The 121,155-nt window shown below is 33.7% G+C and overlaps 13 protein-coding genes and 1 non-coding gene across 16 annotated transcripts; 9 read left to right on the top strand and 5 right to left on the bottom strand.

Moving 5' to 3' along the window:
* The first annotated feature begins 10,916 nt into the window (after positions 1-10,916).
* LOC117913544 (protein ECERIFERUM 26-like) lies at positions 10,917-13,756 on the top strand. The gene is made up of 2 exons (XM_034828542.1): positions 10,917-11,350; positions 12,686-13,756. Exons 1-2 carry the CDS (start codon positions 10,934-10,936, stop codon positions 13,616-13,618), a joined length of 1,350 nt encoding a protein of 449 aa, XP_034684433.1. The 5' UTR covers positions 10,917-10,933; the 3' UTR covers positions 13,619-13,756.
* A 748-nt stretch (positions 13,757-14,504) lies between these two features.
* Positions 14,505-14,576, bottom strand: TRNAG-UCC. The gene has a single exon. It is a non-coding gene; the product is annotated as a tRNA-Gly (tRNA).
* Positions 14,577-20,176: 5,600 nt separating this feature from the next.
* On the top strand, positions 20,177-28,503 carry LOC117912064 (pleiotropic drug resistance protein 1-like). Its single transcript, XM_034826518.1, has 24 exons — positions 20,177-20,806; positions 21,228-21,348; positions 21,451-21,539; positions 21,621-21,705; positions 21,789-21,948; positions 22,045-22,121; positions 22,258-22,311; positions 22,413-22,503; positions 22,757-23,058; positions 23,156-23,437; positions 23,615-23,931; positions 24,017-24,177; positions 24,287-24,390; positions 24,474-24,630; positions 24,708-24,782; positions 24,871-25,028; positions 25,220-25,552; positions 25,685-25,975; positions 26,068-26,151; positions 26,241-26,374; positions 26,635-26,862; positions 26,973-27,144; positions 27,313-27,567; positions 27,648-28,503. The coding sequence occupies exons 1-24, from the start codon at positions 20,484-20,486 to the stop codon at positions 27,903-27,905; spliced, it is 4,311 nt and encodes a 1,436-aa protein (XP_034682409.1). The 5' UTR covers positions 20,177-20,483; the 3' UTR covers positions 27,906-28,503.
* A 1,496-nt stretch (positions 28,504-29,999) lies between these two features.
* Positions 30,000-40,092, bottom strand: LOC117912065 (probable protein phosphatase 2C 22). The gene is made up of 4 exons (XM_034826519.1): positions 39,710-40,092; positions 32,624-32,830; positions 31,705-31,916; positions 30,000-30,982 (listed from the first exon to the last, which is right to left on the bottom strand). Exons 1-4 carry the CDS (start codon positions 39,863-39,865, stop codon positions 30,415-30,417), a joined length of 1,143 nt encoding a protein of 380 aa, XP_034682410.1. The 5' UTR covers positions 39,866-40,092; the 3' UTR covers positions 30,000-30,414.
* A 10,792-nt stretch (positions 40,093-50,884) lies between these two features.
* LOC117913569 lies at positions 50,885-55,028 on the top strand. The gene is made up of 4 exons (XM_034828568.1): positions 50,885-51,292; positions 51,374-51,444; positions 54,478-54,555; positions 54,850-55,028. The coding sequence occupies exons 1-4, from the start codon at positions 50,946-50,948 to the stop codon at positions 54,852-54,854; spliced, it is 501 nt and encodes a 166-aa protein (XP_034684459.1). The 5' UTR covers positions 50,885-50,945; the 3' UTR covers positions 54,855-55,028.
* A 2,742-nt stretch (positions 55,029-57,770) lies between these two features.
* Positions 57,771-59,837, top strand: LOC117912383. Its single transcript, XM_034826950.1, has 2 exons — positions 57,771-57,881; positions 59,407-59,837. The coding sequence occupies exons 1-2, from the start codon at positions 57,781-57,783 to the stop codon at positions 59,735-59,737; spliced, it is 432 nt and encodes a 143-aa protein (XP_034682841.1). The 5' UTR covers positions 57,771-57,780; the 3' UTR covers positions 59,738-59,837.
* Positions 59,838-61,649: 1,812 nt separating this feature from the next.
* LOC117913028 (V-type proton ATPase subunit c''1) lies at positions 61,650-64,567 on the top strand. 2 transcript variants are annotated; one of them, XM_034827876.1, is made up of 4 exons: positions 61,654-61,870; positions 61,972-62,049; positions 63,663-63,833; positions 63,944-64,567. In XM_034827876.1, exons 1-4 carry the CDS (start codon positions 61,758-61,760, stop codon positions 64,113-64,115), a joined length of 534 nt encoding a protein of 177 aa, XP_034683767.1. In that variant the 5' UTR covers positions 61,654-61,757; the 3' UTR covers positions 64,116-64,567. The 2 variants fall into 2 exon arrangements, with proteins under 2 accessions (XP_034683768.1, XP_034683767.1); XM_034827877.1 differs by lacking the exon at positions 61,972-62,049 and having other exon boundaries at positions 61,650-61,870.
* A 131-nt stretch (positions 64,568-64,698) lies between these two features.
* Positions 64,699-67,320, bottom strand: LOC117913027 (aurachin C monooxygenase/isomerase). Its single transcript, XM_034827875.1, has 4 exons — positions 67,035-67,320; positions 66,591-66,892; positions 66,301-66,511; positions 64,699-65,402 (listed from the first exon to the last, which is right to left on the bottom strand). Exons 1-4 carry the CDS (start codon positions 67,311-67,313, stop codon positions 64,860-64,862), a joined length of 1,335 nt encoding a protein of 444 aa, XP_034683766.1. The 5' UTR covers positions 67,314-67,320; the 3' UTR covers positions 64,699-64,859.
* Positions 67,321-67,837: 517 nt separating this feature from the next.
* LOC117911991 (N-alpha-acetyltransferase 50) lies at positions 67,838-72,274 on the top strand. Its single transcript, XM_034826390.1, has 3 exons — positions 67,838-68,193; positions 71,190-71,312; positions 71,688-72,274. The coding sequence occupies exons 1-3, from the start codon at positions 68,040-68,042 to the stop codon at positions 71,903-71,905; spliced, it is 495 nt and encodes a 164-aa protein (XP_034682281.1). The 5' UTR covers positions 67,838-68,039; the 3' UTR covers positions 71,906-72,274.
* A 1,445-nt stretch (positions 72,275-73,719) lies between these two features.
* On the bottom strand, positions 73,720-80,534 carry LOC117912618. The gene is made up of 7 exons (XM_034827286.1): positions 80,243-80,534; positions 75,069-75,111; positions 74,890-74,982; positions 74,734-74,796; positions 74,542-74,637; positions 74,291-74,368; positions 73,720-74,219 (listed from the first exon to the last, which is right to left on the bottom strand). The coding sequence occupies exons 1-7, from the start codon at positions 80,512-80,514 to the stop codon at positions 74,133-74,135; spliced, it is 732 nt and encodes a 243-aa protein (XP_034683177.1). The 5' UTR covers positions 80,515-80,534; the 3' UTR covers positions 73,720-74,132.
* A 31-nt stretch (positions 80,535-80,565) lies between these two features.
* Positions 80,566-92,722, top strand: LOC117912616 (carbon catabolite repressor protein 4 homolog 6). 2 transcript variants are annotated; one of them, XM_034827284.1, is made up of 17 exons: positions 80,585-80,720; positions 80,900-81,365; positions 82,661-82,827; positions 84,332-84,397; positions 84,924-84,976; positions 85,847-85,928; positions 86,083-86,129; positions 86,694-86,775; positions 88,005-88,097; positions 88,232-88,264; positions 88,351-88,439; positions 88,510-89,446; positions 89,678-89,763; positions 89,963-90,047; positions 91,501-91,692; positions 91,892-92,127; positions 92,502-92,722. In XM_034827284.1, exons 1-15 carry the CDS (start codon positions 80,703-80,705, stop codon positions 91,555-91,557), a joined length of 2,361 nt encoding a protein of 786 aa, XP_034683175.1. In that variant the 5' UTR covers positions 80,585-80,702; the 3' UTR covers positions 91,558-91,692; positions 91,892-92,127; positions 92,502-92,722. The 2 variants fall into 2 exon arrangements, with proteins under 2 accessions (XP_034683176.1, XP_034683175.1); XM_034827285.1 differs by having other exon boundaries at positions 80,566-80,720; positions 91,501-92,127; positions 92,502-92,687.
* Positions 92,723-97,464: 4,742 nt separating this feature from the next.
* Positions 97,465-100,199, top strand: LOC117912917 (3-ketoacyl-CoA synthase 11-like). Its single transcript, XM_034827716.1, has 2 exons — positions 97,465-97,573; positions 97,766-100,199. Exon 2 carries the CDS (start codon positions 98,219-98,221, stop codon positions 99,752-99,754), a length of 1,536 nt encoding a protein of 511 aa, XP_034683607.1. The 5' UTR covers positions 97,465-97,573; positions 97,766-98,218; the 3' UTR covers positions 99,755-100,199.
* A 2,034-nt stretch (positions 100,200-102,233) lies between these two features.
* On the bottom strand, positions 102,234-107,182 carry LOC117912918 (probable histone H2A variant 3). The gene is made up of 2 exons (XM_034827717.1): positions 106,993-107,182; positions 102,234-102,787 (listed from the first exon to the last, which is right to left on the bottom strand). The coding sequence occupies exons 1-2, from the start codon at positions 107,098-107,100 to the stop codon at positions 102,491-102,493; spliced, it is 405 nt and encodes a 134-aa protein (XP_034683608.1). The 5' UTR covers positions 107,101-107,182; the 3' UTR covers positions 102,234-102,490.
* Positions 107,183-109,321: 2,139 nt separating this feature from the next.
* Positions 109,322-121,081, top strand: LOC117912726 (26S proteasome regulatory subunit 8 homolog A-like). Its single transcript, XM_034827418.1, is given in 12 exon segments — positions 109,322-109,606; positions 110,534-110,631; positions 116,062-116,286; positions 116,366-116,428; positions 116,925-117,089; positions 117,288-117,443; positions 117,531-117,629; positions 119,338-119,447; positions 120,009-120,096; positions 120,574-120,634; positions 120,751-120,846; positions 120,849-121,081. Coding segments are annotated over 12 exon segments (1,407 nt in total). The 5' UTR covers positions 109,322-109,401; the 3' UTR covers positions 120,890-121,081.
* The last annotated feature ends 74 nt before the right edge of the window (positions 121,082-121,155 follow it).

The following is a 121,155-nucleotide window of genomic DNA, read 5'->3' as shown; positions in this document are numbered from 1 at the left end:
TTTTCCTGTCTAATTTCTTGGGAAAGAAGCTAAAGAAAGAAATAATTTATCATTAAGCTTTACTATCATTTACTTTTTTTGGGTTTGACCATAACATGTTTGGATAAGGTATGGATCTAAGTTTTGTTTACTATCATAATGTTGAATTTTCCTAATTGTTTATTGTTTGGCCCTTATCACATGAGTTGAGTAATGTTGTTTTCCTCCTCCATAAAATATAATATCTATTGTAAATGTATTTATTAATGCATTCAATGTGATGATGGATGAAGATCACTTTCATCACCCCATTATTGGATTATGAAGTCTAAATCAGTTTTATTGCGCTTCGCTTAGGATGTTGGGGGTCGAGCTGCTCGGTCAACTCACGGGAGTTGCACTTTACTAGGGATCACATTGATCGTCGAACTACATTAATTTTTTTTTTTTTTTTTAATCGTGTGTGTGTGGTTTGGTTAGCACCTACCCCTCTCTTCCATTTGTCACCGTTATTATATTTATTGTTCCATTTATTTAAACTTGAATTATGGAGTATCAATTAATGTGATTTTGTAAACCTTTAAACGAACATCTTGAGATTCAAATAGTTACATATCTAAAGAAATTCTTTCTCTAGTCATCTCAAGTCTCCTTTAAACAAGATTTTTAGTTTGTTTCTAGTTTTATAACATGTTATCGACATGATTTGCTTTGAGGTAATTTTCGGAATCAACTTGCAGATGTATTCACCAAGCCATTGGGAAATGAAGCTTTCTCAACTATGATGTGCAAGTTGGGAAGTTTTTGACATTCACTCTCTAACTTGAGGGGGAGTGTTGAGAAGGTCAATGACATCTGGCTTTCCATTGACAAAAATATCCAGCCATATTGTATTAGTTGTATATTTGATTAGTTGCCTTTTATACTTAGACTACCAAGAATAGATTAGCATGATTAACATGATTGTAGGAAATCTCTTGTAATTCAATAGTATAATTCAATAAAAAAGGAAAATATTATTTTCCCTTTATTTTACAAACTTTGAACTACAAATTCAAAACAATCAATCCTGTTCACTGAGGAATATCATCCACCCTCAATTTGATTCAAACCTTTTAGCGAAACCCAGATTTAGAATTGGTAAGAGCTAAAAGGAAAATTAATTCAGATCTATATATATTCTAAGTAAGAAGAACAATAATGGTTTTTTCTCGGCTCCAAGAACAAAGCCACTCTTGGGCATGCTGTCAAACCTTGGCTAAGATGATGATCTCTTCAATATGGACTTGGAAGGAGCAAGGCAAAAGTCAAAAGACAAAAAATCATTTAGAACAGCTACTTAAATTTTCAAATTACAAATATTCAAGAGATGCCTGCATGTGATCATGTATATGAAAATTAAATTCCTCATGTACAACTTGAACAAGTATTAACTTTTGAGCTAGTGAGATGATGTACTCATCCAGCTGACCAGTTCAAAGCTCTGCTGATGCCAATCCTATTTTATAAACACGAGGGCCACTTTCTCCTTGAACAAGGAACATTTTCTTGGAGAACAAACAAAAGAGTACATTTGGTGTATCAAAGGTATGATTATGAATACTCCTGCATGCCTGTATATCCATTCCTTGCAGCCATGTTGATACCCATACAACAAGTGTGAGTGCATATATGATTGTGGCTCAAAATCAACGGCCCCTTCTGTACTTTGGATTCCTTTGGTGTTGTCACTGTTTCTATGTTAATTCAATGCTGGCATCTCATCACATATATTATTTTTTCAAAATTAGAACAGAGATACTCACGTAAGAATGCGTTTGAAAGTGATTTTAGAAAACATTTTTAGTATTTTTAAGACTTAAATGATAAAAAATTTTATGATCACCAAGTTGATTTCTAGAAGAAGTTTGAATTGACATCAGATAACATAAGATAGAATAAGAAATGGATGAAGATGAAATAGAATAAGTGATGAAATATATTATTTCTGCTTTTTTTTAATATCCCTTTTAAAATATATGTTGATCACAAGTTGACATATGTGTGTGTATTATTTAATATATAAAAAAAATTATAATTATACGTTTCATTTTTATTTTATTTTTTTGCTTTATAATTATACTTACCTATGTTTTGAAAAGTTTGATAGTACAATTCCAACCATTAAGATTTTTTTCTTTATAAATATGGTTATTGCATCAAAACCATTACATCCTTATAGTTCTAAATTATCAATCCTTTATTAAAATATCTCCAAACTCTTAGATTTTGTCATATATTTGAGTAGAGTTGATGGTTAATGGCATCCGTTCACCAAGGAGTTAAGGTTGTCCACTAAAGTATATAGCATGTTATGCCAAGGCCGTAAAAGTATAGTGTGGATGTTAGTTAAAGTAAGTCCCTACAAATAATGTAGCCTATGAGACCCATGAAAAACTAATGTTCTTGTTTTACAAAATTAGTAAATTTTGCATGTAGTCAACTAAGCCATGATTTTTGCACTTATATATATGTATTGAGATTTGGAAAGTGGTTTTTCAAAATTAGTAAATTTAATTTGTAATCAATTAAATCATGATTTTATATTTGTAAGATTTTTTTTTTTTTTTTTTTTTTGAGATTTTGTATGTGAATTTTTCATGTAGAACCAAGGTTTGAAATATCTGTAAATACTTGGATTTTACAAATATATTTTGGAAATATGAGAGAAATATCAGTAACAAAAATATGATCAAATAAAAATGGTTCAAAATTCATGAAACTGCTTAGAAAGCTTTCAAAAAATGATAAAATAAGGAAAAATATACATATTAAATTTATTTTGTAAATGTAATGGATATAAATATAATTAAAAATAATATTTATGATTTTTTTAAAAATTAGTTTAAATTTTTTTAATATATTTATATTTGTTTATTTTAAAATTTAAAAAAAAATATTAAAACATGTTTTATTATATTTTGAATAAAATTAATTAATTTAAATAAAATAATTTATTTGAGATTTAGGTGACGCTTGTTTTTGTCTGAATAAAAAAGTCAAAATATTTGACTTTTTCTATTCAACTAAAAAAGTAACCTATTTGATATCAACCAATATAATTAAAGTGAATTTATTATTAATAGGTTTAGTTTGGTTATATTAATTTATATAACATGTCTCTTTTACTTTAATAGAAAATGCTAAATATTTTGATTTTTTCTATTCAGTAAAAAACAAACACTACCTTAGTTTCTAAAATCTTATTACAAATTTGTGCTGACAATTTTTTCTATTAACATTAATTTATTTAAATAATTAAAATTATTAAAAATTATATTAATAATTTATCTTATTAAATTAATTTTAATTCATAAAATATTAGAACTTCATTAATTGATTTTATATTTCAAAAAATTTTGAACAAAATTGTATTTTTAATATTTTAAAATGAAAACATTTAAAATTAAAAGGATAAATATAAAAAATATTTAAAATTGAAGTAATAGTGATTTTTTAAGATAGGATTAATGAGATAAATATGAAAAGTAGTTAAAAATAAAATCATAATATAAAATAAGAGGATAATATAAATTTAAAATAAAAGATAAATTAGATGAATAATAAAAAAATAAAAAATAAATATTTAAAAAAAGGGATAATTATGTTTTATGGGTAGATGGACCCCCAAATTAACAAAAGGTCCGTGTAACTCTTCAAATTAAGCCCAAGACTCAATGAAAGTATGGAAATTGAGTTGAAGGATATTATCCTTCAGTATTTCCAAAAATGCCCTTTGTTGATTTTGAGAAAAAAAAAATAATATTTTTGAAAAATACTTTTATTTAATTTAATATTTTTTTAAAATATTTTTTATTTAATTTAATATTTTTTAAAAATAATTTTATGTAATTTAATATTTTTTAAAAATAATTTTATGTAATTTAATATTTTAAAAAAATAATTTTATGTAATTTAATATTTTTTAAAAATACTTTTATTTAATTTAATATTTTTGAAAACCACTTTTATTTAATTTAGTATTTTTGAAAAAAAAATTATTGAAAAAATTATTTAACTTAATTTTATAAAATATTTTATATGTGTTCTTAAAGGGTATATTTGTCCGTTACTATTTCATATCCTTCAACTCAATTTGAAAAGTTATATGGACCTTTTATTAATTTTTGGGCCCAGCTGGGCCCAAAACACAATTCTCCCTTAAAAAAAAAAAAAAAAGTGTTTTTCCGAAAAAAGTTGCTAAAACAAATGATTTTTTCAAAAAAAAAAAAAAAGATAAATATTTAATTAGAAATGAATAATTAAAAAATAAAAAAGGATAAATATTAAAAAAAAAAATTGGCTATTTTTTAGAAAATAGCTAAAATAAGCTACTTTTTGGAAAATTTGTCAATTTATCGGTGATTTATTCGTGATAAATAGGTGATTTTTTGCGCGAGATCCTCCCCACGCGCTTGCACCCACTTCCGATTTTTTTCGCTGATAAATAAAAAATTGTTAATAGAAAAAATAAAAATTACCAAATAAATCTTTAATTTCTGATTTTGTAAAATAAAAAACTTTTATGTAAAAATAGAATATCTGGTATAAAATTATAAATTTATTTTATACTTTTAAAAATTATTTTAAAAAAATATGTTATATAAAAATTCCTATTATTTTTTAATTTAAAAATAAAAAATAAAAAGTGTAAATTCAAAGATACACTAAATGAATAACTTTGAGAGAGCCCACCAATGATTGAGCTTTTAGAAGCTCTCTTGAGCTGCATGCTTTTGGGCATGATGATTTCAAGACATTGAGACCCTACAAGTAGGTCTTATCATAGAAAATATGCCAAAAGTGCTAAAACATTTTGTTGTGTTGGAAGCTAATTTTATCTAGTAAGATAGGATTAGTGTCTTATTAATTGGGACGTCTTTGATAGTTGCTAGATATAAACGGGGATGCAGCTATTAATGGTGACCAATGGTCACGCCAGGACCACCACTTCATTTCCATTTTGTTTAAAATTTCTTTTTATTATTTCTTATATGCATGGTAGAAAACTTGATAGGAGAATAAGTGTTTTTGATACTAATAGAAAACTTGTAGCAGATACATTAGTTGAAAGGAGACTTGATACTAATAGAAAAACTTGTAGCAGATACATTAGTTGGAAAGAGACATGAAGGGGAGAGTCAAAGAGAAAAACGAGAATAGGAAATAAGAAAAAAAATATAATAAGAACACACAGATGTAGAAAACCCTGCAAAGGAAAAACCATTAGTAGAGGAGAAAAAAATCTCCTATATCAAAAATTAATACAAAAATAGAGAGATTCCAATTATTAGTGCATAAGTATTATTACTTTAAATCTTATATACTATCTCATATATATATGAGAGAGTAATAAATAAATCAGGTTCATATCACGGTCCATATCAGTCTGATCCTTCTACTACCACAACAAACCCCTAAAAAATGTCATAAGTTTTTTTTCATCACATATGCTACATCACGAGCTTTTCAGATCGAACCAAATAGAATTCAGATCACCAATCTCTAACAACAACAATACACCTAAACTCCAAATAACCATTACGATATCCAACTGCACCTGGTTTATTAAAGGGAAAAGCACTAGCACTTACTAGTATTCACTGCAGACCTTAATGCATTTGGGACCATCACAAAGATTGATGCAATTTTCATTGTCAGGGAGCCTTCTGCACCCATTTTTGCTGCACGGGATCTTCAAGCAACCTACTATAGTTACTCCAGCAAAACCAAGAAATAGAAGAATGCATATAACAAATGCAAGGTAGTGCTTAGCTTCCTTAAAAAAATCCTTGGAATTAGGTACTGGACTTTCAGAATTTGAAGCACGTGGAGATTGGCTTTGCCCCTGATCTGTTCGGAGCTGATGCAATCTTTGCACATCTTCGTGATGTTCTAGTTTGTTCCGATGTTGCTGGGACAAAGTTTTCATGTACTTGTGTCCTATGGTGAACAAGGCAAGCAGGTTAACAGTGGCTGCTAATAAAGAGAGTATAAAGAAGAGCCAGCGGACAGAGCAAGTGATCGGGTGAGATATGGAAGCTCTGGAGACTGCAGTTAGGATGACTCCTTGGAACAAAAAATAAAAATTTGCGAGTTCGAAAGCCTCGGATTGAAGATTCTGGATACGCTCCTCCTGCTTTTCCACTATGATTCTCATTTCCTCAACCTTCTCTTCGTGTTCTTTTATTTGATTCTCATCCATGGCGGATTGAAGAAAGAGGAAGTAGTTGAAGATATGAATTGGAAGGCAGTTGTGCAATATATGGCTGAGTCTGCAACCATCTATAACCCTAACTTATTCTTTACGTAATTGCTACTAGTCAGTCAATACAAGGCAAATTTAATGAGTCTTGGATGTATTCATGGTTATTATTAAATATGGAGTACTAGCTGACTGCTGGCATGCTTGGGCTTATTAGAAGACTTGCTATGAAGAAAAAGAAGAAAAAGAACAAAAAGATGTCACATTCATCCCATGCAGCCATGTTCGGTATGTCTCCTCCATATATTCTTAGGTTTCTTGGCAGCTTCTCAACTGGCAGCCCTCAAAAATACCCTAGACAGCCCCACTCAATCAGTGACTTAGATTGCTTTCCATAATTCTAATATATGCTATAATAAGGTATTGTAAAAATATAATTAATATGAGATTTTGGTATCAATCAAGTGTAAAACAACAGCATTTATCATGTATTTACACTCCATACCAAAATATCATATTAATTATATTTTTACAATACCTTATTATGGCATATATTAGAATTATGGAAAGCAGTCTAAATCACTAAGTGGGGTTGTTTAGGCTATATTTTCACAAATTGGAAAATGATTGTTCTCGAAAACCGCAATTGGAACATTTAGAGGAGCTCTTGTGCCAATCACTTCCGTTCCTCTCATTGGACCATTTGTAGCATTCATAGTCACAACTCTAACTTAATTATTTTCTAATAATCATTGTACCTCACAAGTCACATTAATCACTTTCATTCCTCTCATTGGACCATTTGTAGCATTCATAGCCACAACTCTAACCTACCTCACAAGTCACATTAATTTGTTTTCCAACGGTATCTTGACCCTTAACTACTAGCACATTGTAGATATCAAGCATCTTGCGAAATGTTTTGAAAAATGCAATAATCTCAATCATGGATTATGAGTTGATATGTACCCTCATTAATTAAGATGAATATATGGTTTGAATATATATAGCTGCATGCAATTTACATGTTTGGATTAATGACAGCATGAGGCTTTGCTTCATTAAAGGTATACTTTTCAAATCAAGCTGTTAATTCTTCAACGACTTCTTCCAAACTAACAGTCATTGGCAAACCTCAATTGTCACAATTGTTGTGGCAGTGTGGGGCTGAAGCAATTTTTACAACTTTGAACACTAGTACTGGAAGACTCATAGGGTTCATTCGTTGATTCAAGATACCGGAGTCAAGTTTCCCAATGGTGAGTCAATGGCTGCAAAACAATGGATGATCAAATGCAATGATCCGGGTGTTAGAATGGTTGAAGCGAGTGCTAAAGGGAGTGGGGATAGGGAGAAGGAGCTTAAGCTTGTTCACTGGGAGGACATGTTCCATAAACCCTACTTTTGGTCTACCTTCTGTATATGTTAGGAAGGCCCTTGAAGAGAAGAAGGAGCTCACCAATGATTAAGTTTTTCACAGCCTCCCTTGAACCGAACCATATGCTCTTTGGCATGATTTCAAAACACCGAGAGCCTACAAGGATAGGTCTGATCATAGAAAATATGCCAAAAGTGCTAAAAAAATTTGATGTGTCTGAAGCTAATTGAATCTAGTAAGATAGGATTAATGTAGGATTAATTGGGATATATAAATAGGATTAATTTAAGCTAATTTTCCACTTTTTCAAATTTGGGAGTGGTTTTGTTAGTTAGAATGAAGTGATTCAGCCCCACTTACTTGATAGGAGAACAAGAATTTTTGATACTCAGAAAATATGCAGAAGATTTTCCACTACATGCATTGGAAGGAAAAAGACTGGACGGGAGAGCCAAATATCCTTGGCAACAACATAAGTGAACTGCAAATTACCATTACAATGAAATTATTTAGAGGTTTCTAATGATCTTCAACTGCAGGTGTATTAGAAAGACTAGTATTCCCTGCAGACCCTAATGCATTTGGCACCATCACAAAGATTGATGCATTTTTCATTATCAGGGAGATTTTCGCACTCGTCCCCACCGCACAGAATCTTCCAGCAACTGATCATAGTTACACAAAAAAATGCAACAAAGAGAATAAAGCATATAACAAAAACCAGGTAGTGCTTAGCTTCGGTAAAATGATCTTTGTTCTGCTCCACTGAATTAGTAGAAGTAAGTTGACTTTCAGAATTCGAAGGAACTGAAGGTGGATTTTCAGAATTTGAAGGAACTAGAGTTTGGCTTTGCACATGAAATGTTTTCAGATGATGCAAGTTTTGAACGACAGCTTGATATTCTAACTGATTCTCATGTTGCTGGGACAAAGTCCTCGTGTACTTGAGTCCGATGGTGAACAAGGCAACCAGATTAACCATGCCTGCTAATGAGGAGAGTGTGGAAGGGAGCCAGAGGTGGGAGCAAGTGAGAGACATGCGACCAGAAATTGCAGTTAAGATGACTCCTTGGAACACAAAGTAAAAGTTTGCAAGTTTGAAAGTGTTTGATCGAAGACTCTGGATTCGCTTCTCCTGCTTTTCCACTATGCTTCTCATTTCCTCAACCTTCTTTTCTTGTTCTTTTATTTGATTCTCATCCATGGCGGATTGAAAAAAGAGGAAGTTGAAGATGTGAATTGGAAGGCAATTGTGCAATGCTGAGTCTGCAACTATCTATAACCCCAACTTATTCTTAACCTAATTGCTACTAGTCGGTCAATACAAGGCAAATTTAATGAGTCTTGGACGTATTCATGGTTATTATTAAATATGGAGTATCAGCTGACTGCTGGCATACTTGGGCTTATTAGCAGACTTGCTATCCTCTAGATAGTCAAGCAGAAAAGAACAAGAATATATCACATCCATTCCATGTTTCCATGTTCGGTCCATCTTTCCACCCTCCTTAGGTTTCTTGGCAGCTTCTCAACTGGGAGTCCTTCACAAATTCGAAAATGATTGATGTCGGAAAATTCGATATTCATAATGTTTCAGAATTGCAGTCTCCTGATCAGGCTATTTTTAATGTCCATACTAACGAAAGCATGAGACTTTGCTTCATTAAAGCTGTACTAACAGTCATCATTGTGCCTAAAATGATGAGAACAAGCATCCTGGGGATGAATAGGCATTTTTTTTTTAAAAAAAAAAAAAACAATTTGAAAATGTCCCATAATTCTCCATTTTTAGAATTTTTGACTGTAAATATTTTTCTCCATCAATTCTTTACAGAAGACAAGTCAAATCACCTGCAAGGATGAATCCCTCAACCCTCTCCTAACGAGTATATCAATGCGATTCATATGCAAATATAACAACACTCCCCCATTAGAATTCGCATCAACTTTCAACCAATTTAAACATAAATCTAAATATCCTTTAATTCATAAACCAAGCTGAAAATTATTTCAAACCATTTCAAGGATTAATGAAGAAAATTTTAGTTCAAATTCCACCCTAATCTACTAGTTAAAACAATGTAATTTTCTTAATCCAAAATAAACACAAAGAAATTAACTAAAGAAGATATAAGGTTAATAAAGTAACGACACCGAGGTTTAACATGAAAAATCTCCAAAGAAATAAAAAGTTATGGGCTTACAAGTGATCAAGAGCATCCCCTAGAAAGAAAACCACCCGAGTATATATAAGGGTTTTACCTAACTCAAGTTTACTTATCCTTTTTGGATTACTTGATTAATATCTTCTAACTTCAACTTCACACGTCTTACTCTTTTGAAGTACACTGGGAATGCATACCAAGCTTAATCTTAGGCTTTTCTTGAATTCACACAAGAAGAAAGTAGATTTTACCCCAATCAAATAACAACAAAGAGAGAATAGATGAAAGAAAAAATGAATCAGTCCATGCTTTAATAAAAAATAATTTTGAACTTCAAAATGGGTTGGATTTCCTTCGGAAACAAACACACTCACTTAGAATGCTAGGGGGCTAAGTTCCCTAGCCCTAGAATGGAACTTTTGGGTTTAAATAGGAAGGAAACCCTTGGTCCAATGGTTGAAAAATGATTTAGCAGCAAATGGATCGATCCCACGTAAATCTGGAATGATCTTGTAATAGGGCACGAAAATACTCAATCATAAAAATAGCTGTCCAAGTCTCCCAAAGCTTCTTCAAAAGATTTTCATAAATTTGAAAAAACCCGATTTAATTCAATTTCATACATCAACTAAATATCTTTGTCCCTAAGCACTTTCAACACCTTGAAGTTCTTTATTAGGTAAGTAGTTCGAAGGAGGATTTGGTAGACACAGATCGAGAGAACACTTCAGTGTTTTTGAGTCGGAAGTTTCAATCTAACTAACGCACTCACATATCTAATTATTCAATTTCCAAATGATAAGTACTGAGGTGCAAATCATTGGCAAAACTTCATTGTCACCATGTATGGCTGAAGTAATTTTTACGACTTCGAAGATTGGTACTGGGAGACTCATAGGGCCCATTTGGTTCCCGCAGGAATTTCGGTTCATGAGACTGCAGTGGAGTGGAGTCCCACCATATAGGGATCCGGACCAACTGTAAGGGACCTCCTAACAACTTCTAAGGATCATGAAATAGTCATTTTCCCAATGAAAGTGTGGTAGCTTTTCCTGCTAACCGTCAAGTATTGTCCCTCCAAACTCTACTTCATTTCTTACCATAAAATTCCACAAAAAGAAACACAATCAATTATAAAACTACATGCATTTTCCCAAGAATTCATCAATGGCCGACATTTCGTACATCTGCAAGCGCACGGTGGTCAGCACAAAACCGGTTCAACCCGGAAAAACACACCCCCTATCGGCCCTCGACCGTGCCATGGAACACAACCGTGTCCGTATTGTTTACTATTACCGAACCCCACCAGGGAGAGAGGTTGGAGAAGTGACCAAGAGGCTCAGAGAGACTATATCCGAAATGCTTACTAGTTTCCCAATGGTGACCGGACGGTTGCAAAGAAACGAAGAAGGACAATGGGTGGTCAAGTGCAATGATGCGGGTGTTAGAATGGTTGAAGCGAGAGCTAAAGGGAGTGTGGGGGAGTGGTTGAAGAGTGTGGATAGGGAGAAGGAGCTTAAGCTTGTTCACTGGGAGGACATGTTCCATAAAATCTACTTCTGGTCCACCTTCTATGTTCAGGTAAAGTTTAATTCGAATATGAATGAATCCATTTTCCATCTGTGTTCAAGCCAAGTTCAAAATAACTTTTGTAATATAATTTTTGTGGATGATTTTGATGCAATTCTACATGGTTTTTTATTTTTTTGGAAATGCAGAGAATCATAATCAGGCAATGCTTGAAAAGTGTGTTCATTAGGAGCGTGTTTAATAATAATTTTAAGAAGTATTTATAACATCTTTAATACTTAAAAGATAAAAAAATTTAAGTGTTAAAAATATTAAAAACACTTCATAAAATCACTATCAAACGCACTTTAAACCTATCTGAAAAGTGATTTCGAAAATAATTTTAAAATATAGTTTTTAAGAATAGTTTTTTTATCAAAACCATTTTTCGATATTTTATAGAACAAAAGTTTGTTTGAAATCAAAATATTTTTGACATATTTTTCATGTTTTTAAATATTTTTAAAAATAACATTTATAAATCTTTTATTTTTAATCATTTTCTACATTTATATAATTAATTTTTATAACAGCCCTAAAAAAGACTAATAAAAATAGTTTAAAATAACTAAAATATATTCTTTAAAAATTTTTAGTTTCTGTTTTTAAGAATAGAAATCTATTTTTTATTTTTTTTATTGTTAAATATGTTTTTTTTTTTTTTTTTTTTTTTGCTTTCTTTGTTTTAAGGAATAAAAAATTGTTTTTAATAACAGTTACCAAGTAGAGACTTAGTGCCTTTTAGTAAATTGTTTTTTAATAGTTTTCTATTTTTCAGAATAAAAAACATAGAAAATATGTTTGACAACCAAAAACCGTTTTGTATTTTAAAAATATAAAACAAAGAGTTTTCAAATAAGATCTTTTAGTTTACTGTTTTTACTTGTTTTTTGAGAGTTGTTTTAAGAAATAATTATACAGACATATAGAATGATTAAAAAAAAATATTGTATATAAAACTTATTTTTAAAATAAAAATGTTAAAAACATATTAAATGTTTCTAAACAGATTTTGGGTCTATAAAAATTAAATAATAGTTTTCAAAAACTGTTCTCAAAAACTATTTTTCAAAATTATTTTTTAAAATAGTTACTAAATATACCTTTAATCTTTTAGAACTATTTTTATAATAATTTGTATAACTAAAATTTTGTGGCCTATTTTAAATGTTTTAAATGTTTTTTAAACCTGTCTTATATTCATTGCTTTATTTTTTATCCCTCTCTATATTTATATAATTATTTTTTAAAATAAGTGAAAATTTGAAAACAATTCAAATGTATTAACCGGTCTTAATAATAGAAAACGTTTTCTTAATAATAGTGACTTCTGTTTTTGCATTGCAGCTGACTGAATTTGCAGAAGGTGGGCTAGCAATTGGCTTTAGCTGCACCCATCTTCTAGCCGATCCCATTTGCGCAACCATGATTATTAAGGCCTGGGCCGACACCTCGTTACTAGGTGAAATGCCTAATCCCCCTCTCTTTCACTCCTCCTTGCCACTAATTAGGCCAGTCAATAGTATCAACCACAACCCCTACACCCACTTAATCAACCATTACAAATCCTCCCTAGACAACTCAACCCCTGTCACCAACACAAAATACACAACAATAGCCCTACTATTTACAAACCCTACGGTGCAAGCCTGCATGGAAATGGCCAGAACTCATCCTGAAGCCCATGGGACCCCAATATTTCCCTCCCCATTTGAGGCTCTAGCTGGGCTGCTCTGGACTTGTATTAGTAATGTCAAAGGACGGAGAGAAGGGCTTATAAACATGTCTATCTGCTTAGATATGAGAAAGATCTTAGGTTTAGATGAAGGGTTCTTTGGCAACTGCATGGTGTACAATTCTGTGCATGGAGGGGATTTCAATGGACATGAAATATCAAAAGCTGCTATGGCTATACGAGGAGTGATGGAGAAGATGGACAGTGAGGGGATCATGGATTTAATCCAATGGCTGGAGTGTAATAGTGACCGATTTTCGGTACTGATGGGTGGTTGTGATCATCTCATTTGTACAAACTTAGAGGATGTGGAACCATATTCAGCCATGTTTGAAGAAGGGTATGCACCGGTTAGGGTTTCATATCACATGGAGCCAGTGTCCACAGAGGGGCAGGTTTTGATCCTTCCAGCGCCACCAGAGGAAGGACCATTGAGCAGGGTGGTAATGGTTACACTTCCAGAGAATGAGGCTGTTAAGCTGTGTAAAGATGTTCTTGTTTTAAGCTTTTCCCCTACTATCTTAATGGGATTCAACAAAAACTAATGTTCAAAGACAAGAAAAGAATATGCAGACTAGTTTGTATTTCTCTAAGACCCTTAAACCAAGGAAGTACTGTTTGGCATGCAAGAAAATTTGATCAAGTGTCCATGAATTAATATGGGTTAGCAATTGAGTTTGTCCTGGTGGTTGTAGTGCCCATGGCCAACCTTCTCTATACATACTCGAATCAGTTTTTCAAAATGGAAACCAAGATTTATTCTACAGAATCAATCATATACCTATAAGCACTCCCTCATACAGGAGCAGAAAGGAATCACAATGATATCTCTTTCCTACTAACTTTGAATTATTTCCAATACTTTATTTTTTTGAGATGCCAAATTAAAAAATTTTAAAAGGAAAGATCAAAAGTAGGCGTGTCTGTATAATAGCTTTATTTGGGAATGGGGTGTCATGGTCGCAAAAGCCAGCAACAACTTCAGTTTGAATGACCTGCCCCATAATCTGCTGATTTCATGGCTGAAGTCATTTGGAGTATTGAATTGTTTAATGTATATATAGAAACAGAAAACAATTCATTATATGCTTGACAGGTTCAGGAGCATTCTATTTAAGTACTGAACGTAATGTGATATCAGTAAGGCAGAAGCTCAACCTCCATTAAATTAATTAGTATAAAGAGATTGAGATGAGTGTGGAGAGCATCTTGTGATTGATGACTATGAGCATATTTCCAAACTTGATTTTGTTCCCTCCCTACCCACCACCAATCTCCATGAACGCTTCCAAGTTCATGCATGCCTTCAACCATAACCCCACATGGAATGGGGCCAGTGGGAACCACTGCTTTCTGCTTCACCATTTCTCTTATGCTACCCTAAAAACAAAACTGAAGCATATAAAGATTCGCATAAACCAAAATGGTAGATGCGTCTGCCGGGAGTCGAACCCGGGTCTATTGCTTGGAAGGCAATTATCCTAACCGTTGGACTACAAACGCTGGATGATGATGTAGTTATTTATGGATCTATTAAAATTCTAAATATTTACTAGAGATACATATAAAATTTACCCAAAAATAAGGTTGTATAGGTTTTTCAAAATCTGTGCCTAAGATTCTGAATTGAACATTAGATCAACATTGTGATGAAACAAAGCACCATTCAATACCTTTTCCATCCGACACATAAAGTGCAATCTTATAATTGGTTTAACCCTTAGAACAATGAAAAGGTACACATTCATCCCTCCCTTATTAATTTAGTCTCGTAACATTTACAAAATATTGCTTATGTTTTCTTTGTCTTTTGTTTGAATTCTTTAGTTCACTTAAAATTTGAAATCAAAAAGTTTTTTAACTTTTATCTAAACTATTAAATTTGAATAATAATTTTACATCCATCTCTATCCAAATGTCAAACAAACAAAGACCTATTCAATGTTGAGACATCAATATTAATAACTACACCATACGATGATTATTTCAAGGTTATGTCTAGCCACTTATATCAAGGATTTTCAAACCTTCAATTGTTATATAACATGAGAGTAGTTTAAGAAAAGAAAGATTGAAAAGAGTATAAATATAGGAATCATCCAACCCCATTCTACGATCTTTATGATCAAAATCAAAACATTAACAATGTCGATGATTGTTGGGAACATGGTAGTGGTAGGATCCACTAACTTAAATAAATAAAAATGAGAGAAAAAGGAGGGTTGTGCAACACCTAAGAGTTGAAAAAATGGAGAGAGAGAAAAGAAAAAAATAGTGACTCTTATTAAAATTTCAGTGTGTTGCTAGTGACAATTCATCTATTGATTTAAATCATTGTTTTGCCTCTTTTATTACTTATATCTTAGTGAAATCCGTTTGAATTTGATAATATTTACTAAAATTCACCGTTGGATAATTATTTAATAATTGGTTTTTATTATTGAAGAACTAGTTGTAACCCATTAATTGATATTATTGGAAGATTTCAGCAGACTTCATGTATTTCTTGTCATATTAGAGGATGTCTCACATGCATCTTGATCTTTGTGTATCACATTGATTTATTTTTCCTATTTCATTTGCTTATTGCTTGGTTTGCATGCCAATTTGATTTTACAAAAAGGAAAAAAAAAAATTATCTATTCCATTAAAATTTATTTCTATATTTGAATTATTTTGAAGGTTTGGATTTTTCCTAATAGTGATCATGGTGATATTCTATCAATTAGCGATGTATACATATATACACATCACAAAATAACAACAAACCAAATGTACAAAAGATTCCAATTGAGCTCACTACTCTCTTTGAGCTTCTTCGAGAATATTAGCATATATGGAAAACATTGGGTTGAATAGAGAAGCATCTTTTAGTATGATTTTAAAAAATTTTACATCTCAGAATAAGTTAATCCCTACCTAGAAAAAGTTATAGAAAATGAGAGTTAAGACAAAGTTGATCACATTTGTTCAACATGTCTCTGGTTTTTTTTGTTTTTTTTTGGTAGGTTTGTTCCACATGTCTCATAGTCATCCTTAATAAAAAAAATCACTCTCTTCCAAAACTCATCTTTCACATCAATTTCTATATTGGATGTGTGGCACTTAGCATAAAGGAATCTGATGATTGATCATAGAATATGCTCAAGCCCAATGGCTTATATCCTCAATGGGGCTCCCTATTAGACTATGTTCTTTGAAGGTGGTCCAGCCATTAAGGCACCAACATACCCAGAAGCCTAGAGACTTTCAACATATGGAACAACATTATTTATTACATTCAACCTACCCATAAGCTTAGAAACCTTTCAATATATGAAACAAACTACTTATTTCATTCAATCACTTGGTGCCACCTAATGATACTTTCACTTCTTAATCTTTAAAGGGAAATCAGACACCTCCCACTGCAATTTTCAGCTGCAATGGCTACAACAAAAGAAACTTTTCATATCTGCCAAACTCCAGATTTTCTTTCACAGAAGATTCCATTACACAATATTTGGCGTGGAGCAAACCATCTCCTTATTCCATTCTTGTCCTATCATCAACTTGCAATAGTCTCATTTAATAAAAGCAAAATACAAACAGACAATGAATACTTGATGAACAAAGAAATTCAAAATTGCCATTGAATGACAGTCAACCAGAACAAAGCTTAAATAACACTAAACTATTTTTCTATTCTATATATTGATATTACAAACAAAATATAGTAATAAATGAAGACTTAAAATAATAAAAGTTCTGCCCCCTAAGAACCAGTTTAGCAATAGAGTAATATTTTAATGTCAGACTTGCCTCCGACTAAAATGGGATCATGCCATTTCATGCTAATCCAGGGTATTATCTTATAAAAAAAATGATAAGCATGAGATATGGATTATTTAACAGTTTCAAACAATGTTGTGAGCGTCAAATAAGGTGAATATGTACAATGTAGCATAGTTCATGTTACCACACACCCAATTTAGGGGCATGTGCCCTGAATCAAATAATAATTCACATATAAATGAACAAGTTTATACATGTAAAATTAAGAAAATTGTTGACTATGGACCGACAAATCTTCTCCGGATCCATGGGGATTTTGTACACATGGGACCTTGATCTAAGATCAAGATGGTACTGATGTTGGTTTTTGGTCAGATTTTGCATAGGTGGTGGATATTGGATATCCAAATGAAAATCTAGATAGCACTGAAACAGAAGCATTGACTGTCGGGATTGGGTGTTTTGCATATAACTTAAGTAGGGTTTATAAATTTTTTGCTAATTTGATGAAGTCACTCACAATAATGATACAATCATACTGGTTTTTTTGGCACAGTTGACCTCTTAAATTGAGTTCATTAATTCAATAACTAACATAGGATTAAAGGTGTCTGACTTTCATGACCATTAGGTGTCCAAATGTGGGAAAGCTAGTGAAGGCTTAAATCGGATGGTTGCAACTTTTCCTTTTCCTCCCTTCTAAGAATTTTAAAATGAAGGTAGCTAATGAATATCTCTTCTTGGATTCTCTAAAATAATCAACTTTTTCTATTAATTCCAGAACAAAATAATCATTTATTCTGACATTAATTTTAACCATTGCTAATCCTACCAAGCCTTGTCATAACTGGAAGTTCATAACAGACAAAAAGATTTCACAAATCAAAAAACTGGGTCCATCTTATCACCATTCTAATTATAGAATGAAACCATCTAAAGAAGAAACAATGCAAATAATTTAGCATAAACTGCTATTTTTATGACTATTGACCATCACCCAATCACAATAAGAGTAATACTCTTCTCTTTGAATAGATTCTCCTAGTAAGGAATCAGACACAGATTTTAGTTGTATACAAAGGCATGTTATTCTTATCTGTGGAAGAAGTGATTAGGAGAATTTATCATTCTCCTGGAAGAAATAGCAGCCTTTGACCATAAGAAAAGGTGACATGACCATGTGAGGTGTGTTTTACTTCTTTCTCAAGAAAGAACAGAGAGAAATTCTTTCCCAAGGAAACGATAGGGAAAATGCATGGAAAATGAAGTAAGATGAAGCTGGAGAGAGCACAATAATGTTTAGCCATCCTGTTCCTTTGTCGGTTGTCAAAGAAATAGCTTCTCTTCATTGAGATAAGCTTTAAGAAGTTAAACAAAAACAATAACACAAACATAATGCTTAAGAAAAAGAAAGAAATAAGAAGACAAGCTTTTGACTAATGAATGTGGAGAAATCAGAAGTCCAAAAGGATTTGGCACTATTTTTGTGCTTAAGGCTCAAACCTCTGAAAGCTTAAGTAAGCATAGTTGTTTTTAGCCTTCCACTTCTTTCATTTGCTTTCCAAGAAGAGTTTTCTGTTCAATGAGAAAAACTTAAAAGAGAATAAAACCTCTTTACTAAAAAAAATGACCTGTTGACTTCTGAATGTGGAGGAATCTGTAGACCAAATGAGTGGGCACCCTTTTTGTTTCTAGAAGCTCAAACCCTCGAAGGATGAGAAGAGATCTGAGCTGTTAAGATGGCAGAGCAGATCATCTCAGCCATAAACTGTACTTTAGCTGTTAACAGAGGATTTTTTCCAATTCAAGCATCTGCAAGGACATGCATTGCACTAAAATAGGGGGAGATCTCAAAAAGATTTGTTAGTGACTCAATAAATCAATTTCTATCCGCCATTCTACATACACCTTCACCCAACCTTTTGACATTTGACATGGAAAGTCATTTTTTATTTGGCCTTCTTTTTTTCTTTTTTCTTTTTTTTTTTTTTTTGCATAGAGTCCTTCGAAAGGTGCTACTTAAGTTTTAGCTGGCACTTTATAATTTACAATTAAGATTTTCTATGTATTAAAAGATAAAACAGTTGTTGCAGAGTAATTCACAATGTGTTGTGCATCCAGAAATGTGAATTTGAACTTTAAGTTAGTTTTTCAACCATTAACTTGTTGGAAAAGAACAAAAAATAAGGGAACAGTCAAATAGAGAAATATATTTATTGTAAATTTCAACCCAATTAATGAAGTGCCTTTTAAAAGAATTTCCTTCTCTTCCTTATGCTGCAAAATTTTAAAATAAATAATAAACAATTAAGTAAAGAAAAGGGAAACCACCATGGAAAGAAGCTAGATTTATTTTCTATTACAACATCAGACATGTTGCATGTGCCTCATGGCTAGTTGATCTAAATGTTACAGTATTTAAATCTAACACTGATTAAAAGAGAGAGAGAGAGAGAGAGAGAGAGAGAGAGAGACTTTGGACATAGCAGGATTCAAAAATTAGAAAAATAATGCATGATTTAAATAATGGCATCATGACCTCAATGGAGAACACCTTGAGATACTTGCATTAATCGAGAACAAATGATAAAATAATGGCCCCTCCAGGAATTAGTGTAATGCAAGGAAGGTCCTAAACAGGACATCATCATATGTTTCCATTTCCATTTTCTTTTTCGTTTCCTTGGAAGAATCTTTCTCATCAATGGATCTACTAGTAGTAGCTCCCTTCTCTCAAAAAGAGAGAAGAATATTAATTTGACAGAGAAGAGCCCATTAAAGTCAAAGGATTAACCAAAACATGATGTGTGTACATATATAGACCAGTCCCTGATGATGGTACTGCAGTCCTCAACTTTCAAAGAAATCTAACTGAAGTGAGGCTAAATTTGGTTGACAAAAGCTTTGGTATTTCATTTTTTATTTTCTAGGGAATGTTTCAAACCCCTTCAATGTTTTTATTTTCTTTTTTTGTTTCTAGATTATGAAAATTTGGTAGGAATATGATAAAAGTAGTGGAATGAACACAGAATTTGGGAAATGGAAGCTGATTCAGCACCAAGAAAAATTTCCCCAGAAAATTAGAACTTTGGTTAAAAAGTTTGAAGATGATAGACCTTCTACGGAGGAAAATGAAATAAGTAATACAAAATAAAATAAAAATAAAAAGGTAAAAGTGAGCATCTTAGTACATTTTGATGAACTTCTAACTTTTCAATAGTATATGCATTTTTCTCTGTTTTTATGGTCACAATATAATAAAGTATGAAAAAATTGACCCTTTTGTAGGTCCTCTAAGGCTATATATGTACCCCTCTCTCATCACTCTCCTCAAACAAATTCAAATGTTCTCATAATCCTCCAACTGAGGAACAGAAAGACAGCAAGGAACAGAGAGAAACATTTCTCAGTTCTGTTGTTTGTATGTGAGAGAGAGAGAGAGAGAGAGAGAGAGAGATACTTATCCAAAAAAGTATGTGAGATAGATAGATAGAGAGAGAGAAGCCGTTCCATATCTGAATTTGAGCTGCACCAGCTCTAAAATTCATAAATATAACCCTATTTGGCATGAAACTTAGAGAAAACCTACTGTGATCTTTTAGGTTTCGCCGAATACTGTAGAATAGATTGGCCCAAATGGAGAGTAGCGATGTGTACAGAGTCAACAGTGCACGTCTGAGCAGTTCTAACATATGGAGGAACAGTGGCATGGAAGTTTTCTCAAGGTCTTCTCGAGATGAAGACGATGAAGAAGCACTTAAATGGGCTGCTATAGAGAAACTTCCAACATATCTACGTATAAGGAGGGGCATACTTGCTGAAGAAGAGGGAAAAGCAAGAGAAATTGACATAACAAGTCTTGGGTTGATTGAGAAAAAGAATTTGTTAGAGAGGCTTGTGAAAATAGCAGAGGAAGATAATGAGAAGTTCTTGTTAAAACTCAAGGAGCGCATTGATCGGTAAGCTTCACAAAAAAATAGTCTCAAATCTTCAACTTCAAAAAGGATTTGGTTGTTTGAAAGTCCTGCAACTTTTTTCTTTCGCATTTGATGCATTTTTGTTATGATGTATGAATGTAGGTTTTCTTTCTTTCCAAAATTATAAAAGTTGGAAAATTTCAGTTCTTGAACTTGCAGATTGATCTGGACTTTTGATGCTCATCTGTTCTTTTGTGTCAGAAGCATTGTTTTTAATAATCTAATTATTATGGTGTCTCTCTGCTTTTCATATTTAAAACAGAAGGATGTCCATAAAATTTTTAAAACTTTTGCTCATAATATGACATCAATACTAGAGATTCTGAGCTATTTTCTTTTTCTTCTTTTCTATGAAGCCTTTTTGTATGATGTATTTATGTTGGTTTCTAATTGTCTAAAACAGAGTTGGACTTGATATTCCAACCATTGAAGTTCGGTTTGAGCATATAACAGTGGATGCAGAAGCATATATAGGAGGCAGAGCACTACCTACAATAATCAATTTCTCTGCTAATATGTTAGAGGTAATTCATTTTTTAGATTATATTAATTTATATATGTATACCTTATGCTCTAACCTTTTAAGTTGCAAACAATCTCATGCTATGATTTTTCTCTCCCTAAAGGGGTTCTTGAATTATCTTCACATTCTTCCAAGTAGAAAAAAACCACTACCAATCCTCCATGATGTTAGTGGAATCATCAAGCCTGGCAGGTAAGAAGACAAATTAGATTAGGATTCATCCAATTAGACACTGCACAGTCCACTCCTCAATTCATTGATCAATATTTGCAGGATGACATTACTCTTAGGCCCGCCAAGTTCTGGAAAGACTACATTATTATTGACATTGGCAGGAAAACTTGGCTCAGATCTGAAAGTAAGAAAACACTTCTCATTACTAAGGTTTTTGGGGAATTGTTTGACTAGTGTTATATAATATGGGTATTTGTTAATTTTCAGCTTTCAGGGAGAGTTTCCTACAATGGCCATGGGATGGATGAGTTTGTTCCACAGAGGAGTTCAGCTTACATAAGTCAATATGATCTCCATATTGGAGAAATGACTGTCAGAGAAACATTAGCTTTCTCAGCAAGATGTCAAGGTGTTGGAACCGGTTATGGTCAGTTACAAAGACATCAACTTAGATGCATTTTGCTCCCTCCAAAAAATTTTAATGGATATGAATCAATTTGTTTCATATTTGGAAAATTTGCAGATATGTTAGCAGAATTATCAAGAAGAGAGAAGGTGGCAAACATTAAGCCTGATCCAGATATTGATATTTATATGAAGGTGATCAATTTTGATCAGAAAAAACCTTATATGAATCATTCTTTTTGACATTTTCATCCCTATAGTCACTAATCATTGTTGTGGATGAATCAATTCTTCTATAATCTAAAGATATTTGTATGTTATCTATATGAAGGCAGCAGCACTAAAAGGGCAGGGGGGCAGTGTAATTACAGACTATATTCTCAAGGTATCAAATTAAATTCAATCTAAGCTAATGGGAATGTCTTGAGAAGAAAAACATATAACAAAAATCTTAGTAGTTTCTATTTCTGTTTCTGAAACCTGAAGATCTTGGGACTTGAAGTCTGTGCTGATACTATAGTAGGGGATGAAATGGTACGAGGCATCTCTGGCGGGCAAAAAAGGCGACTCACAACAGGTAAAAACATAAAATATCTCATTTTAATTTTATCATAAAGTGATCCTCTCTCACTCTCTCAATCTCTCATCATGGACAGTTTCTGGGTTCTTGCCATGTTTCGTTATTACAGCTGAATTTCATTTTCTTCAAGATATTTTCACATGTGATACCTGAATTTGAATCACTAGTGTTGCTAAATTATTCCTAATCCTGAATTCTTCACCAAGCACTAGAGTTCATTCTTTTAAAACTTCTGATGAATATGATACAGGAGAGATGCTGGTTGGACCGGCTAAAGCACTTTTCATGGATGAGATATCAACTGGTTTGGACAGTTCAACTACTTTTCAGATTGTAAATTCAATCAGGCAGTCCATCCACATCCTCAAGGGAACTGCTATTATCTCCCTCCTCCAGCCAGCACCAGAAACCTATAACCTATTCGATGATATAATTCTCCTTTCTGATGGGCAAATTGTGTATCAAGGTCCCCGTGAAAATGTGCTAGAGTTCTTTGAACACATGGGTTTCAAATGTCCCGAGAGAAAAGGAGTGGCTGACTTCTTACAAGAAGTAATTTTAGTTCTGAATCACATTGTCTTTCTCATTTCAATTACTAATCTTTACAACCCAATGGACTTACGATCCTTTTGGTTTGGTACTACCATAGGTGACATCAAAGAAGGATCAAGAGCAGTATTGGGCTCATAGAGATGAACCTTATAGTTTTGTTACCGTCACAGAATTTTCTGAAGCATTTCAATCGTTTCATGTTGGTCGGAGGCTAGGTGATGAACTTGCTATTCCGTTTGACAAGGCCAAGGCCCACACCGCTGCTTTAACGACTAAGAAGTATGGTGTTAGCAAGAAGGAACTATTGAAAGCTTGCATATCAAGAGAACTCTTGCTTATGAAAAGGAACTCATTTGTTTACATTTTCAAAATGTGCCAAGTAAGTAGTATTGATGCAATAAACTTTCAGTTCTGTTCAAAATTGAAATGAATCCGAGAATTCATCAAAATACTAAAAATTTCATAAACGACAAGATCAAAATTTTATAGCTGTATGGAGTTCAGCTCTTGATTTCAAACAAATTTTTGTAATTCATTGTTCTTTTTCCATGTGCAGCTTATTCTTCTCGCTTTTATAATGATGACATTATTTCTAAGAACCGAGATGCCACGGAAAACGATAGCAGATGGCTGGATGTTTTTGGGTTCTATGTTCTTCACGTTGATGATGATCATGTTTAATGGATTTTCAGAGCTTGCCCTGACAATCATGAAACTTCCAGTCTTTTACAAACAAAGGGACCTACTTTTCTATCCTTCATGGGCATTCTCTCTACCCACATGGATTCTCAAGATCCCAATCACACTTGTAGAAGTGGCCATTTGGGTGTTCATGACTTATTATGTTGTTGGCTTTGATCCAAACATTGAAAGGTAAGTCCACAAACAGAAAATTAGAATTCAGCTTCTCACTTAAAATTTTGAGGTTCCATGATTGGATGAATGTGCTTAATGGCAGGTTTTTCAGACAGTACTTGTTACTCCTATGTATTAACCAGATGGCATCAGGACTTCTTCGACTCATGGCAGCACTAGGAAGGAACATCATAGTCGCAAATACATTTGGCTCATTTGCGTTACTTGCAGTTTTAGTTATGGGAGGATTCGTCTTATCAAAAGGTGAGAAAAAGAAAATTTTCAGTTTAATGGAAACAACATGTTCTTTTTTCCTTCATGACAATGACTTTGACTTTAACAATGAAAACTGCTTTCTTTTTCTTATCAAAAGATGATGTAAAGCCGTGGTGGATGTGGGGTTATTGGATTTCACCTATGATGTACGGGCAGAATGCCATAGCTGTGAACGAATTCCTTGGGAAGAGTTGGAGACATGTAGGCATTAATTTCATGAGAGAAAACAGGCAATAAGCTCTATCAATTTCAGCTAAAACTATTATGCAAATGTTCATGTGTAGGTTCCTGAAAATGCAACAGACCCGTTAGGTGTTTTAGTCTTGAAATCTCGAGGAATTTTCCCAGAGGCACGTTGGTATTGGCTGGGAGTAGGAGCTTTGATCGGATATGTTCTCCTATTCAATTTCCTATTCACTGTGGCCCTAGCTTATCTCAATCGTAAGTTCCATTTCATTCATCTATGGACTTTCAGAACTTAGAGTAATTGTTCTGATAATTGGATCAATCTGCTGCAGCATATGGGAAGCATCAGACAGTTCTATCTGAAGAGACCCTAACTGAGCAATCATCAAGAGGAACAAGCTCTACTGGTGAGTTAGTGATCTCCCAAATAAATTTCTTTTGCTTCAATCTTCAAATTTTCTAAAACAGAAGCCATGTGAAAAAAAACATATGCAGGAGGAAACAAAATTCGAAGTGGATCATCCAGATCATTGTCTGCAAGAGTGGGGTCCTTTAACAATGCTGATCAAAACAGGAAGAGGGGAATGATTCTTCCTTTTGAACCTCTTTCCATTACTTTTGATGAAATCCGATATGCAGTAGATATGCCACAGGTATCTTTATGATTAAGAGCCAACTGTTTTAGGCACCAAGAATGATACTTAAAAGTTCTAAACTTGGAGGGCATCCCGGAAACGTTGGCCTCCATTTTCCAGGAATCCTGCATAATACATGATTTTTTTGGAACTCCTAGTTTTGATATCTGAGTTACTAATTCCCATATGCTGGATTTTTCATTATGCAGGAAATGAAAGCACAAGGCATACCTGAGAACCGACTAGAACTTTTGAAAGGCGTGAGCGGTTCTTTTAGGCCAGGAGTCCTTACGGCTTTAATGGGTGTTAGTGGTGCTGGAAAAACCACTCTAATGGATGTATTGGCTGGCCGGAAAACTGGTGGATATATTGATGGAAGCATCAAGATATCTGGTTACCCAAAGAATCAAAAGACATTTGCTCGCATATCAGGATATTGCGAGCAAACTGATATCCACTCTCCTCATGTTACAGTCTATGAGTCCTTGCTTTATTCTGCATGGCTTCGGTTACCTCCTGAAGTTGATTCTGCAACCAGAAAGGTGACATCCAAACCCTTTCAGCCCAGCATACAGGATATTAGATAGATTTTAATACAAAATTAAAGATTTCTATGTTGTTAATGAATACCAGATTCTATAAATTTAACTTCCATGCTAACTAATGGATTGCAGATGTTCATTGAAGAGGTAATGGAGCTTGTGGAACTGAATTCATTGAGGCAAGCACTAGTTGGATTGCCAGGTGTGGATGGTCTCTCAACCGAGCAGCGCAAGAGGCTGACCGTTGCAGTCGAGCTTGTAGCAAACCCATCTATAATATTCATGGATGAACCAACCTCTGGGCTTGATGCCAGGGCAGCAGCAATAGTGATGAGAACAGTGAGGAACACAGTGGACACAGGACGAACTGTGGTGTGCACTATCCACCAGCCAAGCATTGATATATTTGATGCTTTTGATGAGGTAAGATATCTTTCTAGTGGTTATGGAACCAATAACTAGTTTTCATTTCTTGGATTTATACAAGGTTTAAGTATTTCAATGTCAAACTGCAGCTATTTCTTTTGAAACGAGGAGGAGAAGAAATATATGCAGGCCCATTAGGCCACCATTCTGCACATCTGATTAAGTACTTTGAGGTAAGGTCAATAAACACAAGAGATTCTAGGTATTCACCATATTTGCCTCTTGTTACTGGAATAAGCCATGTATTATTATGTTTCCATAGGGAATTGATGGAGTCAGTAAGATAAAAGATGGTTACAATCCAGCAACTTGGATGTTGGAAGTGACTTCAGCAGCACAAGAAGCAGTTCTAGGCATTAACTTCACCGATGTGTACAAGAACTCTGAACTATATAGGTAGGACCACATCAATGTTTCAGAAACAGGCTAAGGTGGATGCCATACTTCTAAATTTCTGTATTGATGCCTATCACAAAACTGGACATACTCAAAATCAGAATTCCAAATTCCTGATGATTTCCAGAACATTTTCAGAACTTTTAGAAGCTTTTACATGTTCCAATTTCGCAATGGCTTGAAAACCTCAGGAATGCCAAAATTTCTGATATACACTAAGATTTTGTTATAATTATTCATTTGTATGGTGAATGGTTCAGGAGAAACAAAGCATTGATCAAGGAACTCAGTACACCTCCTCCGGGTTCAAAAGATCTTTACTTCCCTACTCAATATTCACAATCTTTCTTCGCACAATGTAAGACTTGCTTATGGAAGCAACATTGGTCATATTGGCGAAACCCATCATACACAGCAGTGAGACTATTATTCACAACTTTCATAGCTTTAATGTTTGGCACGATATTCTGGGATCTTGGCTCTAGAAGGTAACCTAAATATACAAAAGCCCAAACCTCTGATGTGATCATTCCATCAAGAATCTTAGATTTGTATTATATCTAGTCCATAATTTGATAATGATTTTTGGGTGTTGCAGGCAAAGGAAACAGGATCTCTTCAATGCAATGGGTTCCATGTATTGTGCTGTTCTCTTTATTGGGGCACAAAATGCCACATCGGTGCAGCCTGTTGTGGCCATTGAGAGAACAGTCTTTTACAGAGAAAAAGCTGCTGGAATGTATTCAGCTTTGCCATATGCCTTTGGACAGGTGAGTTACTTGTCTTAGTCCATGAAGTTTGACAACGTATACTTTTCCATAGGAGACTCATCGAGTCATTCATGTGGCTTATTTGTGCTTAATGAGAATCTATTTTAAGTATAAACAAAGAGTTCTCCAAAGTTTTGAGAAATTCATGACAACAGTCCTGCTTTGCAGGTCATGATTGAGCTCCCATACATACTCATTCAGACAATCATCTATGGAGTTATAGTGTATGCCATGATTGGTTTTGACTGGACCATGACCAAGTTCTTTTGGTATATCTTTTTCATGTACTTCACCTTCTTATACTTCACTTTCTACGGAATGATGGCCGTGGCTGTCTCTCCAAACCACAACATTGCTGCCATAATTTCCTCTGCCTTCTATGCAATATGGAACCTTTTCTCAGGATTTATTGTTCCACGAACAGTAAGTTCAATCATTCCTATCTATTACCTTTTGTAGTAATTGAGAACAAGGCATAAGGACTAAAACTTTTTCTTTGACAGAGAATTCCTGTGTGGTGGAGATGGTACTATTGGTGTTGCCCCATCTCTTGGACTTTGTATGGATTGATTGGTTCACAATTTGGCGACATGAAGGACAAACTAGATACAGGTGAAACAATAGAAGACTTCGTAAGGAGTTACTTTGGGTTTAGAAATGACTTTCTGGGAATTGTTGCAGCTGTTATAGTAGGGATACCTGTGCTATTTGGATTCACCTTTGCCTATTCAATAAAGGCATTTAACTTCCAAAAAAGATAAGTTGCCTATAGAGGAATACAAATGAATTAGAACAAGGTTTAATCATTGTTCTTTTCCTTTTGAATCTACAGCCACTAGATAAATAAAAAAATTACCATCAACATATGATTTACATTATAGAGTTTGCTTGATTTTTTTTTTTTTTTTTTTCCCTATAATGAGACTGTTTTTGTCAAAGAACTCTACAAGTCCATGTAATTAATCCCCTTGGCATGTATTGAATGTGATCAGAAAACCTTTATATATGTGTGTATGTGTAGAGAGAGAGAGAGAGAGAGAGAGAGAGAGAGAGAGAGAGAGAGTCACTATAATAATGAAGGGATTCAGAAGAAGCAAAACCTTGATCGAGGAATTCAAGGGCATCTCCCCACAAAAAATGTATAATTCCCACTTAATACTTTGGGATTGAGGACAAAGCCTTTAGAATACTACCTCAGTCAGGATCTCATGAACATCATTCTTATGTAATAATGTTTAGAACAGTATTTCTGAGACCTTAACTCCAAAAGGCAGTCTTCTGAGGCCTAAGAGTTGACAATGGCTCATAGGATTTATGAAATTCCCAACAGGGTTAATTCTCAGTTCCCAATTTGTTTAAGATTTTCTACGGTTTCAGGAGAAGGCAATAAGACCATTTTAATAGCATGAGTTGCATGTATCCAACTGTTCTATTCATTGGGCAAAAGAATATCCCATCGCTGCAGATGTGGCTGTTGAGAGTACAGGCTTTTGAGAAGGAGCAGTAGGAATATAGTTGGCTTTGCGATATGCCTTTGAATGGGTAAATAATTTGCATTTCCTGTGATACTCAAAATTCAGATTCTTCAAGAAAAAATTAATATTTCATCTACATGTTTTTCTGGGGGTGAAATACTTGGGAATTAGCCAGGAATTATAACAGAAAAACGGGGACAACTAAAACAAGAAGATTAAGAAAGAAAATCAGATGTAAGGAAAGAACTCAAGAATTGACCTGATAATCAGGTTCTCAAACAAATCAGGGAACTTCCAAAGACCAAAGGGAAGAGTTTTAGAGTTTGGGTGGATATTTGTTTTTTACATTTGTTTTCAATTTTCTTTTTCTGCTTTCAACAATAGGTTAAATTTTTGGGAGAGAACTACAAATCATCAATCTATGTAATCATCCCATTTATATCTATTGAACTGATACAGAGAGGAATAAAAAGGAGAAATCTAGATATATCATCAGTATAAGCCTTCCTAATAATGGAAAATGAGATCATTCTTATTAGTAACAAACCAAATACAATATGGTGAAGAGGAGTACCAGTTCAAAGCCAAATGATCATCGCTATGGCTCAGTCCTTGTTCGTAGCCTCACTTAGAAGGACGGGATCTGAAACACACAGATATATATAAGGGAAAATGCACGAGGAGAGATAGAACAACTCGTAGAAATCAATGGGTATGACAACAGAGATAGCAACAGAATCAGGCTAGAAACCTGAAGCTTGCCTTGATTTTGCATTCCAAAACCCGAGAAAGATACTGTAACCGTGGAAAACTTTCGTTATTTTGGTTTTTGCTATTCCCCGTGGATCCGTTTGCTTGCCCAGAAAATAGGTAGGAAAAGGAGATGAAAACTCTGAAATTTAGAATTATGATCATTTGCGAGCTCCGCTTAATTCCACGGTTTGGTTTAGTTAATAATCAGAATCCAGAAAGCAATAAGATTCAGACACTCTCATTTATCTATTTATTTTCTCAGCAACCAAACACGGTCTGTATTAAGGAAACCGCTCCCGAGTACTGAGACTCCCAGACGTACACAGCACACAGGCCCTTGGACCTTCCGCTTTGGCCGTTAAAATTGATGTCATTGAGTGACGAAAATGCCCTCGTAGGTGGATGGGTCTCGTTCTGCATCTGCATTATCATCATCATCACCACCTTTTAAGAAAGAATGTGATTAATGAAAAATATTAAAAGATCAAATCCATAATAAAATTCTTGTCAGTGCCACACAACTGATCAGCAGAAAAGTGCAGAACAGTTGAGCTCCGCCATGAAAACAAATGGTACCAGACACCTGAATCATTCAGCTTAAGCAAGGAGAATGAGGTTTTAAGCAGCTAAAAATAAAGGGAGGGAAATTTTCATAAAAATAAAAATAAAAAGCAATATTTGTAAAACAGAGCAGCCAATTTATTGGCACCATTATATCAACTCCCCCATAGCTTTGATGGAAAACATAGAAACAAGTAATACACACATGGAAGCAAGCTCTACGACAAATGGGTTCATCCGGAACATTCAAACCGAAGGCAATATAGTCTGATGATGATTCACTCAATTGAACCAACTGAAAGTAAAAGGCTGAAACAAGATGGCTGAAACCCTACAAAACCAGCAAAATGTGATTAACCCCCACTTAGAGCCGCATATGTTACAGTTGAATGACCACCTCACAACACTCTACTCAAGAGATCTAAAGCTACAATTTTGAAATTTTGAAGGACAAAAAAAAAGGAAGATCATTCATTGTTCGCTAGTCTGTTCCCAAGCCATCCAAGAAGCTCTGCAACTCCCTCAAACCCTCTGCAGAAATGCTCCTTTGCACCCTTGGTCGTGGGGCAACCAAGTTAGGGGGGGCCTGGGGTTGGAAGCACACCACAACAGCAGCCAGATTGTCTCCACTCTTTCTCTTTAAGGCCTCATCAACTAGATCCTTGCTACACAAGGCCGGGTCGTTGTGTTCCTGAAGTCTTCTCCTGGCAAAATCCACAGCATTCTGGCTTCTAAAGACATCCCAGATCCCATCACAACCTATGATGAGGAATTCATCTTCTTCAGTAAGTCTTGTTGTCATGAACTCAGGCTCTGCACTCAGGGGTCCACCATCCACATCCTTCAGTCCTTCCATGTGCCAGTCTCCTAAAGCTCGAGCAACATTGAGTTGTCCATTGAGGTAGCCATCATAGACATAGCCTCCACATGCTTCAATGCGCTTCTTTTCCTTGGAGCAAACTGGTTTGTGGTCCCTTGACATTTCAATTGCCTTGCCACGCCGACAGAGTACTGCACGACAATCTCCAGCATTAGCCACCACCAATGACCTGCCATTAGAGACAATGATCAAACATGCCCCTGAACTTGCTATTATTAGTATATACATAATATTAACAAACTGGTGCCCATGGAAAAGTTCCTTTAATATGCCTAAGATGCCCCTGAACCAGATTTCCTTTTTGCCCTTATAGATAATTGCATAGAGCCTTGCCATTGAATATGAGATCAGGGTTTGCCCACATTCAAGCTCATTACAGTTCACATGGGTCATGCTGCTCTCTGTTTCTATAAACAGAAAGCATCAGTATAACAGCATGTCCAAATAGTCTAAACCACCAGGCGTACATTCGATGCAAAGTCATTCATCCCTGGTACCATTTCCATCTCATTACCGTGTAAGAAAAATGTTAGCAGGAGAGAAACCTTCACTCTGATTGATTCTGGCCCTTGATTGGAGGACATGGAACAGGAAATTCCAACTTGCATGTGCCCACAGCTCCATTCTTGCACAATGATGGTTATCAATATAAATCAAGTATAGGACATTAATTACCTCAATTTGGGAAACACCCACTAGACTAAGAACCTTGGTGCTTCATAAATACCAGACTTATAAAAACAAAAGAGAGAGATAAAGATGTCAGGGAAGTAACTAGAGGCTTTGGTCAGTGTTAATACAAGAAGATAAAATATGAAAATATATAAAATACTTAACATAAATTCTTCAAGAATTATATGTCCATATATTCATGATTAGAGAAGTCCTAACCTTCCAACGACAAGAGCTGCCAATGCGGTGGTACCAGAAGCAAGGGCGGCATCTAAGGAGCAAGCTTCTGCAAAAGCATTGTCTGTTTGCAGAAAAGCAGAAGCAACAACCCTCTCAATCTCCCTTGGAAAGTCTTCATCCTCAACAATGAACCTTGGCAGATGGTAGCAAACAAAATCCGCAGCATGCTTTCCTCCATGACCATCAAAAACCTGACACAACCAGGAAATGATAAGTTATACGAAATTAGAGTTTAAAAATAGATGCACTACAAGTTGAACTACTGTTTCTTATCCTGGATTAACCAAACAATCTTTATATCTTGCATGTTAACAACACTGTACATGCTGAAACTGTCATGAAGCACCACCATCTCATTACTAATAAATAAATTTCTTGATCTTTGAAAGCAAAAATGGAAAAAGGACTGAAAAGAAAAAAAAAATCCATTATTTGGTAAATAGCTTCAAATGTGTTTGTAGGTATTTACTGCTATCCTAATAATAGCAACCGAGTTTCCACTCTTTCTTTTTTCTCCTTTTAACAGGTACCTCTTCTTCTTGGAACATAGAATTGAACCAGGAACTTCCCTACCCCAACCCCAACCTCTTGCCATGTAAGCTAGGGACTCGATAACAGCAACCAGGTTCTGATATTGAATTGTCGACGCAAACATTTTTCCTGCCTTTTTCTCTCCACACTTTAATTACTTTGCTAGGAGGTAAAGTGGTGATAGGATGGACCAAAAAATTGAAAAAGAAAGTACAAATATTTTCTTTATCCAAATACCACCTGTCATCTCGCAAAGTGGTAAAGGAGGAGGAAGAGAAGCATCTTCCTTAGTAATAAAACGAAATCCAATTCCGAATTCTCAACAGAAACATATGTGAAGTAATTAGCAATAAGAGGAGTGAAATACCCCATAGAAGGCATTAGGCTCTTCGTTCAAATTCTTGAACCCATATTCGCTCGTAAAATTGTCAACACAAACATACACGTCCTCCATGCTTTTTCGAAACCCAACGTCCGTCCATGCTCCAGAACGAACAATTGGAATGAAATCAGTCTCATGATCTTCTACACTCAGTCCTGATTCAACAGAATTTTCTGTTGTCTTCATCTTCAGCTGCCAAAAGGTGAAAAAATAGGATATCCAACCACATAATACAAATGGAAATTAGGGGGGAAAAGAAGGAAGAAGAAGAAGAAGAAGGTGGGAAAAAAAATGGGCAGTGCTCCAGCAACAATCAAAATCAAATCAAATGCATAATTACCAGCAGTAGTGATCTAGTGACTGCCATTACTTTAGGCATGCATATGAAATCTTCATGTTCTCAAGAGTTCAAATGTTGGTTTATTAGACAAAGATTATTAAATTAAACTCAGCATGATCCAGTAATCCACATTAATGATTCATCCAGTCAAAGAATATAGAATGGAAAAAAAGCCAGCTAATTGAATGAGAATTTAATAAAATTAACACATCATGCAATAGCTACAGGCTGATGAATTAAACATTTCTAACACAAGGCTTAAATGTTTGGATACAGACAAGACAATTATATTTCAATTAATAAATGCCTGATTTTAGAGGCTAGTTGAACTATATACTTATAAGCAATCATTAGATGGTGACATTAACAGGAGTAATTATAGTAACAATCACTCTTTTTCACATTAATTCAAGACCAGAAACTACCTCAAAACATAAGAGCACTTAGCTCAAGATATCTGAATTGATCCCCATCTGTACAGCACAAGACCATATTGTTATACTCAATGCAACAAATGTGTGGTACTCCTAGGCAAGAAGTCCCATTATAAACTTGAAACCCAACCAAAAAATACCCTTGATACTGACCTTAGCATCCCAAAATTGGGAGAAAAGAAGAGATATGGTCCACTGCCTAGGACTCCAATATTTATTAAAGAAACTCCTTACCATCCCATTATTATAACTGTAAATGAGATTTTTCAGATATGCACCATAATCTAACTCCTCGATAAAGCAAACCCCAATCTTTGCACCACATGGATGAGAAAGTCCAAAATTCACAATATCACAACTTTCTTCATATCTAGCTCACACATTATCCACCAAAAACATATATAAATAATTTGCATATTACACAAAAAGCTATTTCTTTGCCTTGAGTTTTAAGCATTCATTAACAAGAAGAGTCACATGTAAAATTTGCTTGACCCCCTACAAAAGCAAACTGAGATTCTTACACTACCTCCCACCACAGCATCATCCATGTATTCCAAGAGAACCCTTCCAACCAATCTCTATCGAGCACCAATTTTACCAATCCCCAGCCCATTTGACATAGTCACCAGTCCTACTCCTAATAAAACTTTCCTAAAAACTCAACATTCCTTTAACTCCTTACCTTCCACCCAAGTCAGCCTGCCAATCACTAAGCTCCAAATTAGTCTTCAATCAAGCAACCAAAACTTTTGCCTCCAACTAAGATCCTTCAATAAAGTCAATATCCTTAAAAGCCTTTAAACTCTTCCCCCATTCTCTCCCCGGTGGAGAAACTCATCCACTCTTCCTTGACACCAACCTCCTTATTTGATTCCTCCAACATGGAAGCCATGCTAGTCTCTGATTTACAAAAACAAACATATTCCATCCTTCTGACCTTTCCTTGAGAAGTTTAAACTTTTTTACTCGAGATAAAACTTAGCACACAATAACTGCAAAACATGTTTTAATCTCTTATCTCAAAATTCGTTGAACCATATGGTCTGAAACAAGGGCAGAGTTAGGCAGTGCCCAGGAGGAGCATATGCCCCCCCCCTGAAATTTAAAAAAAAATGTTGGGGTTAGTGGAGTTCAATCCATTAACCACAATTCTGAAGGATTTAGCTGCCTACCACTAGGCTATACAAGTACTTTGGTGTTATCTTACCCCCCCCAAAATAAGTTCCATATAATGACAACCGGACCTTCAACCAATTTTCTGGCTCCACTGAAACAAGCGTATCCCACTTTGAACTTATTGTCCAGCATAATCAGAAAAACAGTTAAATATCAACCTAAGGAAATGTGTCCAGGAAACACCTGAAATATTCCCATGCAATGACCAAAGATATTTATCAACTTTCTTTTAGTAGGTAAGAAAAATTATATTAGAAGGCACCAGAAGAGGAATTCCAGTAGATGAGGGTTTTACAAGGATCAGCCTTAGATACAAAGACATGATAGAGAAAGCTACAAGAAAAACCCTAAACCAACCAGAAACCCATCAACGAACCCAGAAATGATAAGAATAAGCCCCATCCCTTCAAAAAATAAAAATAAAAAAGCATTAATTTCTCTTCTTCCAAATACACCAGAGTTATGAGCCAGCCTGCAACATAGACGAACATGAGTAGCTGATTCCTTACTTTGCCCACACAATCAACACTACTTAACCGGAGCCATTCCTTCCTTCATCAACTAATGGATGGTGAAAATCCACCCCACATAGTTTGCCAAGCAAAAAAGCTCATCTTAAGGGTGTATAGAAACCCTACACCAATGATAATGGAAAATAAGAGATGGGCCTAGACGAGAGGGCCTTGAAGAAATATTTGACCAAAAAACATCCTTTCCAGGGCTCTTCCAGAACAGGTCCTCAATACCCTCCCCAATATTGTATTTGTGAAAGCTGGTCATAAAGGACATAAATTATGAAAATATCTAATGAATGTTGGAACTCAATGTCATTGCCCTTTTTGCAATTACTAATAATCTACAATCAATGCATTCCAATCAACAGCCAAGGAGCAAAGGCCAGGGAATTGGCCCTTATGCACTGACTCCCCCCACACCATATATTGGATCAGGACCTGGTTTTCAAACCATCCCCCTCCAGTATGGTAGTAAATCCATAGACAACATTCAAGTTCAAATATATGCCTTCAAGACTTTTGATTGACATTTTCTTTTAGCAATAAATGAGGTTTATGTATTTGTCTTACATGTTTCATACTGTGACATGCTTTTATTTCTAAGATGAATGTGGTCCTTCAATTGCACTGAACGTGATTTAGATATATAAATGAAATTTACATATAGGAGATATAAGTTACCCGTCAGGGTAGCCCAGTTGGTTAGGGCGAATATTAGAAAGTGTGGTCCCAATAAGTGGCACATAGTCCTAGGTTCGAATCCTGCCACTGATGATACCCTAAATTTTACTGGTGCTAGTTGTTGCGAGGCGGTCAGCACCCCAAGGTTTGGGTCTCCATCGAGAGTTCTAAGGGTTTGGCCATGAAAGGTTCCTCGGTTATCAAAAAAAAAAAACACATATAGGAGATATAAGTTATAGTTCTGTCACATCAATTTGTTCTCAATCAATGGTAAGATTGGGCACTTTATTGGAAAGACTATAACGTATCAATATGATCAAAGACTGTAACATATCATTATGGTCTACCTCAATCATATGTGGCTCTGAATTGGTATGGCTTGTAAATATGGATGCATTGAATTGATTATGAGAAAGAAATTATTAAAACCACTACCACCATTGTTGTATTTTCACATGGCACCATTAAAATGATACTCATAATTGGTTAATGCAATAAGCTCTTAATCCTAAGAGAGTGGTCACCTAAAATTCTTTTCTTTAATTGCTTTATTTAGGTAGTTGGTGTTAAGGTTGTGTGAATACTTATCCTCAAAACACAATTCATGCTTTTTAAAAGAAAGGCCCTGTTTGGAAATTATTCTTAAAAACAGTTTTCTAACTCAAAAAACAGGTTTGGAAAACTTCTGATATAAAACAATCTTTTGGGAATTTGTTCTAAAAACATGTTTTTTAAAACAAATTTAGGTGTTTTCAATTGTTTTTTATAAAGTGTTCTGAGTAACAATTGAAAATATAAAAAATACTTTGTAAACTTTTGCATTGTACACAAGTGCGTAGTACATTCGTGGAGAATAAGTCAAGAAAACTGTTTTTAATATTTGATTTCCAAATATAATTTTGTTTTTGAAGACAATTGATTGCTTTTTCTTGAGAACTTTTTTTTGAAAACATTCCCAAGTAGACCCTACAATTCCCCCCCCCCCCCCCCCCCAAAATAATTACAATCATAGTTACAAGTAACCCATCAATGGTATGAGTAACTTACTACTTAAAGTATAACTAGAGATTAAAAGATATTAAATTAGGTATAAAAAATTAAAAGATACATTGATCGGAGAATATGTTTCATCCCATTCCAATTCCCCTTCTTAAGAGAAAAACTCCACTATATCCTGCCTTGTACCAATGTCACCTATGGACATTGGTTGGTGGAGAAGGGTACTTGCAATTATTTAACTAGTTAGGGCTTTAATAAAACTTCCTTGGTGGAATCATAACCTAATTCAGCCATCATAAAGCAAACCCTAGAGATCTCACCTCTAGCCTAATTAGGAAACTCAAAAAAGGGAAGAGGAATCCTCAAGGGTTTGGTTACTTCTTTTTTCAGTTGAAAATCATTTGGGTTTCTACAACCCTAATCTTCACATCTCTCTCCTCTCCAATGGTCTTGGAAGCTAGAACATTCATTCACTGTCCTTATTATAGGCTTAAAGCCTAGGTACATTTTTCCCCTTTTTTTTTTAGTGATTTTAAGATTGGATTTTTTTTTCTCTTTAAATTCCTTCCACAAATTTCTAAACCAACAATTCCAACCCTCCTCAATAGTGGCCTATAGACCCTTGCTCAATAGTGTCCTCCTTTGAACACCCATCCAAGATACCAAACTTGCCCACTAACACTCTAGTCAAACAATTGATCTTTTTTACTAGAGAATCTTCATAACCACTTATCCAAAATGGTTTTATGAAAAAACAAGCCAACTCCAAATTCCCAAACCCCCTGCACCTTCTTAGGGAAACAAACAGCAGCTCAATTTACCAAGGGAGGTTTCTGATCCACCTCCCCCTCCCCAAAAGAAAAGAAAGGAAGAAGATAAATAAATCAGGTACTCAAGAGAGTACTTTTAATGAGAGTCAGCATCCTCCCCTTGGCAGGATATCACCCTTTCTGAGATGCAAGTCTCCTCTCAAACTGTCTACCACTAGATCCCACATTGCAATCAACTTAAAAGAAGAAACCAATGGTAGGACTGAAAAGGTAGCTTCCCACCCTTGGAACCAAGAACAGCTGGTAGAGAGTCCTAAGTTCTCCATATCCCTTCTCCTACAATAATCTATTTATTATTCAGAAGGGCAAGAGTGCCTCCAAAGGTAGCTTTCTTTGCTTGGGAGGCTTCTTGGGGTAAAGTTTTAATGCAGGAGCAACTTCAAAGGAGGGGGTTCTCTTTGGCAAATAGGTGTTTTCTTTGTCTATCTGAAGAAGAAACGGTGGATTGTGTCAAGACGCGGGTCCTGTGGAACCTTCTTTTCTCCCTTTTTGGTATATCTTGGACTCTTTCGTGTACAGTGAAGGCAACCCTTCTTGGGTGGAATGGAGGGTTTGTGGGGAAAAGGCACAAGAAGGCTTGGAAAATGGCGCCTTTATGTATTTTTTGGTCAGTATGGAAGGAGAGAAATAGGCTAGCGTTTGGGGATGAGGATCTCTCGCTTCAAAGGTTGAAATATTCTTTTGTATGTAATCTTTGGTCGTGGGTCAGGGGTTCCTTAGCAGAGAGTCATTCTTCTCTTGTAAGTTTTGTAGACTAGATAGGCTCCTAGTTAGGGAAGGTGGTGTGTATACTCCCTGTATACTTAGAGGGCACCAGTTTTTGGTGTTTCCTCTTTTTGTTTAATATACTTCTTTTTATTTATCAAAAAAAATATATATATTCAGAAGGGCTTGAAGGCCCAATAACCATAGTCTCAAGGGTTTCTTCTTATGGTAGAGATGGAATTTGATTTTCACAAATCTAACAGTTCCCAAACCTCATCTTAGTCAACAATAGCAAGAAATCCTAAACAACATGATCACAAGCTTTTCAATGTCTCCTACACGAAACCCCCACTCTAGAACTCTTCAGTCTGGAGTCAATGGCCTTAATGGGAATAAGATCAGCATCAAGAATAAGTTCATCATCCACAAATGTACTCTGAAATCTGAGACAAGTTTCTCAAACCACAAACCTCAGTCTATTAGCAATAACCTCTACTAGGAGTTTTTATAAACCACAAACTAGAGTTATAGGTATAAAGTCCTTCAGATCCACTGTTCCTCAAAAGATCCAAAAATTTGGAATTCCTCAACAAGTCAAAACCTTTGACTTAACAGCAAACCACCTTTTGGCGCTAAAATTCCATAGAAAAATCATCAAGTTAAGGGCCTTATCCATAATGAAGAGGCACATGGACACCTCCTCAATAAATAACCACTCAAGGGATACCCAATCCTTGGGAAAGATGGAATACATTGGCCACATCCCCATAAAGTAGGCCCCTCCCAGATGCCTTTCAACAAAAGCACCAACGGCCACATCAAATTCTTCACATCTCTAGTGTCCCACATCACATCACTAATCCCTAACCCCCTCACCTGGATACCCTAGTTCCCAAGGCAATCTTATTAACAAAGAAGAACTCCAAAATTCCTAACCATCTCATTGTCAACAGATCTATTATACTTTAACAGCTTTGATTCACATTATTTTGTGTGTCTGCAACCACCAGGTGTTTTGTTGTCATTGGGGTGGGGTGGGACGAGGTGGCATCTAACAAACATTAAACAGAAGAACTTGCTTCATACACCTAATTAAAGAAATTCATTCATTTTTTTTCTTTGGATGGGTGGACAACAGCCAACGAATCCATAACCTTAAAAGGAAATGGTTGATAAAACTATTCAAGAAGCCCATTAACCATTTTTACACAGTAGAGTAAAATAGCCATCACTCATTGCAGAAAGGCGAAAGATAAGAAACCCATTCATAACTGAAGAATATACAGCAAACAATCACAAAGAGAAATTACTGTCATTCTTCTCCGACCCGCTATCTCAGCCAAACCCAAATTTAGAAAATTCACAAGCTTTGAATGAGAAAGGCTCACCAGAGATGGGTGCCGAACCAAGGACTTCTTACATGGCGCGTTGACCTGGGCACTGCCGAAACACTGCCGATACGCCGACGAAATCGGGTTCGGTGGCCGACCCTCACTCGAGCTCCCATTTTCTCCGCCATTGATAACATCCTTCCTGTCCTCCATTGTGTTTAACCATCAGAATCTCTATCTCCAAAGCCCTAACCCTAGAATTTCGGTAGGTTGACTTGGTGGAAATTAAGGATTTTTTTGGGTTGTGTGATGTAGGAATTGTAGGGTTTTTCTAGGGTTTTCCAGTGGTTTTGAGCGGAGAAAGAGATTTTCAGTGTGGGGGAGATTGGTAGAGAGATTTTAGGCTATTTGTGCGTTGCTCCTGTTGTTCATGAATGGCGTTTCCTCACTGATCGACTTAAACGTAGAACCTTTTTCTCACTGCACTACGAAACGACGTCGTTCCCTTCCCTTTAAAGTCCCTTTTTTTTTTTTGTTATTTTTGTATTCTTTGGCCTTTTTAAAAATAATAATAATAATTTATTGTTATTTAAGCAATGGGCATGTTGAGAAAATTTTTAAAAACATCTTAAAAAAAATAATAATAATTCTTAATTATTTTCAAGAGCAAAATTATTGTTACTTAAGAATTTTCTCAGTTTGAAGGTATTATACATATAAAATGTAAAAGTTTTCAATTTATTTTTATATTTTTAATTGTTATTCAAAACACTATTAAAAAAATAAGTGAAAACACATAAAATTTATTCTTAAAAACAATCTCTCTTCATAGATATTTTTTTTTTTAGAAGAATGTGTTTGAAGTTTTTGCATTGTTTGAAATATGTTTTTGAAAATAATTTAAAAAAATAGTTTTTGAAAACAGTTTTTAAAAATCATTATCTAATTTTTTATAAAATAAAGTTTGTTTATAAATGTAAAATGTTATTAACTTATTTTCTTTGTTTTTAAATATAATTTAAAAATATTTTTTTATTTTTAGTTTTTTTTTAATCATTTTCCGTATTTGCATGGTTATTTTTTAAAACAACTCTTATTAAAAAATTAGAAATAATTAAAAGATGCTTTAAAAAAAAAATCATGTTTTTTTTCTTTTAAGAATAAAAATTATTTTTCTTTTTTTTCCAGTTTTTCTTAATATTTTCTTTTCAAATATCCTATATATATATATATATATATATATATATATATATATATAGCTAGATAATTAATTAATTAATATATTAAGAAATAAAATTTCGAAATCTTCTAATGAAAAAGGTAATTCTTATGAATCAATTAAATAAAATTTATTTAGATTTTTAATTTTAATATATTAAGAAATAAAAATAATTATTATATATACATAATGATACAAAAATTCAAAAATAAATAAGATGAGAAAAGTAATTATCATAAATCAATTTAATAGAGATTATGTAGTATTCTATTTTTATGTTATCAAGAGTTAAAAATAAATAAATAAATAAATAAGGTTTCATTTTAGAAGAAATTTATTAGAAGTGGATCTCATAAATCAATCACGAAAGATATCTTTTAGAGTTTGATTTATTATATTAATTAATTAATTAATAATATAATATTTTAATTAAAAAAAAAAAAGTGGTTTAATTTAAAAGAAGTAAAATTTTATAATAAAATAGAGTCAACAATAAAAATCATTATTTTCTAAAAAATGATAAGGATGAAATAAAAAAAAAGTTATAAAATTTATAATGTGTTTTATAATAAGTGATTAGTTAAGTAATTATTGATAAATGAAATAAGTAATTTTAATTTTAAGTAGTTTAAAATAATTGTTATCAAATATACTTAAAAAGTGGGTCTCATTACTTTTTTAACTTTTTATATATTGATTTTTTTATCAAGGGGATATTTGATAAAATTTAATACTTATTTTTTAATGATTTAAGTTAAATTATACTTAAATTATTTACTTAAAATTTATTAGTTAATTTTTATTTTAAGTATTGAGATTGTTTGATAAAATTAACCTAAAATGTGTTAATCTCACAAGGATGTCAGACTATAAAAAATAAGGGGAATGTTATAACAAACGTTGTAGTGCACCTAAATTAAATTTTGTTATAAAAAGTTATAAATTCTTAATGTAGATAATTTTTTTTTTTTAAAAAAAAAAAGAAGTTATATATTTTAAAATTATTACAAAATATTTAAATTCCTAAATTTATTTATTTCTTATAATTTCTCTTTTATTCCATTTTAATTTTCTTTTGTTTTTTTTTCAAATGTTTAAAATTTTGTTTCCATTTTCTTTGTTGTATTTTCTTTCAAATTTTTTAATAATTTAAATAAAACTAAGAGATAAAAATGAGAATAGCAGTATAAGTGAGAATATTAAGACCAAAAAGTTGAATTTAATCTTATTTTACTTTTTGTGTGGATTATTTTTAGGTTAAGTTTGAAATGTTGTATCCGATTAGAATTGGGAACGAGGAATCGATTTTATTTTCATTTATTAATATTTTGAACTTTTTTAGAATGAGAAAAAAAATAAAAATTTAATAATTAAAATTCCGTTTTCATTAAGAGAGTCTATTTGGCCATATGACAAAAAATAAAAAATTATTTTTAAAAATTCTATCCCATATTTGGTTAATGATGAGAGATGGATAAGTTTTTCTATCACTTATCATATCCTTTGTTCAACCAAATATGATATAAAAAATGGTGAAATATATTGTCCAACCATTTTTTTCATCTCTTTTATATAAGATATGTTAATCTTATAATAAAATATATGATATGCATATCTTGTGTATCAAAAATTTATTTTTTATCAATTTTTTATTTTTTAATATACTCATTTTACAAAATAACTTTTTATTATAAATTAAATTTATGATTAAAAAATAAAAACTAAAAAATATTTATAAAATAATATTAATATATGATTGTAGACCCCTTTTAAAAACCAAATGTTATCAATTTTTATTTATTGCTTTTATAACATTTTGAAGGTTTTCTTTTTTTACCACCTGGCAGCGCCTTAGACAAGTGGGGGGGCCCTTCTTGTCTGGAACTAGCTCCATGGGCATGTGGCAAAGAGCATGGCTCGCCATGGTGGTGGTTGAAGATGGAGATTGCTAAGTGGTGAACAGTGCAGCAGGTAGTAGCTTGAGAAGAGGGCCAAATGGGAAGGCAGGCGAGTTACAGAGAGATTTTGGGGGGATGGAAAAGAACTGGAGTTGTCTTACCTGAGCTGTGAGGAGAGCGTACTCGGTTCGAAGAATATTTTGTAGACGTTTTTCGGGCTAGAGAAGGAAGCAAGCTGAGGTTACAGAGGGTTTTGGGTGATAGAGGAGATTTTTTTTTTTAAGAGAGGATAACCAGAGGGAAATTTGAGAGAGCTTAAGAGGGAACCAACGAGGAGCCTTAGAGTAGAAACGAGATTAGCATGGTGATTTAAGAGCAAGGGAGAGAAGGAATAAGAGGATTTCACTACGGACTTCCAAGTAAGGTCACCCTGAGCTTGACAGTTTCTCGTTTTGCTTAAGATTCTATTTCATTTCCTGCTGACCTATGAGCATTGTTTTGTTGTTTACTTTGAACATCAAGAGTTTCTTTGGCTGTTTTGGTTGAACCTGATCGTTTGCGTATATTACTCTGTTTTAGCTCACTCTCATTTTTATTTTTTTTATTTTTTTTTCTTTTTCTTTTTGGCTTTCCTATGCAAATAGCAGCATTCATATTCGGGTTTGGGATTGGTGTTTGACAATCATATAACTGTTTTCAACTTGTCTCACCTGTTCTTAGCCCTTTGATTAAATCATGGTCTTCATTGGTTTGTTTTTTTTGGCTTCTTTACCTATGCTTTGTTTTCTTGATTGTCTTCCTCTGCTTTTTTGTGAGTATTTTGGATGCATGGCATCATATGTACCGTCAGTTGGTGATGTTAGGAAATGACTATTAGATGCTAAAGGCAGCCGAGGAAACTATCCACATACTCGTTCTGTCTATTCCTGTTTCCAAACACTCCTTCCATCTCCTTCGCCTTGTCCTTTTAAATCTTGCATTCTTCCTCAAAAACTACCAAGCTCAACGAGTGAGTCGTCGAGTCTCTGGTAAACGAACCATCTCGACCATTTCTGGGTATTAAATACTCCATCTTCTCTTGTCGGTTGTGGTATGTTGCTCTGTGACCACCAACACCACAACTCTCAAGATTGTTAGGGTTAGAAAATGGTACTTGGTAACGAAGTAAAGGATGACGCCTCTGTAGATTCTCCGACTTCAGTCTTGGAGGATGAGGGTATTTGTGAGGAGAAAATTAAAGTTAAAATGGAGGATGACATACTTCTTCCCTCGATGCAAAAAAAATGAAGATTCTTCTCTTATATCCGGAACCATGGCAAAGGAAAAAGAGATGCTGATGAAAGAAGGGGTGAAGGAAGAGGATGCAGAACAAGTAGTGCCTCGGGAGGCCTCCCACTTGAATGACAACCAATTCACTAAATTGGATGGGCTTCTAACATAGACCCAGCTGTACTCAGAGTTTTTGCTGGAAAAAAATGGATTCCATCACATTTAATCGTGTGGAGGAGAAAAAGAGTGAAATTGTTGAAGTAAAAAAGAAGGGTCGTGGTTCAAAAAGCAAAGAGGAATATAATAATAGGAAGGCCAAGAGAGCAGTTGCAGCCATGCTTACAAGATCTAAAGAAGGTGCTACTCCTGAAGATGTGAACCTCACCAAGGAGGAGAGAGTTGAGAAAGAGCAAGCTGGACTTGTACCCTTATTCACAAGTGGAAAATTGAAGTCTTATCAGTTCAAAAGTGTGAAGTGGCTGATCTCACTATGGCAAAATGGACTGAATGGGATCCTTACAGATCAAATGGGGCTTGGAGAGACAATTCAAACTAGTAGCTTCCTTGCACATTTAAAAGGAAAGGGGTTAGATAGCCCCTAATTGGTCATTGCTCCTATTTCTACTCTCTCAAACTGGGCAAATGAAATAGCAAGGTTTATGCCCTCGATAAATGCAATCATCTATCATGGCAATAGGAAAGAAAGAGATCAAATATGAATGAAGTATATGCCAAGAAAAATTAGCCCCAAATTTCCTATAATTCTAACTTCTTATGAGGTTGCATTAAATGATGCTAGAAAGTATCTAAGGCATTACAATTGGAAATATCTTGTGGTTGATGGTAGGGCCACAGATGTAAATTCATGATGTGCACATTGCAAGGCTTTGTTTTATTTTTGTTTGGGCTGCCAAGATGTTCAAACATTTGAAAACCTTTTTCCCACCTTGGGCACCTCTAAGTGTGGTCACTTTGGTACATGGCCCCAGTAAGCTTTTGACTTTTTATTTATTTTCTTATTATTTTAACAATTTTCCTAACTCCAGTTTTCCAAAACTCCTTTCATGATTCCATTTCTCAAATAATTTTTAAAGCTTTCATTTTAGAATAGTCTTCAAAAATTCTCATTTCCATGTTTATTTATTTAATCATTATTCTTTTTGTTATTATTATTATTTTATTTATTTACTTTTAAAATTCTATCTTTAAGTAATTCTTAAAATTCCGATTTCCGAATTTAATTTCCAATTTCAAAAATTCCACTATTCACGTTCATTCGTTTAAATATTATTTTCGTTATTATTATTATAATTCCCTTTATTTATTTCTTTTAAAAATTTCAATCATTAAAGTTCAATTCTTCAAAAATCTGACTTCCAAATTTAATTTTCAATCTCAAAAATTCAACTATCCACGTTCATTCATTTAAATATTATTTTCGTTATTATTATTATTATTCCATATTTATTTATTTATTTATTTTAAAATTTTCAATCATTAAAGTTCAATTCTTCAAAAATCTAACTTCCAAATTTAATTTTCAATCTCAAAAATTTCACTATTCACATTCATTCGTTTAAGCATTATCTTCATTATTATTATTCTATTTTCTTTATTTCTTTAAAAAAAAAAATCGTCTTTAAACAATTCTTCAAAAATCTGACTTCCAAATCTAATTTCCAATCTCAAAAATTCAACTATTCACGTTTATTCGTTTAAATATTATTTTCGTTATTATTATCATTATTTCATTTATTTATTTGTTTGTTTCCTTTAAAATTTTCATTCATTAAAATTCAATTTTTCAAAATTCCGTTTTCCAAATTTAATTTTCAATCTCAAAAATTTTACTATTCACGTTCATTCGTTTAAGTATTATTTTCGTTATTATTAATTTATTATTATTATTTCATTTATTTATTTATTTATTTATTTTTAAAAAAATCCGTCTTTAAACAATTCTTGAAAAATCCGACTTCCAAATCTTATTTTCAATCTCAAAAATTCCATTATTCACATTCATTTGTTTAATGATTATTTTCGTTATTATTATTATTCCATTCATTTACTTATTCACTTATTCATATATTTAAAATCTCGTCTCTAAATAATCATTCGAATTTCCAATCTCTAAATTCAATTTCCAATTTCTAAAATTCTAACTTTCGCAATTATTTATCCAATCGCTATTATTTTCGTCATTCTATTCATTTATTTATTCATTTGTTCGTTTATTTAAAATTTCATCTCTAAATAATTCTTTAAATTTTCAATCCGTAAGTTCGATTTCCAATTTTCAAAATTCTAACTTTCGCAATTATTTATCCAATCATTATTATTTCGTCATTACTATTATTCAATTCATTTATTTATTTACTTATTCATTTATTTAAAACTTTGTCTTTAAATAATTCTTCAAAATTCCGACTTCCAAATTTAGTTCTCTGAAATTTTAATTTTCCTATCTTCGAACTTAATTTTCAGTTTTCAATATTCCAATTCTCGCATTTATTCAGTTACTCATTTATTATTATCATTTTATTCATTCATTTCTAAAAATTCCTCATTCGAATGATTTCAAAGATTTCCAATTTTTATAATTCATTTTTCATAGTTTTTACTTTTCAAATAATTTTCAATTCTGATTTCTTTCAAACTTTAATTTCCAAAGTTCTAATTTTCGTAATTTAATTTTTTTTAAATCCCAAACTCTCAAATGATTTTCAAAATTCCAATTTCTTTCAAATTTAATTTCTAAAATTCTATTCTTACATTTAATTCCTAAAAATCCAATTTTCAAATAATTTATAAAACTCCAATTTTCAAATAATCTCTAAGACTCCAATTTTCAAATAAATTTCAAAAATATAGCTTTCCTTCGAACAGTTTTAATTTCTGTTTGGTGATGCATGTGATATGTTTTGTGTTCTTTATTGTACGTTTACCCCATTTTTATGATAACGCATTACTCGTTCGTGGCCTAGATACACATCCACTCCCATTCTGGTCATTCTCTATGCATGTTTTGATTCTCATATGTACATGATCGATTTGAGTATCCATTGATTTTTCTATTGATTACCACGTCAGCTTCATTTTATTAGTAGAGACATGACTTAAGGGACTTAGAAGGGTGCTACAGTCTTTACCGTACATTCCCGATAAGTAACCTGACCCTCGAGCCCGATCCGATTTTTCATAAACCATCTTTTCCAAAATAAGAAGTCACACTTAAGGTTTTCTGTCTTATTTTGTTTACCCTTTTAAAAATAAAACAAAAACAAGAGGCGACTCCAAGTCATTTTTTTTAATAAATAAAATCATTTTCAAATAAAAATCGAGCTCCCCATCGAGTGGAAAACTCATGAGCCGAAATGCAGAGTCCACAATGATATATAAATTATTTTTATATATTAAATAATATAATATAAAAAATTTATTTGTAAAGTTTAAATATTTTAATCTTGTATTAAACATAACAAAATTTTCATTTTTTTAAATAGAAAATATTTGAATGTGATATAATTTTTATTTAAAACATTAAAAATAATATATATTTTATATTAATTTTTATTTATTTCACAAATTAAATGTAAATATAATATAATATAATATAACATATCTTATTGGATATGCTACCTTAAAATATTATGTTCATAGCATATGTATATCCAAGAATATCACATTCCATTGGAAATCATATCCTATGATATGCATATCCTATCTAATGGATATGATATCCTAGGATATCCATATCTTATCATATCATATCCCGCCAATCAAACGTAGTATTAATACGTTGGATTCATTAATGAGTTTAGTAAATTTTAAAAATAATTTAAAACTCAAATAATGAACCAATTAATATCATAAATTTATGGATAAAAATATATTCATGATGACTTCATTATTTTTTCTTCACATAATTATATTTTTATGAATTTTCTCCTTAGATAAATAAATTTCAAATCAAAATATACTTTATATTGAATTTATTAATAAGTTTAGTAACTTTTAAAAATAATTTGAAACTTCAAAAAGAAATCTAATCATTTTAAGATAATAATAAGGAAAAATTGATACATTATAAATCATAACTTTATTATTTTTCTTATATACATAACTATGCTTTTTGAATAGTTTTATTAAGTAAATATATTCTAAATTAAATGAGACATATTTAATAATTTAAATTCTTTAGAAAATTTTCTAACTTTTAAGAATAAATTGAAATTCAAAAAATTGATCTTATTAATTGTAGATTATATCTAAGCATTTCAAAAAAAAAAAAAAAAAATTGTCAAGTTGATTATAAGTTTTTAAAAATTGTTCTTTAATATTTTATATAACAAAATCGTATTTAAGGACTTGAAATGTTTTAAACGTGTTATATATATATATATATATATATAAATGGGTTTTTTCAAGGGCATTGACGCATTTATAGACATAAGACAGAGTTTATGGGTCAAAATGGCCCATGTATACCAAAAAAAAAAAAAATTAGATCTAACCACTTTATGAAATTTATGTTCAAATTGGCCTCTTTGGTGCTACGTAAGAGCCATGTTATAAATATATATATATATATATATATATATATATATATATATATATATATATATATATATATATATATATATATATATATATATATATATATATATATATATATATATATATATATTTTAAATTTTAGTTAAAGCCTCAATTGACAACTGAGGCTTCATTTTTGAATTGAAGTTATAGTTGCCAATTGAGGCTTTAGTTTTTTAATTGAATCCGCAGTTGTCAATTGAAACTTCATTTTTAACTGAAACCTCAATTGGTAACTGAAACTTCATTTTTAAACTAAAGTCTCAAATGTCAACTAAGGTTTCAATTATTATTTTTTTAACTTTAAAATTTAATTAAAAACTATTAAATTATAGTTTATTATTAAAATTAAAAAAAATATTTTAATAACAAATTATTTATATTTAAGCTTAAGAATCTAGTATTACATTAACAAACATAAATTGAAAGATAGAAGATATTATAAATTAATATTTTATTTATTAATAAATTAATAATCTTAAAATAATAAATTTATATAACATATAAATAAGATATAAAATTGTATAGTTTATTAATTTAAGATATTTAATTTGTTGTTTTTTTAAGATATTAATTTATTTATTTTATGTTAAATTTATCCATAAGTTCTCTCCTTGTAGAGGTATATGAGATTATATATTTTTTTTTCAGCATATAAATGTTTAGTGGGTATTTTTTATGACTTTGATGAAACTACTAAAAATTATATTTTGTAATAGACCTTTTTTAACTAATTTTGTCAAAATATCTATATATAGAGACTTAAGAGTATACTATTATTTCAATAAAGATAAATACATCATAATACAAATAAATTAATATCTTAAAAAACAACAAATTAAATATCTTAAATTAATAAATTATAAAATATTATATCTTATTTGTATGTCATATAATTTTATTATTTTAAGATTATTAATTTATTGATAAATAAAATATTCATTTAGTGTATTATATTTATAAATTTATGTTTATTAAAGTAATACTAGATTTTTAAGTTTAAATATAAATAATTTATTATTAAAGTAAATATTTTTTTATTTCAATAATAAGTTATAATTTAATAGTTTTTAATTAAATTTGAAAGTAAAAAAAAAAAATTATTAACTGAAACCTCAGTTGACAACTACGACTCAGGAATATACTATTATTTCAATAAAGATAAATTTGTCATAATACAAATAAATTAATATCTTAAAAAATATCAAATTAAATATCTTAAATTAATAAATTATACAATTTTATATCTTATTTATATGTTATATAAATTTACTATTTTAAGATGATTAATTTATTAATAAATAAAATATTCATTTATAACATCTTATATTTATCAATTTATGTTTTTTGAAGTAATACTAGATTCTTAAGTTTAAATATAAATAATTTATTATTAAAGCATATATTTTTAATTTCAATGATAAATTACAATTTAATAGTTTTTAATTAAATTTTAAAGTAAAAAAATAAAAATAAAAATACATGAAGCCCTAGTTGGTAATTGAGACTTTAGTTAAAAAATAAAGTTTCAATTACCAATTGAGAGTTTAGTTAAAAAAAATGAAATCTTAATTAGTAATCGTGGCTTTAATTTAAAAATTAAAGTCTTAATTGGCACTGCAACTTCATTCAAAAATAAAAACTTAATTGTCAATTGAGGTTTTTACAAAAATTTTGAAAAAAAAAAAAATCCTATGACATGGCTTTCACGTGGCATCAAAGAAACTAATTTGAAGATAAATTTTATAAAATGGTTAAATTTTTTTTATATATATATATATAAATGAGTCATTTTGACCCAAAAGTCAAGTAAGAAGCATGCAACTTTTTCAGTCATATTTTTACTTGGTCAATTTTGTCATACCAGAATCCAGATGCGTCCATGTCCGTACGTCATACAGACGTTGGCACACGTCTATATGCTGACATACGTCTAGATGTTGACACACATCTAGATTCTAGATGTTGATGGGATATCTTTGTGGCTTCAAGCTCATCATTATTGTATTTAATATGAGAGAGGCTGAATTCATAAGAAAAGGAAAAAGGGGAAATAAAGAAACAACAAATAAAATAATAAATAACTGGTTTAAAAAATAATTTTCAAATAGATCTTGAAAGAAAAGAAACAGAGGAAGAAGAAAAAGAAGGCGGATGTATATTAAATTCTAGAGTATTTTGGTTTTTGACCATGATTCAAGTAAATGTGTAGGGGAGATTAGGTGGATAATGTCCATACATGAATGAACAAAACGCCCTTCAAAGCATATATTTAATCTGAGATAGATTGAAGTCACAAGAAAAGAAAAAAATGGGGGTGGCAAGCTCGCGAGTAGATGTGATATCGAATCAAACCGATGCAGTGATCGAGGTAAGAGAAGTGCGAGAAGGAGCTTTACCAGGCAACTACGGTGACATCATCAAACTCCAACCTAGAGAAGGCAAGGAGGTTCGTGCATCCAAGTTCACTAGTCGGAGCGAACTCTCTGGGAGGGTATCAGTCCTAGAGATTTTCGTCAATGGGAAGCAGACTGATGCTTCCTTGAGTGCTCCAAAGTTGATTCGATTCTCAAAAATTGTCTTCCGCCGTCCCGCCGGCTCTCCAAATTTTACCATCTCCGGCATCCGAGCCAAAGTCACCGATCTTCGTAGAATCTGGTGAATTATATCACATGTATTTTGGTATTACAGGCCTCTGATTCTTTAATCCAATATTTATATAATTGTTTGGTGGCTTAGGTTGTTTGGGTGTTTCGGGAGAGATTACGAGGGCAGACAAGAAGAAACCATCAAAACGGTCCCGTTTCCCGGTAGGTAAAAATTGTTTGGTTTTCTTTCTTCGTCTTTTTCATTTTTATAATATGGAGATACAGAAGTATTGCTTGCTTTTCACAAATGAACAATGATGCTTGTTAGAGGAGCTGTGTGGGTGTTTCTTTTGTTTGAGTTAATTTTTAAGAAAAGATTTCTAGGCTACTGATTTTGTTTGAGATTACAAAGAATGTGGGTATCGGGTATTTGGGTTTTTGCTATTTCTTACCTGTTGGACGAAATTTCTTCTTGAATTTGGCTCATTTTTATTCTTCTTAAATTGTGTAATTCGGAGTTCTGACTGTGAATGAGTTGCTACACTGAATTTGTGCTTCCATGTCTTCCTTTCTTCTATTAAAATAAACCCTAGAGGGATCTTTCTTTTTCCTTTTCTTCTATTAAAAATAAAGTGAATTTTAGTTCAGTTTATGGGATGTATTGTTCATTTCTGCACATGTCTGTCACTTAATTTCAAATGAGATGTTCTCTCCCCCTCCCTCCATCCCCCCACCCCCTTTTATTTTTTATGCCCTGTTTCTTAATCATCCTTACTTTTACTCATTTAATTTCAATCAAATTTGTGTGTCATTCAGAACATTTTGGAAAAAAAAATGTTGATGGGGGTAACAATTTGGTTCAAAATACAGGGGGGAGGGAACCTACTTGGGATGTGGTCTAGGTTCACTTTCGTAAATTTTAGTTTAGTACATATTGCTAGCTGAATTTATGTGGAATAATACAATTTGTTTTGCAGTATTGATCATTTGGGCATTTATAGTGTCATTGGCTTAGTAGGGAGTAGATGATTTACATGTCCCTCCACTCTGTATTGTTGCATTGACTAGAGATTTTAGCAAGCTGTTTGATGATTTTATTCTCATGATACGATTGTTATCATAGCAAATATGAGAGAACAAAAGAAATCAAAATTTTAACCTATGGTTTTTCATTATTTGGAATTCTGATGAAAAAAAACGTCTCCATTGGACATGAACATTTTCCTCCTGAAATTGTCACATATAAAACTTGGTGATCGATCTTTGAAGCATTCAGAAACATGCATTTTTACCAATATCGACAAGTAATACTCATGAGAAGTTTAACGCATGATGTTGATGGTCGGTTCTTCCCCAATCAAACTGTTCTCTTACATGAAAAGGGTATCCAGAACCCTGCTTTAGCTTTTAGTATCCTCGAGTTAGAGGCAGTAATAAAATGCTGTCATATGTGATGTTTGCTGTAATGAGAGGTTCTTTCCCAATCAAACTGTTCTCTTACATGAAAAGGGTATCCAGAACCCTGCTTTAGTATCCTCAAGTTAGAGGCAGTAATAAAATGCTATCATATGTGATGTTTGCTGTAATGATCGGTTCTTCCCCAATCAAACTGTTCTCTTACATGAAAAGGGTATCCAGAACCCTGCTTTAGAATCCTCGAGTTAGAGGCAATAATAAAATGCTGTCATATGTGATGTTTGCTGTAATGATCGGTTCTTCCCCAATCAAACTGTTCTCTTACATGAAAAGGGTATCCAGAACCCTGCTTTAGTATCCTCCAGTTAGAGGCAGTAATAAAATGCTGTCATATGTGATGTTTGCTGTAATGTTGGGTTCTTCCCCAATCAAACTGTTCTCTTACATGAAAAGGGTATCCAGAACCCTGCTTTAGCTTTTAGTATCCTCGAGTTAGAGGCAGTAATAAAATGCTGTCATATGTGATGTTTGCTGTAATGAGAGGTTCTTTCCCAATCAAACTGTTCTCTTACATGAAAAGGGTATCCAGAACCCTGCTTTAGTATCCTCAAGTTAGAGGCAGTAATAAAATGCTATCATATGTGATGTTTGCTGTAATGATCGGTTCTTCCCCAATCAAACTGTTCTCTTACATGAAAAGGGTATCCAGAACCCTGCTTTAGAATCCTCGAGTTAGAGGCAATAATAAAATGCTGTCATATGTGATGTTTGCTGTAATGATCGGTTCTTCCCCAATCAAACTGTTCTCTTACATGAAAAGGGTATCCAGAACCCTGCTTTAGTATCCTCCAGTTAGAGGCAGTAATAAAATGCTGTCATATGTGATGTTTGCTGTAATGTTGGGTTCTTCCCCAATCAAACTGTTCTCTTACATGAAAAGGGTATCCAGAACCCTGCTTTAGAATCCTCGAGTTAGAGGCAAAATAATAAAATGCTGTCATATGTGATGTTTGCTGTAATGATCGGTTCTTCCCCAATCAAACTGTTCTCTTACATGAAAAGGGTATCCAGAACCCTACTTTAGTATCCTCGAGTTAGAGGCAGTAATAAAATGCTGTCATATGTGATGTTTGCTGTAATGAGAAGTTTAACGTATGATGTTGATGGTCGGTTCTTCCCCAATCAAACTGTTCTCTTACATGAAAAGGGTATCCAGAACCCTGCTTTAGTATCCTCGATTTAGAGGCAGTAATAAAATGCTGTCATATGTGATGTTTGCTGTAATGATTCTAAGGTTATGAGGACATTTAACATGATTGATGATTTCTGGACTCCACCGATCTCAGAAATAGCAAGTTATTTTACATTATGTTGATCATAAGATACAATTTTTTTGGGTTTTTCTTTTCTTTTTCTCAAGTTTAGGATCATTGAGGCATCAAAGATGCTCCCAACTGAAAGTTGAATTTTGAATGCTGCATTCATGTGGTAAGAATAAATTTAATGAAGATGAAGGTGGAAACTGTAATTTGTCTAGAGAAATTGGTTAACCAGAGACACAGTTTCTTTTTTCTCTAGTGCCTGTGGGTGTAGCTAGAATCCGTTAGGTTGATGGTCAGGTCATATAAGACTTAAATTACTGGAGAATATCTGTGTCTCAGTCAATGAGGATGCTCGCAATTCGTTTCACGGACCATCTTCTATATTGGGCGCAAGTCAATAGTTAAATCAGAGATGATATCTGAATGAAGTTGAGGCCTGGACTGTCCTCTTGATTCCTCTACAAGGGATGAAAGGATGAGAAATATTCTAAATTTTTTAATTTTGTTTGTGATGCAGTTTGTGATGCTTCTACTATGATGATGGAGCCGACTGGCAATTTGAGGAACTCTGTTACACCAGATGGAAGAGAAAGAGGTATTTTTCTTGTGACTCACCTTGTCATAGGCTGCCTTTTCTTCTTACCATGGAATGTGGCATCTTATACTTTTAGTTATAAAGGAGGAGATCTGGGGAAATCTTTTCAAGAAACTCCCACTGTTAATACTTGGAGCACATTAGAGTTTATACCACTTTGTTAGGAGAATTTTTGTCTCTCTTCAAAAGGCCTTTATTTTCCATAGTCAGTTAGTTTCAGGGAACACAGCCTGATTTTAAATATCTGTGATGAGTTGAAAACATTGTCTGATGCTATCCATGTGAATCATGCAGGTTGAGGTGCCAAAAAGACTTGCATGACATCTTCCAGATTCATATTTTTTGATAAACTAATGTTTATGGTTGGATATGGTGCATCCCAATAAGTGTTCACTGAACTTTGATATGTGATGTGGCCATCTGTATAAGAGTCTATTGTTTAGTTTTTGTATTTTATATGAAAGTTGTTATTATTTTTTGTTTTTAAAAATAAAAAATAAAAAATATATGTAAATGACTCCTCTAATTTAAAAATAAAAAATAAAAAATAAAAATATAATAAAAATATTTATTATTAAAATTAAAAATAATTTTGAAAAATAAAAATAGTAAATTATGAGTGACACAATGTTTTCATAGTTTTTTTTTAAATCATAATGTTTTGATTAAAAAACAGGGTTTTTAGAAAATAAAAAATACATTACTAAAAATAAAAAATAAAAAAACAGGGTTTTTAAATTTATTTTTTAATTTTTAATTTTAAAAACAAAAATTTAGGCTAATATTACCTTTAATTTATTATGTTATTTTTTCCGGAATTATATTTGGGCCTTCCTCAACTCACATTCCAGTCCTTCCCTATTTGACCAAAACAAGCCTTGTATGAAGGGGAATATATATAATTAGTATTTTTATAATTTTTAAATTTGTGACTTTTATAAAATATAATGTTTTGATAATCGAATCGGTCATTGAATCGAAAAAGTTATCGATTCACTGGTCGGATCGATGGTCGAACCAATGACGTCATATATATATATATATATATATATATATATATATATATATATATATATATATATATATATTATTAAAATTAAAAATAATTTTGAAAATTAAAAATAGTAAATTATGAGTGACACAATGTTTTCATATATATATTTTTTTAAATCATAATGTTTTGATTAATTTAAATAAAAATCATAAAATTTTAAAAATTACAATTGTAAAATTAAAATAATTAATAATGGAAATAAACTAATAAAGTGAATAAAAATATAAAATATAGAAAAAAAAAGTCTAAAATTTTGAATGAAAGACTCATAATATTGCATTTTTATATTTAAATATTATTTCTTTGTATTAAAACGATACTAAACAAAATAACTTTTCTATATATATATAATTGGTATTCTCAATCAATAACATACTTATATGTATATAATTGATATTTTAATTTTTTAGTCATAAACTTTGACATTTCTACATTAAAACTTTGAAAGTTTCAAAAGTCTAAATTATTGCTTAGGGAAAGTTTGAATGTTACAATTTATTTATTAAATTTATTTATTAAATTATTGTTTATGACAAATTTCAATATTATGGGTTATGGTCAAAGATGAAAATATCGGTAATCATGGATATATCGGTACTTTGATTTTACGGATATATCGGAGATATATTGACGGATAGTTTGGAAAAAAATATCGATAAGCCTAAAATTGATCAAAATTTATAAAAATATAAAAAAAAAAAACTTCATAAAAATGTAATTAGAAGTATATTGATATTTTTAAGTTGTTTTATTAAATAATTTGATATATGTATAATATGATTTATCATATTAATAATATCGTATACATCGATAAAAATATGAATTTTATAAGTGTACATTTATTATTAAATTATATTTAATATTATGATATTTGATTGTAATATGTCTAATTTTAAAATATATATTAATATTAAAATTATGATCCATTTAATTCAATTGTATTAAACAATATAAAATAAATCATGATATATGTATAATTTTTTAATATTTAATTAATTATTAATAATATTAAAAATATTATGAAGAAAATTATATAATTTTTATATTTTTGGTAATCAATTAAAATTTTTTTGCATTTAATTACAAAATAATTATAATTAATTTGCTCTTTAAAATATTCTTTTAATATTTTTTTCATATTGTGAGATAGAGAGTGACACCGGTTCACCAATCCGATTATCAATTTCGACAGTTCAGGGCAGTTCAAATGCTGGCCGGCTCAAAGATGCGAATCGGACCGGAATGGTGGCCGACCGATCAATTTTTAAAACCATGATAAAATCTAAATGGGAGATGCATAAAATTAGACTATATTCATTTCTGAATGGTACCACCCTCTTGCCATAAAACCTACCCAACATAATAACTTTGACCAGAATAGAAAAAGCCTACCCAACATAATAACTTTGACCAAAATAGAAAAAACATGACCGACAAAATTAAGAACAATAGACATAAGATAGAGAAAAGTCAGTTGAAGAATACTATAACAACTACAAAAATAGCTATAAGAAGGGGAAGCTAATTGCAATATACGGAGTCAGAGAAATTCATGTTTTTCAATAAAAGAAGCAAAAGTTGTTTATACCTTCATAAACCATATTGTAAAATAAAAACATTTAAAAGATAAAAATCAAAGTCATAAAAAAAGTGATTAGGCATTAATTTAATAATTATTATTATTTATGAACTTAAATTTTAATTATTAATGGTATTTAATAATTAAATAAAAATTAATAAAATAATTAAGAATTGAACAAAGAAAAAAGAAAAAAGGAAAAAAGAACTACGGGTTCGGGTTTCAACGGATTGTTCACAACTTCAACCAGTTTCAAGTCTGATATTTGTTAGATTTTTAGTCGATACTTTTCCAGTCGATCTTAATAGGTTAAAATTCTGGCCAGACCAATAAGAAGAGCGGGGTTGGGCACGTGTTGCAGCAGTGGTTGAGACTTGAGGGTGCGTCCAAAAAGCAAGTGTTGTGAGACGGCAAGTAAAAGAAGTGGCGTGATTGGAGGGTCCAACCCACGTGTTCAAACACTAAGGGCCATCGTTGGCGTCTTTCTCACCTACCTCTAGCTGGCCAACTTCCGTGAAAATTTGCCCAAACACCCCTGCTCTATATATGTAATCACCCTCTCCTCAAACTTTGGGGGAGAGAGAGAGAGAGAATGGCCTTCTCTGCTGGTTGCTGCCTCAATCTCTCGCCTCCACCATCTGGGTCCAGCCCATCATCTTCTCGAAGCTCAACTAAAACTGATCAAGTTTCATGGTGAGTCAACCCTCTCTCCGCGCATCTTAGCATGTTCACCGCTTATTGCTGCGCATCATAACCCATTTATTTGTTTCAATATTGTTGCTATTTTCCCGTTTGTTCCACTAGTCTGCTAGGTGGTAGCTCAATTTTCTTGGTGAGCCAAAGCTGCCAAACATCGTCTGGTCCATTTTAGCGTGTTCTTGTTGGTTTCTGCTAACATGCACCACCTGTACTTCAATATCAGCCGACTTGTACTACTTTGTGGTTCTTGTGACCCATATTGTACTTCACATGACAGCATGACATGACCCACCTGTGCCTGTTCTAGCTTTTTGATTTCAAGTTAGGCTGCTTTGAGGTTTCCTGGTCGATCAGCCTTGGCGGCGCTTACTATTATTTGTTCCCATTAACATGCGCCATTTATAGCCTATAATTCATAATATTACACCTGCTACATTCTTTGTATGACGTTCTTCGAGAGTTTATTTACGAAGAAATTTACGTTAAATCATTATAAATGATATCAAAATTGATTATAATTTAAAGGTAAAAGTTTGTTCAATTTCATAATCCTATGAGTACAATAAAAATGTTTTATCTAAATAAAGATGATTGTAATACCTCATTGAATAAAAAAATTTTTTTTAATTTTATATATGTATGAGTATCTTTTAATTTTAATCTTGTACATGTATTTTAAAATCATAAGGACCTTCTACATAATTAGAAATGAGTTGCTATATTTTGATCAAATTTTAAATGATATTATTCTAAGCTAATAATTTAATAAAAATGAAATCAAACTGCATGTTAGGCAAACTTCATCTATTCGTTTTAGCCTATCTCATATAGGGGTGACAAAATCTAACACGATTGTACGAATTTAACACGCTTTTCACAAGTTTAGGTTGAGTATAAATAAGTTTAAGTCATATTCGTATTAAGTTGCATAACTCCATTTAATAAATAGGTCATTTTTTTATCAATATGCGTAACATGAATTTAAAATGAATTAACCAATCTGATAATTTCATTATTAACTTAATTATATCTTTATATTATTTAATTTTATTATTAACTTAATTATATCTTTAAATTATTTAATCTCGACTCATTTTAAATTTGTTTTTAAATAAAAAAGTCAATTGACATTTAACTTAATTTGATTATTAAATGGGTTAAATAGGTTATACAACGTGTTATTGATTTAATAATTAAGAAGTATTTGAGTTTACATTTTCTATGTTATTATTGTCCGTGTCGAGTTTGTGTTGAACTAGAATACCTAAGTTTTGATATGACACAAACATAACTTATCAACACGAATTGACACATTTGATTCTCATGTCTTTTCATTAACATGCATCGGAAAAGAGATCACAACAAATATCTTCTAACCCTTTTGGCGCACTTTAGCACAATAATATACATTTTGGCTAATGTATACCACTTATGATTCATTTTGACCACATACTTTCTTTTTCTTTTAATTTTTTGTTCTAACCTTTCATTTCTCTTTTCGGGGTTTTTTCTCCGATAGGCCAAGAAAAGAAAATTCATTGAAGAGCAAATGTCTCGTGGGGTTGACATGCATGATAATAAGCTTAGAAATGTCCAATTTAATGAGTGGTGAAGGGCTGGCCATTGCCCAAGATTTGCAATTAATTGGTGAAAGAAAAGAGGTAACGAGGTGGAGCGACAAGAGAATGTGCCCGCCCTGGCAGCTCAACTCATTGGAGACAATTGTGCCGGAGAACCTTCCCCGGCCGTCGACTCGCCGGAGATGGGAGTCAGTTGGTCATTCCACAACTGCCCCGGCAGTAAAAATTCTATTTAGAGCTCACACCAAGTCAGATTGTTTTTCCATGTGATGATCAATGCATTGTGTGGTGAAACATTTATTCATGTATACAAATATCTTGAATTATATATAGATGATTGTTATAATGAAAATTTGGTCTCACCATTTTAGTTATTTTTTAAATAAAATAGTAAAATTCATAAGTTAATTAAGGGTATGTTTTGTTGATTTTTGTTTTTTAAATTAAAAATTTTGAAAATGTTTTTCAAAATCATGTTTGATACCATGTTTTTATTTTCTATTTGTAAAATTTGATAGTAAAAATTTTAAAAATTAAAAATGTTTATTCTTCAAGATTGGCAATCTTACTTATAGTCTATATATTTTACTTCCTTTACTCTTAATGAACCTATCATAAAGTCAGATATGTTCTTCACTCACTTTAACGTATTTTGCTAAAGTTGGAATCCATTCAACCTTGTAAAAGTACGGGTTTGCTCGTTTGTTTGTGCCAATAAGCTCACTTTCTTTGTTTGTTTGTTTCTTGGATCGACAAAGTTTTTATTTGATAGACCATAAGGATCTTGGTGCCCTTGAAATTGTAAGAAAGAGGAGACTCGAATGACCTTTAGCTTATCAAAGGAGTGTGTTTTGTATGATGTATCGAAGTAAGACAAGGTGCGAAACCTTCAACTATTATAATTCCTAAAGTTTCTAAACAAAAAATCACCAAAAATCATTGAAAATTTGTTTAAAAAAATTCCACTTTATTATAGAATTATCAAACTTGTTTTGGTTTCCATTTAAAAAAATCAAGTAAGTTGAATATTAAAAAAAAAAAAAAAACCATTTACATTTTTTTCTACACAAACTATAAACTAAGTTGATTGATGCTTTAATTTCTATCCTGAATTCTTAATAAAATTATTATCTCCACGCCTTAATAATATTCTTTCATGAATTTATTAATATTGTTACCTGAATTCGTTAAACATAGAATGTAGATTATATTTAATTAAAATAGAAAAATGGGAGATTTTATTTTAAAAATAAAAATGAAAACAAAAATTGTGAAAGTCTTTTTTAATAATTGCTTGTTAAAATAGTTTTCTATTTTTCAAAACAAAAAAAAAAAAGTAAGAGAAACATATTTTATAACCAAAAAATAGAAAATATTGTTCTTAAAAATAAAAATATAGTATTTTTAAACAATATTTTAAATTATTTTCGATTGTTTTCACTTGTTTTTAAAATTTTGTTTTAAAAAATGATTATATAAATACAATGAATAATTTAAAATAAAATACTATATATAAAAATTAACTTTAAAATATATTAAATATTGATAATATTTTATATTTTTAAACAAAATTTTCTTTTATAAAGCACTAAATAATAATTTTAAAAAATATTTTTAAAAACACTTTCTAAATAAAACCTAAAATTATTTTTAAAATTTTTAATAATTTATTTAATTAAAAAATTATTTTCAATTTTCCATCCCTCGATTTGAAAATCATGTTTATCGAATACTTCAAATTTTATTTGGGAGTCATATTATCAAGTTCATTGGATACACAAAGTTAATAAATGTTTAATTAATGTTTTATTAAGGATTGAAAAGAGTTTCATAATGTCCGGAAAAATTAGCATTTAATACAAAAAAAAAAAAATGATATTTAAGAATTAAAAGTGACTTTCATTTTATGATGTAAAAAAAATGAAATTATCCTCGTTTTATAAATCTAACCCTCAACTTTTTTTAATCTTAAAAAATATTAATTTTGAATATAAATATCTTTATTTCTTTTTTAAAAAATAATCTTTCCTTTTAAAATATATGTAAAAAGTTAATATATCGAGGGGCATTTATGTCAAAAATTAATTACTTTTTAAGATAAAAAATTGGAGGAGATTAGATTTACAAATATGGCATCTTTTGATTCCTTCTAATTAATTATTTCACAAAAGAATACACTATCGAACCGGTAATTCCTGATTGCTCTGTAGCCAAACACACTCCATCTATCTTCTCTGTAAATCGGGTTGATCCACAGAAGCACAGACCCGAACCCACGTAAGGTGCAGTAATGGCGGGACCATCCAGCTCATGGTCGCACGCACTTGTTCAGATCTCGCCCTATACCTTCTCCGCCATCGGCATCGCCGTCGCCATCGGCGTCTCTGTCTTAGGCGCAGCTTGGTACCACCTGCCCTCTCTCTGCTTTTCTACATCCCCTAATTTCCCTGTTCTGTTTCTTATGAATTAGGATTTTATTTTTTTGTGAATTTATTTGTTGTTAGGGGAATTTACATAACTGGTAGCAGTCTGATCGGCGCTGCAATTAAAGCCCCACGTATCACTTCCAAGAATCTCATTAGGTAATGGCGAAACCCTAGGTTTTTTTTCCTCCTAATTTTGTTGCTTTGTTTTGACGCTTGCTGGATCTCTGAAAAAACGAGGGAATTGAAAAAAGAAAAAAAAGGAATATCATTTTTATGGTGTTTGTTTGTGATGAAAGTGGGAAGGAAAAGAAAATAGGATGGGAATTATGGAAGTATGACGTTTTGACACTCCACGTTGTGTTAAAACAGTGAACAGAGTAGGAAAAAGAGTGGAGGAAAATAAAGTTAGGGCTCAAACTTGTAGATTACTTCCCTTTGCCTTTTCCTCACAGGGAACTAAACTGAGGCTATTTTTTTTTTTTTTTGAAATAAGCAATTTGCATTTCTATCCTAGTTTTGGAAGCCATACTTTTTGAAGTGTGATTTTACTGTGTGTCTATTTCTTCCTGTAGCCAGTTTCAAAATTTTCAGATAAAGCTTTTGTTGGTTTAAGTCGAATAGTTTCTTTAATCCGTCAGTTTTCTGAAAAATAATTTCTGAGAAGCTTTGTTTATATAAAAGCTTCAAAAAGTGCTAGGGGATGATGTTGGACATCATATGATATGGAGTGGGTATTGTATTTGTATGTATGCTTGACATGCATCCAAGCAACAGAAAGAAGATATTGTCTGCTGAAATTTGCTATATTAGTTGCTCGTGTATCCATGCAGTGTGATACGAACACTTAAATTTCATCCTAGAGCAAACAAGTAGATTGGGTGACTCCAACAATTTTTAGCTGCGTCAGAATGTCGTAACATTGGGAGATTAGTTTGATAATACACCTGTTACATGGTCTGATAGTTTAACAATGTCACTATGTCTTCACATTAGGGAATTAGATAGACATAGGTAGCCTAATGCCCAAAAAGGAGTTCACACCTGATCTATGTACCTTAGCTTTTGTACCATAAACCAAAGGAAAAGAAACAGAAAGGAAAATGAGGGAAGGAAAGAAATACTTTTAGTTTTATGCTAGCATAAGAAATATTGTCCAAGGTAGTGAAGCTTCCTTCAAAAGGAAGTCCTTCTTGGGATCAGGAGCGGGCTCTTCAGACAGGTGATTGCCCTTGGTAAATGCATATTTAGGACATGATCTCGTTAAACTGCTGTTCTAACCTTCATCATTTCAAAGTTACTATAGTCAATTTCACTAAGACGTGGGACTGGTTGAAGGTTACTTCCATTTCACATGCATGCGTTGTGTGTATCATAAAATCCATGTCAAACCCTGATCATCTACTATTTTGGGTCATTGCAGAATGAAAATGTAAGTCCAGGGAACTTATTTCTCTATGCAAATTTTCTTCCTTTAGTCAACTGACCACATCTCATCTTACATGAAATGTTCATGAAGATTAGGTACATGGTCAAAACCAGCTCCTAGTGCTAATCCCAATTCATTGTGAGAGTAAAAAAAAATACTCCTAAACTATCAGTAGTTGTCCTCTAAAGGATGTCATTAAGCATCTGAACAAACCAGTTGCATGACTACAGAAATAATTTGAAGCTATATGGATTTTTCCAGTGCTAATCATTCGGAGTTTGGATGTCCTTTAGGGGTGCCTCTTGATATTGCAATTTTGATCTGAACGCTTATTTCATTTCAGTGTAATCTTCTGTGAAGCTGTTGCTATATATGGTGTCATTGTGGCAATCATCCTACAAACGAAGTTAGAGAGTGTTCCAGCATCCAAAATATATGCACCTGAATCTCTTAGAGCAGGATATGCAATATTTGCCTCTGGGATTATTGTGGGCTTTGCAAACCTTGTCTGCGGGTTAGTTCCCCATTTAATTTCGAATAAATATCTCTTAGTGAATGTGAAATTTATACCTTTTGTATTCTTTTGCTTTCAGAGAGAAAAAAATAACTTTCTTCTGGCACCAGGTTGTGTGTAGGGATAATTGGAAGCAGCTGTGCATTGTCGGATGCCCAAAACTCCTCTCTTTTTGTGAAGATTCTGGTGATTGAAATATTTGGTAGTGCACTGGGATTGTTTGGAGTGATTGTTGGCATAATCATGTCAGCACAGGCAACCTGGCCTGCAGGATCAGCATGATTTGCTATTCTAATCAGTGTGGGGCTATCCAATTTATTCCATTACATGATATATTATGTAGTCCAAATCTGTATGTTGCTATTCTCCTGAACATACAGTATTAGGCATTCGGGTTCTGTTGTGGGATATAATGCTGCCTTTTGTTGATCTTAGGCACTGTTTGTTCCAGTGGAAAAATGTAGTCGAGAGAAGTTTGTTAATACTGAAATCTTACTATGATGTTGTCCAGGGAATTACTGGTTGATTTCCTGCAATAAGCAGAGTTTTTTTGAAACAGCTTGGAGTTTCAAAGACTTTCCAAAGGGAATTAAACTTTACACTAAGACCATGGTTGGAACTCTGGAATAGAGAGTGAGATTGGAGAAACGATTTCATCTCCCATTCATTAATATGTTTGGATTATTTTGAAAATGAGATGTTATGGAAATCAAATCATGTTCTCATTAGGATTTTGATCTGTCTTTTGCATGGCATTATAATTCTCTTCTATTCTCATTCTATTTTTATTTCTATTCCAATGTACCAAATGCACCTTAAGGATGTTTTGGGAAATAAGATGAAACCTACAAAGTTACATATCATATGCATAAAAAAAAAATCTGAAATAATTGAATTACTTTATTCTCTTGCTTTATTACATAATAACATATCAGTAGCTCCTGGCAAGAAATGATAAGAAGTATTCCTAGAAGGATGACAGAAGGAACTACTCAAGAATCAACTATAAAACCGAGCTTGCCAAGACTAAGCTCCAGTTTCCTCATGGTCGTGCTGGGTATGATTCCTTGAATCAAGTAGCAAAGGAATATCAGCAAAGAATGGCATGTTCTTCTGCTGAAGCTCTTCGCAGTCCTCCGGACTCACTGTTTTTGGATCAAAAGGCTCGCGATCAGGAATAATCAGACCTTGTTTTAAACGACCCAATCTCCGTGCATGGAGGACTTGCTTTGAAGTGACTGGTAGCCGAGTAGACTGAAATTCTTCAAGAGCTGAATGCAAATTTTCCACCCCCCACTTCTCAAGGCATTTACCTAAAACTGCTGCATCCAATACTGACATATTTGTGCTTCTCAGGCCGTGAGGTGTCGTGGGGTGAGCTGCATCTCCAATCAATACCACATTGTCCCAAAAGATTTGTTCTAAAGGATCACAATCATATATGGCATTTAGGAAAGGCTCCTTCGTTTCCTTCATGACTCTCACCAATTCAGGCGCCCAAGCCATCTCTGCTTCTTGGTGCATCTTCTCGATCATGTCGCTGCTGACTTTCATGGTCACTGACTTCCCCTGAATCCAATTTTCAGGTGAACAATAACCGTCTTTATTTTCAAACCCAAAAAGCATATTAAGTAAAATAGAATCAACTCAACCTAAATATTATGTTTTTTATTGATGGATTATTTGATTAGAAATGATAAAAAAAATCCTAAATTTGTAAAAATAATCTCTCATGTTTGAACTTGATACTGTTGTTTATTTAAGGAGCTCATCTTAGAACTTCTTCCTCTAACAATGTTTTTTATTTTTCAAAAAACTTATTTCCCACTGGCTCAATGAGAAGTCACGTATGTAAATCACATCTATGTGGTTAAGAGAAATCGATTTGGGATATCACAAAATCACTGGTGATTAGTGTTCACAACTTGTTTTTGAGGTTTTGGCTAAAAAGTGTCTTGCTTTATGGGATTATTGATCAAACCTTGTTATGTGAAATCATGTGATTGATTTCAGCAACAATGTCAATATGCCCACAATATTTCTATTTGAAATGCTTTTAGTTGAAACGCTTTCGCTATAATTGGTTTTAAGATAATTACTTATCTAAGAGTGTGTTTGATAGTGATCGTAGAAAGTGTTTCTACCATATCTAATACTTGAAATTTTTTATTTTTCAAATATTATAAAAATTAGAAACACTTCCTAAAATCATTGCCAAATGCACTCTAAATAAAACTCCAAAGAGCTTTTTTTTTTTTTTTTTTACTTTTTAAAAATGCTTTCTAACTTTTGGCAAAATCCTTATATTTTCTTTAAAATCATTTTTTTTTACGGTAGAAGTGTTTTGTAAAAGTTCTGCTAAACAAACGCCCGCGAAACACTGGATCCGAAAGCAGAATCAGAATCAGGTTTAGGTGGCGTTTAGGATTAAAGAAACATGAGAAATGGACTGAGAGCAAGCAATCACCTTCATTTCTGGCTGGGGTTGGTTGACATACCATAACCAATTGATCCTTTTGTTTAGAAGCTCATAAATCACGCTGTGAGTTCCTGATCCAAGATCGAAGTATAAACATTTTCCCAGATCCGGATACGCCCTCCGCATCCCTTGTATGGTTTCTGAGTTCTCATTCTCTGAAAAATCAAGAACTCCTCGCCACGCACAATAACCTGAGTACCTGCAAAACAGCACTCATTCTCATAAGATACCGCAAATCCATTTTCTATTTTGATTGATCGATTGATTGATTCACAAACCTCAACTGAAGGTCAGGAAGAAAATGCTCCCGAATTGCAGAGAGACACCCGTCGGCAGCAACGAGCAAATCCCCAACTGTTTCTATGATTTCCCCTGTTTCAAGAACTTTGCTCTTTACTTTCACACAAGATTTATCATCAGAAATGCTGAAAGAGAGGAAGAGGTGACCCCATAGGAAAACGTCCTCAGCTAATGCATTATACAAAAGGCCATGGAGATCAGCCCAATGCGCTGCTCTGAAATTCAAGTTCTCGTCTCTTGTAAGCGTGCCCCTGATCTTCTTACCATCGATTGCTTGGTTCTACTAAGAATTCATAAACATTAGCTTATCAATAAACCCTTTTTCAATTAAACCAAAAAAAGTGTTTGACTCCATGGAAAATAAACACTCCAACAACGGGAAAATCAAGATAACCATGGAAAGGGCGAAGAGAGTAGTGTACTTGATCAATGGTGAGGGGTACGGTGGCTTTGCGGAGAGAATCTGGGTCACCCACCCATGACTCGATGAGTCTCTGAGCCAGAGGGTCGAGTCCGAGTCCGGCGCCGGTGGGGCTTCCGGTGGGGGGTGCGCACGTTTTCTCGAGCACCACCACGTTCCAGCCTGCTAACGTGAGGGCGTGTGCGCAGGACACCCCAGCTATGCTGCCCCCTACAATTATCGCCTTGGGCATGGGCTGCTTCTCAATCTCCCTCGCCATCTTCGCTCCTTTCCCTCTCATCCGCTTGTGACTTGTGAGGTGTATATTTTTAATAAAAGGCGAGGGTCAATGGCAAGTGTTAACAAATTTTTACGCGACACAATAATATTATAATCGTAATGTAAAGGCATGTTTGGTTTTATTACGAAAATTTTAAAAAATAATATATATATATATATATATATATATATATATATATATATATATATATATATATAAGTTTAAATAAATATTTAAAAATAATTTATTAAATTTAAATTTATTTTTATTTTTTATTTTTTTTCTTTCCTATTTTTCTTCAAATTTTGCCAAATAGACGATAGTTAAAGTTTATATTTGGTTTTAAAAAAATTTAAAGGAAGAAAGAAAATAAAAAGGAAAAGGAAAATTAATAAAATATTTTTATATATTATTTTAAATTTTTTTATTTACTTAATTTTTTAATATATAGATTAAATAATGTAATTTTAATTATATTGGGGTTTCTTTAGTAATTATAAATAGAAAAGTCCTTTGAAAATTGTGGAAAACAGCAAACAAACCCTACATCCCTCGTAACTTTCATTTCAAACAAACGGACCCCCTAGAAAATCAACAGGAAAGTTACTGGAACAATCTCCCGTTTTTCCAAACTAGTCCGCTCTTATCTCTCTCAAATACCCTCCTCTTCATACGAATCTGTTATCACCGTGTCCTAGCTTCATTTGCTCCCAGCATTCACCGCCGTACCTTTCTCTCCGTGAAAAAATGGGTGCTGGCCGTGGAGTTTCAATCTCCTTAGATGGAGTGAGGGACAAGAATGTGATGCAGCTGAAGAAGCTCAACACTGCCCTCTTCCCTGTTCGCTACAACGAAAAATACTACGCCGATGCTCTCGCCTCCGGCGAATTCACGAAGCTGGGTCTGATTTTTCATCTGGATTTTGCTTATTTTTTAAATTTCCTTTTTTTTTTGTGATGAATTTTCTTGTTTTTTACTTGTAATAGTGTCTCTTTCTATTCGTGTGTCTGCTGTAGATTCTAGGGTTTTGGTTCTATGAATTGGGAAATGCTGGTTTGAGAATCGAAGTTCATCTGTCATCTAGATTACGACATCTACTGCTCTTTGGGGGTCCTGTGGATTCTAGGGCTTTGGTTCTATGTACTAAAGTTGTGTATTTGTGTTTATACGTTATTGTGTGTATATGGATATAGGTGTTACACCCTCTCCGGCTATTGTTCAATGCGGCATTACATTTAGTTGGTTTTCTTGTTTGACACCTGCAATGATCTCAATGCTGCCTTGTCTGCCCTAGATTCTGGTGTTTTGGTTTTATGCTTTTGAAAATGTTGGTTGTACATGCAGGTATGCAGTTTTTTTTTTTAGTAAGCGAAAAGGAATTGTTGGTTTTATGCATTATTTGAGTTTTGCGTATTATTGCATTGTATTTGCTCTTAGATTAATCTATTTATTGGAATTGAGTTTGATGTTTGATTAGTTTTGGGCCTGTTAGAATGCAAGTTTTGAAGCATGTTTCTGTTTTCAAAAATAAAAACAGAAAACAGGAATCCTGCTTTATAGAAAGGGAAAGGATAACGTAGAGAAGTTTCCTCCTATGAAATTGAAAAGAAAGAAAAAAAAAAGGCTTCTAAAGCTGGGAATGGTAAACATGAAATGCTATCAAACAGGCTATTAAATCGTTCTTCTAGTTATTTTAAACCAACCCACTGTTGGAAAATGAGGTTCGTTGCTCCTGCATTAACTAATAGTTTTGGTTGTGTAGGTGGTATTTTTTAATCTGCCCTTGCTTCTCCCACTGTGTTTTTTCAGGCCCAAAATACATTGTTTATTCTTTCAGTGATTTGAAGATTATGGGCCTCTAAGCACATGTCCTTTTGGAGTTTTGAAGATGTATGGTGGGATTTTGGTGCACTGCTGAAATGTGTTTTAACTTTTATTTTTTCTTGTTTTTGGATTTCTCCCAGTTGTTTGAGGAACCAAAAATGGAGGTTTTGGGCTCCAGCTTCTATTGAAGTGTGTTATGAGTTCCAAAGGAGCTTTATATAGGATATAATGTAATTAAGGTTTATAACATGAGTATTGAAATTTTGCTTTTGAGCTATAATTGTTGCTGTTGAAATTCCTTAAGATATAGTTACCAGTTGCTTTCCTCATAATCAGAAGTGATAAGTGGTGACATTGCAGTACCTGGAAGGTGTATTTGTAAGAAGGGACCTGTTTACTATTCATTCATTAAAAATAATAAAACAAACAGAGATGCTCACTACTGTATGAAAAATTTTCAACGTATATTTCCATGCTGAGGTCCAGCCTCCAGGCAGTTTCTACCATGCCCACCTCCCAGTCCTGTTTCATCCTGATGCGATTCTTTTACCCACTTCTGCACCAAAACTTATAATTTATCACAACAAGCCTCCAAATTGTTAGGAAATGACTCATGCAATAATAGATCTTGCTTATTTAAGATTAGAATGAGTTCCTTTCCATGTTCTTTTTGTTATAACTTAGCTCCATGATCTTCTGAAGGTTTAGCCTTCTTATTTAAGTTTTGGCCCATCGAAGAGTTGAAGGCCTTTTCTTCTCCAACCTTTGTCTCTGAAGCTTGCATTTCAATTGAAGGGAGCAATTAGATGATCTTACATATAAGTTCAAGAGAGGGAAACCAAGACCTAATTGGAGATGATAAGTAAGTTTTTTCTTTATCTGAACCAGAGTCTGTCGCCTAAAGGAGTAAGTTGTGATACAGTTAAACTGATCTTGCTGCATTGATCTAATCCATTACCCCCTTTTTGGTGATCTCTCTCCAACTTGGGTTCACCAAGAGGTTACCACCTTCTGACACAATTGTTGTTAAAGGTTTGACCAGTAGATTTTAAGAATGCAAGATACCAGAAGAAGTAACTTTATTGTCTCTGCAAGTAGTTTATGTTACAAGTACCATTGTGTTTGTTGACTATATTCCAATCAGTCCAACCCCCCATTATAAATTCAACATGCCTATTATTCTCAGAACTAACCATTTACATCCTTTCATCTCTTGAACAACTCATTTTAGGCACCTATATTCAAAGTTTGCCATTGTGGAACAATGACCTGGTTTTGACCATGTGCTTAGGATGTAGACCCACCTTTTCATGGTTTGCTGCCCTATACTAAGGGGAATATTCTCATTGAATTTGTGTCTTGGAAACAATATGTCAAGAGTTCACTTGCATAATTTGCATAGTTCGTGAATCAGTTGTATTTAAGAAACATCATTTACTGGACTGCTTGGTGGTGATGCACACACCACCAGAAATTCTTTTTGGCTATGCTAGGTGTTGATTCACAAACACAAGATTCTTACTTTTTGTTTTTATTATAGCCAGTATATATTGAATTAAATGGAAGATAATTCTCAACGGTTCTTAGAAAGTACAGATCATGGATACAAACACAGATATGATGTCCTTTTGTGATCAGATCCATTGCAGGGAGATGCTTTCTCATTATTTAATGATCTATGAATACACATTTTATGTTGCTATATTGACCAACATATTGCCCTTTTCACTCTTTGATAACCTGTGCAGACACAATTTTTTTTTTTGTTTTATGTAATGACTTATGAGTCTTATGACCAACACATTAGCTTAAACTACAGTGAAAATTCTCTCTAGTTCTTCCACAGAAGTTCATCTGTGCAGGTGAAAAAAAAACCACAAGCACATATAAATATGCATATTCTCTGAATCATATTTATAAAAACAATATGTATAACAATGTCAACTAGTCAGGATTTTGGGGAGTTGCCATGTCCATCACCCTGAATTTTCATCCAAGAGAACCTCTCATATTCATGTTCATAAATCACACATAGTGTTCTGTCTTTACCATGTTTTCCCTTTTTTTGTGCAGCATACTACAGTGATATTTGTGTTGGTTCAATTGCATGCCGACTTGAAAAGAAGGAGGGTGGGACTGTTCGTGTTTACATCATGACACTAGGTGTTTTGGCTCCATATCGTGGGCTAGGGATTGGTGAGTAAACAACTTGTCTTCCTCATGTTCCAGTTCTTGTATGGGGGGGTGTTGGGAGACAAGAGCTTCAAAATTTTTCTACTTCATTATCACTTTGAACATCTGCTAAACCATGTCTGAGAAGTTCCGGAGGAGTGGAGGTCGTTCAAAAGAATTATTTCAACATGTCTCCTTGTTGAAAGTGTGGTCAAATTTAATTAGTATGAACTCTTAGGAATTACAATAACTTGTTAAATGTAAAATCATAAGAGCAAGAAAAATCACTTCTCTCAATTTAACAGTTTCTTTCCTTATGGGAAAGCCAACCAAAGTTTGGAGCAATGAATGTTTTGGCATTTGCAAGTTTGATTGATCAGAATTCTGGGATTTGTGCAGGTACAAAGCTGCTGAACCATGTTCTTGATCTCTGTTCGAAGCAGAACATTCCTGAGGTCTACTTGCATGTGCAGACAAACAATGAAGACGCCATCAATTTTTATAAGAAATTTGGGTTTGAAATCACTGATACCATCCAGAATTATTACACCAACATTACCCCGCCAGACTGCTATGTTGTTACCAAGTACATCAGCCAACCTCAAACCAAGAAATAACTTCCCAAAACTAGAACCCATTGGGTATTGGTCCTTACTAAACTTCGAGTAGCATCAATTATACTTGAGAGAGTTTTATCTAATTTTTCTTTTTGAGTTTTGAGAGATGCTTAGTCCCTTATACTTGGGAGTTTATCTGATTTTTGAGGTGCTAAAGATGCTAAAATGCGTAAGTGAGGTGGGTTATCGACTGTTCATTTGCAACTTCTCTGATGAATTGCTTCTTGCCTACATTCCTCTTTAGCTTATAGACACGTCTGAAACTTCTGTATTTTTTAGGGAACAGCCAAAGGTTTCCTGCAGTTTGATAAACATCGCATAATGTGGCAATAAAAGCAAAAATAATGTCATAGTTCTACTTGGCTGTTATTTGTAATGGCTCCAAATTCTTCCTTTTATGGTCCTGTGATGAATCTTCCCAAAGCCATGAATTGTTGTTTCACAGTCTGGTCATTTTAGGGGAGGTTCATCAGAAATTTAAGGCCTGAGTCCTCTAACTTAAATTTTTTCTTTTTAAGTTTCTTTAAAGCAAAATTTTAGCTGAGAACAACTTTTGAATTTGGATAATGGGACTGGCTCCAAGACTTAATTTCAAAAGCCAGGAGATGCTTAGTTGAGTCTGTTCCTCGGCAATGCTTCTTTCGAAATTGAAGAACATATCAAGTGTCAGCATGGGTTGCTGAAAATTTTACCATTTTTGTTTTCCTAAACATGTAAGAAAAGTTGTGATGAGTGTTTTTTGTTTCACTATACTATTCCTTTACTTCCAGTCCAGATTATTGAAATCTAAGCTTATATTGTTCTGTTTTTGGTTGGAAAGGAAAGATATTATGAATATTAGTTATCTTCAAACTTCAAAGCAACTATACTTACAGCAGGGTCTCTCAGCCGGTGTGTTCATCGTCTCTACCTTACTTGAAGGCATTGCACTTCCTGATAGATGATCCCATTCCCTGCTACCTGAGAGGACCTCAGTTTCTCTAATTCTCTTGGTTGATGACGTTATGTATGGTCTAGAAATTATATATGATCCTCTTTCCTTGTTCTTGAAGCATTTGGAAGGAGTGGAATAACAGAATTTTCGAATATGGTGTACGTTTTGGTCACTTTTGGGAAACTCTTTTCCACTTGAATCTTGGTTTGAAATGATCTGGGGATTCTTCTCAAGCCATTCCTACATTTCTTCCCATGATGTTGTAGTGGGCCATGTTTTGCACTAGGTGTGCTTCCTACGTACTAGGAACTGACCCCTTTCTTCTTCCTTGCTTAATAATATATTACCTGATTTACCTACTAAAATGTATAATAGGAAAAAACCAGGGGGTTGTTTGGAAATTGTTTTTGAAAACTATCTTCTGTTTTTTGAAGAAAAAACATTAAAGAATATTTTTGGGAAAAAAAAAATTCTTTTTAGAATTCAATTTTCAAACCTAATTTTGTTTTTTAAAATTCCAGACTACTACACTTAAAAATTATTTTTTAGAACTTTTTTCAAAAGTATTTTCCAAACAGAGCTTCAAAGTACCTATTCTGTGTCTACTGAATTCCTCATCCCCATCATTGAAAATGCACCAAAAAAAAAAAAAAATTAAACTGGTGGACAAAGATACAAAGAATGAGGTAAGTACAAATGACTCTCAAGTACAAATAAATGAAATTAAGATATAAAACTAAGGACATAAAACAATAGGATATAAATGGCATGACTTGATTAGCTTTAATTTTGGAAGGTGTACTATAATCAGACCAATATAATGCCCCCACCTGCCAAGGCCAAAGAGCTAAATATCAAGATGCACGCATAAAAGAAGAAGAAAAGAAAACAAAAAGACTACATTACAGAAAAAATTTCAAAGGTTCTAGTGGCATACAGGGAGCAGACACATCTGCTGCTCCTGGACCACAAGGTATAGAATTGAATATACAAATTCCCATTTACAAAGGAGAACCAGCTTATTTTGATAAATATGACATCAAATTGAAATTCTAATACATATGTACATAACCTGTTGTCACCCTCAACAAGATGATGCTGCTAATTTGCAGAAGTAACAAGGTATAGAATTGAATATACAAATTCCAATTTACAAAGGTGAACCAGCTTATTTTGATAAATATGACATCAAATTGAAATTCTAATACATATGTGCATAACCTGTTGTCACCCTCAACAAGATGATGCTGCTAATTTGCAGAAGTCCACCATCTTTGAATGTGAATTGGCTGCTCAATAAGCCACACCACCAGAAAAACTATCCCCATCGTGAAGTAAACTCTCTGTCAGCCAATAACCATCCCATGAACCACCAACCCTCTGCCAATAAGAAGCCATGAGTCAAATTTAGGTATTAAGTGTGCATTTGTGTTGAAGTGTGATTTGCAAACCTGAAACATGGTGAATTGAAATATTTCTTCTTCCTCTGGACGAGTTCCTCGAATCCAAACCCGCTGCTTGAATCGGTTCTGTTTTATAGTTTGTAATGACATACCAGCTAATTAGATAAAAGCGGCAAATTTACTTGAAGAGGAGTTAACTATTAAGACTCAAAAACTCAGAAGCTCGTTATTAGCTCTCCGTTGAAGAACACCACTCAGATTTCAACATATCTGCTAATGAAATGACAAGCAATTTTTACCTCCTTCACCCACAAACTGCTCAAGATCTTTCTTTCCCTATGACAAAGCAACACTCGATAGGATGAATGGTGGAAAATCCGTCGGAACCGTTCAAACTGCACAGATGGTAAAGAATCCAACCAAGAACAGGCATTAGCATATACAGAGTTCACAAATCATGAAAAAAATTCAAATGTTTAAATTTCACTGACCTGCCCCAAATCAAAGAAGGGCCCAAAGTAGGTAGACCTTTCAAAGGGATCAAATCCAGCAAACTATCACAACAAAAGAAAAGAGTGTTCTGATAACATGCAATTTCCTCAATGACACAAAAACCAGCAAAAACCAGGGTTCATGGTAGAAGTTACCCTGTACATAACCTCAATCCCATAATCTTGACGGGGTTGGTCATTATACTTCAATGCATCAAGCTGGTACTGAACAGCTTCTTCTGCACTAAACTATAACAAGAGTTTAAAAGTAGATTGACATGCTGTAAAGGAACAAGAATGACTTTTTAAACTCAGTTGCAAAGTCAGGAAGTTACATTCAGCCTGGGACCAAACGGTCTTTTCCTGCGAGACTCAAGCCTGCCGTTTGAACAAAAGAAAAGAACAATAAATAAATAATAGAAAAAAGAAAAAAGAATGAAAGAAAGAGCATTACCAATTAGTACAAATTAGACTGGTTTGGTTCTACAGAAGAAGGATAGATGTGTTTAGCATTGGGTCTGGTTGAACACAGCATTGGCAGTGAAACCACAAATCTGAACCTAACCCACTAGCAGTTGCTCATACCATCACAAAGAAGTAAACTATTCTACAATAACCCTCTTTCCTATTCTGATATTTTTTTTTTTATCATCTGCAGACTAATAACTGAATAATTAGGTATTCTTATATTCAACCTGTCACCACACTCAAAGCTGGTGTTTACTTCACACACAACATTCAGGTAGATTGCTTCCTAGGTAATATACAGTTAATGCAAATCAAATAAGGCCTTTTGCATAAGAAGTTGTGAATGGGTTCAGATTTTCCACTATAAAGAAATGATGGGTTAAAAGAGGAAGCCCTTGCTATATTTGATATAAAAAGACAGAAGCTTTGGATCATGGTTTACCAAACTAACAAAAGAATGAACACACAGATGAAAACTTTACAAGAAATGCCACCCCTCCTTGGCAAATTACTAGAAGATGGTATCTCTTGCTGTGAAAGTATTATTAGAACTAGTCATGAATTCAGCAACTGCCTCAACAGACCAGAAGAGGCCAGCCACTTCATCCATGTGGATCCAAAATCGGGCAAGCTCCTCAGGTCGAGGCTCCAAGCCCAAGTGCCTGGACACATACCCATCTTTGGGATATGAGATGGTAGGGGAACAGCCCGGCTGAATAGTTCCCTCATTATGGTCAGTGCCTGACCATGACTCGTCACACATGCTGAGCAAGGCAGGCCGACTAATGCCACCATAACTGTCTCTCTCTGACTAGTTCAGTGGGGCCTATCTCCTCAAAGTTAGCATGGCAGATTGTTAGGCATTGACCTATCCTGTCAGAAAGGGACATTCCTAATTGTCTGTGGGTCATCACTTAGGCAGACTTGACCAACCAATGGTGACCAGGGCATTGTGATCATGGCACCGCTTGAGAGGTCATAGTGGACTAACCAATAACAATAAAACACTCTTTCGGCAGGCTAGCCCAACATTAGTCAACGTGATCATGGCCAACCAGCCATGGTTAGGTTAACAACAATATATATGAGCATTGGATCCTCTTACAATCCTAATCCATCATTCATGCTCAACTTCATACTCCACATTTGCAGCTGAGGTTGAATCCTCAATTTTGAGCCAATTGTTTTGTGTAAGCATTATTAGGCGACCTTGGGCTAACTTGATCGTCGAAGGGGCATAGTTGGAAACCCCTCGACTATCCTTGTTTGTAAAAGCTTGTCCTAGTAGTACAAGCCGACTCATTCGATCACCAGGCAGCAGGGCAAGGGTGTTGTTGGACTCACCCATCTACCAACCCACATTGGAAGTCCATGCACCAACAGTTCACACCGAATGTGGGAAACAGACAACAAGCCGTGAAAGTTACATGGTGACCACCTAGCTGCAAGCACCATAGAAGATGAATAGACTCCCACTCCTACTTTGGAGGAGCACTTCACGACAATGCAAGAGACATGGAAACTAAATTGGAGTACCAGAAGCAGGTGGAGGAGGTGTGGAGGATGACCGAAAGACTACACCATGAGAATAAAAGCCCTAGCTGCTTGAGTGAGCATGGCCACCTAAGCTCACTCAACAACCACCAAGCCCTCAATAAAGGTCGGTCACTATGAGGCGGGGACATTATCAAACAATCCATGCAATCTAGTGTCATGCAAGCCCCCAGTGATGGAAGTGGCAAGTCATGCCTACTCTTTGGGCTCCTTGATGGTTGACTGGTTGAACCAGGTGAAAAAGCTAGTGCAGGTTTGGCACCTAGCTCAATACATGCACGAAACTCATAAGACAGCCCTTACCGAGGAAGTAACTGCACGGCAAGCATCAACAACCTTACTATCTCAACTCAATCCTAGACCTATTACACATGCTACCATGACAAACTTGTGAATTCACAACGGAAAGCTAAGACCTAGGCAGAGTCAATGATCAGGCAAGTTGCATAGGCTGCCTAAATCAATAATGTGCAGTATGTGTTCACACTCGAGAGGATGATACCTATAGCCAAGTCAATATCCTTCATAGAGATGGACTTGCTCCCGCACCTCCTACCCACATGAAGACACCCTTGTGTTGAAGCTAAATGTTGCAAACATCGACGTATGTCAGATACTAATCAATCAAGTCAGTTGGGTGACTTTATTGCATGTATCCACCAACAGGCAGATGTATCTCACTCTTGCAGCTTTCGAGCACCTGGGCAGGTCCTTAACTAGATTCAACGGCTCCACTGTAGTCTCCCTTGGATATGTCATTCTGCTAGTGATTGTTGGGTCAATCATTATGATAATCCATTTCTCTGTACTGGAGGACCCTTCGCCCTCTAATGCCATTCTAAGGAGAGCTTGGATCCATAAGATAAAGGCAAGACTGTCTACTTACTATTAGAAGATCAACTACTTGACCACCCAAGAGCAGATTGACAAATTTAGCAACTAGTTATCTGTGCAATGAAGCTATCAAATAACCACGCAAGGCCGCATAGGAGGAGGATGCACTAGGAGGCATACAAGATCACACCAGATAGCAATTCCTAAACAACTTCTGCTTAAGTCTAAATGAGTAGCCTAGACCTGTTTAGAGATGACAGTGAATAGTAAGTGTTTTTGGGTGTAAATCTGGCCACTAGGGAAAGAAGCAAACTAATGAGGCTATCGAGGGTGAATACAAACATCTTTTCATAGAAGCATTTGAACATGAAAGGTACAAGTCTAGAGGTAGCTTGCCACCATCTGAATGTCTAGCCTGAGTGGCACCCAATCAAACAAAAAATGTGATGGTTCCATAAAGAGTGACACTGAATCATTAGGGAGGAAGTTGATCGGCTACTTGAAGCTAGATTCATCAAAGAAGTAAATATCTGGACAAGTTGGCCAACATTGTGTTCATGCTGGAGAAGAACAAAAAATGGAGGGTCCATGTAGACTTTACCAACCTGAATGATGTCTGCCCAAAAGACATCGAGAATTGACTAGATTGTCAACACCATAGCCAAACACAAATTGCTATCATTTAGTGATGCCTTCTCTGGATTCAATCAAATACCCATCTGCCCTCTGGATGTGGACAATACCATCTTCATCATCAATAAGGATCCCATCTGCTACAATGTCATGACATTTTAGACTAAAGAGCACTAGTCTTACAATGGTGGCAAGGTAAAGAGTGGGTTGTTAAGCTTGAGGACAGGTGGAAATGATCAAGAGGTAAGCATTGTATGCTACTAATAGGCAGTGTCAATTGAGAGCTTCAAATCCATCTAAGAACAAGTGACAAAGGTTGAGGCCATTTGAAGCAAATCACCACTAAGATGTGAGGAAGTGGTTGACTAATTTATGGCATGTGGGAGTTCTTGGATTGAGCTTTGATCATCTAACCTAAAAACTAATTGGTATCTAGTGAGGGTAGACTAAGTCTTTTATGACATTCAAACACCATCATTTGGGTGACTCATCCCCGAGCATAAGAGCAACATTATTACACCTAACAATCCCTCCCCTAATATGATACTTCATGGCCCAAATCCATAACCCTTAGCTCTAATACTAATTCTTGAATCGAGTTTTAATAATCTCATTTAAAATCAATTACTGTCCAATGAGGGTAAGCTAAGCCTTTCATGGCATTTGACCACCATCATTTAGGCAACTCATTCTCGAACTTAAGAGTGACATTGTTGTACTCTAACAAGAGTTAGGTTTCGGTACCAATAAACAGTGTGCCTAGCAGGTAGGTCATTCTCTGCATACATGAAGTCACCAAAGAGCTTGTGGGAGACTTATTCAGAGAGGTCTAAGCGTGCTTATAAACTCATTGTAGGGTAATATACAAGTTGGGTGGATTACCTAATAACCTTATTGCCTTATGTTGCTTTCCTTTGTTGCATCTTGTGTGTGGGTTAAAGAAGGTTGGCTTAAAAGGCTTCTAAGCGCTGCACAAAGTGAAAAATTTGTGGGCAACTTTCTTGGGTGTGACACCAACCAACCTTGGTTAGGTCAATGATGGTAACCTTGTTTGTATCCCTTACAACCAAATCCATCACCCACACTCAACTTCACACTACACACTTGGAGCTAAGGTCGAATCCCCAACCTTAAGCCAATTGTTTCGTGTAAGCATTATTGACAACCTTGGACTAACTTATCGCTGGAGAGACATAGTCAGGAACCTCCTCATCACCCTTTTTTCCAGGAACTTGTCCTAACAGAGCAACAAGGAGAGGTTGTTGTTGGACTTACCCATCTACTGACCCACATTGGAATTCCATGCACCAACATGGACTATATCTAGTATACAATTCGTTAAATCATAACTGCTATCTACTTTCAAAAACTTGGCCTCCTTGACCTACTGGCTACTTTCAAAATGTTTGTAGCATATGAGTGGGGATCAAAGAACACCCCAAGCATTCCTGGAATCCTTAACCAATAAAACATTCCACAAATCTTCTCCTTTTCCAACCTCTGAACCAATCTTAGCACTAAAACTATGGATGCACTTTTCCAAGTTTGACTCATGTTTTCAGGTTTCTGGAAAGTGTGTATTGGATCCTGAAACTGTGGGCAGGTAATGGACTTAAGCTTCAATTTTTTTGCATGAAATGGCCCCATGCAAGGCAAGCCCACGAAAGGTTCTCAGAAAATGATCCATTGAAAAGTTTTCCCCCCAAAATTCGTAACCAAAAACTACTATTTGCTACTCCCAGCAATCCTATTAAATTGCAATCCAACACATGATCCAATAACTTCCTAAAATTATCGTTACTGTCCCTCCACACATCAAACTGCTCCTCACATATATCCAATAAACATAATTGCCTGCCATTTCAATTTTCCAAGACTTTTTTAACTCATATTTTTATTAAGACGCGAAAATTTAATTGTGTCAAGAACCAAAACAGCTTCATATCAAATCAAAACCCAAAAGCGCAAACTCCGAAATTGTCGATACAATTGAATTACAGAGAGAGAAGGAGAGAATTACCAATCTGCGGAGAGAAAATCAGGAACGTCAGCAGAAGCTCTGATGCGAGAGCTAAGAGAGACGCTCACAGGTTTGTCACCATGGAAAGGCTTGGAGAAAAGAGAGATGGATTGAGGAGATGATAAAGAGGAACAAAACGACATCGTATTCACCTCAACTCTCTCTCTCTCTGAAATGTTCCGATGAGTGATGGGATGATGAACGGTATTTGAGGATGGAGGAGCCTTGTTTCCCTTTTTGATGTGGACCGTCGGATGAAGCCAAAAGGGCATCCAACAGTGGAAAGGTGAAGAGCTAACGTACACTTCAGAAACAGGGGAACCTGATCATAGTCCAGGTGGGTGTGCAGACACGCGCCTATAAAGGGCGTGACCCACGCGCTCGTTCTGTCTCTCTCTCAACGAGGCCTTCTTCGCTTTCCCTCCGCTTCCTCGCCGCTGCTGCGGCCACCAACGCGACCATGTCTTCACGCGCCACTGTAAGTTTCCTACCTTTGTTTGGTTCCCCATAAAACTAAGCTAAGAATAAACTTCTGGGATCAACTAGTTTAACGTTTTAGTTTTGGTTTTAATTTTTATTTTCTTACATTTTCTCAGCAACCAAACTGAGGTTAATTTTCTTGAAAGCTTAAAAGTATGTCTTTTTTTGTTGTTGCAGTATCGAAGTAGTCGAAACCGATGGAGGCGAGGGTTTTCGAACCGGTCAGACGCCGGCGAGAGCGGCGAGTTAGTGACCGGAGACTCACATTTCCGGTCGGTGAGAGACGCGAACCTAGGGTTGCGGCAAGGAGAGAGGAGGAACTTTAACGAGAGTGGGTTTCAGCCCCAATCTTACAATCCAAGACAACCTTTTCCTCGAAATCAACCGTTCCGGAGGCCTCCACCGTTCAATCCAAATCAACCATTTCGGCAGTCACCTGCGTTCAATCCAAACCAACCGTTCCAGCAGCCTCCACCGTTCAACCCAAATCAACGTTTCCGTCAACCTCCGCCATTCAACCCAAATCAACCTTTCAATCAAAATCACCGCTTCCAGCAACCTCAGCAGTTCCAGCCACGGCCAACTAGGCCCTTGGATTATCGGAACTGGGAGTATTCTGAAGCAGGACCTTCTTCTCACTGTGGTAGTTACCTCTGCTATGCTTCTCTGATTATTGAGTATCAGCATGTACTAATTTCTTAGTTGATAATTGAGGAACTGTCATACTAGCATAGTTCGTTTGTTCAATTACTTGAAAACCTAAAATTCATAGGACAGAAAGCAAAAATTGGATGCAGTTCATCTGTTATAAGGAAAACATCTAATTCTAAAAGGCTAAAAGTAGTTTCTTGCTCAGGCTATAAAGAACAAAAGAAAGAACAAGTAGCATCTTGGTTTGGTTTTCTAGTTTGAGGCACTCGAACAAAAATTGAAAGGGAAAGCAGTGACTTAAGCAAAGTCGACTTTTTGTTGGTTCAATTTTAATCTATTCATGAGAAGATAGAGGTAGCCTAACGGAGACAAAAAAAAAAGAGGAGAAAATCAACAAAGTTGGTTTGGGCATTTGTAATGAAGATCTTGACCATGCCATTATGGAGGCATGAAGTGGTTCATATCCAAGGCAATACAAGGACGTGGGAATGCCCAAGAGAACATAGGCTGAGGCTGTGAAGAGGGACATGATAGTTTATGATTTGAGAGAATGTAATATGGTTGATAGATCTAAAATGGGGGTAAATGATTTTATTTTTTATTTTTGTATTTTCTTTTTCAAATTTTTGATTGGTAGAAAAAGATGCTTGTGGTTTAACTGAAGTTTTTTTGTTCATGCTTGGTTTCATTGAACTGGCTCTCAAAGGTGTGAACTTTTAGATTCAATTGACCTAATATCGATAATGTTTTATGAGTTGGTTTTTACTATATTAGACAATGAACTGCAATAAATACCTTGTAAGCTATGTGGATTTCAAGTGTGCCTGAATGTAATTCAAAATTATTTAATTCTTTTATCCTAAGCTATTATTAAAAGTGATCAAGCTTTTCCTCATAAACATCCCATATACGAAGATTACAGCCTTTTCTTGTTAGGCTCTTTTCTTAACATATTCTTTCTATTTGCCTATCAAATGATAGCAAATAAAGCAATCTAGCTTAAGAGTTTAGCTGACAGTTTTGAGCCATTGATGTTGTACAATTACTATTATATTAAACCATCAGATCAACTTTTAATGCACTTAATCTGCATTTCAATGAGAGGAAGATGAAGCATCCATTTTAACAGTATCTGATTTTTGGTTGAACTATTTAAACTGCAACTCCATGTACTTTTGCTTATCTTAATATGAACATGCTCTTTATGTTAAATCTGACCTTTTGTTTCCACCCAGTACTGCAGTTTTTGTTGGTTAACTTTTAGAATTTTTCTGGTATGGTTTGCAGAGCGGTTTACAGTTCTCTCATATAATATTCTGGCTGATTATCTTGCTGTCAACCAACGAAGCAGACTTTACTTTCACATACCTCGCCATATGTTGGACTGGGAATGGCGAAAGAGAAATATAATTTTCGAGCTTGGACTGTGGTCTGCTGATGTTATGTGCTTTCAGGTTATCACTCTGCCAGGTCTTATGTTACTTCTAGATAAGGAACAAGCTATTTATTTATTTATTTTCTGTTTCTGCTTTTTTCACTCCCTGCTAAGTTCATTCATTTAGTTGATCTTGTCTGATGACCTTCCACAACCCAACACCAAAGCGATCCCTACTCTCCCAGAAACACCCTCTTCCTCCCCACACTGCCCAACAATAACCCCATTCCAAAGAGACTCATTCTCTGAGGCAAACCTCCACAACCACTATCCCAACAGTGCCTTGTTGAGAGTTGAAAGCTTTTTAATACCAAGGCCTCAATTACATTTCTCCCTGCAAGTTATTTCTCATCTCGCTAGATGCAGTTTTTTCCACAAGGAACCCCTACCTACAAAAAGTCTCTTTTAGTGTTCTCAATACTTAAGCTTACTCTCTTGAGCAAGACAAAAAGAGACATGATAAATGTGTGAGCATGACAGAGTTTTTTTATCAGAGTAAGCCAACTCTTAGAAAGGTACTGTCTTTTCCACATAGCCAACCTCTTGTGGACCTTCTTCTCCATTGAATGCCAACTAGTTGTTGATTTATAGGAGGCTCCTAAAGGAACAAATACACAGCAAGGAGCTTCCCCTTCCCCTTCCCACATCCCAACCAGCCACCAAATCCTCCACATTAAGAAATATTGCCCATTGAAATTAACTTGCTTTTCTTCAAATTGATCTTCAATCCTGTTATGGCTTCAAACCACATGAAGATCCAAAAGATATAAAACTTGATCTAAATTGGCTTCACAAAAGATAAGAGTGTCATTTGCAAATAAAAGATGAAACGCCTCCTCCCCTTCCACTAACCTTAAACCTTGAAATGAAACCTCCCTCCTTTTCCCTCTTCAACAACTAGTTGTTCCCCTCCATGGCTAAAACAAACAAATAAATAGAAGGAAATCTCCTTGCCTTAAACCCCTAAAACTCTAGAAGAAACCAGCTGGAGTTCCATTCACCAACACCAGAAATCTCTCTATAGAGATGCCAATTGATCCAACCAATACATTTTCATTTTGTTGAGGATTTCTAACAAGTAAGCCCAATTAACATGATTATAGGCCTTGTCTAAATTCAGCTGCATTCTATGCTATTTAAGCTATTCTCAAGCCTTGAGTGAATTGCTTCATTAGCAGTAAGCATCACATCCAAGATTTGTCTTCCTTCAACAAAAGCATTTTGAGAGTTAGAAACAACCGACCCCACCACTTTCTTCAATCTGCTTCTATCTTCATTCCCTTTCCCAAAGCTGTCACTTTTGGTGGCTGTTATAGTCTGTCACTTTGTCACTACTCCCTTCAGGTTGTTGCATGATAAACAGATTCAGATCTGACATCCACCAAAGCTGGTTCTTGTTCACAATTTTGTTCCTGTACAAATTATTTTTTTTTTGTTTCCAACATTTAAAAATAAATAAATAAATAATGTGGTGCTCATTATTTATTTTTCAGTGATTTAAACTTGTGTGATTCCATTTTCAGGAGGTAGATAGATTTGGTGACTTGGAGGAGGAATTGAAGCTCCGAGGATACACTGGCATTTGGAAGGTATATTATGACATCAATTAAAGAGTAGGAAAAAAGTAGAAAAGAAGGATTTTAATATGGTTCCTACACCTTGACAAAAAAATGAGAAAACTTCAACTTGGAGTAAGTGTCAAAGGGAATCATCAATAGATGAGTAAGTGGGGAATTTAATCTGCACATAGCTTATGAATGCATTTCTGTATCCATATTGGTTTGCATTAACTCTGACTAGATGTAAGGACTAAGGAGAATGGATTTTACCCCTACTGAAGAATTCACAACAGGCCAATGGGTTTTTTATTTTGTTATTTCTATTTCCCCACTTCAGATTTTTTGGATGGATGTGCTCATATTGTCCCTAAACTTTTAAAGACTGAATAAGTCAAGTGGGATCAGAATGGGTGAACTCACTGGGTACTATCTAAAGTTTTGCAAGTAATCGGTAGTTTTAAACTATTACAAACTCAGAAACTGTAGCTTTTTTCTGAACACATTCCATAGCAAATGTGATTTCATGGATGTCCTATAATCTTTTGTGAACATATAGATGCGAACTGGTGATCCAGTGGATGGCTGTGCTATCTTTTGGCGAGCATCAAGGTAACTCACATCTCAAATTTCTGTATTCTCTTGATTTTTTTATCTCATTAATGGATCTGATTTCCTTTGTCAATTATTAACTAATAATCATATTTGCTCAGGCACAAAGCTCTCCAATTTGTATAGGTAGTGGTTTACCTGATCATTGTTATTGTCCCTCTCCAAACCATATTCCAACACTATTAAATTAATAGTTTTGGGAACTTCATATTCAAGTTGCCGGGGTACCAAAAAAGGGCCGCTTACCCAAGAAAAAAAAATTGAAATTTAATTTAATAAATCAAGGATTGGGCTTTAATCCAAATTAGCCAATTTTGTCAACTTGTGTTAAAAAAATTGAAATTTAATTTAATAAATCAAGGATTGGGCTTTAATCCAAATTAGCCAATTTTGTCAACTTGTGTTAGGACCTAAAAATTGATGATTCTTGTAAGTTGTGAGTGAAATATCTGCTTTTAGGATTATGGCTGTTGTCAGATTTCTATCTGAGCAGATACCTCCCTGGTGCTTGTCTTGTATATGAAATGCCTATGTTTCATCATGTATTACATGTATACAAGTCATGTGGATTTTAAGCGCTTTAAAATGTATAGCTTGCATTTAAGATAGATTTGAATATATCTATTTTTGTGAACATTTACCTTTTTGGAATTATTTTTACAGGAATTGTTTCTGGTTATTTTCCCATTTGTGTTTGTGATCAAGAGGTCCTAACTGCTTGGCATAACTGGGCCCGTTTTGGTACTTCTTGGTTGCTACTGTTGTCAGATACAAGAGACCTTTCATGCTGATGCTGCCTGATATGACCCTTAAGCAAATTTAATTTTGTAATATAATTTAAGAATTGATTTGGTAATTTTTTTTAATCAGATTTAAGTTGTTGCACGAGGAATGCATTGAATTCAATAAGCTCGGACTCCGAGATAATGTTGCTCAGATTTGTGTCCTGGAGGTACATTAGATTTTTCATGTCTTCTTTTAAAACTCGCGCAAATTTCTTCAGCGTTTATAACAATTTTAGAATTTTCTCTTCATCTTGTCTTTTTGTTCATAAATCCCCAAGGCTTTGTCTCAATTAATAGATCTTTGATTTTTTCTTTGAACAGTCAATTAATCAGAATTATAGTGGGAGTACGTCAGCTCTACCTGCAAGGTAATTCGGCAGTTTCTTTAAGCTATTAGTTTTTTTAAAAAAAAAAAATCAGCATATGTTACAACAATAGATAGGATTTGTAGAACTTACTTATCAAAAAAAAAAAAAATAGATAGGATTTGTAGATTTTAATTTTCACACCTATTTCATGACATATGGTCTTATAATGATCTGGAACTATGGATGGACATTCCCTCTCTTCTGTTGATATTTTGTGTTGTATCGGCTAGTTTCCCTTCCTTCTCTCCTGTTTCTTAGGTGACTGTTCTTTTTTCCTGATAGGCAGCATTTCTTCGATGGTTGTTGTGCATATGTACTTGGGTTATACCCCTTTGGTGCTCTTCTTAGTGAATAAAAACTTACTTCATATACCCTAAATTTTAGTTGAAACCAAAATGCCAGTTTCTTTTTTGGAGTGAGATGGTGAATGCTGTATCCTTTCAAGCAAATTTTTAAGCAAAGATAGGGTCTTGTTCCTTATTTCTTTCGTCTTACCTTTTTTCCAATTCAAATTTTTTATGAACCTTGATGGCTGTTTCTTTTATCACCAATTTGTGTCTGCAGCTCAACAGGTTCTAATAAGGTTGTTATCTGCAACATTCATGTGCTTTACAATCCTAGAAGAGGAGAGATCAAGCTTGGGCAGGTAATTATTGTCTGTTTCAGACTATACTGGTTGTTTCCTGACATTCTGTTCTCTTTTACAATTATATGATTGATGACTGTTTAAATGTTTATATTATTTCTTTTGGTGATCTAATTGGCAAGAACAAGATGTCAAGTTGTTGGAATTTTTTTTAAATAGGCCAACAGAATATATGAATACACAGACACACGCACCCAGTCTTTCATTATTAGCTGTCCTATTATTAAGGATGTGATCAAACATACCTTAACATGTAATTTATACAAATCTTTATGCTGATGTGCATCTGATACTGCTTTCATTATTTTGTATTACAGAAATATGTGATGGAAAATTTGTTGCCTAAATTTTGATTTTTTCTTCTTCTTTTTTTTCTTTCTTTCTTTTGTTTTTTGATCAGACTAAATTTTGATATATGTTAGGACATTGTTTACTGTCTTCTGAAAACAACACTCCCATTTTCCTGTTTGATACACCCTTTCAACATAACTATGCACAATGCACCACCACCAAAATGATCATTAGCCTGTCTCCAAGCACATTTGAGAGACGAATAGAATGCATGGTTCTTTGTTGCTGTGGTACTAATAAGAGGTGGGCTGCTTAGTTTTTCCAGCAGCGCCTCTTTAGGAGGCACATGGAAAAGATATCTCACAGCTGTGTTTGGGGTAGAAAAAATTTTAAAGTGTCTTTTGATATGTATGATTTACTATCAAGCATCACAGCTGTGTTTTTTTAATTCTCTTTCCTATCTTTTCAACCAATACCCCTTCCTTCAGTTTTGTCTGTGGCCAGCTCCATCGTTGCTAGCATCTTAGTTTGGGAAAAAATTCTCATTTACTGTAGCTATTTCTGTTATTTTGTCTTACCCTGTAGAAAATAGGTGCAGAGTATTATCAATAATGAAAATGAAATAAAAGAAAGTAATTTTTTTCCTTACTTTGTGGATTATAGAATCAATTTTGTAAGTGTCTTATCAGAATGTTACAAAGCTTTGTTGTGAATTCTTTGGCTTAGCATGGTTTAGTATAGCCCTTTGGTGAGAGAACGGTTTAGCATACCCATTCGGTGAGAGAATAGTTTTACTATTTCCCTGAATACTCCTTGAATAATATCAGTATACTTCTCATGCAGTTGCTTAGTTTCGTTAGGCTAAAATCTCGGTCCTGAATGCATCGAACTACAGTACAAGTTGCCATATTTTAATCAGATTTGTGTGCCACAAACAGGTTAGGGCACTCCTCGATAAGGCTCATGCTGTTTCTAAGATTTGGAATGATGCTCCTATTGTTATTTGTGGGGATTTCAACTGTACTCCGAAGGTACCCATCTATTACTTCTTGTTGGAGTTATTTCCCTTACAGTTTCTATTGTCTTTTGGTTTTTCTCATCATCTTTTTAAGTTTGATTCTGTTTTAAATATAATATTGCAATAACAGTCTCACTTTGGTTTCAGAGTCCTTTATACAATTTTATATCTGAACAGAAGGTAAACCTCTGCTTTTTATTTGCTCTGACATTTGATGATTGGCACACTATCAGTCAAAATGCTAAATTTGCATAGTTACGTTGCAGTTAGATTTGTCAGGACTGGATAGGGATAAGGTATCAGGACAAGCTTCTGCTGAAATTCATGCACCAAGGCAATTTAGCCCAAATCCCAGGTAAGGTACCTCAGCTGGGTCTTTTCGTATGTCCACAAAAATCTGCTGAAATCTTGCAAAAATATTGTAGGATCCAGTTGACTGATAATTCAGCACAAGGTCTAACTATGAATGATGTAAGGGAAGTTGGTGCTAAGGACTCTGATTCCCTCTTAGAAATTCAGAAGCAGACTTATCCAGATAGCAATGTGGGAAATGTAGCTTCTATGGATAACTTGTCTCAGGCTCAATGTATTAACACAGTGTTGCATGTTGACAAATCTTGCACTAATGGCCAACATGAGAATGATACAAGGGCACCATCTGATGAAATGATAAAAGAAACTCAGCAGGAGAAGGTAGGTGGCTTTGAGAATGAAACTGAACCAACTGCCTATGATCCAGTTGATGATTCAAAGGAAAATCAAAGTATTTCCCTTAGTGAAGGTGAGGCTGTTGTTGACCAGGTGAATGGTGGGATTTGGGAAAGTACTCCTCCAGCTGCTTCTCTTCATGAAGAGACTTACTCTTCTGATATGATTGAGAGGAGACAGGGAGAAAGAATTACTGTCATCTCTAATCCTGTCCATCAGTTTTTTAGTGAACATTCTCAACCAGGTGTTGATGATGAGAAGGATACCCCCTCAACCCCATATGAAATTAACATCTCTGATGCATCTACCAGCTTTGATATTGTGCTGGATAAACAGCTGGAGAATTTAACACTTGATGAGGCAGATGAAGACACAGAGGAAAATGGAAATTTAGGTGAAGATTGTAGCACATTTTTATCTGAATTGAACAAGACAGAAGAGACATTTCCATCAGACTTTGGTCAATCTGTGAGAAGTGACCAAATTCTGGATGATTTTTCTCCAAGCATAGAGCCTGAGCCTTTTGAAATGGAGATATCTGCATATGATCCTTCGGTATGGACTCCGATGGAAATAGAAACTGCAACAGGTAATGCGGACTGCACACATCTGGAGCACCCTCTAAAGCTGAGAAGCACATATACAGAAGTGGAGGTAAATCATATCTTTTACTTTTTTTCTGCTTGTCGTCCCCCTCTAAAATAAAATTTACTATTATAAACTTTGAAATTACAGTTTGATGTAAATGTCTGTTATTATTGAACTTCCAATTTTGAAGTAAATTTCGCTTCATATTTTTTCATTAAAAAAAACCTTAGTTTACCATAGAATCTTGATTTGGAATGAATCCATAAATGGGAGGTTTGTGCTTCTGAATCTTCACAGGATCGTTCTGGGACAAAAGACTCAAATGGAGAACCCTTAGTTACCAGTTACAACAGGTGCTTTTTGGGCACAGTTGATTATATTTGGTAAGTGCTCCTTGATGGTTCATTCTAACTATTGTAGTCTTTTGCTTCTCGTAGTGTGTGTGTGTTTGCATGTATGATACTAAGAACAAGACTAACATGGGTTTGAAATTTAGTTTCTGAATTTTTTTTTAATTTCCTTTATAAAATCAAGCAAGTATGTAATTATTTGGTTGTTCTATCAATTTGATTTGACAACTAGGCGATCTGAAGGTCTCAAAACTATCAGAGCGCTTGCTCCAATACCAAAACAGGCTATGCAATGGACTCCAGGCTTCCCAACTAAGGTACAGTCAATTTTTAAAATTTGGATTAGCTTTTGTGGATTTTAGAGCTTTACAAAATTAATGCCTTCTTAAATGAAATTGTACCAAAATCTGAAATGTCAAGTCTACTGTTGCTAAGAAAAATCCAAAATTGACTTTGACTACCATTATTATGTGCAATCAAAAAGGCAAATCTTTTGATGAGAATTAATCAGAGTTTATTGTGACAAGAGTGTGGTTTCCTTCATATTCTTATGAATGGTAGGGTAAAAATACTGGTTCATATCTTCTATTTATAGATTCAAGAAGAAGTAGATGATTAAGCTTGGTTTAAGGCTGTGTTTAGTTCTTGAAAAGAGAGAAAGAAGATAGGAGAACTAGAAGAAAAAATAAAATATATATATTTATATTGTTTGGTTATCCATGTAATAGTCAGGAAAGAAAATTAAATTTTTAAAGAATGCACTTAAGCGTTTGCTCCATGTTTTCCCTAATATTTTTTTGTATCATCGAAATGTAAGAAAATTATTTTCATTAGAGTTTTTTTTTTTTTTTCCTTTTCTTCTCTACAGAACCAAACATATATCTTATGATCAATACTAAGAAGCGTCTGAATTCCTCTTTTTGTACATAATCCTTTTGCTAAAAAATATTATAACATTTTATATATTAGTATTTCCCTATGGAAATATGTTTTTTTGTAGGATAAAGAAAAGTATTAGAAATATTTGTATAAATATTCCAGGGCATGGAAGAAAAAAGTCATTGGATTGAGATGAACATATAGTCTACATCAGATAAATAGAGATGAGAGAAAGAGTGGGAGACACCCGGTGGAGCAGACTTCGGTTCAGGATGTAGATTCTAGGAGTGGATAAACATGTGATTGATTCAGGCTTTAGAGTCGTAACTATTCTCTTTTCTCTTTTCTCTCTAAGTTTTCTATGGTATAGTCAATTGGTTTTCACTCATTTGTAAATGTAGGCATAGTTGGACAAACACATTAAAACCCAATGTTATTGCATTAAGACATGATATTATTGCTTCAGCTATCATTATAATTACATCAGGTTAGGATCTTCTGGAAGCAGTTGCGAAAAAGGCAGTATGGATTAAGATTGAACCTAGTAGTCTGTTGTAGCAACTAAATATAGCATTAATTATTTAAATTATATTTGACAGATTCAGAAATATGGAATAGTCATAAGCTTTTTGACAAAATTTTCAGCTTGTGTAAACCATGAGATCACTTTACATTTATCTGATCAATAAATACATCTAAAGGATCTTTCAGCCAACTCTTCCATTGTTTATACAAAATCCCATCTCACATATGAAGGTGGAATACCATTATTTAAGAGATATAGGATTCCTGCTACCAGAAGTTTTCTTAGCATAAACTCACTAGCTTGTAGTTTGTATCAGTTGCTTAAGTTGTTTTTTGTTCTTTTTGGGCTGTTGTCATGTTTTCCAGAAATGGGGTAGCGATCATATTGCCTTGGCAACAGAATTGGCTTTCACGAAGGATTGACCAGTTATAAGACCTAAGTTCTTTCACATCCAAGCTCTACATTCCAAAAAGACTCAGATCCCCCATCAGCTATCTCTGCATCTAATCTGCAAGTTTTGGATTTTGGGGAAGTCCACAAGTTTTTTACACCTTTAGGTTTGTGTTATTGTATTCTTTTTCCTGCATATACCGTTACCAAACATTGAATTAACTTATGATCTGAGATTTTTATTCTGTACATTATCCAATTCTTTTACAAGAGATAACTTAATCCGCTCCCGATCATACTAGGTTCTGGGTTCTCGTATGAGAAAGAAAAGAATTCAACCTTTTTCTTGAGTTTGTGTAACTGCAGATTACAACAGAACTACAATGCCGGTTGTGAGCCCTGACATGTATGAAAATGAGCTTCATCAACAATTTATGCTCCAATATCTGCAGCTTTCCTCAAAAGGCTATGGACACAGTAGGGTGGGCTAATGTGGCCCAAACCCAGGCCCATGATGACTGCGACAATGCAATTGGGCTCTCATCTTTATCCTACACCAAGTTGCCAACATCACAATTTTGACATGTCTTTTTGGACCCCAGGTACTGGCTTTAAATCCTTTCTATATATGTGTGTATATATATACATATATATTTGAACTATTTGGTTAAGAGGGATGAAATGAGGTCAAATTTGTAAATCCAACCGTTTGAACTTGAAATTTAACCCATTTTTAACACAAATGTCTTTCTACATTTGATTAGTGATATGTAAGTTTCAAAAAAAGAAGGCTATTTTACCCCGAAAAAAGGGGTATTTTTGTCAAAAATTGGTATTTTTTAAGCTCAAAAACTGCAAAATTATAATTGGTGTTTTTTTTTCTATTTGCCATTCTTGATCGATTCATTTCATATATTGCGTGGTGCATATAGAAATTAAAAGAAAGCTTATAGTTTTACTCCATCGTTTTTGGAAGAATCAAAGGATCCAAGGCAGGAGTTGGCAGCTAATAGCAAGCAGAGGAATTTTGAAGCCCACGTGGACAGACCCACTTGTACAAAAAGGTGGACCCATTAAACCCAAACCCCCACTCCAAAATAATAATAAATAAATAAATAAAGGGCAGATGGAGAAACAGCTCATCTCTCCCTTCACTTTCTCACAATCAAGTGAAGTGACAACAGAAGGATTTGAAAGTAGGCCACCATCTCATTCCTAATCTCTAATTCTGCAAGCAAAAGGAACCTGCAAGTGATTGTTTTGGCTTTTCAGGAAAGAAAAAGAAAGCAAAGAAAAGAAAACAAGCCATGGAAGCAACCACTGCAGTGTGTGGTCCACAAACAATATAGGGACACGTCACTCAAGTCTCATGTCTACATCTTTGGTCTGACGCTTCTCAGAATGTCAGAACAGAAAAGGACAGATAGGTTTTTATTTTGTTTTTTTCATTTTTTAAAATCAAATTGCTTTATTCTTCCAGTTTAAAATAGTTCGTCAAACGAGGAATGTAGGTCAACATAGATTTGAGACAAACATAACTATATTTAATCCAAAGAAAACATGTCAAAATTTATTTATGTAGGTGAATAATATTAAAATTTGTCACTTTTTAAAAAAAAAAATTATATTCATCTTTAAATTATTTATTTAAATTTCAAATTCGTTTCATTAGTTAAATACCCGAAAAAAACCGTCTTATTATAGATAATGAGATGGATAATTAAAAAAAACTTGTTCAAGGACGATCTCCAAATATTTTACTCTTTTTTTTTCTTCAAAAAAAAAGATAAAAGTTACCTTCTAGCTCCTTGACAACTCTAATTCAATTCATTTTTGTTTTTATTATTTCTCTTGGTATTTTAAAGCTCTTTTAGAAAAATATTTTAAATATCATTTTTTAAAATGTTTAAATAAAATTTTGAAATATAAGTCTATAATTCTTGTAGATTCCTGATTTTAATAAAAAATTTCAAAAATGTAAAAAATTACTTTTATTTTTTAGAAGAGCATTTTTAATAATAGCTATTTCTGTATTAACTTTCTTCAAATGTTAAAACAAAAGACAGGTATAAAGGTGACCTAAAAGGACCCTCCCAAAAAGAGGAAAAGGCCTGCTTTTTTCTAATCTCATAATCCAAATATTAAAAAAATAAATAAAATAAAATAAAATAAGAGCCTGATATATTCAATAACTCCCCGGATGCAGCATCGAAGTAAAAGATGTACAGACTTTGCAGTTGCATCATGCACGTGGGAAATGTGTGCGTCTCTCAAAAGTGTTGGTTATTCTTCCAATTCCAACTTTGCCCTTCTCAAGTTGAAAAGTCCCGATTTGATATCTATCAAACTTGTAATCTCATGATCGATAATACGGGTCATGCTTTAGAAAAATTGAAGAAAACCGGTTCTTAGGTTAACGGTTAACCAACCTTACCAACCGGTTGCGGGGAATTAATCCCATGCACCACACATTGTTATCATCTATTACAATAACCAATTATAAAATCTGTTTATAATTGCCTTTTGGGAATTTTTTTTATGAAGTAGAAAAATGAAGAAAATTTTGGAAAAAGAAATTATAATTTATTTATTTTTTGAATATAAAGTGATAAACCCAAGAGGTAAAGAAAAAAAAATTAAAGTTAAAATAAACTAAAATTTCTAAAAAAAATAATTTGGTTCTATAATTTATAAATTAAGGAAAATAAAATTTATTTTATTTTAACTTCAATTACTTGTTGAAAAAAATTGGATGAATATTTGAAGTGTGAAAAATAATATGATTAGTTTATTAAGTGAAAAAACATTGAATAATTTCAATGAATTGAATAGTAAATGAAATTATATTATATATATATGGGAAAAATAGAAACAAATTTAAATAAGTATATATTATTTTAAAATCAAAATAGTTAATTAATTGAGAAATATATGAATAAATTAATTTTTAGCATTTAAATTTACTTATACAAAAGATTGGTTGAAATATTGAAAATACAATAAATAAAAGTATAATTAGTAACTCATTAATTTTTTTTTAGTAAATTTCAATTTTGAATATTTCAATCATCCATTGAACACCCCCTAAATGTAATGAACTTGTCTAAACAATATCCAAGTCATGTGAAGTCATAAAAAAAATTTTAAAAGGTGAAAGAAGTGAAGAATCGGAAGGGTACGAGGAATGTAAGAAATCTTCACATTCTTCGTACCCTTACTAATTTTTTAATATTTTTTATTTTGATTTTTTCGGGCATCTATTGAACATCCTCTAATTGTAATGAGATTATTTAAACAATATCAAGTCATATGAGATCTCAAAAAAAAATTTAAACTTCAAATAAGTGGAGAATTAGGAGGATATGAGGAATGTGGGGATTTTTCACATTTTTTGTGCCCTTGCCAATTTTTTAGTATTTGTTTATTTTGATTTTTTAGACATACATTGAACACCTCCTAATTGTAATAATATTATTTAAACAATATTCAAACCATATAAAATCCAAAAAAGAATTAAATTTCAAACAAGTGGATAATTAGAAGGGTAGAAGTAATGTGAACAATCCTCACATTCTTTGTACTCTTGCACCCATTGAACACCCCCTAATTGTAATGAGATCGGCATGAAATCTAAAAATTAAAAAATAAAAATTTCAAAGAAGTGGAGAACCTCACATTCCTCACATTTTATCACTTTATATTACAAAATAAAATAAATTCTAATTTATTTTTTTTATAGAAAATTTGTATTTTTACAAATTATTCAATATTTTTTAATTTTTATAAAATAATTTATCATATTATATAATTGGATGATGTAAATAATTAAAACTTTTGTGTTGCATTAAATTTTTTTTATTTTTTATTATTTTCAGTGGAGTTGACAGGTTGGCAACCCACGTAGAAAGGTTCTTGTTTTTTTTCTTTTTTTATTCAACAATCCTCACATGTGGCAAAGTGCCATAGTGCAAGATTGGAGGTATGGTACCGAAAAGGATATTGCGGTACCAAATCATCACCATTCCCTTCTATGTCGAAATTTAGGTCTAAGAATACAAATATATGATATTAAGTAATTAAAAATTGAAATTGGTAAAAATAAACGAGAATTGGTCCGATACAAATTTATAAGGTTAGATATAAAGGAACAAGAATTGGTCTAATACAAATACACCATAATACAATCAAAATCTTATGCATCAACTTTGAAGATTGTTGATTTGATGTGGATGTATAAATATTATTAATTTTATAAATATTTATTTGTAATAGTCTTAAATCTTTTGACAAAAATAATTTACAAAATCTATTTATAATTTATGTGGCAATTTTGGGATACAATATGAATGATAATTTCAAATGTCATTCTTGGGTTATCTATCATTTTTATTTGTTGTTGTTATTTTAAAATGCAAAAAAAAAAAAAATGATAATTCACAAAAATCAAAAATATATTTTCTATTTTTTAGTTGTTTGTTTCTTTTTTTCCTCTTATCATTTTAAATTGAAAAATATTTTACAATTATAATGATAAAAACATTAAAATATTAAATTTTATATTATCAAATGAAAAAAAAAATTACAAATGTATTTAAAAAATTGCAATTTACTGCAATGTATTAAAATCTTTAAAATAAAAAAAAATTATACAATATTATTTTATTAAAAATTAACATTATTTGTCAAAAAGAATTTTAATTAACTCAAACAATAAAAGATTCAAAATACACATTTATAAAGAAATAATTGGGTTTCATCGATCATTAATCATCCTAATGTAGGTGGATTTTGATCAAGGGTTTTGAAAAATAGTACTTCAAGATCAATTAGAGATCCAAGGCCACAAAAATTTTTCTTTGTTCAATTTGGGAAGATTTAATTATCATAAATGAATTTCTAAATCAATCAATTTTTGTTTTGATTAATTTATTAAATATCAACTAACCATTTAAGAGTGATTTGGTACGTATGAATAAAAAATGAAAGAAAGATGAGAATGTAGGTGAATCATGATAACGTGTAAAAGGAATAAACAAATTTTTTGTTATTGATATTAATAATTTGAAAACAATCCAAACACGTTAATAAATAAATGCGCTTTGAATAAAAAAAAGTGGGAATTGGAAAACTTTTTATATACCAAATAAAGATTATTAAATAGGAAGAACCCTTAAATTAGTGATTATTGAAGTTGTAAATTAATTTACGAAAGTATAAAAATATAAATCAATAAAAAAAAAATAATAGGATATTTGATAAATCAATTTAATAATTTAAAATGACTTATAACTTAATTTAGATTCATCTTATTTTTTTAAACATAATTTTATATTTAAATAAAAATAAGTTAATCATTTTAACTTAATACTTATGATACTAAGTTATTTAATAAATATATTTAATTATGAGTTATTTGATTAAAAAGGTAATTGAAAATTCAATTTTGGAAATCTAACGTTTCATAAGTTTTTTTGTTCATTTCAATAAAAATGTCTTTATTGTTTTCTTATAAAAAAAAAATTATTATTTTTAAATATATTGTAAATATTTGAAATAATTAAGGGCATTTATGTCAAAAATTATTTATATGAAAGGAATAAATTCATAAATATAAGAAACATTTTATTTATTTTAATAAATTATTTTTTTATTTAATAATTTAAATTAAATTATTAAATTATTTTAAGTCATTAAATTAATTAACCGAACAAAACCGATATCAAGAGAATAAGGTATAAAATAAAAAGATGATTAAGTATAAAACAATAGAACTCGACTATAAAACAATGAAATCTGAATCATAAACTAAAAAAAAAAGTGTATGTGAATTAGGATTTTTGGTGAAAAAAATAAGAACTGAAGAGGTGAAACTGTAGAGATCAGTAAACATAGAGTCACGTGCTTGCACAAGCGGTTGTTATCAGAATATGAATTTAAAAACCCACAGCTTTCTGCGCTCTCTTCTATCTCTCTCTCTCTAAACCTTCTCGCCTCCGTTGATTTCGCCGGCCATAACAATGCAGTCTCTGCTCAGATTCGCCGTTTAAGGTCGGTTTTTGCCTCCTGGGTTTCCGTTTAAATTCTGTTTTCTCTGCTGGGTCTCTCTTATAATGCTTCAAAATTCTCTTTTACATTCGGGAATTTGATTTTTTTTTTCTTCAAAAGTAAATGGAAAGTGGAAATGAACGAAGAAAGTGTGTTTTCCAGTTATTTTTTATGGTGGGTGTTCGGTTTTTGCAGGATTTTTGGTTCTTTGACGCTGCATTTTCTGATCCTCTGTTGAGAGTTGTATTTCGAGTCCTCATTTTGACACATCAACCGCGGAGCTGTTTTATTTGCTTTCTTGAAATCCGAGAAAATCGAGTTTCCAACGCTTCGGGAATGTTCGAGAAAAACAAATCGTGCCCAATGAGCTACTGGTGATTTCGCTGCAGACCTGGATCGTTGATTTCTGGGGAAGTCCGAGAAAATCCAGTTCAACCCAGTTTTCTAGAAGTGATTTGTGTATGACCCAGATCCTTGAACGTCACAGTTTGTTGGGAAACTGGGAAAAAGAAAAGGAAAAAAAATCAAACACTAGATTTGACCTCGAAAGCCACAAATCTCTGTTTCAAGGCAACTTGGTGGTTGGTATTCTCTGTCTGTGAGTTATTCAATTTACAAGTGTTTTGATTTCTTCGAGTTCACTCCAAAATGTCGGAAACAAATCCAAACACACCCTTGATTCCACCATCGCCATCCCGAAAGCTTCCCGATTTCAAAAAGTCTGTGAAATTGAAATACGTGAAACTTGGCTACCATTACCTCATTACCCATGGCATGTACCTTTTCCTATCGCCTCTCATTGTCCTCATTGCTGCCCAGCTCTCCACATTCTCTCTCCAAGATCTCCATGATCTCTGGGAAAATCTTAAATTCAATCTCATTTCAGTGATCCTTTTCTCGGCTCTCCTTGTCTTTTTATCGACCCTCTATGTCCTTTCTCGTCCTCGCCCTGTTTATCTGGTTGATTTCTCGTGCTATAAGCCTGATGATGCTAGGAAATGTTCTAGGCAGATTTTCATGGATCGGTCCAAGCAGATTGGTACATTTACAGAGGAAAATATTGAGTTTCAAAAGAAAATTATCGAGAGATCAGGGCTTGGGGAGTCAACTTACCTCCCTGAGGCTGTTATCAATGTTCCACCAAATCCATCAATGGCAGAAGCCAGAAAAGAAGCTGAGATGGTGATGTTTGGGGCACTTGATCAGCTTTTTGAAAAGACGATGGTGAAACCGAAAGATATTGGGATTTTGATTGTGAATTGTAGTTTGTTTAATCCGACTCCGTCTCTTTCAGCAATGGTCATTAACCATTATAAGCTTCGAGGGAATATTATTAGCTATAATCTAGGTGGGATGGGCTGTAGTGCTGGTTTGATATCAATTGATCTTGCCAAAAATCTCCTTCAAGTTCATCCTAATTCCTATGCTTTGGTCATTAGCATGGAAAACATCACTTTGAATTGGTACTTTGGGAATGAGAGGTCAATGCTTGTTTCAAATTGTTTGTTCAGAATGGGGGGTGCTGCCATTTTGCTTTCAAACAAGTGGTCTGACAGGCGACGATCCAAGTATCGGTTGGTTCATACTGTTCGAACCCACAAAGGTTCTGATGATAAGTGTTTTGCTTGTGTTACCCAAAAGGAGGATTCCAATGGGAAGATCGGAGTGTCTTTATCGAAGGATTTGATGGCTGTTGCTGGAGATGCTTTGAAGACTAATATCACTACCTTGGGTCCTCTTGTGCTGCCGATGTCTGAACAGCTGCTTTTCTTTGCCACATTGGTAGGGAAAAAGGTTTTCAAGATGAAGGTGAAGCCCTATATTCCAGACTTCAAACTGGCTTTCGAGCATTTTTGCATTCATGCTGGAGGAAGAGCTGTGCTGGATGAATTAGAGAAAAACTTGCAGCTTTCGGATTGGCATATGGAACCTTCGAGGATGACCCTCTACCGGTTTGGCAACACTTCAAGCAGCTCTCTTTGGTATGAATTGGCTTATACAGAAGCCAAAGGGAGGGTGAAGAAGGGAGACAGAACATGGCAGATAGCATTTGGCTCTGGATTCAAATGTAACAGTGCAATTTGGAAGGCTCTTCGGACTGTGAATCCAGCAAAGGAGAAGAACCCATGGATGGATGAGATACACTGGTTCCCAGTGGATGTTCCAATGGTCTCAACCCTCTAGAATCCAAGTGATGGTCTCTCATTTGCAATGGTGTTTTGGTGATTGGTATCTGGCTGTTTGAGTGGTGAAACCTTCAGCTTTTGCTGCAGAGTCTGTTTCTTTAGGGTAGTCCCATGAAGAATATGCATATGGCATGTGTGGTAGAAAAATGCAGGAAAAGTAGCCTTTTGTTTTCAACTTCATTCTTGTTTCTGAGTAGGATAATGATGCTTGTTGGTAGGGAGTAAGTGTTAGAATTAGTAGGAATTTGAGAGGTATTAGTTTGTCGATTTGTAATGGCGTTTGGGTTAGGTTGAGACTAGAGTTTAGTTTCGTGAGAATGTAATGCCCATATTTATTTAGCTTCATTTTGATCTCTGTTCAGTGATGTTAAGATGAATTGTTTCACTTCCTTGGCTGTGGTTCTATGTTTATCAGAATCTTATGTGGCAGTAATTCAAATATCTATCCATTCTGATAATTTAAGTGGTTTTTTGTTTGATCTTTAACCCTTGATATGAACTTCTGAACACCTAAACAGAGAGAAGATTGCTAACTTTTCTTTTTTCCTGTTTCCTATCAATATTTATGTCATTTGGTTGCCAACCCAGGTGGAAGTTTATTGTCATTACCCTGGACCTTGCGTAGTGATGGTAAAGGGAAAGAAGGGATGTGGCTAGAGCTAGACCAACTCAATTCAACCAAGCCATACTATCTTTTTATGCCATTATATGCTTCTATTTGTTTGTTTTTTATGTTTGAAAGGATAAAACAGGTGGTTGTTTCCCAAGAAATAGGCTATGGAATTTAGATATTGACCCTTTTTGGTCTTCTCATGTGTGATTTTGAAGATGTTTGATGTCTTTTTGACATCTTCCATATTGCAAATGCCACAAAATTCCTTAGGTATGAGGAGGGTGTTGAAGATTAAGATTGGTTGGACCCTTGGAGTTGTATCCATAGATGCTTGTACTCCTTGTTTGCCCATTGGGCATTGAAGATTGAATTAAGACCCTTGGAGTTGCAGTCACAAAAGACATCCCCCTTGACTTCAAGTAGACCAACACTGTTTTATGGAAGCCAATTCCTCATCAGTAACATCTGAAAATAATAAATAGGATGCAGGCTATGAAAAAGGGTTTCAAAAATCAATAAAATTGTTTCAAGTTTATCTTGAAGAATTTTCTTGTATTTATAAAAACAATACTAATAACAATAACATGTTTGGTTAATTGGTTTTGTTTTTTGAGAGAATTTTTATGTTCTCAATATTTGTTTTTTTCCCTTTTTTTTTTAAAAAAATTTATACTTCATATAAGATCTAGTTTCTTGCAAATCAAATTTGGGATCATAACTTTGAATTGTGAAGATAGAAGTAATGACTTCTACGATTTTAAAACATATCTACATAATTAAAGAAGTTCACTACAAGTAATATCAAGAACCGTTCCCTTGACTGATACGAGATATCACATTAAGAATTGTTATTAAAATACTAAATATAGTATAGAATTGTTAATTATTTATGCTTCATAATTTAAAATTTGTGCAATAGAAAGGGTTGTTGGCCTAAACCCATCAAATGAATAAATACACCCACCTAATTTTCTTTTTCCCATAAGATTTTACTCTAAACTCTTGGTAATGTTCTATTCTTGAAAATTTTGACAGAAAGAAAATACAAGGAAAATGAAAGAAATTTAAAAATAAAAATTTTTCACACGTTCTTTGTATATTTATTCTACATATAATATAAAGATTAAATAATTTCAAAATATATCACTAACCTTCCCCTCTAATGAAATGATAATTAACATAAAACATTATATTATGATATTTTTATTATTCAAATTAACTATGATTTTAAGTAGATGTTTCGTAAATCAACTTAATAACTTAAAATGACTTAATAATTTAATTTAAATCATTAAATAAATTAAGCATGTTTAATAAAATAACTTAATAATATGACTTCAAATTAAACAACTTTAAGTAATAAATAAAAACAATTAACTTATTTTTAAGTTCACGTTTTCATTTTATCTTTTTATCCTAATTACCTCCACAATATTTGTTACTACTTCATGACATCTATTATTACTTGACTTTTTTTTATCATAATTTTAATTTATAAGAATAAATATGTTAATTTAATTATTTAGAATAAATTTTAATTTAATTTTATCAAACAACTTTAATACTTAAAGATAAAAATTAAATAATAAGTTTGAATTCAATAACTTAAATATAATTTAACTTAAAATTAATTTAAATAATTAAATAATAAGTATTAAGTTTTAACAAGTATGTGAAAAGGTAAGAATGTTTATAAAATCATTGGAAAAAAGAAAAAAGGAAGATTATGATTCTCTTTACACTGATATACTGTTTGGAGGAAGTCATTCAATGTTTTTACTTTTATATAATAATTCCAATGGGTCCATCTCCATCATATTCATTTGGACTTCAAAAGAGACCAAACATGGAAAGAAAGAGAGAGTAAAAGAACTAATCATCAAGACAGCCAAACAGCCATTTTTCCTTTCATAATGCAGTACCATACGAACAATGCATCTAGGAAATATTGCTAAGCTAGAAACAAAGAAAATACTAATCAGAAACAGTTATACCAAACCAGAATGTTATCCACCAGCAGACTGTCTGCAAATGTACACGGCTATGGGGCCTTTCACCATTTGGCACTTGCTCTCTCACCAGATTTGAGTTAACAATAAAAATCATGGACCCATTATATGATCAGTCCTTGGAGGATTTGTTGATGAGAGATTTGTGAATGTGAGGAATCACACCACCACCAGCTATGGTTCCTTTAATTAGGGTGTCAAGTTCTTCATCTCCCCTAATTGCAAGCTGCAAATGCCTGGGTGTGATACGTTTCACCTTCAGATCCTTGCTTGCGTTACCGGCCAGCTCCAATACTTCTGCTGTTAGATACTCTAAGATGGCTGCTGAGTACACAGCTGCTGTTGCTCCAACTCTTCCATTTGCTGTGACCCTTGACTTCAGAAGTCGGTGGATGCGGCCAACTGGGAACTGCAGCAACATGTATTAAAATAAACCATTAGAGGAATAGGACTATAATGAGTCGGTATCAAAAACCCAAAGGATTAAAGGTAGAAGTAAACAAATTGATGAAGAAGTGAACCACTAGGACTTCCAAACACAAAGTCCTAGAAACACCTTTTGTCACCTCAAATCACAAAATTTTAAGTTCCAGCAAGTCGCATCAATTCAGCAGTTAAAGAATTGGAACCTAACATTTGATGAGCCTCAGGGATGGTTCTAAATTAAAACAGGCAAAACAAGAATCGGGACCACCATTTGGTTGCTTGTACTCCAAATGCACAGAAAGGAAAATTTTCATTTGTTATCATACAATTCATATACTAGTTTTCTTGAAAATATTATCAATGGTTTTAATCATTCAAAGAGAATTGGAAACATCATTTTAATGAATGAAACTCAAGGACTGTGAACTTGGGGATGCTTTGATCTCCTAAAACTGAATGCTAGCTACCTTTTGAAAAGCTAGTTCAAACACAAGAATATTGAACCAGATCAATATAAAGAAAATCCAGGCAAAATTGAGTGATCAGTTTTAAATTTCACAGTTAAATTACTATAATCGAGGGTATGGCAGTCACGCACAAAAAGAGCACTACAGGCCCTATAGAGCATTTGGATAAGAATGTCAGGCTAGTAAATTTTGTCTATTTGAACAGTTGGAGAGATTAGGCATGAGGTGAGACATTAGGTTATTCAATTGCATGAGGTGTAAAACCATGGCCACGGGTTATATAAACCATTTGTACCCTCCTTACTTTTACATGTGTAAAATAGTATTTTGAACACAAAGAATTGAAGAAATAGTCTTATTGATAAAGGAAATACATCTAGATGAACAAACAATAATGTAAAACTATAACAAGTCATTCTGAATGTTGCTTCAGTTTATTTCATATAAAAGAGGCAAATAAATAAATAATGTTGTATCTATTAAGACAAGAATCTGCCTGTTATGGTTGGAAGATCAACTAAACCTTTCCAAAATTAGCATTAATCTGCTCTAAGTTCCAAACTCAATTGTGGCAACTAAACATGAGGGTTGCTTCTATCAAGCTGAAAAGAGAATTTCTCACTTCTATCCCTCATTCAAACCCTTGCAGGATTGTGTCCCTTTGTCCCAACCATTGTAGCACATGTCACCCAACACATAAGGGGCATGATGACTTGACATCATCCTTTCCTTCCTCTAGCCTATGATGGTTACCTAATTCCATTTGCTCCACTAACTTTCATCTTCCAATGTTAGAGTTAGCCCCAACCCCCAACAAAGTCTTTCGCTATTGATGTTCTTTCCAATCTCTACACATACTTCACTACTCCATTGGAAATTCCCTCTTCTCCTAGCATACTCTAGCTCGGTGGTTTTGACTGCCTATCTTGGGTTGAGTCCCAAGATTTGATGTTTTTTGAGTTTTTTTGTAGCATTCAGCATAACATTATTCATATGACAAGTGGTGCAAAGTCAAACTGTTGTGTGTGACCTTCCTTTCTCTATTTGCCTTAGCCATTTTAAAATAGGCATCAGTGGCGGATCTTTAAAATTCTTCAATCGAAGGAGGTGGTTGGACGTCTTGCTTCTCTAGGCCTTTCAACGACTGGGAGGTGGGCAGTATCAAGTGGTTTTTGTTGAGTCTTCATGAGAAGAGGGTATTTAGGGATGAGGAAGATAAGACGCTTTGGATAGAGACAAAGAGAGGAAAGTTTTCAGTCAAATCCCTTTATTCCGCTTTGGAGTCAGGTAGCTTGGTCTCTTTTCCAATGAACATCATTTGGAATTCATGGGCGATGCCTAAGGTGGGCTTCTTTGCTTAGGATGCGACATGGGGAAAAGCCCTAACCTTGAATCAGGTCTAGAGAAGGGGATGGTATTTAGCAAACAAACGTTTCCTTTACCACGATGATGAAGAATCCATAGACCACGTCCTTGTTTGTTGTATAAATACAAAAGTTTTATGGCAGTTACGTTTTGCTCTTTTTGGCATGTCTAGGGTGCTCTCTTCTTCGATTAGAGAGACCCTTCTAGGCTAGCATGGTTTTTTCATGGGCAAAAAGCATAAGAAGGCTTGGAGAGCATCCCCTTATGCATCTTTTGGATGGTTTGGAAGGAGAAGAACAAAATTACTTTAAAAAATAAGGAGCTTTCGATCCAAATGATAAAAACCTTTTTGGCTTGTATTTTGTGGTCATGGACTAAGATGTTTATACCTAATGGTCCTTTGTCTCTAATTAGCTTCTTTGATTGGTTGGGCTCTCACTGAGGACAAATGGTGATTTTTGTAGCCCTTCCTTTTTTTTGTGGCCCTTCCTTTCTCTTAGTCATGCATTTTAGTGGTTAATGTATACTTCTTATATACTTTGAGACCCTCTTTTGGCGCCTCCATTTAATATACACACTTTTTTACAGATAAAGAAAAACATTTTTCATATGACAAAAATGAAAAAAGCAAGTGAAAATTTTGGATGTGCATTCGTGTTGGGGGTAGGGGAAGTTCTAGATTCAATTCTATGTTAAAGAAAGAGAGAGAATATGATGTTAGACCATCATCCACACTGCACCTTAGACCAAAAACTCATTAAGAAAATTGAATTCTAGGTTGTATGCAATAGTAATATTGGTATATGTCATAAGCCCAGAATTTAGGAGCTAAAATTCAATCATATCTCACTTGTTACTAGGCATAAACTGAACTATAACAGATCATCCATAGGAGCCATAAGGCTGAGGATGATTAGAACAAAGAGTACTGCTACATCTTCCAAACAGCATCTCCAAACTGTACATAATAAGTGCCACCCATTTTGCAAAACCGTTATCCAGTGGATTGTGAAGTCCATTGGAGAAGAGAACTAGAGGAGCAACTTGGAGGATGAATCTTTTTCCTTGAAAGGTACATTAGCTCGTTGACAGCTCAACAAAGAATAAAAGCTAAATGAAACAGTAATATTAGATATTGAACCAAACATTTCTACACATATCTTGACTAACACTTCTTCCATTCAATACCTGTTTCTTTGCAGGACAAGACAGTTCTGAAGAAAAATCATATGGAGCAAAGACAGATCCCCATCTCATCCATAAAAAATGTAAAGACACAAACGATTGCTAAGAAACCATGAAATTCCAATACAGGAAGCAAGAGCTCCCACACCTTAACCACATGAAGCCCTGCTACCATACAGGAGGTGGCATATCATCTAAAGCAATAAAAAAATTAAAAAAAAAAAAATTTAAAATTAACTGTTACGAAAGGGCGGAAGTTCCTATGCAGGTCGGCGTCACAGATATAAAGACAATTTTCATTCAATCCTTTTCCATGACAATCTCTCACTGACGTCATCCTCGTCACACTTGCTTTAGAAATCCATGTCAGTTAGGGAAGGGAGTGAAGTCTGCCTTCTATCCAATTCAGGGGCCAAATGCACTCATTGAAACTAGGATTAAACACACTAGGCCATGACATCCTGGATTGGAAGTAAATAAAATTCCTATACATAAATATATGGTAAATTAATCTAATAGCATTCATCATTTGCTTCATTATTAGACATTAAGGACATCCTTAACTACATTAAATTATATGCTCAAAACCGCATGCACACCTGAGGTACTCTTGCCCATATTTCTGTATTTTTGCTTTGTTTTTCATTTCACTTTCCTCTACTTTTCAGTACCTGTGGGTTCTAACTTCCAAGAGCTACAATTAAAGACCAATTTCTGTCCTGAAGTACAGAATCTCTATTGAATTGATCTCTTGATTTTTTTCAGGCCGCAATTTTTCATAGAATAGTGTTTCATTCTCCTGATTTTCCCTAACATGCTTGGCTACAGAGAAAACAAATGAAAACTAAAGAAACTTAAAATCAAAACCCATTAACATGATTCTGGCTTCCTAAAGAAACCAATATACTTCCAAGTAACACACAGTTAAGCAGACATATCTCTCCTCGGATCCTAACCGGCCAAACCTCTCACACTCAAAACAGCAATTTCTTTTCCTTCCTTCTTTTTCCCCTCACCTTTTCCCAGCAGCCAAACAGAACCCCAGTCACAAAACCCACCCTCAAAACTCAAAAGCAAAGAAAACCATTAACAAAAAAAAAAATCAAAACACACAAAAACACCAAATCAAAACGTCGTCTAAAAAGAAAGAAGAAGAAAAAAGAAAAAAGACCTGGAGACCAGCACGAGAGGAACGAGAAACAGGCTTCTTCTTGTCCTTGTCCTTGTTGAGTGCTGGGGATTTCCCCATAATCAGACCTTTAGCACCTTTTCCTGACATTTTTCACGGCAGAGAATTGGATCCACCGGAGAGAGGAGATCGGCCGTAAATTGCAGAGAGTGACAGACACGGGTGTGAATGGTCGGGTCGACGCGCAGGAGTGCTTAATCGAGGGGCCCTGATTAGAAAGGCCCTTCACTTTTATTTTAATTACGCAACTGCCACCCATGTTTTTCATGTGCGAGTGCGACAACAACATTGTCGAAGTTGAGTAATGTTATTAATTAAGAATTCTTATGAAGTCTGAAAATATTTATTGATTTTATATTTGACTAATAAAAAATTATTTTTTAAAGTGAATTTTAAGGTTTATATTTTTTAATAATAAAGCAATAAGTTGACAAGCGAAAGAAAATGTTGGATTACCTTTCCTCTTCCTCCATCCTTTAAACAACCATATTTTTATTTTTCATTTTTTAACTATCTTCATTAGCAATCAAAGATAAAAAATAAAAAATTGAATAAGATAAAAATAATAAATTTGGAGAAATTAAATTTTTTCTATCTTAAAAAATATATCAAAATTATGAATGTAAATGGGATAGGAGTCAGGAAAGGCTTCTCATCCTGTGTCCCCTACTTGTAAAATTATTTTTCATCCTCATTTTATTCGTCATGTTAAATGAAAAGGGGTAGGGCTGAGAATAAATTATTTTTTTTTCCAATTGGGGAATTCCTATCCTTGATGATAAAAACTAAAAAACTAAAAAATAATATAACATAAATTACAAAGTATGAGATTCTCGATATTCATTTTTTAAAGTCCTTATTTGAAATTTATATGGTCACATTAATTTTTTCAAACAATAAGTAATTTGTAAATCACACAAATGATTATAAACGACGATATAATTTATCAGTGCATTAGTCACATTATATTAAGTTGCCAAATTTATTTAATTTAGTGTAGTTCGAGACTTCTTTATATATTCTTGTGACCTATATTTCGATGAAGATTAAAGGTTTTTATAAACTCAACCATGAATAGTACGTGTAAAAAATGAGAGCAGCAATATCTTATAACAAGTGGTATAAAAGTGAATTTTAAGGAACAAAAGTTTGAGTGGTTGTAAACCTAATTGAAAAGGTTCTTTTAAGATTAAGTGTTCAAGCACTTGGATTTAAAGTTGAGATGCTCAATTTAGTGCTCAAGCTCACGGCTAAAGCATTGTTTGCTAAAGCATTGTTTGAGAAAAGAAGCACTAAAGCCTGAGAAGCACTCAAGTGCATTTATCCACACTCAAAAACATTTGAAGGCCAATTTGCCAAAGTCCCAAATTTACAAAGTTTATATATATATATATATATATGCGCACGTGCGACAAACTCGTGTTAGAAAATTAGAAAATTGAGTTCTTGAAAATCATCTAAGTCTGCTAAAAAATTAAGTTTCTCTTAATATATAAATAACCTAAAAGTCGTTTTTTTTTTTGTGTTTACTAGATATTTCTAAAACTTGTTCATTGTTTCTTCATTGGGTTTATGAGAAAAAATCACATTCTCTCAAGACATTCAAGATTCCATTGAAGAATACTCTAGTGTTGTGTTGTTGACATGAGATCAGATGTAAAGAGTAGCAATTGATAAGTAAATTTTTGTGTACCCACGCTTCAGATTTAGTGGATTTTAATTTTATGATTTTTTATCACTTGGTTTTAACATTGTAAAATCCTTTAGAAGACTATAGATGTAGTTTCCAATATAAATCATTTGTACCTTTATACATAATAAATTTCTTATCATTATTAATAAGTTTTAATCATAGTAAAAAAAATCATAAAAAATAAAAAATAGTAAACTTTGGGTTAAATTAAAGAAAGACTTCACTATTTCTCGATAATTCCGTATTTGAGATATTAGAATTTTAACCTATTTGATGCTCATTATTGTAGAGCGGTCAACACCCAGAGATTTGATTTCCATGAAAATCATAAGGATTTGGTTATGGAAGGTTCCTCAATAATAATAATAAAAAACCTATATTTTAACAAAAATGATAGATCAATTAAATTATAATTATCCTATAAAATTTGTTTATCATCCCATTTCAACCCTATGTGCTAAAATTTTAGTGTCATTTGTTAATATTTTTGACAATCACTACAAAAAATAAAAAGTTTTTATTTTATTTTATTATAATAAATAAAGAAAAAAAAAATGATTTCAAATTAAGGAGCCTTCGCAATAGGAAAACCTATATAAGCAAGAAACCACGCCAAACACCCAGATACTTTCCCCAATTTCTAGGGTTTTCTTTGTTTCGCAAATTATCAATCTCCTCTCGAGTCACAGGTTACAACAATGGCCACAGCAGTGACCGAGCTCAGTCAGTCTGGTCCAGCCATGGTCGGGGAGGTCTGCACCGCCAAAACGACGTCGTCTAAGCAAGGAGATGGGCTGAGGCAGTACTACCTCCAACACATCCACGATCTCCAGCTACAGGTTCGCCAGAAGAGCCATAATCTCAATCGCCTTGAAGCCCAGCGCAACGATCTCAATTCCCGAGGTTTTTCCATCCCAAAACCCTAACCAAACCCTAATTTTGATGCTATGATTTTCAGAATGATCATTGTATTGTGACGCTTATAATTTTGTTATGTGCAGAAACCCTAATCCAACATTGGCTTCTGATAATTTTTGGTGGCTGTGTTGTATTTTGATTTTATTTTGGTAATATAGGATCCGGGTGGTATGGATTTGTCAAAGCCCTATGTTTTGAAACTTGATTTGTGATTGCAGTTGCGTGATTTGCGTTGCTCTGTTATCGGTAAATTTAAAGTTTTATTGGTTGCCTGGAAATGTGGGAAGAAAAAAAACCAGATTAGGCTCTCGACGTTCAAGATGTCTTGATTTTCTCAGCTCAGTTATTTAATTTAGCTCTCTTTGGTTCAATCGAGTGTAATTTTTCTTTTGGGTGAGAAGTATTGCGAAAGATTGTACTTATAAAAAAAAATAAATTGGCAAAAGCTTATAGTAATAGTTTGATTTCTTTTCCTTTTTTTTTTTTTTTTTGGCTTTTGGTTTAGAAAATGAAATGGAGGGCAATGTTTGAAGATTTAGTGCCTCTGCTTGATATTAAAAGTTGTATCTTTTTAAATATTTTTCTTTCTAAAAAATTTTCTCCAATGATTTGGTGAAGTAATAAAATTGTTTGATGTGTAGCTTGATGGGAATACAGCTGGTTTCTTTGTGGGAAAATGGGTTCTTTTGGGTTAATTTTCATTCACATATGAGTTATTTTGGGTTAGTTTTCATTCATATATTCCCCCAGCTTTTATTTTTCTCCTTTTCAAATGTCATTCTGAATGATGGGTATTGGACCTGATTTTAGGTCACAGTTGCATAACATTAGGAATTCTTTTTTGCTTTCCTATTCCTCACTAGAAAAATTCAAATTTTGATTAATGAAGCTTGGTGGTGTTACATTCCCGAGTGAGGATGCTCAGAGAAGAATTGCAGCTGCTTCAAGAGCCTGGATCATATGTTGGTGAAGTAGTCAAAGTTATGGGAAAATCGAAGGTTTTGGTTAAGGTAGTGTTCAGTTAAAAAAATTACTTATATATATATATATATATATATATATATATATAAAAGTAAATTGTAGTTTAATTTGGAAATTAGTTTGCTCGAGATTTTTTTTTTTCCCTTTTTCTTGATGGCTTTCAAATTTTTGCACCTGAGATGGTTTTCATATGTTCCATCTAGGACATATCCAAAGTGGCATATGGTATGTTTTAAGGCTAAAAGGAATGATGATGGCCTATGCCCACTGGGTTGTAGTTTAGCCCTTTGGCAAAGAACCAAAGGTCCAAAGTTTGAACCTTCCTAGTATCCAAGTGTTACAGGGCAGAGGAGTGGGCCCATATCACCTAGGATTTGCTTTGCTCGTAGTCAGGATAAATGCCTTACTATTACTTATTTAATTGTTATAAAAACGAAGGAAGGGTGATGCCATATGATGTGGCAACTTGACATGAGTAGGAGTAGACCAAAATGGTGAAACTAGAATATGTAGACAATTGCCCAGGCCTCTGGTGGTTAAAATAAACGCCCTCTTGAGTTGAGTTCCATTTAGTTAAATATTTCACAGTACCAGTTATATCAGTTCTTAGATTGACTTTGTTTCTCTTCTTCTGATTGGTTGTACTGTGGCAACTTGCAAGCATTTCTAAATGAACTGGCATTTAATTGGAGATCAGTTAAAAAAAATAGAGAAACAATTAAATAAACTGTTTCTTAGTTTAGATGCTGAGCTATGACTGGTGTTCACATACAGGCAAGCTTATGAACTTGAATAATTCTATCACCTGTGCAGACATGTTGTTGGTAGAAAGTTTCAGGTGTTCGATTGAAGAAGCTCCTTTGCATTGGCACTGGAAGTAGAGTGAAGCACTGTTACCCTTAGAAAGGGTTTACTACAAAGATAAGATGTATGGAAACTAAAACATGAAGAATTTGAATTGGTCTTGTTAGGCAGATTTACTGGTTATGGGAATTTTTTAAGAAAGTTGAGGTCCAAATTTTACTATTAAGACTTCTAAAGAAAGTATTGGGCTGTTCGTGGGGAACAATGTTGGAAATATCCTTTGATGATTACAAGAGAAGGGAAGGTTGGTTCCAATGTTTAAGCCTTAATTTGGGACATCAATGATGATTTAAGTTCCTCTTACGACTTGACATATTTTAGGTTGAATCTTTTGTTAAGTTTATATTTTAGGTAGTTGTTTACCTTTTTGTCTAGTTTTTATTTCTTATATAGTCTTTTTGTCATATTAGAAAATCTTTTAATTTTTTAGCTTGTATTTGATTCTTGGAAAGTACTAAGGAAAGAAAAAAATGTTAAGAAAAATTATTTTCACATATTTGGTTCACCATAGAAAATGTGAAAAACAAATCAAAGATAATTAAAATTAGTTAAAAACTTTTGTATTTTTAATATTAATCTTATTTTCACTTTCTTTATTTTTTCTTTTTCTTTTTATTTCCTTCACCATTTTCTCTCAAATTTTCCAAGAATCAAATTTAGTGTTAAGTTCCTTATAAAAAATTATCTATTTCTTTTCCTGTAAGGGAAGATAAAAAAAAATACATTCGTTGCCTAAGACTATTGTCTAGTACAACGATGTAAAAAGTTTATGGGTTGGTTTTGGAGAATACATGGAAGTTGCTGAATACTTAATTTCTTTTCATCATTCCAGCTACGAACTGATGTCTAAAGTTATTAATTGTAGCTTTCATGATCTTTTAAGATGCTTAGTGGGTGACTGTGTTGGCAATTGGTAGCAATTACTTTCTATGGCATAATTTGCTTATAACAATTACATAAATCGGATCACAGTGCTTTTGAAGTTATTACTGGTTTGTAGCTTGGAAAGCCGATTGATTTGAGTCTTTTGCCTTCAAATGCAAGAGTGCAGCGGAGGAAGCTTTTTTATAAGTCACATGAAGGAAGTTCATGATAAAGTACAAAGGAAGATAACACTTGGGAATAAACAATACAAGGTTCATTCTAATCTTAGGAGATGTTTTGCTGAGTTAAAGGGAGTAAATATGGTTATGATTCATATAAAACAAGATGCTTATTAGAAGCTACATCCCAAGAATGTTGATCAACACAATCATATGAAGGAAATCAGTTCTCATGCTTATGTCCTTGAGCTGCTGGTTGATATGTCTATTGGTACTGTATTTAATGTTGACAACTTGACATTATATAGAGACCATTGTGATGAATCCCTTTAATATGGAATGATTATTCAATTGCCACCGGTATTGAGCTTAAAGGAAGACATTGAAGATGTGATTGATGACTAGAGTGTATCCATAACTGAGGGAGGCTGCAAAAAGTATTTGGTTATGTGGGGAAATCACCCTCTTTTTTATTGCACTTGGATTGCATCCAAAGAATTTGAGTGGAAAAATCATGAACTTTATGGAAATATCATTCCTTTTTTCAGGTGGTGTCTAGTTCTTACAAATCAAGAGATGATGTATAACAATATTGAAAACATTCTTTGAAAACTTACAAGAGAAGGGGAAAGGATGTTAGAGGTTCCTTTCATTGAGGAGGAAGTTTTTGCTACCTTGTCTAGTTGTGTGAATAAAGCTCTAGATTGTGTTTTGGCACAAGAGTTGGGACTTTGTAAAAACCGAGGTGATGAGTTTCTTCAAGGAGTTCTTTGGTAACAACTCCTTTGAGTGAGTTTTGATTCCTAAGAAAGGTGGAGTTGAGGATATAAAAGATTTCAGATTCATTAATTTAGTTGGGGGGTTGTATAAGCTATTGGCTAAAGTTTTGGCTAATTAGCTCAAAAAGGTGGTGGGCTTGGTGGTTTCAATTTACCAACAAGCTTTTGTGGAGAGTAAACAAATTTTGGATGCAGATGGGGCCTTAGATTTCAAGGCTAAAGAGCACCAATGGTAGGATCATTTGAAAGTTGGACATTGAAAAGACACATAATCATGTAAATTGAGACTTCTTGCTAGTAGTTTTGGAAAAAAAAAAAAAGATTTTGGTCAAAATTGGGTGTGATGGATATCTCCTACTCACTTCATGTTGGCAATGGAGGTTCCCAACCAAGTTCTAAGGAGGGCCAATGAAAGGGAGTTTCATCTTGTGATTCAAAGTGGGAGGAAGAGGTGGGGAAGGAATGGAAGTGTTTGATTCGTTGTTCACTAATTATGCCTTAATTTTCTGTGATGTTACTAACCAAGAGCAATTGGAGTATCTAAGTTGAGCTTTCATGTGGTTTGAGACAATATCTAGTTTAAGGATAATATGGAGAAAGTAAGCTAATTTTGATAGGTGATGTCGTAAATGTGGAGGGTTTAGCCTATGCGTTGGGAGTGTACCTACCACATACTTGGATTTGTTGTTGGGTTCTCCTCGCAAGTCAATGAGGGTATGAAACTCGATGAAGGAAAGATTTAAGAAAAATCTAGCCTTGTGGAAGCGACAATATTATTGAGAGGATAGAGACTTACCTTGATAAAAAACACGTTATCAATTAGTCAATTTATTTCATATCTCTTTTTCGCCATTCTGAGGAGGGTGAGCTTAAGATTGGAGTAGATCCAAAGGATTTCCTAGGGAGAGAAGGAGCTCTTGAGAGAAAACCCCATTTGGTTAATTGGTCTATTGTTTGTTTGGGCAAAAATAGATGGGGAGATTGGCATAAAATTCTCCACACTCTTAATAGGGTTATCCTTGGTAAATGGAGCTAGAGATTTGCTTCCAAGGGAGTTCCTTTGGAAATAGGTCATTGCTATGAAGTATGGGACAAAAGAAAGGGGATGGTGCTCAAGGGCAATGAGGAATGGCTATGGGGTGAGGTTGTGGAAGGCTATAAGAAACTAGTGGGAAGCCTTTGGAAGTAGAACTTGCCTCATTTTGTGTATTGGCAGAAGGATAAAATAATGGAAAGATGGATGGTGCAGCGAAAATTCTTTGGAAGAGTCTTTTTTGGTGTTATTTTCTATACCGTTGATAAAGACTCTTGTATAGCTTGAAATGTGGGAACCAGTTGGGGAAATGGGTCAATGGAGTCCCTGCTTTCATAGATAGTTCCTCAATTAAGCGTTGGAAGAAGGTCTTTTTTTGAAGGCCACAATCAATCTCAGTTAGAAAGGAAGATGAGGAGGACAAATTGAGCTTGAAAGAAACTAAGAATGGCAAGTTGCTTGCCCGATTTTTCTATGCATCCTTAGCCCAAGGAAGAAGTGAGCCTTCCTTGCAAGCATAGTATGGAACCCTTAAGTGCCATTGAAGGTGAATTCTTTTACTTGAGAAGCTATTTGAGGAAGGAATTTAATTCTTGATCAGCTCAGAAGAAGGGGTTAGAGTATGTGCCGAGTAAATGTAAAGGGGATGAAGTGTTGGTTGATCACTTGCTTCTCCCCTACTTCATAGCAAAAATCTTGTGGCAATTGGTTTTTTCCCTATTTGGAATGGCATGGGTGATGTACTCCTTTGTTGAATGCAATTTTTTGAGTTGACATGTTTCTTTTGTGAGAAAGAAGAAGAAGAAAGCTTGGAGGGCAACTCCTTTATGTCCATTTTAAATGTTATGGAAAGTAAGAGAGAGGAGGTCTTTCGAAGGTGTAGAACTTTCAGATTGAACAATTAAATCTTCCTTTATGTGTATCTTTTTTTATTGGGCTAGAGTGTATATAGACAATCATTCTATGTTAATGATAGGCTTTGTAGATTGGTTGAGCTTGAAGTAAGGAGAGGGAGGTTGTTTTTTGTTTTTCCTTTTCCTGTTCCTTTTTTCCTACATGTTTGGGACTAATTGTATACATCGTATGTGCTTTGTTGTGCTCTTTTCTTTCTTTATCAATATATATTCTTGTTTGCCTATCAAAAAAAAGATAGGAGAAACGGAAACCATGTATGATTGAGGTGATAAAGGTTTGTGGTTGATTATAAATTTCCTCATATGAGTAAATACTAGTTAGAGCAAGGCAGAGGGAACTTGTCTATATTGAGTCTTTTCTAAGGTTGTCTCTATTTTATTTCACATTGTTTTTTAATTTAATTTACTACATTATAAGGGATAGTTTGTGAAAATGAGTGACAAATCTCTATGCCTTCTAGGACAATGAAAAGGCAAAAAAGGACAACCTTAATGGGATGGAAGAAGTAGACGTTTAAGTCTAACAAATTCTTAGTAGGGATCAAAAAAATAATCAAGAATACGTAGCACCGGATAGCGAACTTTTCTATTAAAGAACCACGGGAATTGGGTCAAAAATATTAATTTGTAGAAAATAAGTATTCAAAACTCTGGAATTTATTATGATTACAGACTCTTTTTACTTTCAGTCCAACTTTTGTTTCTATGTGGCTTTGTGTGTACTGAATTTCTCTACCATTTTCTTTTACGGCTGAATTTAACAATGTTGTGATGTATGAAATGTGAGTTCAGATGATTTGGCTGATAATATTTTCCTTCTTTTTAGGTTCATCCAGAAGGGAAGTATGTTGTTGATATTGATAAGAACATAGACATCACTAAGATCACACCTTCAACCCGAGTTGCTCTTCGCAATGACAGCTATGTGCTTCACTTGATATTGCCCAGTAAAGTAGATCCACTGGTAAACCTTATGAAAGTTGAAAAAGTTCCGGATTCTACATATGATATGATTGGTGGTCTTGATCAGCAAATCAAAGAGATAAAGGAGGTTAGCTATATGAGAGCTTCTTCTGATTTATTTGTTTTGGTTGAAATCCTTCTGTCTTATGCTGTCTTAAACCCTTCAGGTTATTGAGCTTCCAATCAAGCATCCTGAATTATTTGAAAGTCTTGGTATAGCTCAACCAAAGGTACTTCCTTTATTTGTAGTTACATCATGTGTATCTTATTCATGTCTCGAAGGACTTACACCTTGTTTTTGAAATAGCCCAATCAAAGATGCTTTTATTGTATTATCATTGTTGGCATTATTTTCATGTATCTACACTTTGCTAATTCTTTTGGAACATCAAAATCTTTCCTGAATTTTGACCTTGCCTGAACCAAGAACCTCCAATTAACTATTTTCCACCTTTTTGTGAGGAAATTTTTTGAAATTTAAAGTTATTTGATCGGATCCCGTTGCATGGATTCTTTGGCCTAATTTAATATTCCAAATTTTTTTATTTTTTTTTTATTTTTAAACATTAAGAATGACTGAGTCCTGGAAGCAGAGCTAAATTGTGTTGTTTGTTTTTGTTCAAACAGTTATTTCCTCCTTAGCAACTTCTAATTTGTTTGACTAGCTGCAACTGTTTGGAAGTCATTAAAACTCGGTTCTAATAGTCTATTTTTATGTGTTAATAGGGAGTCCTGCTTTATGGTCCTCCTGGTACAGGGAAAACACTTCTTGCAAGGGCAGTGGCTCATCACACTGACTGTACCTTTATAAGGGTTTCTGGCTCTGAGTTAGTTCAGAAGTATATTGGTGAAGGGTCTCGAATGGTTAGAGAACTGTTTGTTATGGCAAGGTTTGTTTAATATCTTTAGTGGAAACCATGACTTGTGATACACCTAGAGGATTTATTTTTCACTCATAAGATAATATTTTATATGTTACCTCTCCTGGGTAATTGTTTACAGTCGCATTTTTTCCTGGGTTATTGAATTTTGTTTTAAATCTCCCTTTTATCTTGTTCTTATGGTCTCTTCTCTGCTGCTTTATTACAGGAGCATGCTCCATCAATCATCTTCATGGATGAAATTGACAGTATTGGATCTGCTCGAATGGAATCTGGAACTGGAAATGGTGATAGTGAAGTGCAGCGAACTATGTTGGAGCTTCTCAATCAACTGGATGGATTTGAAGCCTCAAACAAGATCAAGGTACTCCTCAATAATTTCTCTTTGTTGGTAGTAAGTTAAATTTTGTCTCTGTAAATAACTATTATATGAGATGACCATTTATTACAGGTTTTGATGGCTACAAATCGCATTGATATTTTGGATCAAGCCCTCCTTAGGCCTGGACGAATTGACAGGAAGATTGAGTTCCCAAATCCCAACGAAGAGGTATATTTCTTCATTACCGTATTCAATTTATGCACTTACGAGATGAAAATTTGCTTCAGCTCTTGTTTGTTTTTCCACATCTATTTAGAGGTGCCTGTGTTTTGTCTTTGTAACTCCTGTCTTAGAAATACTTGTTTTTTGGGGTTTTAACATTCTGATTCATAATTAAAAGATTTTATGGATGCTATATAAATATTCATAAATGTTTGGCTGGTATTGGCAGTTTCATAACACTTACTAAGTGAGCTTTTGAAAGTATCTTGATTCATCAATCTTACTTTGCTCAACTTTGACCTCTGAGGGGAAAAAGCCTTTGGTCTACAATGAGTTATGGTCAATATTATCATAAATATTCATAAATGATTTTAGAAATACTTAGAAATAGTTGTTTGGATGGTATTTGGCAGTTTCATAACACTTACTAAGTGAGCTTTGAAAGTATCTTGATTCATCAATCTTACTTTGCTCAACTTTGACCTCTGAGGGGAAAAAGCCTTTGGTCTACAATGAGTTATGGTCAATATTATTCATAAATATTCATAAATGATTTAGAAATACTTAGAAATACTTGTTTGGATGGTATTTGGCAGTTTCATAACACTTACTAAGTGTGCTTTTGAAAGTATCTTGATTCATCAATCTTACTTTGCTCAACTTTGACCTCTGAGGGGAAAAAGCCTTTGGTCTACAATGAGTTATGGTCAATATATTAAAGTTCCTTTTATTGTGTTGTTTAGTTTTATCTTTGGTGGGAGGATTCCTCATCCTTCTTTTGTACTTCTTTTTCTATCAATATATATATTTGTGTTTCCTATAAAAAAAATATATATATTAAAGTTCCGAACCTCCTAATAACTTAAGCTAAAAGCTCAAGCTTGTTTTTGTTCCATTAAATGTGGGAACAGTGGTATTCTGAGGTTTCACAACTGCTTTCAATCCATAAAACGAGTGAATGTTATGGCTTATGATCTTCTCCCTTTTTGGGGTGCAATGGGTGATGCACTCCTCTGTGACAAGGAACCTCCTTGGATGGCATGGATCCTTCGTGGGCAAGAAAAAAGGGAGAAAGCTTGGAGAGCTGCCCCCTCTGCCTAATGTGGACCATTTGGAAAGAAAGGAATAGGAGGGCCTTCGATGATATTGAGAGGAATGACCAAGTTATTCAATCCATTTTTTGTACACTTTTGTGATTTGGGCTAGGGTGTATATAGAGGAACACACTCTCTCTTTGATAGATTTGTAAACTGGCTAGCCACCAAGTAAGGGTCAAGCTTGTTTATCTTTTGTTTTTTGCCTCCTTGTATCTTGGTATACTCCGTGTATACCCTTTCTCTAGCCTTTTGGCTCTTAATGAATATCTTTACCTATCAAAAAATAAAACGAGTGAATTTGTAAAACTTACCCAAAAACAAGTTCATTAACTGTGGATTATTAAATGGACTGAAGCCATTTTTTAATAGATTTTTTTTTTTGGTCCCCATTGGGATTTGAACCTGGAACCTCCCATAAACCCATAACAATCCTTTACCACTTGAGCCAAGCCTCAAGGGCTTAGATGGACTGAAGTCATATGAATATGCAAGAAATCATTTTGAAGTGATGCTCTTTTAAGTTATGATTATAAATTCGATGTTCATTCTGATATGGCATTTTTTTTTATCAACTGCAATGGTGAAGCACATGCTGATTTTTTTTCTTTTTTTTTCAGTCCCGCTTTGATATTTTGAAAATCCATTCAAGAAAAATGAACTTAATGCGCGGGATTGATCTGAAGAAGATAGCAGAGAAGATGAATGGTGCATCTGTGCAGAGCTTAAGGTATATTAATCAGTCATGCGTACAGTTACTCTATATGAATGGTCTCCTGTTTTGCTCTTTGGTTTGAGAGACTTGCTTATGATGGTCCATGATTCTTCCTTCTCATTAATTCATGTATATTAGCATTGGCATTCGCAAATCCGTTTAATTTATAGCCTACTCTAGATTGGTCAGTTCACAAATGTATAACCCAAAACCAAGCCAGGGTAAAAAAACTCAAACCAACCTTCATATTCTGTTTCACTATAAATTTTAGGTTTAGTTGGTGAAACTTAGTGGCCAGGCCACTTCAGACAACTTACAACTTGTCCAAGACACATGCAAAGGAGGGAATGTTTAGAAGAGGGATAGGAAATTCATCTTGTCCAGCTGATGTATACTAGTATGCATGGTTGGTAACCTCTTAGAAAATATCTGGTCTATATACTCTGTTTTCTCTTCAGTTTGGTCAGGAGAACATAGACCTGTCTTCATAAAACAGAACTCTCTACTGTTTGCTACATGGCATCACTGCAAGTGTAACTTTAAAAACTAAGAAATTTTTTTGAACCAATGCAAAAGAACCAAAAAGATGTGGGACATGTTAGCAATCTTTGGGCTTCAGTGGGAATTTCCAGAATCTGTGAAAGAGCTCCTCCTGGGTTGGAAGGTGAAGCTCATGGACAAAGGGCATAGGAGGGTGTGGAGTATGGCCCCTCTTTGTTTGGTTTGTTGTGTGGCAGGAAAGAAATAGAAGGATCTTTATAGGGTAGAGTTCAACAACCTGAACCTAAAAGAATCGGTTGTCATGTCTCCTATGGATTGGTTTGGAATATTGTTGGGAAGGGATTGTGCCTCTCTATTGGACTTTATGGATGACCTAATTGTAGATAGCAGCTTTTAGTTTGTTTTTATGCTTGGTGCCACGTCTTTTTTGTCTGGGTGCTCCCCTTATATACTCCTTGTGGACATAGGTGCTCCCTTTTTCCATAGGCTCCTTTAATACATCTTTCATTGCCTTCGGAAAAAAAAGAAGGAAAAGTTCAAACCAATGACTCATGAGGTCATTATCTTGACCAGAGTTGGTTCAGTTAAGTGATCAATGAACCAGGAGCACAAAGTTCAAGTAGTTAATATCTTAATGCAGGCCCACACTGAATTAACCAATGGCTTGGTTCCGTTCTCAGATACACTGGACAAAGTTGCATGTGTGTCCATAAGTGGGACTAAGTCCTTATTCTTCATCATATCAAGTGTGTCGGTTATCTGTTTTGTCTTCTAACATCAAGCATGTCTAACTAAACTTTTATATTATTGTTTGCAGCGGTATGCACAGAAGCTGGAATGTTTGCTCTAAGGGAGAGGAGAGTACATGTGACACAAGAAGATTTTGAGATGGCAGTGGCAAAGGTGATGAAAAAGAGACAGAGAAAAACATGTCCTTGCGGAAGCTGTGGAAGTAAACACTTTCTATTGCTTGTGTTTTGTACTTTAAACTTGTAAAAGGATAAAATAGTTATCTTCCATCCCCGACAAGGACTTGACTCTGTTTCACACTCGCCTCACGAAATTTTAGTTGCTGGAAAACATCTGCCCATCTGTTGTCAATTATATTTTCCGCATTTCAAATTTATATGCATCTAGTTTCCTTTTTACCTCTGCATAATTTTATGTTCACCCAGCTACTTGCCTAAAGGATTTATACCAATTGAATTAGAAAAACTGAATT

Source organism: Vitis riparia, chromosome 4 (assembly GCF_004353265.1).
Source record: "Vitis riparia cultivar Riparia Gloire de Montpellier isolate 1030 chromosome 4, EGFV_Vit.rip_1.0, whole genome shotgun sequence".
Lineage (NCBI taxonomy): Eukaryota > Viridiplantae > Streptophyta > Magnoliopsida > Vitales > Vitaceae > Vitis > Vitis riparia.
Note: the sequence above shows the minus strand (reverse complement) of the source record. Positions and strands in the feature narration are given on the sequence as shown.

Coding starts and splice junctions, on each gene's coding strand:
- LOC117912383 (XM_034826950.1), top strand. CDS start 57,781: ATGGCCTTCTCTGCTGGTTGCTGCCTCAATCTCTCGCCTCCACCATCT. Junction 57,882..59,406: donor AAAACTGATCAAGTTTCATG/GTGAGTCAACCC, acceptor TTTCTCCGATAG/GCCAAGAAAAGAAAATTCAT.
- LOC117913544 (XM_034828542.1), top strand. CDS start 10,934: ATGGCCGACATTTCGTACATCTGCAAGCGCACGGTGGTCAGCACAAAA. Junction 11,351..12,685: donor GGTCCACCTTCTATGTTCAG/GTAAAGTTTAAT, acceptor TTTGCATTGCAG/CTGACTGAATTTGCAGAAGG.
- LOC117911991 (XM_034826390.1), top strand. CDS start 68,040: ATGGGTGCTGGCCGTGGAGTTTCAATCTCCTTAGATGGAGTGAGGGAC. Junction 68,194..71,189: donor CGGCGAATTCACGAAGCTGG/GTCTGATTTTTC, acceptor TTTTTTGTGCAG/CATACTACAGTGATATTTGT. Junction 71,313..71,687: donor ATATCGTGGGCTAGGGATTG/GTGAGTAAACAA, acceptor GGATTTGTGCAG/GTACAAAGCTGCTGAACCAT.
- LOC117912616 (XM_034827284.1), top strand. Junction 82,828..84,331: donor CTGATGTTATGTGCTTTCAG/GTTATCACTCTG, acceptor TTCCATTTTCAG/GAGGTAGATAGATTTGGTGA. Junction 84,977..85,846: donor ATCTTTTGGCGAGCATCAAG/GTAACTCACATC, acceptor TTTTTTAATCAG/ATTTAAGTTGTTGCACGAGG.
- LOC117912064 (XM_034826518.1), top strand. CDS start 20,484: ATGGAGAGTAGCGATGTGTACAGAGTCAACAGTGCACGTCTGAGCAGT. Junction 23,059..23,155: donor TGGCTGACTTCTTACAAGAA/GTAATTTTAGTT, acceptor GTACTACCATAG/GTGACATCAAAGAAGGATCA. Junction 27,145..27,312: donor TGCCATATGCCTTTGGACAG/GTGAGTTACTTG, acceptor CCTGCTTTGCAG/GTCATGATTGAGCTCCCATA.
- LOC117912917 (XM_034827716.1), top strand. CDS start 98,219: ATGTCGGAAACAAATCCAAACACACCCTTGATTCCACCATCGCCATCC.
- LOC117912065 (XM_034826519.1), bottom strand. CDS start 39,865: ATGGAGGACAGGAAGGATGTTATCAATGGCGGAGAAAATGGGAGCTCG. Junction 31,917..32,623: donor AGCCTAATGCCTTCTATGGG/GTATTTCACTCC, acceptor TGGTTGTGTCAG/GTTTTTGATGGTCATGGAGG. Junction 30,983..31,704: donor GCAGCTCTTGTCGTTGGAAG/GTTAGGACTTCT, acceptor CTCTAATGGCAG/GTCATTGGTGGTGGCTAATG.
- LOC117913027 (XM_034827875.1), bottom strand. CDS start 67,313: ATGAGAGGGAAAGGAGCGAAGATGGCGAGGGAGATTGAGAAGCAGCCC. Junction 66,512..66,590: donor CTTCCTGACCTTCAGTTGAG/GTTTGTGAATCA, acceptor GCTGTTTTGCAG/GTACTCAGGTTATTGTGCGT. Junction 65,403..66,300: donor AACCCCAGCCAGAAATGAAG/GTGATTGCTTGC, acceptor AATTGGATTCAG/GGGAAGTCAGTGACCATGAA.
- LOC117912618 (XM_034827286.1), bottom strand. CDS start 80,514: ATGCCCTTTTGGCTTCATCCGACGGTCCACATCAAAAAGGGAAACAAG. Junction 74,983..75,068: donor CGTTTGGTCCCAGGCTGAAT/GTAACTTCCTGA, acceptor CTCTTGTTATAG/TTTAGTGCAGAAGAAGCTGT. Junction 74,220..74,290: donor TTCAATTCACCATGTTTCAG/GTTTGCAAATCA, acceptor TCTTATTGGCAG/AGGGTTGGTGGTTCATGGGA.
- LOC117913569 (XM_034828568.1), top strand. CDS start 50,946: ATGGGGGTGGCAAGCTCGCGAGTAGATGTGATATCGAATCAAACCGAT. Junction 51,293..51,373: donor ACCGATCTTCGTAGAATCTG/GTGAATTATATC, acceptor TTGGTGGCTTAG/GTTGTTTGGGTGTTTCGGGA. Junction 51,445..54,477: donor CAAAACGGTCCCGTTTCCCG/GTAGGTAAAAAT, acceptor TTTGTGATGCAG/TTTGTGATGCTTCTACTATG.
- LOC117913028 (XM_034827876.1), top strand. CDS start 61,758: ATGGCGGGACCATCCAGCTCATGGTCGCACGCACTTGTTCAGATCTCG. Junction 61,871..61,971: donor TCTGTCTTAGGCGCAGCTTG/GTACCACCTGCC, acceptor ATTTGTTGTTAG/GGGAATTTACATAACTGGTA. Junction 62,050..63,662: donor ACTTCCAAGAATCTCATTAG/GTAATGGCGAAA, acceptor ATTTCATTTCAG/TGTAATCTTCTGTGAAGCTG.
- LOC117912918 (XM_034827717.1), bottom strand. CDS start 107,100: ATGTCAGGAAAAGGTGCTAAAGGTCTGATTATGGGGAAATCCCCAGCA. Junction 102,788..106,992: donor CCTCTCGTGCTGGTCTCCAG/GTCTTTTTTCTT, acceptor ATGTTGCTGCAG/TTCCCAGTTGGCCGCATCCA.